This window comes from Podarcis melisellensis, assembly GCF_964234715.1.
Source record: "Podarcis melisellensis genome assembly, chromosome: 9".
Lineage (NCBI taxonomy): Eukaryota > Metazoa > Chordata > Lepidosauria > Squamata > Lacertidae > Podarcis > Podarcis melisellensis.
Genome location: NC_138541.1, coordinates 8,876,423 through 9,020,601, shown reverse-complemented (window position 1 = coordinate 9,020,601; position 144,179 = coordinate 8,876,423). Strand labels below are relative to the sequence as shown.

General features: G+C 44.4%; 1 protein-coding gene across 2 annotated transcripts; it reads left to right on the top strand.

The window, feature by feature from the left end:
* Positions 1–79,560: 79,560 nt before the first annotated feature.
* NPFFR2 (neuropeptide FF receptor 2) lies at positions 79,561–135,872 on the top strand. 2 transcript variants are annotated; one of them, XM_081925175.1, is made up of 4 exons: positions 79,561–80,071; positions 130,197–130,536; positions 131,693–131,792; positions 134,494–135,872. In XM_081925175.1, exons 2-4 carry the CDS (start codon positions 130,209–130,211, stop codon positions 135,338–135,340), a joined length of 1,275 nt encoding a protein of 424 aa, XP_081781301.1. In that variant the 5' UTR covers positions 79,561–80,071; positions 130,197–130,208; the 3' UTR covers positions 135,341–135,872. The 2 variants fall into 2 exon arrangements, with proteins under 2 accessions (XP_081781301.1, XP_081781300.1); XM_081925174.1 differs by having other exon boundaries at positions 79,563–80,067; positions 130,192–130,536.
* Positions 135,873–144,179: the final 8,307 nt, after the last annotated feature.

Genomic DNA, 144,179 nt, shown 5'->3' with positions numbered 1-144,179 from the left:
TTCCCTTCTTTTAATAATTTCAATGTGTGTGTGTGTGTGTGGAGGGGGGGTGACAAGAAATTTTCTGCACCGGGTACCACCTGACCTTGCTACGCCACTGTCTATATATACGTAGTGGACATTGCAGTAAGTAATGCCTGCAGAGCCCTGATGAGGTTCCAAAAAGTAAGCTGGGACAGCTGGCAATGAGATCAAGGAGTAGTCCGCCCCCCCCCCAGCTATCTTCCTACTGCAAAGAGATGAGGCCTGTCCATCTCCCGCTTGGACTACTGCAATGCACTCTACGTGGGGCTACCTTTGAAGGTGACTCGGAAACTACAGCTAATCCAGAATGCGGCAGCTAGACTGGGGGCGGCCGCCGAGACCACATAACACCGGTCTTGAAAGACCTACATTGGCTCCCAGTACGTTTCCGAGCACAATTCAAAGTGTTGGTGTTGACCTTTAAAGCCCTAAACGGCCTCGGCCCAGTATACCTGAAGGAGCGTCTCCACCCCCATCGTTCTGCCCGGACGCTGAGGTCCAGCGCCGAGGGCCTTCTGGCGGTTCCCTCATTGCGAGAAGCAAAGCTACAGGGAACCAGGCAGAGGGCCTTTTCGGTAGTGGCGCCCGCCCTGTGGAACGCCCTCCCATCAGATGTCAAAACGATAAACAACTACCTGACATTCAGAAGACATCTTAAGGCAGCCCTGTTCAGGGAAGTTTTTAATGTATGATATTTTAGTGTTTTCTGGTTTCTATGGAAGCCGCCCAGAGTGGCTGGAGAAACCCAGCCAGATGGGCGGGGTACAAATAATAAATTATTATTATTGTTGTTGTTGTTGTTGTTGTTGTTGTTTGCCAGATAGAAAACGGCCAAAGCTCCAGGGAACAGATGCTGGTTTAGAATGAGCTGGGACTTAGGTAGGACACATTCTGATCAAAATGAGATAATTATCCTTGCTTCCATGGTGACAGACTCTGTTCATTAATGGTACCGGTTTTATACTCGCAGACATGTCCCTGCACTGAAATAATGACAGGAACAGGAAAAGGACAAAATGACACCCAAGATGGGCTTTTATTCAGACACTGAATTCTGCCTATTGGGTTCTGAATGAAGTGTCCCTTCATACTAAGGGTGAGATGGAACAGAGACATCACTCATGTCAAGCTCAAACTGAAGCTCAGGCAGAAATGAAAAGCCTATTCAGTGTTTCCTGACTGATTTTCAAAAGACGGCTGTGACAGCTTCTGCTATTTCATATCTAGTTTTGGCATCCAGCCCAGTGCTAGACGCCATAATTCCTGTACAGTTGCAAGGCTCTATCCGTAGCAGCAGGGCACAACCTCAACAGAGGCCACACCCCCTCTCACTTAGGCTCCTCCCCTTCTCACGGCTCTCGGGTCCCTATCCCTCCTTCAGGGCTCACCACTTCCCTTACACCAGGGGTAGGCAACATAAGGCCCATGGGCCAGATGCAGCCCAAAAGCCTTCTCAATCCGGCCCGCGGACGGTCCGGGAATCAGCGTGTTTTTACATGAGTAGAATGTGTCCTTTTATTTAAAAGGCATCTCTGGGTTATTTGTGGGGCCTGCCAGGTGTTTTTACATGAGTAGAATGTGTGCTTTTATTTAAAAGGCATCTCTGGGTTATTTGTGGGGCATAGGAATTCATTGTTTTTCTTCTTCAAAATATAGTCCAGCCCACCACATGGTCTGAGGGACGGTGGATCGGTCCATGGCTGAAAAAGGTTGCTGATGTTAGGATTATGATGTTCCGTTCCACCTTAAAACAGATGTGTAGATTCTTGTATGTCACATGTCTGTTTACTTCCAGCACAGCCTGCTGGGAACTGGGAAAGTAATAAGAAGGCTTATGCAGTTCTATGTTTCCACACACTTTGTCTTGTGTCTGGAAGACATTACAAGTTAAATTTTTTATATCTGACTACATTGGCCCCAAACATCAAATTCATGGCTTATTCCCGCACTGCCACCTTGGTTTTTAATGAATAGCTTTTAGTCTGTTTATGTGTTTTGTTTATAAATTATAAATGTATAAATATATAAAAAATACATCATAACATATTTTGTATACTAATCTTCAGAAGATCATCCTTCAATAATTGAATCTCAAATGACCAAGCATATTCACTCAGCATCAAAAGTGCAGTTTTATACATGTCTACACAGATATAAGCCCCACTGAGTTAAATGGGACCTACACCCAGGTGACTGTAGAGTGGCAGCCAAAATATTAATACAGCTAGTGGCTTATTAGTTATTTCCTCTGTGTCTGCTTCAGTATTGAAAGTTCTCAACTTCTTAAATCCTGCCTTCTATGTATCTAATAAACTATGCTAATACCTGAATAACTTATGTCACTTCACAACACATTATTTCCTCATATTTCAATCTTCAGCACAGCTTTTTCTTTTCCAGTGTTGCGCAATCAAGCACCTTATTTGATGAAAAATTCAATTTCTTGTCTTGTTCCACAATATTTCATATATCCAGGGATATCCAGGCAAGTTGCCACAGGATTGCAGAGGTAGTTATAACACGAGTTGCCACCTATCTGTTTTCTTTTTACATATTGTTTTCTTTTTACATATTGTTATGAGTTTGGAGGGGGACGCAGGTGGTGTTGTGGTCTAAACCACAGAGCCTAGGGCTTGCCGATCAGAAGGTCGGCAGTTCAAATCCCCACGATGGGGTGAGCTCCCATTGTTTGGTCCCAGCTCCTGCCAACCTAGTGCGTCAAAGTGCAAGTAGATAAATAGGTACCACCCCGGTGGGAAGGCAGTGTTTCCGTGCGCTGCTGTGGCTTAGTCGTGCTGGCCACATGACCCGGAAGCTGTCTGTGGACAATCGCTGGCTCCCTCGGCCAGTAAAGCGAGATGAGCACTTCAACCCCAGAGTCGTCTGCGTCTGGACTTAACAGTCAGGGGTCCCTTTACCTTTATGAGTTTGGAGGAGGGGCAACTTGCCATCATTGCTAGAGCCAGCAAAGAGCTGAAAATTGAGCAAACTCTTAAATCCATGAAGTAAGACAAATTTGCTTAATAAAAACTAAGCCAGGCACTGCTGCATTCAATTTAAGATCATGAGCCAAGGCAGTTTCCCATAAGTAGGGGGTGGAGGGGATAAATCAATCCATTAACATGACAAAGGTGTTGATGACCCACAAAGAGGAATCCTTTGGCATGGGCACACAAAGGTTGCCCAGGTGATGGTGTGAGTGGGATGTGTGATTGTGAGGCAACAAGAAAAGGGTGTCTTTAGTAAGGTGTGCTGGGAAGAAGAAGAAGGAGAACCTAGTCTGAGATCTATCTTTGGCAGGCTGGCTGAAGGGAGGCTGGCAGAGATGCCTTGAGCTCCAATGCTGCCCTACTGCTATGGGGAACATCTTCTTCTCTGGCGATCCCTTGTAGCTGAGTAAGATTGTCTTCCTTAAAGGAGAGCTCGTAAGTGACTATGGAGGCCAATTCTGGATCCACACGTTCTTCCACAGTGGGGACATAGGTTTCCGGACGGGAGTTGATCACAGTGTGGATTTGCCAAGCGTGCCTTCCTCTTAGCACGTTACTCTGTTGCGTCCTGAGTTCGAGTGTCTTCAAAGCCCACACATACAGCTCCCAAGTTAAAATAGTACAACGCATCATCAGAGATCTACAACCTCTCCTGGACAATGACAGTTCTCTTTCTCAAGCTCTGAGAGGAAGACCTTTCATTGCCTACAGACAGCCACCCAATCTTAAACAACTCCTAACCCACAATAATACTACAACCAGACCTAACATGGACACTGGCACCAGAGCCTGCAATAAACCCAGATGCCAACTTTGCTGCCACATACACCCGGACAACACCATTACTGGCCCCAACAACATCACACATACCATCTCGGGACTGTTTAATTGCTCATCGTCTAACATTGTGTATGCCATCAAATGCCAACAGTGTCCTTCAGCTCTCTATATTGGACAAACAGGCCAGACCTTACGCCAAAGAATAAACGGACATAAATCGGACATCAGGAATCACAAGACAGAGAAACCAGTAGGAGAACACTTCAATCTCCCAGGACATTCTATACAAGATCTCAAAGTAGCTGTTTTACTACAAAGGAATTTCAGAAATAGACTGGAAAGAGAAGCTGCTGAATTGCAACTTATCACCAAACTTAAAACCATTGAGAGACCTGGTCTGAACAAAGACATTGGATTCTTATCTCATTATACATGACAAAGCCACTTTTCACCTTCTCACCCCTTGCTTTTTCCTGTAAGACCTATTGCAGTCGTTAAGAGTCGTCAACAGGCTCATCACAGCTATCTGCCAATCACCCATTCCCACCACCCTTCTGAGTAATACCCCTCCCCACCTTCTCACTATATAGAAGGGTCTGGAAACTTCTGTTTCAGTGTATCTGAAGAAGTGTGCATGCACACGAAAGCTCATACCAAGAACTAACTTAGTTGGTCTTTAAGGTGCTACTGGAAGGAATTTTTTTTTTTTGACTATGGCAGACCAACACGGCTACCTATCTGTAATTCAAAGCCCACGACACCTTTGGTAAAGGTTCTCCAGTTGCTGCGCTCGCAGGCAAGTGTTTCCCAATTGTAGGTGTTTCTACTACATTTTTAAAGATTTGTCTTGAGAGAGTCTTTAAACCTCTTTTGTTGACCACCAGCATTACCCTTTCCATTTTTAAGTTCAGAATAGTTGCTTTGGAAGACGATAACTAAGCATCCGCACAACATGACCAGTCCAGCGAAGTTGTTGTTGAAGAATCATTGCTTCCACGCTGGTGATCTTTGCTTCTTCCAGCACACTGGTATTAGTTTGCCTGTCTTCCCAAGTGATGTGTGAAAATTTCTGGGGACACCATTGATGGAATCTTTCAAGGAGTTGGAGATGGCATTTATAAGTGGTCCATGTTTCACAAGCATACAGTAAGGTTGGTAGTACAATAGCTTTGTAAACAAGTATTTTGGTTTCCCTGCGAATGTTCTGGTCCTCAAACACTCTGCACTTCAATCAGGAGAAAGCTGAACTTGCAGAGCTCAGATGATGTTGGATTTTGGCATCAATGTCGGCCCTTGTGGAAAGTTACAGAGAACAAGCCCCTCTTGAAATGACCATGTTGTAAGATCTGGACTCCTTCCATCCAAATTCAGGTGTAAATATGTGAACAAACCATATTTCTTAAAGCTACAACAATCTCCACTACATGTTTATTCTCAAAGGAACACAGACCCTAGGTGAGCACCTGGGTCTTTATAACATTGTTTTTATTTGGATATGTACAATCTTGCTTTCTGATGCATAGAGGCACTTGGAAGGAAAGGATTTGCAAAGTTCAATCTGAAACCCAGTTAGGGATGGAAGAATCCATCAGTTTTGGTTCTCGTTAAGTTTTTGGTTCTCTTCAATTCAGTTCTTCTCTTTTCTGCATCAATTATGGCAATTGAAGAAAAATCCTCAGGAAAATTCATCAGCAAATTGCTCCTAAGAATCACATGCTTGTATGCAGTTTTTATTAATATAATGTATTTTTGTCTTTTATTTTCACTAATATCTGGATTTTATGTGCATTTCTGCCTAATATAATGCATTTTGGTACATAGTGTTGGTTGGAGAAATGCACTGCTCAGTTTGGAGAACTTTTAGATATAGTGGCCTTTTGGTTCACAGAGTGCAAATTAGGTCGTTTCTCTTTAGAATGCAAACGAAACGTCCTTTCATGGGATTTTGAGGCTGTAATGATAGAGCTTTCTTATTTGTCTTCATAGGAGAACTCTTGTGCTTGTATAATTGAAGAGAGAAAGAGAATATACTGCTTTTCATTTATAAGATGTCAAAGTTGTTCACAGCATACCAAATAAACTCAAATGAATAGTGATGCATTGAAGTGCCTAAGTGGATCACCAGAACATTATTACAGTAGCTACAGCAGCCAGAACCAGTCAGGGGAATGCCAAGGTAAATTTATTTCTGAAGTGCTGCAATCTTCCAGAGAACGGATTCTTTTAATTTGAAAAGCAAAGAGAAATAGCTGGTATATACATTCTGACTACTCTGAACATCCCCCCCCCCAAAAAAAAATAAATCCAGGGAGAAATTTGTCAGGAAGAGGATTTCATAAGCACCCCAAATTCTTTGTGTGGGAAAAGATAGGTAGAAGGGAATCAGAAAACTGCAGAGAACACAGGATCCATGGTTTCCTAAGCTTATTTGAATGACAGTTTGAAAAATTTCATGTTTGATGCCTCGAAAGAGAAAAGAGCAAGGTCTGGCATCAAGCCTGAGTGAAAATGGAAAACATTGAATTGGTACCATCCAAACATACTCAAATATTGAAAAAAGGATAACATCTTTGCAGAAAGAAAATCTGCTCATTTGAACATCAGCTTGTCATCATGCTTGCTATTGATGAATCTGATTTGAGTTGTCCATATCCCCTTGCAGTCCCTTTCCTTGTATAAAGAATGGTGTTCATTCATTGTCAAGATGGAGTTTTGCAACCACACTAGTCATCTCATCTCCAGCAGTGGTCAGCCAAATTCCCCCGGGGATCGCAAGCAAGGCCTGGACATCGCAATTTGCAAGGCCAACCTTGCCATTAGGCATAGTGCGGCAGCTGCCTCGGGTGGCAGTTGATGGGTGGTGTGGAGGGGCGGCAGCAGCAGCAGTGGTAGTTTCCTGGTTGTTAGTCTCTGCTGGAGGACAGATTTGTGTGTGTTCTGCAGCACTGGCCTCTCTGCATCCCTGCATCCCTTGAGCTATTCTGCTAGCCTCATGGGCAGGAGAGGCCAGTGCTGAAGTGAGGTTCAGCTGCCTCTCTGGCCAGCTTTCACCTGTGGAATGGAGAGAGGAGCAATCATATCCATCCCAGGTAGCAAAATATATTGGACCAGCTCTGCCTGTACCTGTCAGGGACTGGGCAGAGGAGGAGGAGGAATGGTGGAGACCGCCTCCCCATCCTGACCCTTCCAGGGAGGAGGAAGAGGAAGACAGTATAGATTTGCAACAAATTTGCTTGCCAATTGGAATGCAACTCCCAGCCCAATCACAAACTTCCCTGGATTTTGCAGTACAGTTTCAACGTGCAAAACATATACATATTGTTTGGTTAGAGAGCTGCTTTGAAAAATTGGATGGACAAATTTCAAAAGATACCTGTGTTTCAGGTTGGATAAGGATGGTGGTGTTGTTGTTGTAATTTATTTTCTTGTGTTTTTATCTTATATTTTATTCTATGAACTGCCCTGAGATCTTAGGATGAAGGGCAGTACAATGGTACCTCGGGTTACAGATGCTTCAGGTTACGGACGCTTCAGGTTACAGACTCTGCTAACCCAGAAATAGTACCTCGGGTTAAGAACTTTGCTTCAGGATGAGAACAGAAATCATGCGGTGGCGGCAGTGGGAGGCCCCATTAGCTAAAGTGGTACCTCAGGTTAAGAACAGTTTCAGGTTCAGAATGGACCTCCAGAATGAATTAAGTTCTTAACCCGAGGTACCACTGTATATAAAATAAATAAATAAATAAATAAATAAATAAATAAATAAATAAATAAATAGCTAAACAAACAAACAAACAAGCAAATATTGGTTTGAGAAAAGTGTGAATTACCGGTAGGTAGTTTCTTATTAAAATGCAAGCAAATTAGAATTTCTTTTCCATCCCTTACTAGTTTTACAGACCAATACTGATATTGCAAAAAAGTGCACGCATTGCCTCTTCAGGATTTGTGGGTCCACATAAAAAAATGGAAATACTGAGTTTTAAAATTCTTTTTAACTACCCATAAAGTATTATACGAAGCGACATTTTGCTGTATAGGCAGAGACAAAACCATCACCTCCCCAATCCAGGCTATGCTTAGTCCGTTATTTCATAAACCTTAGATGGCAGAGAAATGCTTTCCCACTGAATTATGGATAGTACATAATTCCATTCGATGTGAACACATCTTACATTGCTCAAGAACAAGAACTGTACACCCTTGAGAAGTTGCAAGTGCTGATCTAATCTGACAATCTCCTATGGCCTATGTATCTGATGGGATTGATTCATCCAACCAACCACACTCTATATGCCAAATCACAGAATTACCCAAGTGGAAGGTGGTGTGTCCAGAGTGGTTGGTCCTACAGAAGCAGTGTCAGTAGATAGGTCTTCTGGTTTCCCAGAAGTCTTTAAAGAACTCTAGTGTCCCATCTGTGTTGCTCATTTCAAACAGCATCATACCACTTTAAACATTCACTCTTCTGTTTTTTGTTTCTTGTCATTTTTCTGGTCTCTGCTGCAGAAGGAGAAAAGCCTTCAAGTAATGACAACTAGCGGAAAGTAAAGGAGTAGGTAGAACCATTACAGCAGTGGTTTGAGGAGACAGGGGAACAGAAGACTTGGGAGGTGTTGGGAGAAGAGAAGGGGGAGTCAGAGCCAGACACATTATCAATGGAGAGCATTTCTGACCCCCCTTCTCCCGGAACTCAACGTGCATTGAAATTGGAAGAGTGAGGGACTCAGAGACAATTAGCCCCCGGTGGCCACCGTGAGGGGAGGTGCTGTTGCTAGGAAGGGTGGCGGGAGGAGCTCTGTGGCGTTTGCCTCCTAGGTGGGTCATAAGGAAAGGGTTAAATGAGTGAGAATGTGATTGGCCAGTGGGAATGCAAGGGGGGGAGTAAAAGTTAGAGTGGGAGGTTTTGAAAGTCAGTTGAGGTTTGGGAGTTGGAGAAGGAAGAGGGAGGATAAGGTGTGGGGTGGTAGAGTTGTATTGTGAGAGAGTGAGAGGATTTGTTAGGTGGAGTCAGATAGATAGTTGGGAAGAATCAGTTTGAAGTTGTTAGGAACTAAGATTAAGAATCTGCCAAGAAAAATCAACTGTAACCATAAGCTTCTTCCTGCGTTTAAAAATAAACTTGATTATTTGTTAATGTTAACAACTGACTGGACTCTGTGTGTCCCCGTGAGAAACAGGGTGGTGGCAGCAGAGAAAGCAATCGCAGTGGTGGCACAAGGTCAATAGACCGTCAAACGTCCAGGGGCCCTGTGTGATCGCCACAAGCTCAGATGGAGCAACACCATTATTGTAGAGACAGCATTGTTTTGTCTCTGAATACTGAATTAATTACGTGGTAAGATATCTTTTAAGGGACGTGGGTGGCGCTGTGGGTTAAACCACAGAGCCTAGGACTTGCCGATCAGAAGGTCGGCGACAGGGTGAGCTTCCGTTGCTTGGTCCCTGCACCTGCTAAGCTAGCAGTTCGAAAGCACATCAAAGTGCAAGTAGATAAATAGGTACCGCTCCGGTGGGAAGGTAAAAAGTGTTTCCGTGTGCTGCTCTGGTTCACCAGAAGCGGCTTAGTCATGCTGGCCACATGACCCGGAAGCTGTACGCCAGCTCCCTAGGCCAATAAAGTGAGATGAGCACTGCAACCCCAAAGTCGGTCACCTTTATTTTAAGAACTCTTTTGGTTATCTGCCTTTTGACTGCCACTAGGGGAGCTTTGACACTAGTGCCTGCAAACTCCTTCTCCTTTCATAGGCATCCTACCAAAAACAGACCATCATGGTTCAAACATAATTGCTCTGCGCAGCTCACCGAGGTCAGCAGCTACCTCCTACGTCTATGACCTGGAGCCACCCTTTGGACCACAACAATTCCTTACATTGAAGTGACTTCTCCTGTCTCTCTCTGTGCTATTTTTATTTTTAAAATGTTGAGTAAGGTTAGTGATCCCGCTAAAGCTCTTTTCCAAAATTAGTTTTTATTGAAGGTGGTGGTTTTTTTTTTTTTTGTATTACAAAACAAACAAATGAACAAGGAAAAGTACATATGGTGTTTCCATTTTCAATTCATAGAGACTTTTTCACAGTTTGTTTCTATTCCGTATTGGACACTATTGCTATAGACACTCCGTGGTTGGGGGGAAAGAGAGGAGAGAGAGAGAGGATGTCAGAGGCCAGATGGAGGAGGAATGGTGGGGACCCTGTCAGGAGTTCAGCATACACTCGAGTAGGACCCTGGCAGAGACACATGCCTGACTGGCATGTTCTCTCTCTCCTGGTCAATTGTTCGGGAGCTTCAAAAGCTTTCTTCTGAAATTGTGGACTGATAAGATGTTAAGGGGTAAGAAACAGAGAATTACAGCTGTAAATGTTAATCTTAAGAAAATCTAAAAAAGAATTAATTAGAAAAATTGATTTAAGGGTTGCTAAAAAATGGTAAAACAAGGATGCGGTGAAAGGGAGGTATGGGGAAGTCAAATTTTATTTGTATGTATTTGTTTTTTGAGATATATGTGTTTTCTTTTGTTTTGTTTGTTGTATGTTGTATGTTCTGAAAATCATTAAAAATTATTTAAAAAAAAATCAAAAGCTTTCTTCTGCCCGAACATCACAGTGACCGATGCCAATCGACACCAGCACACTTCGGGATCCACAGAGTTTGTGCATTATGCGTAACAGACCTCAGCAACTCAACATTTTGGCTAATCTACTTTATTTACATATAAAAACACACAGAGCACTGCAACATGGCTCCCTTTCTCTCTAGCATCAGACAGCAAAGAGAAGAAGAACAAAGGACAATAGTCCCACTTCATGGAACACAGCAACACAAACATCCTGTCTCCGTCACTTCCCACTCTGTGGAGTCAAAACATACCATCATGGGATAGACAAAAACCCCATGACTGCAATCATAGATCAGGAATTCTAACAAACCCGACCCCTGCTTCTCCTGAACCTTCTCAAGAACAGGAGGACAGTATAAGTTTAGAACAGTGGTTTGCAGAAGGTCAAAGTTCAGAGGCTGCAGAGGAGAGAAGCTGGGAAATATTGGGAGAGGAACAGCAGGTAGAAGAAGCACCAGGGGAGAGACAGCTGACAGACTCAGAGCCTTTGGACAGTATTCCTGATCCCGCCCCCATCTGAGGACCATGCAACTATTAAAACTCGGAGGCAAAAAGCTCAGATTAGCTGACGCAGAGGTAACATAGAATAGGAGAGACATAGGGGGTGGGACTTGGAGCAACGTCATTATCTGAGAGGTAGCATCATCCGTCTCTCTCTGTGAATATTAAATAAAACACCATGGTAAGAACATCTTGTTTCCCCATTTTTGGCTGCCAGCCTTGAGGGAGCGGGGTTGGATTCCCAGAAGCCTGACAGGGAGGGAGAGAGATAGGGGGTATTAATGATGCACTAAAGCTCTTCTACCTAGCAGCTAGCTTGTGGGGGGAGGCTCACCCCCTTTCCTGGAGTACACAATCACTTATTTATAGCTCTTGCAGCCTTGCTCATTATTTTGGGGTGCTAAGGCCACTGTCTTACAAAGAAACCCATGCGGCTAGTCCAGTAAACTCCTCTTGTCAGATTCTAACCACGCTGGGTACAGGATCCCAAGAAGAGGAAGGGACTCAGGACATCATGCGGACTGAGCCTCCCCAAAACCTACAACAGCATGTAGAAAAGTTGTGATCAGCCATTTTTCTGAGATGGTTCCTTGGACTTCATGAACTGCATAAGTAGCAACAGTTCAGCTCATAAAGCTGCTCCTGGCATAGAAAGCCTAGAAAAGCTTTCCCAGGAGATCTATTACCTGCTTCTCATAGAAAAGGTCAACCAAGGCAGCTATTACTGGCACAAGAGGAGGGCCAGTAATAGAGTGTCAACAAGATTTGTAATGGCCCATTAAAGAGATGCTGGTTGCAGTGCTATGGATTCTCAAGAATCAAATGATCATTTGATAATTTATAGGGGGGCATTTATAGGAAGCAAATGGGGCTTCAGGCCCCCCAATATTTGGGGGCAGGGGATGGCGCCCCTCTGCAGCCCAGGACCTCAGGAGCCAGGCAGAGGCTGAGACAAGCAAAAGCGAAGATCACGTCATGTGGTCTGGCCCCCTCAATGTGGGAAGCAAGTCAGCACTCCTGAATGATCGTGTCTGGTAGTAGAGATAAGGATGGACATTGTATTATTCCCACGTTAAAGCTCAAAGATGCAGGACATGCCTTTGGCCATTATTATCCATCCATCGGGTTCTTCCAGCAGTGATTTTCCTCACTAACAATGCAATCCTGTGCACATCTACCCAGAAGCAAGCCCCAATGAGGTATTGAGGTATAGGATTGAAGGCTAAGATTCTGAGTCCACCTGGTCTTCAAAGTTATCTCTATGGAAACAAACATTCTATTTTTTCCACTGTACCAAACCAGAATAACTCTCTTGCTAGATGGAATAGAAGACTAGCCCACTCTAGTATTTTGTTTCTCAGAGTAACCCATTGGCTTCTTCCTGCTCGTCCCCAGTGCAAATGAAAATTACTAAAGGAAGAGCAACAAAACAAACCTGTACATGTGCATTTGTGAAACACAAATGTGCAACACCCCAGTCTTGGCTCAGCACTGCCCTTGAGACTGACCCAGAAACTCCAGCGGGTGCAGAATGCCGCAGCGAGACTCCTTACGGGGTCCTCGCTGCGAGATCACATTCACCCGGTGCTATACCAGCTGCACTGGCTCCCGGTAGAGTGCAGGATCAGGTTTAAGGTGCTGGTTTTAACCTTTAAAGCCCTATACGGCCTTGGACCCTCGTACCTACGGGACCGCCTCTCCTGGTATGTCCCACAGAGGAACTTACGGTCTTCAAACAAAAACATCTTGGAGGTCCCAGGCCACAGAGAGGTTAGTCTGGCCTCAACCAGAGTCAGGGCTTTTTCGGCTGTGGCTCCGACCTGGTGGAATGCTCTGTCACAAGAGACTAGGGCCCTGTGGGACTTGACATCTTTCCGCAGGGCCTGCAAGCAGAGCTGTTCCGCCAAGCCTTTGGCCAGGGCACAGCCTGACTCCCTCCTTTGGCAATCTTCACAGAACTCTAGCCCAATGGTTGCCATCAATTTGATTTGAAGTAATTTTTTAATGAAATGATTTTAGAATGTTATATTATTTTATTGTTGTTAGCTGCCCTGAGCCCGGCTTCGGCTGGGGAGGGCAGGATATAAATAAAATTTATTATTATTATTATTATTATTATTATTATTATTATTATTATTATTATTTTCTGTCTTTATTTCTCTTTCCTATTTATACCTTGCTTTTAATCACCACCAAAGCTGGGCTATCTTGCCTGTCTGTTTTTGTTCCTGTGCTTTGACATCAAGACCCACTTGATTTCCCCATACATGGTGATATTTCAGAGAAAAGTCCGTGGAGCAGAATGATGAGATACAGCCATTTAACACTTCTTCGCAGCTGAGATGAGATGTAACATATGTGGGAAGAACATTACTGTTCTCTAGCGCTAACGACTTTGATCTATTAGCTGCTTATGAAGAACAAAGCCATAATATATTATAGGAAATGTTCCATAAGAATCAGAGATTTGTGGAATTGTGTTTTTTCCCTATGTAAGTTTTGTAATGAAAAACAAGAAGGAAAAATCAAGCCGCAGATTAAGGCAGGTTGATAGCATACTCTTCAACATTCTTCATGAAGATAGGGGCTTTCTCCCTCCCAAATTGGCCCTCCTCAATCCCTCATTTTTGTGTCCCGCTGAAGAGCATTTCCTACCAGAAGAAGGGCAAATTCCACCATCAGGAAACAGCACACCCACCTTCTACCGTTCTGAGAAAACCTCTTAATTCTGATTTTATTTTATGTTATTCTTTAGTGCATTTACAAAAATAAAAGCATGCACCAATAAATAAATTTTAGAAAGGGGCAAGATTAGAGAGGGACACACAAAGCATATTTTTAATATTAAAAAAAGACTCATTGAGCTTTCCTCTGCTCCCCCTTTGGTCTGAAAAAAAGCTGTCTGTGGAAAAAAACTCCGGTTCTCTCTGCCTGAAAGCAAGATGAGCGCCATAACCCCATAGTCACCTGTCCAGGGGTCCTTTACCTTTTACCTTTACCTAAAGGAGCATCTCTACCCCCATCATTCTGCCCGGACACTGAGGTCCAGCACCAAGGGCCTTCTAGCGGTTCCCTCGCTGCGAGAAGTGAAGTTACAGGGAACCAGCAGAGGGGCTTCTCGGTAGTGGCACCTGCCCTGTGGAACGCCCTCCTACCAGATGTCAAAGAGAAAAACAACTACAGTATCTGACTTTTAGAAGACATCTGAAGGCAGCCCTGTTTAGGGTAGTTTTTAATATATGATGAATTATTGTATTTTAATCTTTTGTTGGAAGCTGCCCAGAGTGGCTGGGGAAACCCAACCATATGGGCAGGGTATAAATTATTATTATTCTATGTTTGAGCACTCAGCAAGACAAGATGAGTTCACCCCTCTCCCAGAGGCAAGGGCTGGACATTTGGGACATATCTGAGACAGCAGGATCCGGCTGCCAGGCCGTGCCCTGTGATGCTGTTTATCCTTACCAATTTCACAGCTGTTTGCCCTTAACTTCTTCCTACGTCAAGGGTGTATGTGGAACTTTAGAAAAGCATTCAGGAGACATCTGGCTTTTACGATATGGCTGTGAGCCCACTGGCTATGGAAGTAATTTTGAAGCCAGCTCTTAACAGTGCATTAAGTAATGGGAGAAGTGTGACCAGCTTTTTAAAGCATTGTGTTGTCCCTGTGATTTCCTAGCAACCATGCAGCAAGTTCAAGGAAAATTCAGTGAATGGAGCTGTGTTAAGGCTCTCCACTTTATTCAGATAGACGGATTTGGGATATTAGAGGTCCACAGTTATAGCATCCTGGAATCATAGTGTTGGGAGATTACTAGGTGGTCAGCTAGTCAAGGCCTGGATCAGTGCAGGGCAAAATTCCACTAGAGATGGGGAACCTCTGACCCTCTCAGTGTATAAATCCTGTCTATTACTTACAGTATTTGTAGGAAACTGATTATGACCCAACAGATAATTATTGTTTTGTTATATATGATGTAATAAATTTTATTTTTCTGTACAGAGCAATGATAAAACCCTATATATATAAATAACTACCAGTCTAATAATCCACTGACCATACAGTCAAATACCTCCAACAAAGGAAAATGAAAAAAGTTTCATTTATTTCAGTTACAAAAACAAATGGAAATCACAAATAATGGGTTCTGAATGAAAACCCATTAATTTATCATCCAGTTGTTTTTTGTTTGTTTCAATGGGAGATGCAGCCAATCTCCTGAGCCTTGGGACTTTGGTATACACAAAACGTTTGGGTTCCCTTCTACTCCTTCACAGCATCGGACTTGCCAAATTTCAGAGAGATAGGTCAACAGACACAAACTAAAATATGAAAACAAATGGGAGGAGCCCAAATGAATCAACCACTTCTGAATGACTGAGCTCCCCCTCCTTCCCAAAATGATTTTAATGAATAACAAAACATCGATTAACAGGCTGAACAATAAAGCCAAAAGCTTATCTTAATTACCAGTGATTACAAAAGTTTACAAATGGATAAAGTTGCTCTGGTTGGTTAAAAAGTTGCTTTTTTTTACTACTTTTAACTCTTTGTTCTCTCTGTACTATAAAAGCACAACTTTATTTAGCATGGGAATGGAATGCACTGTCTACTTAAAGAAACAGACACAAGGTTTTCAAAGGAGAGGCTGCTAAGAGGAAGACTAACAGAATCCAATATGGCAAAGAGACTTTTGCATACCCCACTGGCTGTTGGTATCATGTGGAAGATTATTGGAAGAGCAATTGGAAGAACTGAGATGTGCAGAATGGTGAATGAAAATGGATGTGAGAAAGGCAAGACTAAAGAATTCACAGGATCTCTGGAGAAAAAATATTGATCAAGATCTGCCTGAATTTGACAGTGGAATGGTTAAGTGGGAGAGGATCTCCACACAGGTGTCTGGAAGACTGAAACAGACAAATGGTGATGTTGTGATGTTGAAGTATGGATACAAACATTCAGAAAAATCCTGATATGGCAGAAATAAAGCTGACAGAGAGAGGATCTTATGTACAAGCTGAAGTAAACTCAGAGGAAGAAGCCACCAAGCACCTGGCAATTTGTTTGGAAAAAGAATAGAAGAAGTGGAAATGGGAGAACTTCTCTTTCTAAATTAAGCTAGGAAATCATGGCCAACAGGAAATGGCAATGGAAGATATGGAATTGGGTACGAATTAATGAATATACAATAAGTAAATAACTGTGGATTATTATCCTAATAGGTGAGGTAAAGGTAAATAAAGGAGGTTGGAACTTCTTGGTGATATGTACTGGACCAGGATTCAGTATTTAGGGGCTGTGCTAAATACCTGCACAAGTCACATGACCTGCCCCCAAACATGCATCTTTTGCAGTCACAATGTTGCGTGACAGCACCTACCCACACCCAAATGGGATATCCTAATTAAATTGGAACAGCTGAGGGGGTTGTCAGCATCGCCCTTGAGCCAGTGTACCAACTGGACTCATGCACTACAGCCCCGACTGGGCTAGGCGAGCTGGGTAGCACTGCCAGAGTCCTCCTTTGACACAGGAACAGGTGACAGTGCTGCGGACTCACAGCTTGGAGCTGAGAGCACCGGATTTACTTTCTCTGTAATGCAGTCGTTGCGCAGCAGCGTTTTGCAGGGTCTTGCAGAGTATAAACCACTCGGAGAGCAGCTCTGTAAAATATCTTCCTTTTATTCTACAACTACAACTATTATACAAACTATATACAGAGCTAAAGATTCAGCATAAATCAATGCTATACTCTGAGTGCCTGCAGAGTCTCTGAATATCTCTAAATAATATCTCTTGCACTCTCTCTCCGGCTCACTGACTGACTCTCTCTCACACATTGAGATTCACTCACATGACCAATTAAGTAGAGAGCAATACATTGCTCCTCCTCTCTGTAGAGTCAGCAAAGACCTCAGGAGATGGTCAGGAGATTCTTGGGTATGGGAGGGGTGAAATCTCCTCATCCTCCCCCATTTCATCCGACCATTCAAGAATCTTTAACATAACTGCAATTTGCAGGTATCTCTCTCCCCCCTTATCTAAGACACTTTATCATATCATTAAACAGTTACTTCAACCACTCTGTGTCTATTAGGAAAGAGTTAAAGCATAAATCTCAACCTGTAGTTCACACAAAATACACATTGTGAACACACAAATGAATAAGCAGCTTCTGAAAAAAAAAATCTTCATACACATTTCTTCCTCAAAAATACAAATTGACATTGGTAATTAGGCAGATTTGAACAAACCATTTTCAGTACTTAAACACACGCTTTCCTTCAAATATCAGGTAAGGAAATAAATGCAGCGTTTTGTGCCACTACTCTCAGCACACTTCATGCTAGGTTTAAAAACCCCACCAGAGTTGCATGTGACCGCAGCCTTTGCAAACTCTTCAGAAAACCTTTTCGGTGGTACCCCCTTGGTTGTTCTCTCAGATCTGCGCAAAACTCTTTGATCCTCTTGTTCTGGTGCTTCCTCCTCTTCAGGAGAATAGGGAGCTAAAGTATATGAAGCTGCTAAGTCTGCATCAGCGTCAGACTCACCTGAGGCTTTTGGGCTCTGATAATCTGTGCCATCATCTGGATCTACACTGGCATCAGGATTATCAATCACATCAGAACTTGCCTCCCTTTTAACTTTCTTTGCCCCCTTTGCACCATCATCACAAATGGGATGGCACTGAAAAACGCCAACTCTGTCCCATTGTGGATTGTCGTCAATACTCCTGGTCAGCCTTATGGTTTTCGTGTCTGTGATCAGGACACGATAAGACCCTTTCTCATATCCTAGGAAAATACCATGTTCTCCACGCTTACTCAGTTTGTCACCCTGCGAGGTGTGCACCCAAACCTCCGAACCAAAAATTTTAAAGTGCTTCACACATGGCTTTCTTCCGTGAAGCATCTCATATGGGGTGCAATTTATACTAGACTGGTACCTCCTGTTATACACGTGACAGAAAAACGAAAGAGCTTCGGCCCAAAACGGATTGGGCAGCCCCGAATCATGTAACAGTGTTCTGATTCCTTGCTGCAGGGTCTGGTTCAATCTCTCACACAAACCATTCTGCCAGGGCGATTTGGGCGTGGCGGTCCTATGCTCAATGCCCTGTTCAGAAAGAAAAGCCTCAAACTCTTCTGAACAAAACTCTCCACCCCTGTCAGTGAAAAAACAATGTACATTCTCATTATGTACATTCCTGAGCCATTTACAAAACTGACGAAACTTAGTAAAGGCTTCAGACTTTTTCTGCAGCATATAGACCCATGCATATTTAGAGTAGGAGTCTATCAAAACCATGAAAAACCTTGAATTGCCTCTAGAGAGCGCTAGAGGCCCCACTAAGTCTGCATGAATGACTTCGTATGGTTTCTTGGCCTCTCTCCCAGACTCTGTACCTTTGGGAGCTTGCCTTGCCTTACTTTCAGCACAAGAAACACATTTCATGTGGTAGGGACACTCTTTCAGCTTCATACCCTGAACCATGTCAGGCATTTTTGCCACAGCCTGGAAATTCAAATGACCATAAATGCGGTGGTAATAATGAATACATTGGTCATGCAACTTCTCATTCTTATCAACAGACAAATTGCAACACTCTTTCTTAGTTGCTTCTGCAGTACCTGTACCTGAAACAAAAGGCAATTGATACAGACCATTAACACATTTTGCATATAGAATGAGCTTGCCATCTCGACGAATTTCACAGCGAGATTTAGCAAACACCACCTTAAAACCCTGATGATCAAGCTGGGAAACACTCAATAAATTGTCCTGAATTTCAGGCGCATACAGGACATTCCTAATTGTTGTATTCAGGCTCTTTAAGAACACAGTTCCTTTAGCCTCACTTGTGAGAACTGTCCCATCTGCTTGATGAATTACTTTCTCTTGCTTCTCAAGCTGAACAAAGAGATCCTTATCTTTGGCTACGTGGTTGGTACAGCCAGAGTCGATCACGAAGAAACTCCGCCCACGTTGACTGCAGCAGCGAGAGAGCAAAACCTTTGAAGTAGCAGGTGCTTGGGGATTTCGTCCTCCTCCCCCTCTGCCTCTGAAGTTTCCCTTCTTCTTTGAAGATTTCTTGCAGCACTGGAAACTCAAATGGCCTTGTGCTCCACATGAAAAGCACCGCTTTAACTTTAGTGCTTTAACAGCAGCAGTTTCACTTTCACCTTCCCCTGCTGAAAACTCAGGCACACTTTCAGGCACATTTTTAGCAGCACAATCCCGGCTTTCTTTAACAGCCTGTCTGCGATCCCACTCATTCAAGAGCACGCTAGACACATAATCCTCTGTTAGCCGGTCAGAAGGCAGTGTAGAAATCTGGGCAGCTACTCCATCATAAGACTCATCTAGGCTATTTATCATCAGCATTGCAAACACAGCCTCTGAAATAGCCAGGTCTCGCTCAACAAGGTCCTGTCTGAGACGCTTTAACTGAGATAGATGGCTAGGCAAATCACCACCTTTCTCCAACTGCAACCTGCACAGCTTCTTGAAGAAAATCACGCTGGAACCAGCATTTTGTCTCAGATGCATGTCTCTCAACTTATGCCAAACAGCTTGTGCAGTCTCTTGACCCTCTAAGTTCACCAGCAAGTGGTCTGAAACACTCAAAACAATTGTCCCTCGGGCTTTCATATCTGCAGCATGCCACTCAGCCCAATCATCATCATCTTTATCTGGAGGGTCATCTTCTATGGTGTGAAATAGCTTTTCCCTCTGTAAAAGCGCTTTCATCTTAACTTGCCAAACTGCATAGTTTTCAGGCGTGAGGAGGGGAAAGGATAGAGCCATCTGGCCAGAATGTGCACAGGCCATGTCTGCTATTACTTAGAGCAAGACACTTCCCTCGTGCAAACACAGATAAAGCCTTGGACTTCTTCAGCCACTCTCTCTCCCACTCAGAGCGCAATTAACAGGCAAACAGGGATGCTATCTTCTTTCCTTTTGCAGTCAGCAACATACCTCAAGCAGCAGCAACAGCAACAGCGGCAGCTTGAGAACTCTGCTCCAACACAGCTCTGCTTCTAGGCACCACAAATCAGTCCAGCATGCAGCCTCCGTTCCGCCGTCCAGCGATCAGCAACAGACACCTCTGGCGACTGGGATGACTGGAACAACGACTGGTCAGACGACTGGGCCCATAACCGATGTCAGCATCGCCCTTGAGCCAGTGTACCAACTGGACTCATGCACTACAGCCCCGACTGGGCTAGGCGAGCTGGGTAGCACTGCCAGAGTCCTCCTTTGACACAGGAACAGGTGACAGTGCTGCGGACTCACAGCTTGGAGCTGAGAGCACCGGATTTACTTTCTCTGTAATGCAGTCGTTGCGCAGCAGCGTTTTGCAGAGTCTTGCAGAGTATAAACCACTCGGAGAGCAGCTCTGTAAAATATCTTCCTTTTATTCTACAACTACAACTATTATACAAACTATATACAGAGCTAAAGATTCAGCATAAATCAATGCTATACTCTGAGTGCCTGCAGAGTCTCTGAATATCTCTAAATAATATCTCTTGCACTCTCTCTCCGGCTCACTGACTGACTCTCTCTCACACATTGAGATTCACTCACATGACCAATTAAGTAGAGAGCAATACATTGCTCCTCCTCTCTGTAGAGTCAGCAAAGACCTCAGGAGATGGTCAGGAGATTCTTGGGTATGGGAGGGGTGAAATCTCCTCATCGGTATGGTATCTAAATTTGCATATACATATAAAGAAACATGACCTTTGTATGCAAATTTATGACCATAAAGGTGCATGCCCCAAATCTTTTTTAGTACCAAGTAACGTTTCTTCTGAAATCTCTAACTTAATATTGTCTGTAACCTTCCCGGGGTTCACACTTCAAGAAGGAGGAAAGAAACTGGAGAAATCTGTCTTTTCCTGGGTGGTTCTTCTGACATTGCTGGGGTTAAGTGCCATTTTCTACAATGGCGCCGTGGATGGAAATGCGAGTGGCAAAAAGGTCAAGAGATTTCTAAGCCAATTCTGGGGAAATGAAAAATGAAGCACTAAACCATTGCCCCCATTAATAAACAAGAGCGCTGTTAAGATTGTTAGCCCTTGAGATCTTAGGCGGAGTTCTTTGATTTAGAGTGCTGCACTTAATAGGGGGAAATGCCTCCCCCGACATTCTGTCATTAGAAAATACTCTTGTAGAGCAAATTTATCTAGACAGCTTTTAAAAAAGGAGATTCACAGAGAACAGTGTAGCACAGAGAGCGCAAGTGGGAGTGTCATGGTCTAGCACAGCTGCCCTTCTTAGAAACAGACTCCAGGCACTTTAGGCAAACTCAGACAAGAGTGGCTTTATTTAAGTATGGCAGACAGTGAGCCCTGCTTACTTTTTGGCCTCTGGGCCTATGTTGGCTTCCTTCTGCCTTTCACCTTTAAAGGAAGTTCCCTCTTCAAGCAATTCACCTTGAGAGTAGTTCAGTTTGTAGAGCATGAGACTCCCAATCTCTCTTCTTCTTTTTCCAATTTTTTTTATTGGTTTTCACATAAAAAAGAAACAAGAGAAAAGAAAAACATTACAATACACAAAACAAAGAAAAACACTTTAAAAAGATTTTTTACTTCCAAATCCTAATTTCATTACATTGATAACTGATTTCCTCGAATCCCCTCTAACTGAATTTCATTATATCACCTGTTTAACAGTTCTCCAAATTCGTATTTCTAATAATATTAACTTCTTTCATTTACTAACTTCTTCTCCTTTATTAATATTTAATATTTATTAACAACATATTCTTTAATATTTATTAACAACATATTCTTATTCTACCCCTAAGCCTAATGATTACTTCCAAGAAATTTCTCTTTATCTTATATTACAATATTTAGCCAAATATTCTTTAAAATTCTTCCAGTCCTCTTGTGTCTCCTCTTCTTTCTGGTCACGGATTCTTCCAGTCAGGTCGGCCAGCTCCCAAAAGTCCATCATCTTCATCTGTCATTCTTCTATTGTTGGTATCTCTTGCGATTTCCAATTTTTGGCTAACAAAAGTCTTGCTGCTGTAGTGGCATACAAAACAGTCTAACTTCTTTTTTGGGCAATTCCAATCCTATTATTCCAAGTAGAAAGGCTTCTGGTTGTTTTTTTAATAAATGTATTTTTCAACATTTTTTTCAACTCATTATATATCTTTCCCCAAAAGTCTTTCACCTTAGGACACATCCACCACATATGATAGAAAGTACCTTCTTTTTCTTTGCATTTCCAACATAAGTTATCATTTGTATGATACATCTTTGCTAATTTCACCAGGGTTAAGTACCATCTGTACAGTACATGCAGTAAACTTAATTTCACCAGGGTTAAGTACCATTAATACAGTACATGCAGTAAACTTAACCCCTTTCTTCCACAGCCTTTCCCAATCTTCCAACATTATATTGTGTCCAACATCTCTTGCCCAATCAATCATCACAGATTTAACTTGTTTGTCCTTTGTATTCCATTCTAACAACAAATTACTGTATACATTTTAGAGAGATTTTTAACATTAGTGTCTAACAATTCCATTTCCAATTTGGATTTTTCTGTTGCAAAACCATTTTTCTTATCAAGTGAGACTCCCAATCTCAGGGTCGTGAGACTGAGGCCCAACTTGGGCAAAATATTCATTGATTGCAGGGAACTGGACTAGATGACTCTCATGGTCCCTTCCAACTCTACAATTGTATGATTCTTTTATTCTACCTATACACACAGTTGGAAATTCTGGGTTTGGGAGCCAAATGCGGCTCCCTTGGAACTGTCTCCAGCTCACACAAGTCTCATTGGCCTTGCTTCCCATTTTTGCCTTCCTAGAATATGCTCCTGAACTCTGATAAAGCATCTTGGTTGTCTGAATGGAGGATAAAGGTGGGTGTCTGTGCATGCAAAAAACCCAGCCTACTGTACAAATGTCTTCTTTGGCAATCACTCGTAGCTGAGTAAAAATTGTCTTCCATAAACACGATTTTAACAGTGAGTCTGTAAGTGACTGTGGAGGCCTATTCTGGATCCACATGTCCTTCCACAGTGGGGACACAGGTTTAACATGGTGCGGCTTTGCCTTAGCACATTTCTTGCTCTCATCCTGAGTTCAGGTGTCTTCAAAGTCCATGATGCCTTTGGTAAAGGCTGTTCTCCATTTGGAGCGCTCGCAGGTTATGGACCTATGGTTGGTCGCCCAGGCTGCCCAGGGGGCCTGGTAGGAATTTTTTGCAACTGGCATTAGGCCTTTTGGTTTTTTCGCCAACCTCGTAGCAATCGTCACAACTTTCTTGGTATTGGGCAGTTAGGCATGCCTGTGTGGCGGGGGACCATGGCACGACCCTCGGTGACATCAGGGGAGAACTTATAGTTGCATTAGCATCAACAGGCTCCCCCTACTGGTGGTTAACCCCCTCTTCAGACTCACCCCTCTTCGAGTGGGTGGAGTCAAATCTTCCATGGTCCAATGCCTAAGCCAATACCTTCTCACTTGCTGTAATCAATAAAGTTGTAGCCTTTTCTTGCCCATTAACCTTATATTCTGTGTCAACGTGTCTTTATTCCACCAAGCGGGGGTCGGGTCCTTGAACCACAAGTACGTGTTTATATTATGTTTTTTATGATTTGCCTTGAGAGAGTCTTTAAACCTATTTTGTTGACCACCAGCATTGCGCTTTCCATTTTTAAGTTTGGAATAGAGTAGTTGCTTTGGAAGATGATCATCAGGCATCTGCACAACATGACCAGTCCAATGAAGATGATGTTGAAGAATCATTCTTTGACACTGGTGATCTTTGCTTCTTCCAGTACACTGACATTAGTTTGCCTGTCTTCCCAACTGATGTGTAAAATTTTTTGGAGGCACCGTTGATGGAAGCTTTTGAGGAGTTAGAGATGGCTTTTATAAGTGGCCCATGTTTCACAAGCATAGAGTAAGGTTGGTAATTTGCACTCGCATACCCTCCAACACAGGGGCCCATGGACTGCAAGAAGATAAAACCTCTCCATTCTTCAGGAATCAGCCCTGAGTGCTCACTGGAAGGACAGATCGTGAAGCTGAGGCTCCAATACTTTGACCATCTCATGAGAAGAGAAGACTCCCTGGAAAAGACCCTGATGTTGGGAAAGATGGAGGGCACAAGGAGAAGGGGAAGACAGAGGACGAGATGGTTGGACAGTGTTCTTGAAGCTACTAACATGAGTTTGATCAAACTGGGGGAGGCAGTGGAGTGCCTGGTGTGCTCTGGTCCATGGGGTCACGAAGAATCGGACACGACTAAACAACAACAACCCTCCAACTTTCCTCAGATGAAAATAGGGACATTTCTCACTCACCCCCCCCATTGACCTTCCTCAACCCCCCATTTTTGTCCTCCACCCAAAGTATTTTCTATCAGAAGAAAGGCAAGTGCCACCAGCATTGCACCAATGGGGCACAGCACACATGGCATCTACCATCCTGAGAAAAACCCTTAATCCTGATTTTATTTTATTTTATGCTTAGGTGGACTTACAAAAAGGAAAAACACACACACCAATAAATAAATTTTAGAAAGGGGGCAACATGAGACATGGACACACAAAGTTTTTTTTTTTTTTATGAAGACGCCTTGATCTCCACTTTACTTCCCCTACCACCTATTTGCAGAAACTCAACTTCCCAAGATTCAAGTTCCTCATTTGCCCAAACTTTCTCAGACATCAAAGAAAATTAAGGCTATATTATCCAAAACATCCAGCTACATGAAAGCCTCGGAAAGATAATTGATGTGCCAAAATGCATACACTGCTACTTTTGCAACAGTTTTGATTAAACGTAGCCTACTATCATCAAAGCAAAATAATTTTAGCAGCAGCTAATAAAAGTGCACCAGACATTAGCTATTTTTAAATAGAAGTTACTTAGGCATATGATCAAAACCTAAATTATACGAGAATGTGTTTGGTTCACATCTGATCCTACCAAGTATCAGTGTTAAAACAGCATTCTCAGTGAGCATAACTGATTTAACTAACCTATAAAGTTAGATCGATTAAGGCAGGCCTATTCAAGGTTTTCTTTTTATAACGAGAGACATCAGGGTATTGGTGCAAGGTAGGGAATGGAGAGTAATATCACAAAAAATAGAAATTTGCCTTATATTCCCATTTTCCTAAGTTTAATTATGTTGCACTGGAGTGGGGAAAAACATCTATAGGGCCTCATCCAATATCTCTCAAAGCAGCAAAATTGGATGCAAAAATATGTGAAATATGGGAATATTTGCTACAATGCTAGCAGAATAAACTATCACACTCCTTAGCTATATTTATTTAGTTATTATTTATAAAAAATAGTTCTATCCTAGTGCATTATAAAATATATCACAACAGTTTACAACAATCTAAAAGCATAAATACAAACGTAGATGTGCCACGGACAAATTTAATAGTATTTGGAATTCATTTTTATAAATACCTTATTAGGTTAAAGTCTGGTTTACTACTGTAACTTTCTTTTTTTCTTTTTAAAATATACACAATTTCTTTCTCTTTTGTTCTGTTTTGTTTTCTACATGGGTACTATTTCTCCCCACCTCTTTTTTGTATCTTATCTTACTCTGTGGACTTGTAATTGTGTGCTTTTTTATTTCTTCAATAAAGAATATAAAACAAAAAAGAACATTGAAAGGAAGAAAGCATAAATCCAAAACAAAGAACCATAAAGCTAAAAGCAAAAATAAAATAATCATAAAGCTAAAAGCAAAAATAAAATAAAAACAAGAAATTGTGTTTCTTACTGACAGCTAATGGTTGAATTTCAGCTGAATGGAGATCTTTTCTTAAGAACTCTTTTTGTTCTGAAAGTTGAATCTGTGCGGTCAGAAGTAAGCACTCCTGAGTTCAGTAGTGGTGAAAAACTAAACCAAAACACAACTATCTCTGAGCCAGTTATCTATTTATCTTTGGTAAAACTCTTCATTCTCTGTATCACTTCAGACATGGGATTGCATGCTGCAATGTTCCACCATTTAAGCAAAAAATCCTGCATCCCCAGCTAGCCTGTCTGGGGAAACTCTTCTTTTTTATGTGCAGGGATATAGTCAACACAGGAACCATTTAGACGTACAGTCTCTGCTCATTTACAATGTGAACAGGAATTATTATTATTAAAATTGATATACTGTACTGCCTGCTTCTTGGGAGAAAAGCAATGACAAACCTAGACAGCATCTTAAAAAGCAGAGACATCATCTTGCCAACAAAGGTCCGTATAGTTAAAGCTATGGTTTTCCCAGTAGTGATGTATGGAAGTGAGAGCTGGGCCATAAAGAAGGCTAATTGCCAAAGAATTGATGCTTTTGAATTCTGGTGCTGGAGGAGACTCTTGAGAGTCCCATGGACTGCAAGAAGATCAAACGTATCCATTCTTAAGGAAATCAGCCCTGAGTGCTCACTGGAAGGACAGATCCTGAAGCTGAGGCTCCAATACTTTGGCCACCTCATAAGAAGAGAAGACTCCCTGGAAAAGACCCTAATGTTGGGAAAGATGGAGGGCACAAGGAGAAGGGGACGACAGAGGACGAGATGGTTGGATAGTGTTCTCGAAGCTACCAGCATGAGTTTGATTAAACTGCGGGAGGCAGCGGAAGACAGGAGTGCCTGGCGTGCTCTGGTCCATGGGGTCACAAAGAGTTGGACACGACTAAACGACTAAACAACAACAAAGGAATTGTAAGGTGGAAAAGTGCTACTATGCTCAGTTCTTACTTACGGGCATCTGGTTGGCTACCGTAAAAACAGGAGACTGGGCAAGATATGCCCTTTACTTGACCCAGCAGGAGGTTATTATGATCTCATGGATATATGGCTCAAACAATGTTGGTTTATCTCAGTTTCTCTCTCTCTCTCTCTCTCTCTCTCTCTCTCTCTCTCTCTCTCTCTCTCTCTTTAAAAAATCTTCAGTTTGGCTCCTTTCTGCATCAGTTTGCAAATTTGTTAACAAAAGTCATCAAAACATTGTCAGTATTCCCTTTTTAAAAATGATCTTTATTGTTATTATACATCAATTTACATAGAACGTAACAAAAACAATACAATACATTACATACATTACATAAAATACATACCTACATATCCAACGCATACACCACAGATATTTGACTTCCACCTCTTCTCTTTATACTTTGTTTCCAAACTTAACTCTATACGCATATCATATTAGTTATTCTACTTTTCCTTTATGTTTATCTAATCAAATTTACCATTCCTACCATTCATTCTTCAAGATTTGCTCTGTATCTGCCAGGAGTCTTGCCTTGTCCGTATAATTTTTAAGATATTCTTTGAAGATTGACTGTTCTTTATTAGCTTTTTGAATAGTATTTCCTCTTATTCTCCCTGTTGGTTTTGCAAGATGTAAATATTCAATCTTTTTGCTAACCAGTCAGATTTTGTGGGGTTATTGTTAGTTTTCCAAATTTTGGCTATCAAAATTCTCGCCGCTGTGGTCGTGTACATAAATAAAGGTCTATACCAGTAAGTTTTCTTGATTTCCATAGAAATGATACTGAGCAGAAATGCTTCCTTGTTTCTTTGTAAAAGGGAATTTAAACATTTCTTTCAATTCATTATAGATGACATTGTCCGTATTCGCATGTACATTTATCTTAAACACGCACAGTTTTCAAAGTACCTTCTCCTAGTAGGATGCATTTTGGTACAATTAAATCACAAATACACACATTTCTGTGCACAGTATCGCCTAACGTATTCATTGTTGTACACATTTCCTGAGTTGCAGAATTGCCACGCAGAATTTGGAGAAGTGTGATTTTCGAAGGATAAAGCTGAATTTCGAGTTATGAAATTGTTTCAGGAAGTGCAAATTGGGTAGGTTTGCGTTAGATTATGATTAAGACAATGAACCCCCCCCCACCGGTGCCCTACCCAAAATGCATGATTAAAGTCACAATCCTAAAAGTTTGCTTCACCTAGCTTGAGGCTTTGCTGTTTTGGAAACTTTACTGAAGGCTTGTCAGGGTAATAAACTGCTGCATCTGCTTATGCAAAACCTGCTGCTGACTTCAGCAAACATTGTCAATTTCACGTAAAGTGATTAAAAATGGTGGGGTACGCTTGGCGGAACACATTGTTTAAGTTATTGTTCCCATTAGAAGTGCTGAGTTAAGGAACCAGTAGGCACTTGTTTATGCAAACGTTTACACACACACACACAAATATAGGCTGGCAGCCAAAGGTGCAGTCAGTTACTTGAAATCATTGAACACAAACTTCATTTGCAAAATTCTGTTTGGAAAGTTATGCTGCCTCTCGCGCATTCCCTAGCCTCAAAGTGAAGTTACCCCAAAAATGATGAGGATTATTGTCATACCTCGGGTTACAGACGCTTCAGGTTGCGGTTTTTCAGGTTGCAGACCACCGAAACCCAGAAGTACCGGAACGGGTTACTTCTGGGTTTCGGTGGTCGCCCATGTGCAGAAGCGCTAAATCATGCTTTGCGCATGCGCAGACCTGTCAAATCACAACCCACGTGTGTGCAGATGCACCGCTGTGGGTTGCGAATGTGCATCCCGCACAGATCACGTTCGCAACCCAAGCGTCCGCTGTATTATTTATTTGTTTGTTTGTTTGTTTGTTTGTTTATTGTACCCCGCCCATCTGACTGGGTTCCCCAACCAATCTGGGTGGCTTCTGTCCTCTTTCCACATCAATCTGTGACTTCAAGAAACAGCCTTCAAGAAAGAACCCTCCATATTCAAACGCATATTTTGTCGCAACGTATACATTTCCAAATATATTTTACCCTAAAAAAAACACTTGTTTGGGCATATTTCAAGCCAAGACCACTGTTGCTAATTTAAGAGACGTGTGAAATCTTTGCATCTTGGTGTGGATCAGAAAATGTGAATACATTTTCAAAAGAAATATTATACTGGATGCTTATTGTTTTACTAATCTTACGCCAGCAGGTTGGCGAGGTCTGCCCAACGAGCAGCACAGAAAAACCATAAAGAAATAAGCATCCCAAAGTTCTTTGGGGACTCCCAAATGATGGTCCCATCTGCTGAACAGCAGCAGTGCCATGCTTCACAGCAAATCCATTGGGGCTTGAAATGGGGGCTGGAGATAAGCCTCCAGGATGCTTCAATCAGTCAACGTTTTCTATGAGGAACAACAGCAAAGCAATCGCTGTAGCAACAAGCTGGTTTGTGCCCATGCACTCACTTCCCAAAGCTGGAATAGCCCCCAGGTGGCTATTCTTTGTGTCTTTTCTTTCCACATGCTTTGGATTTGCTTTTACCCATCTTTCAAAGGAAAGCCTGGACGTTACTGTGTCGCAGACGCCTCCCATTCTTCCAGTTGCTTATCTTCCAAATTCCAGCTCTGCTCTTATGTCTTGCAGCCTCTGGAGAAGTGGGGGGCTGCTTGACTCATTTCTACTGATGAGAAGGGAGGGGGAGCAGAACAATGAGAGGAGCAGGCGTAGGTAGAAAAAGATGCCTATTTTAGGGATGCAGGAGAACATCAGAAGAACTTGCTGGACCAGGCCAATGGGCTATCTGGTCCAGCATCCTTTTCTCGCAGTGGCCAGCCAGATGCCCATGGGGAGCTCGCAAACAGGATTCACAAGACCACTCTCCCCTCCCTTAGTAAAGGTAAAGGGACCCCTGACTATTAGGTCCAGTTGTAGACGACTCTGGGGTTGCGGTGCTCATCTCGCTTTATTGGCCGAGGGAGCCGGCGTACAGCTTCCAGGTCATGTGGCCAGCATGACTAAGCCGCTTCTGGAGAACCAGAGCAGCGCACGGAAATGACATTTATCTTCCCGCTGCAGTGGTACCTATTTATCTACTTGCACTTTGACGTGCTTTCGAACTGCTAGGTTGGCAGGAGCAGGGACCGAGCAACGGGAGCTCACCCCTTCACAGGGATTCGAAGCACCGACCTTCTGATCGGCAAGTCCTAGGCTCTGTGGTTTAACCCACAGCGCCACCCGCGTCCCTCTTCCCTCCCTTAGCTTCCAGTAACTAGTATTCAGAAGCATGAAGCAACTGTGGATGCAGAGAACAGCCATCGTAGTTAGAAGCCATGTATAGCCCTATTGGCCAGCAATTTATCCTGTCCTGTTTCAAAGCCATCCAAGTTGGTAGCCATCACTACCTCCTGCCACTTCTGCTGCTGGCACCGATGCCAGTCTCTGCAACACCTTGCATGATTTCAGCCAATACTGGTGCTGCTTCTGCATTGGCAGCAGAGGTAATGAGAGAGGCATTGCGCTGCAGGGCTGCTGCCTCGGGGGCTTCTCGGTTTGCCTATTGGCAGAGCTGGCTCTGAAACTGACTTGAAGGAGGCTGGCACAACTTGGGGGCCTAATGAGCAGAAGCCCTAGTGCCTGATGAAAGGAGCCTTCCTGAGTGCCACAAGGGAGCAAACACCGAGACAGACCTCATTCAGTAGAGTCCTTTGCCCCAATTCCCAGGGAAGCAGGACAGTCCTGGTAGCACTGGCGGAGGAAGAGGAGTGTGGGGGAGCACACCGCCCCCAGCAGCACAATCCCGGTTGGGTGGCATTGTGGCTGCCCCCCCCCACCAGCACTAGGCACCATGCCCCTGCAAGTGGCATGCCCCTCCCCCAGGACGCGCGCCATGCCCCAGGATGCGTGCTAGCCCCGCCCCCACCTGCTCACCGTCCCCCATGAAGCTCCGCCACTGCCTGGTAGGGAAGAGAAAGTGTTTTCCTTCCTTCCTTCCTTCCTTCCTTCCTTCCTTCCTTCCTTCCTTCCTTCCTTCCTTCCTTCCTTCCTTCCTTCCTTCCTTTATGCTAGCACCAGGGGACACAGAGATAAAGCTGTCAGACAAGGAATTACTGGACTGTATTTATTGGCTACCCAAACACTCTTGAGTGGAACCACTGTCTGACTCTTGCTCTGTGTGTGTGTGTGGGGGGGGAAGCTGTCTAAAACCCTAAACCAAGGAGAGGTACTGCTAGTATGGCTGGGGTAGCTATTAGAGGGTGCCATAGTAAAGGTAAAGGTAAAGGGACCCCTGACAGTTAAGTCTAGTCACGAACGACACTGGGGTTGCGGCGCTCATCTCGCTTTACAGGCCCAGGGAGCCAGCGATTGTCCACTCCGCAGACAGTTTTTCTCGGTCATGTGGCCAGTATAACTAAGCCACTTCTGGTGCAATGGAACACCGACACCACAGCAGTGCACGGAAACACAGTTTACCTTCCCGCTGGAGCAGTACCTATTAATCTACTTGCACCGAGCAACTGGAGCTCACCCCGTCGCAGGGAATTCGAACCACCAACCTTTTGATTGACAAGCCCAAGGCTCAGTGGTTTAGACCACAGCACCACCTGCGTCCCTAGTGCCATAGTACTTCATCCCTAATAAAAGCTGTGAACTTAACTACATGACTGTGGTCATTTGTGTGAAGAAATAAGAGGGGAATGGAGTTAGCTGAGGGAATGGACATGGGGGTCTTTAATATACCCCTGCCCATGGGAGGCCAGCAAGGATGGATGGGTGGATATAACCAGGGCTTTTTTTCTTAAAAAATGTTTAGGGGTACTCTCATTTTCCTATTCATATTGAAATACTGCCCCTCAATGAGGCCAAACCTAGATTCACAAAATGTTTAGGGGTATGTATACTCCCGCATCCCCCCAGAAAAAAAGCACTGGTTATAGATATTACAAACTGATGTGGAAATGTGGGGAACTAAAAAAAGAGAGAAAGTGATACTTACAGATTTGTCCATCTGTATTCTTATTTTTGTTGTACAGTGGTACCTCAGGTTAAGAACTTCATTCATTCTGGACGTCCGTTCTTAACCTGAAACTGTTCTTAACTTGAGGTTCAGCTAATGAGGCCTCCCACTGCCACCGCATGATTTTTGTTCTCATCCTGAAGTAAAGTTCTTAACCTGAGGTACTACTTTCGGGTTAGTGGAGTCTGTAACCTGAAGCGTCTGTAACCTGAAGCTTCTGTAACCTGAAGCGTCTGTAACCTGAGGTACCACTGTATTTTTATTTTTATCATTGCCTACCCTTCTAGGTCTTTGGTGTGAAAGGCCACTACAAAGCCCCCAAACTGAGCCTGGAAACAGCCTCTGACTCAGACTGATAACATTCCACAAGTTAAATTTAATGGCATCTCAACCTGCAGTGAGAGCTGTCGAAATGAGAATTGCTTGTGTGCTTATTTGACCCCTACTGCAGACCAGACACACTATAAATCCAGTGATGTGATTGTTATAAGAGGTACAAGGTAAATATGCTGTTCAGCATCCATGCCACTGCTAGAGTATTGAATGCACTCTATCAGGCGAGGCAAAGCAAAAGAGAAGAGAATTCTACAACCGGTTCATTCCTTGGCTGTTGCTCCTAACAATGTGACTTGGAGTGGTCTGGGTTAAATTGGAAAGATCTGATGGGTACGCAGGATCCTGTTGCCACAGACAGGTCTTAGAAGAAATGCCTTATGGATCAGCCAGCCACCACCTTGGCCATGGAGCAATGATTCTCAGAATCCTGCTAGCCAAGGCACACCTTTTTCTCATATTAAAATGGGAAGACCACTCACCCTTTTAGTGGTGCAGAGCGTTGCAGGATAGCAGAGGCTCCCCTGGGGCCCTGATGGAGGAGCAATGGCTTTGGTGCCCTTCCTGGTGGCCTATCAAGAGCCGGATCCTTGCCTGCACCCTCCTTTGGCAAATGGGGTGCAGGCTGGGACCTGGGCTGTTCCAGTGGGTTGGGCCAATGGAGAGGGAAGGCTCCCCTCAGGTCTGCCCCATGGCCATTTAAACAGCCTGTGCCTGGGCACTACCTGTTTGCTCTTGGTTGATGGTTGGGCATTGGGGCAATCCATTGTCTTGGATGGAGGGGAGGTTGTAGTCTCCTCCTGCCCCTCCAAACACTTGGGTATCCCGTTAAAGGGATCTGATGGGAGTGGCCATGTCCATGTGCCCAGGCGGGGCCAGGGCTGAAGGCACTTCCCTAAACAGCAGTCCCTGCGGGGGTAACCCTATTTCATGTAGTCAGGACTGCCCCCCCCCGAACGGTCAATACCTACATATCACTTCCAGTGGGTGGTATTTTGATTGTCCCATGCCCAAGCCAAACGTCTTTCATCTGTATTCAATAAAGGTGTGGTTTGTTTTGATCCAAACCTGTCGTATTGGTGTATTATTTATCTGGGTTGAGGAGGAAGAAGAAGAAGAAGAAGAAGAAGAAGAAGAAGAAGAAGAAGAAGAAGAGTTGGATTTGCTATCCCGCCTTTCACTCCCCTTGAGGAGTCTCAAAGCGGCTAACATTCTCCTTTTCCTTCCTCCGCCACAGCAAACACTCTGTGAGGTGAGTGGGGCTGAGAGACTTCAAAGAAGTGTGACTGGCCCAAGGTCACCCAGCAGCTGCATGTGGAGGAGCGGAGACACGAACCCGGTTCCCCAGATTACGAGACTACTGCTCTTAACCACTACACCACACTGGCTCTCAGGACTGACCTGCTGGGAGCCTGAAGGGCCCTGCCCTGCCTCTTTACGCCTGACTTGGGGTGGGGCATGGAGGGCTCCGTAAAGCCACTTCCAACCTAAGGACGAGGTGGTGTTACGGGCTTTCCGCCCCCAACACTCGCGCGGAGGCTGACTCCCAGCCCCGCGCGACCAGGGGAATCCTCTGCCGCGTCATTCCCTGGCCAGCCTATCAGCTGGCTCAGGGGGTGTGGCTTGCCCCATTTAAGGGCAAGCACGGCAGAGGAGCGTCCTCTTTTGCTGCTGATCAGCTGGGGAATTTCCCACCCACCCTTCAAGGTTCTCTATTGACCTTGCTATGGACTTCGGTTGGTCGCCGTTAAGGGGCCTGGTAGGAATTTTTCCACTTGGCAAATTGGCACCAGCCATTTGGTTTTTTTGCCTACCTCGTAGCAAATCGTCCCAACTTCCATGGTTTGGTGGTTAGGCATTGGTAGGTTAGGCATTGTTATGTAGATGAATGGAGGGGGGAGGAGCACCATCACCTCCCCCGGATAGTGAAGGGTAGTCCGGTAAAGGACTCCGGGGAGCGTGGCCCCATCAGAAGCCTATGGAGGCCAGGGCCCAAGGCACGCCCCCGAGCGGTGACCCCGGGGGAGTGCCTAGTTGATGTGCATCAGCAGGGTTCCCCCTGCTTGTGTTACCCCTTCCAGGCCTCTCAGGCAGACAGACTGAAGCCGGATAGTTGATTAGGACCAATGCCTAAGCCAATACCACTCATCACTTGTAACCAATAAAGTTGTGGCCAATTTTAGCCCATTAAAATTGTCCGGTGCCTTTATTTCTACTGGTGGGAGGGGGGAACTGGCCACGCAAAGGGCTGCTGCTGCTCGACAGAGATGGATCCTTTTTAAAATTGCTTTTATTTTAATTGTATTTTATTTTTTACCTATGTCATTTTAAATTGTTACTGATATTAACGTTGTATTTTTAGTTTTAGATTTTTTATGATTTATGTGGAAATTGTTTTCCATTTGGTTGTGTACCTTTAATGTTGTATATTAATCTTGTTTTTAAGTTGTATTTTAATCCATTGTTTTTATACCTGGTGTTAGCCGCCCTGAACTCGGTCTTGGCTGGGGAGGGTGGGGTATAAATAAATTATTATTATTATTATTATTATTATTATTATTATTATTATTATTAATGTGCTTTCTTTATTGTTTATGACTTTTTTTAAGTTGGTAATTATGTAAATCTTGTCATGCTGTGCATTTCACTATGGAAAGGTGGCATACATATAAAATTATGTTGATGAAAAATGATGATGGTGATTGGAGGGCACAACACCTGGACCTGCAAGCAGAATTCACTGTTGCAACTGAGAAGGGTTTCATCTTAAGAACCAGAATGAAAATCCAGGGAATGAAAGAACCAGGGATCAACAAGATATCCATGAGGCTGGGTAGCTCAGTGGGCTCTTCTGAATTCCCTACTGTGCTGGGGTTCTCTGCAAGGTCCCCTCATGCCTCTTCCTGGGATGAGGTCCCCCACCGTCCTATGATACTGAATGAACCATTGACGCCACTGTTGCCAGAACTAATATTACTATTAGACACTCTGCTCTGAAATTCTAATAAGACCTAACAATCCTGAATCATTTATCCTGGTCTTTGGAAAGTAATTGCTCCTCAGCTTAAAAGAAAACACTTTGATTGTTCACAGAGCATGTGATTTATAGAGAAATTTGCACTGTAAAGCCAGAATGGTAGGCAAATTCATCTTAGACTCATCCATCTCTTTTAAAGATTGTGGGCTCCTTAAGATTTTTCTCCCAACAGCTGTGAATCTTGGTGTTGTTGTGCTTTTGTCTTTCAGCATAAAGGGGCTAGTAGAAAGTATCGCTGAAGTTCACACACAAGGCCAGTGGCAACGGCGGCTTGGAAAGAGCAGAGATACTTGGCAGGTACCAGGCTGTTGAGTTTCACTCCGATTGTTTATGAAAGTCTCTGGCAGAGGATTATGGTCTTGGATACTACAGAAGAGCTGTAAGTATAAAGTGCCAAAGAATGCTTCAGACCAGAGACTCCAAAAGCCAGCCTCCAATGGTGTGTATATGAAAAGTAAAGGGTAAAGGACCCCTGGATGGTTAAGTCCAGTCAAAGGCCACTCTGGGGTTGCAGTGCTCCTCTCACTTCCAGGCTGAGGGAGCTGGCATTTGTCCACAGACAGCTTTCCGAGTCATGTGGCCAGCATGACCAAACCGCTTCTGGCGCAACAGAACACCGGGACAGAAACCAGAGCTCACGGAAATGCCGTTTACCTTCTTGTCACAGTGGTACTTAATTATCTACTTGCACTGGCGTGCTTTCAAACTGCTAGGTTGGCAGGAGCTGGGACAGAGCAATGGGAACTCACCCCATCGTGGGGATTTGAGGCTCAGTGGTTTAGACCACCCGCATGAGGTGTGCAGGGCCCTGAAATTCACAAATTACACTATCCACTTAAAAACACACGCCATATTTTTTGTTTCTTCAAATTTAGGCACTGGTGTTTATAAAGTAAAATTCCTACATGTATATTTCGAGGGTGCTGTAGTTGAAAGACCTCTGGCCTGAGCATGGGGGGGGCAGTCCTACATGGGCTCCAAAACCCTTTCCAGCTCTAAAACAGCATGATTTTGTGAATGAATGAGAGTCAAATTGGACACTACAGAGAAATGCAGCAGCTGATATCCCAATCTACCTCGCCTAGTCATGCCTAGTAAATCATAGTGGGAAGTGGAGTTTCCCCACCCTGAAAGTGGCGGAAAATAAAATAGACCACTCCTCTCTGGTCTCTCTCTCTCTCTCTCTCTCTCTCTCTCTCTCTCTCTCTCGGTAACTGGGTTTCACAAATCTATACTCTGGTTTGAAGCTTCAGTCTCTGATAGGAGCTACCATGAAGGGAGACAATAACAACAGCACATAAAAACACACAATATTGACACAGTCAAAGCATTCCCTCACCTTCCTAATTAGCTAATTTCTGCTTGAAAATCGATACAGGGGAGTATGCAGCTCATTCCTAATTAGCAGTATGCCTTTTTTACATACCATCAACCCTGCAAATCCCAAGTCCATAAGAGCGTATGAAGCCAGCAGATTTAATTAATGTACCCAAAAGACTGGAAACTAAAGCTCTCTCATTAGTGAAGTCAGCAAGTGAATTAAGAAATCTGTGGTATAATATTTGTGATGGGAATTGCAGGAGTGTTCCTAACAGAACACCCACATATGACATCCTGTTGCAATAAATACTCTCTGTGCCTTACACATACTTCTTAACGGTATTCAAAGTTTTGGCTGCAGAAAAATGTATTTGCTCCAAATATTAATCTTGGAAATTACCAGGAGTGATGAAACCAGGAAAATTATTAAGAAGGTAAATTTGCAAGGACCAGGGGCTTGTTAATTTTTAACAGGGCACAGTGCTAGAAATAACTCCCTCCTAGCGATACTTCTCTCGATGTCACTGAAAATATGGGATTTAATGAGCAGCTTTGAGAACTATTTGCTGCAGGTGTACATGTGGAAAATTAGAGTACAAATGCTTCCTTCCATGAACCTTAAGGTTCTTTCTGAATGTTGAAAGTAATAGGAATTTTACCCTCTCAGCAGTAATTTCCATAAGTCAGCAACTGAGTGGCATAGTGTGGGTTGCCAGTACCCGGGGTCGTGTGTGTGTGAGAGAGACACAGAGGGAGGAAAATGGACAGAGTACACATGCACATTCAACTGCCTAATGGTGTCCACGTCACCCAGAAGATGGCAGCCACAGAGCTAAGAAAAGAAGAGGGGTTCCATTGTCTGGAGGTGACTTTCTGGTTCGCATGGAGAAGCCGTTTTCAGCAACAGAAGCATACAGCTGTATTAAGGCAGCACTGGGTGTTGAAATTTTGCACCTCTAACAATTTTGTGCCCAGTGCAACTGTCCCTGTGCGCCCCTGCCCCCGCCACTTCAGCAGCCTGCTGCTCAAAGCCAGTTTAGATTTGGGCTATGTAAGCAGGCTCAAGCAGTTGTGGACTGAGAACTCCCAAAAGTGCAAGCTGGATTTCGAAGGGGCAGAGGAACCGGAGACCAAATTGCAAACATACGCTGGATTATGGAGAAAGCTAGAGAGTTCCAGAAAGACATCTACTTCTGCTTCATTGACTATGCGAAAGCCTTTGACTATGTCGACCACAGCAAACTCTGGCAAATTCTTAAAGAAATGAGAGTGCCTGATCACCTCATCTGTCTCCTGAGCAATCTCTATGCGAGACAAGAAGCAACAGTTAGAACTGGATATGGAACAACTGAATTGGTTCAAAATTGGGAAAGGAGTACAACAAGGATGTATATTGTCTCCCTGCTTATTTAACTTATACGCAGAATTCATCATGCGAAAGGCTGGGCTGGATGAATCCCAAGCCGGAATTAAGATTGCCGGAAGAAATATCAACATCCTCAGATATGCAGATGACACAACCTTGATGGCAGAAAGTGAGGAGGAATTAAAGAACCTTTTAATGAGGGTGAAAGAGGAGAGTGCAAAATATGGTCTGAAGCTCATGGCCACTGATGCCATCACCTCCTAGCCAATAGAAGGGGAAGAAATGGAGGCAGTGAGAGATTTTACTTTCTTGGGCTCCATGATCACTGCAGATGCTGAAGGCAGTCACGAAATTAAAAGACGCCTGCTTCTTGGGAGAAAAGCAATGACAAACCTAGACAGCATCTTAAAAAGCAGAGACATCACGTTGCCAACAAAGGTCCATATAGTTAAAGCTATGGTTTTCCCAGTAGTGATGTATGGAAATGAGAGCTGGACCATAAAGAAGGCTGATCGCCGAAGAATTGATGCTTTATAATTCTGGTGCTGGAGGAGAGTCCCATGGAAAAGACCCTGATTTGGGGAAAGATTGAGGATACAAGGAGAAGGGGACGGCAGAGGACGAGATGGTTGGACAGTGTTCTCGAAGCTACCAGCATGTGCTTGACCAAACTGTGTGAGGCAGTGGAAGACAGAAGTGCCTGGCGTGCTCTGGTCCATTGGGACACAACTGAACGACTAAACAACAACAACAACAATGCATATAACATCATAAGAAGAACAATGGAGCTTGCTGTATCAGATCAATGACACATATAATCTAGTATCCTGTTCCCATGGTGGCCAACCAGATGTACTATACAATTTAACACATGTGGCTTCCCTAAAGAATTCTTGGAATTGTGGTTTACCCCCCACAGAACTACGATTTCCAACAAATTTGGTCAACCATAGTTGCCACTGTCATGTACACTGAAGGCAACGTACGGCGACATCTTTCTGAGTGTGTCTGTCTGCTGCCGATGCAAGCAGGACATTTATTTCGGAAAGTAAAATGAAGGTAAGAGGCTGTGGGGTTTTTTGCGGGGGCAAGTTGTGACGGCAATCTTGTATCTGAGAGAGAGCCCTTCCCAATGCCCTTTTATCCCTAGGAATTATACAGGGGGAACAGGACTGATTTCCACTGCTGGTAGAAGATAAGAAACAAAGGAAGGCTGCCCAGTGAGCTTCATGACTTGAGCGGGGATTTGAAACCTAGTCTCCCAGCTCACAGCCCAACACTCTAAGCACTAGACCACACTGCCATTGGCCTTGGAAAAAATATGTATCCTGGCACTGGCGGAGGAAGAGGAGTGCGGGGGGAGCGCACCGCCCCCAGCAGTTCAATCCCAGTGGGTCCCATCATGGCTGCCTCCCGCCCACACTGGTGCCATGCCCCACAGGTGGCGGGTCATGCCCCCAGGACGCGTGCTAGCTCCCGCCTGCTCCCTGCCCCCAGTGCCGGAGCATGACGCGCTGCCATTGTATCCTGGACCTATATTTTCCCCACACCACATCCTCAATAATAATAATAATAATAATAATAATAATAATAATAATAATAATTTATTATTTATACCCCGCCCATCTGGCTGGGCTTCCCCAGCCACTCTGAGCCGCTTCCAGAAAAATATTAAAATACTGTAATATATCAAACATTAAAAGCTTCCCTAAACAGGGCTGCCTTCAGATGTCTTCTAAAAGTCTGGTAGTTGTTGTTCTCTTTGACATCTGATGGGAGGGTGTTCCACAGGGAGGGCGCCACTACTGAGAAGGCCCTCTGCCTGGTTCCCTGTAACTTGGCTTCTCACAGTTAGGGAACCACCAGAAGGCCCTCGGTGCTGGAGCTCAGTGTCTGGGTAGAACGATGGGGGTGGAGACGGTCCTTCAGATATAGTTGCCTGCTTAATGTGTAAACCTTCTTGAGATGGTTGTTTAGAAGGCAATTGATAAACCCGTGGTGATGTTGATATTGATGATAATAATCTGCTCCTGTTTCTAATTGGCGTGCCTGTGTGTACGCATGGAAGCTATGGAGGGAGAAGGGAACTTTCCTGAACATCTCTTATCCTTCCTGCTTGATTTCTCTGGCTCTGCCTCTTCCTTGAGCTAGGGGGAGGGATTCTGCCTTGCCCAGGTGGACCATAAATCCTACTGAGTTCAGTGGGGCATTGAATGCATGTAAGATTTAGTTCTGAGTAGACTTGCACAAGATTGCATTGTTAATGGAGGCATGCTGCTCTAACACAATGGCTGGTGCATTTGAAATCATGACCTATTCAGGTGTATCATGCTATAGGTGGCTTTTAAACAAGGGAATTTAGAGAAGTATCATCATCCCCGGTGGTGCAGGGGTGCTTTCCCACCAGATAACAAGGGATTTGAAAAAAGCTGATAACACTTCAGAGCCCATTTATACAGGAATAAAAATTCTTCCCACATCCAGATAGGGACAAAGTATTCACAGGAGAAAAGACAACTATTTAGAACTAGTCTGTTTCCAACTGCAACACAGTTTTGATTGATTTTCTTTCTTTTCTTTCTATAAAAGTTACATTTCTTCTCTTCTTCAAAAACGGATCATCAAAGTTTAAACACTCCTCCGAAATGATATTCATAAATATTATAGAAGCAATATTGGCAGGAAGATGTTTGTGCGTATTATTTGATCAAAGCTAACTTGGTGTAGCCAAGGAATGGGGAGTGGGGGAGTGGCTGTAAAGTCTGTTTTTAAAAGCTGAGGAAAAACATCTAAGCCATAAGCAGAGGAAATGGCCCTGCGTACCTTCATCATTCCACCAGCTCTGCTGAAAGCCCAGCTCCGTCAACTGTCAAATGGCAGAAGCCATCAGGCTGCCTCAGTGGGAGAGATGGGAAGCAGGGCTCAGGTCAACAGCTCTGCTGAAAGACCACATCAATTAGGTGCCTCCTGCCCCTGGGCTGTTTCTATGTCAGCTGGTTTTTGGTAAGAAATGCTATTTGCACCACACATTTAATTCAGGATCAAACCACTTAAAACAGTCATGGCTTCCCCCAAGGAATTCTGGGAACTGTAATTAAGGGTTGTTAAAAAGGTAAAATGGAGGGCACAAGGAGAAGGGAACGACAGAGGATGAGATGGTTGGATAGTGTCTTCGAAGCTACAAACATGAGTCTGACCAAACTGCGGGAGGCAGTGGAAGACAGAAGTGCCTGGCGTGCTCTGGTCCATGGGGTCACGAAGAGTCGGACACGACTAAACGACTAAACAACAACAAAAAGGTAAAGGGAACCCTGACCATTAGGTCCAGTCGTGACCGACTTTGGGGTTGCGGTGCTCATCTCCAGATAGGGAGATAGGGTCTCAGCCTGCATATCAGATGGAGCTGATAAACAGTATCCCTCAAACACTTACATTGTTGTACAGTCATACCTCGTGTTACAGATGCTTCAGGTGCACCATGCCGAACCTGGAAGTCCCGAACAGGTTACTACCAGGTTTCAGCACTCGTGCATGCACAGAACCACTAAATTGCATGCGCAGACACAGCACTGTGGGTTGCAAACGCTGTGGGTTGCGAACGTGCCTTGCGCACAGATCACGTTTGCAACCCAAGAGTCCACTGTATGTAGCAAAATAAAAAACTTTTATCAACAACAACTTCCCAGCTTGGAGATACCTTCACTTTTGTGATAATAATTCCCACACTATAAAGGCAGATATTTCTATAAATAGGTATAATATACCATTTGAAAAATTGTCATGAAAACCATATGTGAGTACAAATTCTAGGGATTGGCCTTCCACTTTCAGTTGTATTTTTAAAGACAATAAAATTCCACCAGCCTCCTGCAAAAGTGTCCATATGTTTTATTCCTCTAACTAGTTTGTCAGCTTTTCGGTGAGGTTGTATGCCATGTTCGTCTGCACCAAGAGTTTGAAGTAGGCTTTAAGGTCTTTCTGGAAGTTGATGAGGACCACACATGCTTCCCATTTCTACTGCCTCCAGCTGTGCAGACACAGCTGGGGCTGCAGGCCAGCCGTGCTCTTGAAGCAGCAGGCAAGCTGTGGCCAGACCATCATTCAAGAGGGGCTCTGAGAACACCTGCAGCATTTCTGACCAACCATGGTGCCTTCAGCTTGAGAACCCAACTAGATGAATCATCCAGGGACCAAATCAAGCTTCCTGTTGTACCAATAAGTACTCTCAGTTAGGTTCCATCTCTTAATTATACAGCCTCGGGGGAGAAATGTAGCTGAATAATGCTTAACAGTGCATTGTTCCTGTTTTGTTCCCCCTATTGTGATATTTTTTTACTGCCTCTCCTTCCTTATCCCTAAGATGTACCTTAAGCTTTCTCCTAAATCATTTTCCTTTCTGTATTCTGCTCACTTTTCTTATCTGTACTTTTCATCTCTCATCTGCAGCTATGTTTGCTACCAATGGTCCTTTGGTCAACTGCTCTCTAAATTGACTTGTCGTGGCAAATCCTCAATGGACCCAATTTCTGAAGTGAAATCTGAGTCCCAGTGAATTAATGTGCAGCTGCAGCCACCGTGTCATTAAGAGGTGTGTTGAGTTGAGCTCCTGGCTTTCATTTTGCCAAATCTGAGCATTCACCCAACCGCAGCTGAAGGAAACTTTGGAAGAGTTCAGAAACAGTCTACTTCTCCCCCAAAAAGGGGGTGGGTGGGGAGGGAATAAAACAGCAATGCTTAAGAATTGTTCCCTGTTGGCAGTTTCCAAATCCATGTCAAAGAGTGAAGCCGTGAACTTTGAAAAATTCTGCAGCTAAATGAAAGGAGACTGAATAATGGAGAAACCTGATCTTGTTCCAGGAATATATTTTCTATTGTGCTGGCATGACAATATGTCACTGAAATGGTAGGGGAAAGTTTTGTACGGGAGAAAATGAAACTATAAATACAAACTTCCTGGACATTATGTAAGAGCACCAGATTATTCCTCTAGCTGGGGTATCTCTCATTGTCTGTTCAGATTTCTAGCCCCTAATTGTGTGGGGCTTTAGGATCAGAGTTTTTCTTCTCTTAGATGAGCTACTTTCCAGGCTGATGGGCCCCATTTGCCCCTCCAAATAATACACTGCCCAATTCTATAAAATAAAATTTAAAAGACATCATGTTGCCAGAGAATCCCATTTCAGGGCCTCTTGAAACTACGGGAATGAACTCACCTACTCTTCCCATATCTCTGCCTTTGGGGAGCTGGTCAGGAAACCTGCTTGCAACTCTCGGGGTCATGTTTCCTTACCCAGCTTTGCAGCTCTTATCCTAAACCTCCACTGCTTCATGAGATATCTTCAGGAGAAGAAAAGGCTAAGGAGTAAACTCTACACTGGAGTGGAGAACCTAAGGCAGTTGGATGGTGCTGTTCATGCCTCCTTCTGGCAATTTCTGCAGCACAACTGGAGCCTAATTCTGTTTTCCTTTGGACCACATCAACAAGGTCAAGAGGCCTTGTTGTTTGGGCAGCCCAGGACCTCCATGCAGTGCCCAGGCTTGCACCCTGGAAAGGTCACACTGGTGCTGCTAATTCAGTGGTTTTTCTTCACCCCCAGAGGCACACTCCGCTGTCTCTCAAGACAGACTGATGCCAACAAGTGTTGTGGTGTGTGTGTGTGTGTGTGTGTGTGTGTGTGTGTGTGGTAGATAACAGTGCTCTTTATTTTAGCTCAGCAATGGCGTCTGCCAGCTAAAAGTATCAACCATGGCAGATCTCTGCTTATATCCAAAGTCACAGCAAGCTGGGGGTCCATGGTCTAGCTCTTTGCCACAAGAAGAGGGCAGTCCCAGGCAGTGGATCTTGGGACAAGAATTGCTCTGTAAGAGGACAGTGATAAAATACCGCATGTATGTATCTAAGGCAGGGCCAGTATACAAACCTGAAGATGCCGTTATAAGTTCTAGCAGACACTTGCCTATGTTTTCACAAAATATCATGTTTCTAGTCCATGAGGAAACTACTTGAAATATTTTGATATTTCCAAGATTAAACCTTATCATTACCAACTGTATTATATTCAGATGTTACACACACACACACACACACACACACACACACACACAGAGAGAGAGAGAGAGAGAGAGAGAGAGAGATAGAGAGAGAGAGCCACCTTGTGTTGCCATGTCCCTAAAAGGCAGCCTAAAAAAAATTTCCAAATAAATTAACCCTTCATATTATTTGAGTTTATACTTTGTCCCCTCGCAGTATTCAGCAGACTGGATCCTGCCCATTTCTGACCTTGGAGCTCTTGCACATAATCCACATGAGATTTTGCATCCTGCATTGGCTGCCTATTCACCACCATGTCAGTTTTAAGTTCTTTGTGCTTAAACAATTCTAAAGCCCTAAAGCCAGTGTGGTGTGGTGTGCAGTGGTTAAGAGTGGTAGACTCATAATCTGGTGAACCAGGTTTGTGTCTCTGCTCCTCCACATGCAGCTGCTGGGTGACCTTGGACTAGTCATACTTCTTTGAAGTCTCTCAGCCTCACTCACCTCACAGAGTGTTTGTTGTGGGGAAGGAAGGGAAAGGAGAATGTTAGCCACTTTGAGACTCCTTCAGGTAGTGATAAAGTGGGATATCAAATCCAAACTCTTTTTCTTCTTCTTCTAAACAACTATGGACCATGTTATTGGAATGACCAGCTTGCTCTGCATTGCTCAGTTAAGGCATTAAGATAAATAAACAGAGCCTGGTAATAATAATAATAATAATAATAATAATAATAATAATAATAATAATGTCCGACCCATCTAATTGGCCTGCCGCAGCCACTCTGGGTGGCTTCCAACATATATAAAAACATAATAAAACATTAAACATTAAACGACTTCCCTATACAGGGCTGCCTTCAGATTTCTTCTAAAGGCTATATAGTCATCTCCTTGACATCTGATGGGATGGTGTTCAACAGAGTGGGTACCACTACCAATAATGTCCTCTGCCTGATTCCCTGTAGCTTCACTTCTCACAGTGAGGGAAACATCAGAAGGCCCTTCAGTGTCTGGGCTGAACGCTGGGGGTGGAGGCACTCCTTCAGGTATATAGGACCGTCTGTTTAGGGCTTTAAAGGTCAGCACCAACCCGTTGAATTGTGCCCGGAAACATACTGGGAGCCAATGTAGGTCTTTCGGGACTGGTGTTATATGGTCCTGGTGGCTGCTCATAGTCACCAGAGTGTCTTGCCACAGCCTGATGATTATCAGCTTGCAGTGATATGGAGGTGAGCTTTTCAACTGGTGGTACTTGTACAATGGAATGCACTTCTTGCTGAAAGATGAGAAGCGAAAAATTTTCCAGGGTGGATTTAAGGCAGCATGACCAGTTCCACCACACTGGGGGCCGAGCCTAGTGGATGCCACAGGTCATTGCAACTATGATGTAATGAATTAAGCAGAATGGAAGGTGAGTTTGCTGAAATATTCCTTGCTGAAATAGGAAAAGCAAAAACCAAGCTTTATTTTCCATGTATGAATACAAAAACCACAAGGCAGCCTGTGAATATATAATAAATGCTATTCCACACATAAAAGCTACAATGTATGGAAGTGTGGATCATCTTTACCCCCTATAAGCTGATATTTCTTGTTTGAAAGAATAATATTTGCAATGTGTGTGTGTGTTCTGGGGATGTTGGCCAGTGCTGTCTAGACGAAGATTAAGAGAGTTACAGTTTTCATTTTGAAAACTCAGGAAGGGGATTTTTAATTTAAGCAAATCTTCAGCATGATTATAACCTCTGGATTTGTGCTCAGAATTTTTGATCTGCTGCTGAAGAAGACACTGCAGTCAAAATACATCTGGCTATTGGCTGTGAAATGTTCTGTTTCATGTGCACTGTGAATGTCAGTGTTAACTGACTGATATATTTACATGTATCCAGTTTGCCAACATGTGTTTTATATGGATACATATTGATTGGCTATTGCGGCTCTGGCATTTATATTATAAAGATATTATCTTAAGTAGAATCTATGCATGGGTTAGAAATGCAAGAGGATTCGTCTGTATTGGAATTTCACTTTTATATCTATATCTATATCTACATCATCTATACTGTACATCTATTTCTATATCTATATCTATATCTATATCTATATCTATATCTATATCTATCTATATCATCTATCTATCTATGTATCTATCATCTATCTATCTATCATCTATCTATCTATCATCTATCTATCTATCTATCTATCTATCTATCATCTATCTATCTATCATCTATCTATCTAATCTATCTATATCTATCTATCATCTATCTATCTATCTATCTATCTATCTATCTATCTATCTATCTATCTATCTATCATCTATCTATCTATCTATCTATCTATCATCTATCATCTATCTATATCTATCATCTATCTATCTATCATCTATCTATCTATCTATCTATCTATCTATCTATCTATCTATCATCGATCTATCATCTATCATCTATCTATATCTAGCTATCATCTATCTATATCTATCTATCTATCTATCTATCTATCTATCATCTATCTATCTATCTATCTCTCTATCTATCATCTATCTATCTATCTATCTATCTATCTATTTATCTATCTATCATCTCTATCTATCATCTCTATCTATCATCTATCATCTATCTATGTATATCTATCTATCTATCTATCTATCTATCTATCTATCTATCATCTATCTATCTATCTATCTATCTATCTATCTATCTATCTATCTATCTATCATCCATGGGATGCGGGTGGTGCTGTGGGTTAAACCACAGAGCCTAGGGCTTGCTGATCAGGAGGTCGGCAGTTTGAATCCCCATGACTGGGTGAGCTCCCGTTGCTCGGTCCCTGCTCCTGGCAACCTAGCAGTTCGAAAGCACATCAAAGTGCAAGTAGATAAATAGATACCACTCCAGCGGGAAGGTAAACGGCGTTTCCATGCGCTGCTCTGGTTCGCCAGAAGTGGCTTAGTCATGTTGGCCACATGACCCGGAAGCTGTACGCCGGCTCCCTCGACCAATAAAGTGAGATGAGTGCCGCAACCCCAGAGTTGGTCACAACTGGACCTTATGGTCAGGGGTCCCTTTACTTTTTCTCTATCATCTATCTATCTATCTATCTATCTATCTATCTATCTATCTGGCATTCTCTTGATCGCTTGACTGAGCTTCCTCTCTTAATTGTTGTGTGGCATGAATAGGATGGGGCGAGATGCTAATTTAAATATATGCAGGGCTTTTTTTCTAAAAAAAAATGTTTAGGGGTACAGTGCTACCTGGGGTTAAGTACTTAATTCATTACAGAGGTCCGTACTTAACCCAAAACTGTTCTTAACCTGAAGCATCACTTTAGCTAATGGGGCCTCCTGCTGCTGCCGCACCACCAGAGCACGATTTCTGTTCTTATCCTGAAGCAAAGTTCTTAACCTGAAGCACTATTTCTGTGTTAGCGGAGTCTGTAACCAGAAGCGTATGTAACCTGAACCCGAGGTACCACTGTACTCTCATTTTGACTCAAGAAAATCACCATTTTATAGTTCAAATTGGGGGAAATAAATACATTAAATGGACAAAAGTACAAAGAACGTACATTACCTCATATTACACAGCTGACAGCTCACGGTATCTTCCACATTGGCATGAGGTTGTGTGCGCTAACATCTTCCCGATTCCTCTGCTTGCTGTTGGTGTCCGTCGCCAGATGTTGTTAGTAATTTCCCTACTCATATTCAAATACTGCTCCTCAATGAGGCCAAACTTTCATCAGTAAAACGGCACACATTCCACACTGCTTCATACATTAAACGCCCGTTTTCGTCTGAGACTCAGGAAACACCGGGAATGGAAATGAGGCCGCCATCGGAGGTAGCAACAGAACTGACGATTCACCACACTAGAGAAGAAACTAAATTTTTTACATTTTTTGTTTCTTCTCCCATTAGATTCACAAAATGTTTAGGGGTATGCATACCCCTGTGTACCCACAGAAAAAAGCACTAATTACACATGTTTATATTTAAATGGCTTAATGGAATTGTTTTATTCTACTGTTACAGATGCCACATAATGTTCATTCTGCATTTGTAAGGAATCGATCTTTTAATGTGGCATCACCCACACTTTGCGACTCCCTCCCTATCACTATCAGACAGGTACCTTTCCTGTATCCTTTTTGGCATTTGCTAAGGAAATCAGTCCTGAGTGCTCACTGGAAGAACAGATCCTGAAGCTAAGGCTCCAATACTTTGGACACCTCATGAGAAGACTCCATGGAAAAGAACCTGATGTTGTGAAAGATGGAGGGCACAAAGAGAAGCGGACAACAGAGGACGAGATGGTTGGACAGTGTTCTCGAAGCTACCAGCATGAGTTTGACCAAACTGCAGGAGGCAGTGGAAGACAGGAGTGCCTGGCGTGCTCTGGTCCATGGGGTCATGAAGAGTCGGACACGACTAAACAACAACAACAAAATCATTTTTGTTTAGACAAGCCTACCCCGATATATAGACCGTTGAACTGTGTTTAAATCTCATTTTATTTCATAGTTGATTTTAATTACTTTTTTGTATGTTTTAAATAGCTGTTTTCCTTATAATTTTATTGTTTTATTCTTTTTGTAAACTGCTGTTGAGATTATATATACACACACACAAAATCAAGTGGTATATAATTTGTATGAAATAAATAATTTTTAATCACCAATGTTTATCTTTTAATGTTTCTGCACCTGGTTTTGTAAACCACTTAGAAGCTTGATTTGGCAATAAGCGGTATACAAATTAAAGTAATAAAAATATTGCCCTGAGACTGAATCTTAACTGTTGAATCTGCTGATGCAAAAAAAATAAAAACGCACCAGTCCTGCTAGCTGTGAATGATAAAGGAAGGAAGCAGAGAGTCTTATGTACTGTATTCCATCCATGTATGAGAGTCCTTTGGTGACACCGTCCTTATTAGCAGTCAGATTGCAGCCAAGCTACTTACAACACAGAGAAAATTGAATCCTGGATTTGAGTTAATGGATGACATTTTTTATTTATTTATATATATTTTTTACCATGCCTCCCGGCTGGGTAGGTAATAGTAGGAGAGATAAGCACATGCCTGCTCTACTTCAAATGCGTTTTTCACTTTTTATGAAACCACGGCACCCTCCACAAGGGACGTTGATTCAGCCAAATTAGTATTTGGAATAAAAGCATTTTTAATTATGCCGCGGGAAGAAGCAAAACTAGATTATGGTGGCCCTTGTTTTTAAATGGAGGGGGAATCTGGCACTGATTGGTTTTGCAAAGTTATATGGTGTGCTATATGTTTTTGAATTATGGTGTTGGAGGAGACTCTTGAGAGTCCCATGGACTGCAAGAAGATTAAACCTCTCCATTCTGAAGGAAATCAGCCCTCACTGGAAGGACAGATCCTGAAGCTGAGGCTCCAATACTTTGGCCACCTCATGAGAAGAGAAGACTCCCTGGAAAACACCCTGATGTTGGGAAAGATGGAGGGCACAAGGAGAAGGGGACGACAGAGGACAAGATGGTTGGACAGTGTTCTGGAAGCTACCAGCATGAGTTTGACCAAACTGCGGGAGGCAGTGGAAGACAGGAGTGCCTGGCGTGCTCTGGTCCATGGGGTCACGAATAGTCGGACACAACTAAACGACTAAACAACAGTAATATGTTTCAGAAAGTTGACTGACTGTCTGTGTGCTGTGTGTGTTTCAACGCCTCTCAAGATATTGTAACCAATGTTGTGTGATCGTTCCTGAGTTCAAGGAGCCAGGGTTTTTTTTGCCTATGTTTGGAGACAGTTGGTACCATTTTGACTCAAGATGGTAAACGAAACCTTTCGAACCTGCGCTGACTTTAACCACTGATTTTAAAATGGCACGGCTTTTAGAATTTCTGAAGAATGGAGACTGCCAATATATCATTTCTGCTATTTTAGAGCTTTAATGAGCTTTCTAGAGTTGCTGCAAGCTGCAGTCATAATTGTACTAATCTCTAACAAGGAAAATGCAGGAGTTTTATTTGTTTTTGCAAATATTCTAGCCTATTCTTCCTTTTGGCCAGTCAAATGCCACACCCTACACAACAGCCACACAGCAGCCTGTGTCAGCCTGTGCTTTTCTTCAATGTAAATATTTTAAGGGTTGTTTACAAATGGGATTCTTAGGTTATTTACATATCACTTGATTAAATGTTATTTTTTTTGTTTGTCTTTGTTTATAGACTCCAAGTAATTAAGCCAGGATATTGACTTGCAAGCTCAAATTACAATGTGATTAAAAGCTGAAACTAATAAAAGCTAACAAACCTGAATGGATTTATGGTTTTATCTTACGCTTGGTACAGACATGAAGCTTTATTGCCAGATAGTTTAATATTGATTTATGAATACGAAAATTCCACTCATAATCCACCTCCCCAGTCAGGGTAGGGAGGAATCATTTGGAAACCAAAGTTATAGGAACAGATGTTTGCATCGTAAACTTTATGAATAAAGCTCACTTCTGCTTAGCAGCTTGCTGAAAGTCTCTGAGCTGATGTGGTCCACAAATGCATAAACATAAAGCCATCGTTGTAATTGTTCTCATTATAATTATCACCCATGGTTATATCTGTTATGGTGGCAGATTTATTGGAATCTGGTGCAGAAAATGCTGGGCTAAATTTATTATACATACATTTGAAGACCCTCTCTCTTGCAACCACAAAGCTCTTAGATCCAATTTGAATTCTGAAAGCATTTGGCTGCTTGCTTTATTTCCTGGATGTTACCAGCAGCTTAATCTGGCCACATGGAACAGGGTTCAGCAAACTTACTGTGCCTCGAGCCGGTGTCTCCAGTGCCGAATGCACGGCGGGCCGGAGGGCGGGGGAGCGCATGCCCATACGCATATGCACACACAATTTCCGGCGCACTTCTGTGTCGGAGGAGCACCGGAAATAGCTTGTGTGCATGTGCACGGGCCTCCTCCAACCCAGATGTACACTGGAAATAATGCTTGCACATGCACATATAACGCTTGCGCATGTGCATAAGCTATTTCCGGTGCTCCTCTGACCCAGAAGTGGGTAGCTGTGCAGCGCCGCGCCGGTAAAAGCAGGGGGCAGCAGCGGGCGGCAGGGGTCGCTGCAGGCTGGATAAATGAGTCCCCCAGACCTTATCCGGCCTGCAGGCCTTAGTTTGGGGACCCCTGACATAGAATCATGTACTTGTAGAGTAGAAAGGGACCCAAAGGTCATCTAGTCGAACTCCCTGCAACGCAGGAATCTCAGCTAAGGCATCCATGACAAGTGGCCATCCAATCTCTGCTTCAAAACCTCAAAGGAAGGAAAGTTCACAACCTCCCGAGGGAGACCGTTCCACTGTTGAACAGCTCTTACTGTCAGAAAGTTTTTCCATATGTTTAGTCGGAATCTCCTTTCTTGTAACATGAAGCCATTGGTTTAAGTCCTACCCTATAGAGAAGGTCAGCAAACCTTTTCAGCAGGAAGCCGGTCCACTGTCCCTCAGACCTTGTGGGGGGGGCGGACTATATTTTTTTTTTTGGGGGGTGAGCAAATTCCTATGCCCCACAAATAACCCAGAGATGCATTTTAAAGAAAAGCACACATTCTACTCATGTAAAAACACGTTGATTCCTGGGCTGTCCACGGGCCAGATTTAGAAGGCGATTGGGCTGGATCCGGCCCCCGGGCCTTAGTTTGCCTACCCATGCTCCAGAGCAAACAAAAACAAGCTTGTTCCCTCTTTCATGTGACAGCCCTTGAAATATTTGAAGATGGCTATCATATCTCCTCTAAGTCTCCTCTTTTCCAGGATAAACATACCCAGCTCCTTCAACCATTCCTCATAAGGCTTGATTTCCAGACCTTTGATCATCTTGGTTGCCCTCTACATGTTCCAGCTTGTAAACATGTCCTACCCCACAAAGAGATGTGAAGTATCAGAGTACAATTGCAGTGAACATAAATCCAGACATTTACCGGTACTTGAAGTTTCTCCTTCTGAGAAGGTGTCACAAAGCAGTTGAAGGACAGACAAAGTGAAGCATTCAGCAGGTCTAAAGCAAGAAATCCAGCTCTTCTTGTACTCAATGTTGCATTGTCCTTCTGTCCCAATTTCTCCCACTTGAGAACTCATAAGCACCCATTGTTTCCTGTTCAGGGTCATAAAGCCACAGGTAGCTGTTTCTTTCAGCCAACATATACAGTATAATTTGTTGTCCAATTATATGCCCTTGGCAGAGCTGGCAATTTTTCCTCTCCTTGAATCCACAAAAGAGTCTCTTCTTACCATTTGCATTCTCTGTTATTGTACTATACTCGGAGTCAAGAGTGAATTTCATGCTCTTTGTTCAGCCCGTAGTAGCAATGAGTGAAACTTCCTCCAAAACATCTAGCTATATTATACATAAATTACACAATGGGCCCTGTGTGATTGGCTAATTCCGGGCTGCTGCGGTAGGCCAATCAGGTTACAGATTCACTTCCTCCAGAAGCCTGATTGGCCTCTTGTCCTCCTAGAAAGAAAGTTAGGGATTAAAATGCGCAGGTACCTTCTAAGTCATTTCGGTGAAAGGAGAGCAAGTGTGGTCTAGATGCATTGTATATTTTTCCAGGAATGTTCCCTGTTGCTATTAGACAGCAACAGCATCTCTCTCTCTCTCTCTCTCTCTCTGTGTGTGTGTGTGTGTGTGTGTGTGTGAGAGAGAGAGAGAGAGAGAGAGAGAAGCAATACTGTGCAATCTCCACAATCAAGTCCAGCTTTCTTGCCATGGTAACCATAAATTTGTCAGGGTTGGTTGTCTCTCTCTCTTTGTTTTATGTCAAGCAACCCATGGCAGCCATTTTACTGTATGTTCACTGGTGCTCCCCCCAAAAAAACCCCGCATCATTGCTGTTTACGTGGACAACAGTTGCACATGCTGCTACTGTATAACAGTGAAACATCTGGAGGGCCACAGATTGGCCACCTCTGGAGGAAGGTCTTGCAGCAATTCTTCTTGCACACACTTCGGCTCAACTTGAGCAAGGGCAATTTCCAGCAGCATTATCCAGCAACGCATTTAAACTTGCAAACTGTGAGCTGTTTTTATTAGCAGAGTGCTGTTGCCTTTCAGATTTTTGTAGCCACTCATCAACAGACATTCCCTTGATAGCTTCTACCAAACCTTTAAAAAACACAAGATGTAATGATAGGTAAAACCCAACAATACATCGTAAAAGACAGCAAAAAAACCTCCTTTGCATAGAGGCAGCATAAAATGATTTCTTGGTCCTGGTGCTGAAAGCTCCATAAAACAGTTGCTACACAAGCCTTTTTGGGGCAGCTCTTTGTCAAGGAGCTGTTGAGCAAGGCCAGGTCATCCACAGGGCAGGAAAGCACAGGAGGCAAGGAATCCAATTAGCTTTTTATTTACGGAAAATTACAACACAGGCTGGACCTACACTGATGTGAAAAAAACACTATAAAAACGCTATTGTAAAAATATGTAGCTCTCAAGGCAATTTATCATTGGTGACAGATCATTGCTCTACCATGCCCTGTGGTGTCACATTTTTATACCACATTGTTAACATTATAACTCACCTGTGTAGATTAGTTCACGGTAAAGTGCTCCCTCGAACCTCTTACTCTGGATCCCTCCCAAGCAGACAAAGGCTGCACCAAGGTGATAGGCTCCTCCTCTGGGCCTGTCTGGACTGTTGCTCAGCAACATGCAGGACTCTGCTCAAGTAGGGTGTCAGAGGGGGAGTAGAGCCAGCAGGTCCTAGACTGTCTGCACTCACACTATGACTCTTGGCCTCTAACCCTGTCCTGGAAGGGCCTACTTCTCTTGTCCCTGCTTGTTCACTCAACCTCCCTGCTTCTAGCACCTCCCAGATTGTCCCTTCCCAAGACTGCTACCACCACATTCTGACATCTACATTGTCATCTTCTGTGTCTTCCCTGGGGGTGTTCTTGGGCAGCTGTCTCCCACCACTCTTCCTCAACCAACCATTCCCTGAGACTGTTTCATAGCTTCGGGGCCACTACTAAAAAGGCCTGTTTCTCACCTAAGTCTACAAAAAAGAATGTTGCTGATTGGCCATCAGCCACAGCAACTTCAATGCATTAAGCCAGCATGGACAATGGCCAGGCATGATGTGAGTTGTAGTCCAGGAACAACCAGAGAGCTGCACCTTCGCCATTCCTGCACCTGGAGGATCAATGGACTGAGCAACTTTCCCCTTGTCTCACTTCGTATTTGCCTTTTTTTTTGCAAGCACGGCCTGAAAACTAAACCCCATGGAGCAGCCCCTATATTATGAATTTAATCAATCAACGCCGTCCTTCCAAAAACATGCAATTAAAACTTACAAGACTAATTAAAGCAAGAAAGTTAAGCTGGGATTTAGGAGTTCATTATTGCTCCAGGGTAACTGACATATTGGTTTTGCTCTCCTGAACACAGTCTGTAATGAGACTGATTTTCCCCACTCCCTTATTAAAATAAATAAATAAAAAAGGAATCTCACTGCACCTTTTTTAAAAAGTAGGATGCATTTTAAAAATGATTTTCTCATACATTTAATTACTAAAACTTTACTACAGTTCCTGCAACTCCTGTCAGTGGGACTGGTTCCTTCCTTATTTTGTCTTGGCTATGGATTCAACAGTGGCATTTTAACCAATAGGCTGAAACTGACACAAGGACAAATAGAGGAGGATGCCTTTACCACAGTACAGATACCCTTTATCCAGGGCTGGATTTACGGTAGGTGTGATGAGGCCCTAAGCTACTGAAGGTAATGGGGCCCTTTATATGTCCAGCTGTCCTTTGTCAACAACAAATTGTCACTGCTTTTTTGTGTTGAATATGCTATATGGTAATTTATGGACCCAATAGGTATCTAAAGCCATTTGCCCATACTGCCATGCAACCAGTCCATGCAGAATGTAGGCACCCTATATATAGAAATGAGCAAACCCGTGATATTTTAGGGAGCAGGTGAGGCCCATGACTTACACCATAGGAGCCTACACAACACAAAACACTGTTGCTGTGTGTAGTTTAATTTTATTTGTTTTTTATCTTATATTTTGGAAACATACATCCAGGTTTTTTTCCTTTAATTTTTTTTGGGCCCCCCAAGAAAGTGGGGCCCTAAGCTATAGATTCTTTAGCTTATACGTAAATCCGGCACTGCCTTTATCACATATACAGCTGAAGAAGACAACAGCAAAAAACCGACAGCATACAACTCAATCTGGCTAACCTGACCCAACAACCCCCCGCCCCTCACACAAACAAGCAAGCAAACAAATCTCACAGCAGCCAACTAAATATAACCAACTATGCCCTGAGCCCCTCACCCAACCTTGGCACACCTTTTGTTTTTGTCAGGGGCTATGAAAATGGGATGGCTGGGTGAGTGTAAGGTGGTCACTTGTGCATTGCCAGAAGAAGTGGGCAAGGGAGGACCCAGCTCGGTAATAATAATAATAATAATAATAATAATAATAATAATAATAATAATAATAATTTATTATTTATACCCCGCCCATATGGCTGGGCTTCCCCAGCCACTCTGGGCTGCTTCCAACAAAATATTAAAATACGGTAATGCATCAAACATTAAAAGCTTCCCTAAACAGGTCTGCCTTCAGATGCCTTCTAGAAGTCTGGTAGTTGTTGTTCCCTTTGACATCTGGTGGGAGGGCGTTCCACAGGGCGGGCGCCACTACCGAGAAGGCCCTCTGCCTGGTTCCCTGTAACTTGGCTTCTCACAGTGAGGGAATCCCCAGAAGGCCCTCGGAACTGGACCTCAGTGTTCAGGTAGAATGATGGTGGTGGAGATTCTCCTTGGATATGCTCGGATATGCTCAATTATAGCTATAGATGGTAGCAATATAGACCTACAGCATTGCCCAGTCTTGCGCTAACTTAGGGTGACCATGGACAGAGCACCAACAAAGAAGATACTGTGGTTCTGGTCCTACTAGGATGGGTTTCCAGAGGGTGAAGTTTAAGGAGTGCTCTTTGACTCATGGAGCCTTCCATGTGGGGTTCCTCAGGGATTGATTTTATCCCCTGTGCTGTTTAACATCTACATGAAACCACTGGCTGGGGTTATCCAGAGATTTGGAGTACGTTGTCAGCAATATGCTGATGACATACAGCTCTGCGATCTCTTCTACACCTGCAGGTGTGGCACTAGATGTCTTGGCTCAGTAATGGACTGGATGAGAGCCAACAATTGAAGCTCAATCCAGATAAAATCGATGCACTGCTAGTGGGTAGTTTCCTAGACCAGATGGATGGGAGGTTGCCTGCTCTTGATGGAGTTACACTCCATCTGAAGGAGTGGGCTCATAGCTTGGGGGTACTCCTGGATCCTTTGCTGTCACTCAAGGCTCAGGTGGCCTCAGTGGCGTGGAGTGCCTTCTATCAGCTTCAGCTGGTGGTCCAGCTGCACCCCTGTCTGAACAGGGATGGCCTAACTACTGTTGTCTATGCTTTGGTAACCTCTGGGATAGATTACTGAAATGTGCTATATGTAGGGTTGCCTCTGAAGGTGGTTTGGAAATTTCAGCTGGTGCAGAATTCGGCAGCCAGGTTGCTTACTGGGGTAAGATGGTTTGAACATATTACAATGATCTTGACCTAACTGCGCTGGCTGCAAATTAGTTTTGTGCTGTTTTGACCTATAAAGTCTTAAATTGTGCAGGACTGCAATACCTCAAGGACAGCTTCTCTCCATATGAACCTACCTAGATCCTGAGGTTATCATCTGAGGCCCTTCTTTGTGTGCCTTGTCCCTGAGAAGTTCAGAGAGTGGCAATGTGAGAACAAGTCTTCCCTGGTGTGGCTCCCCCTTTGTGGAATGCTCTCCCAAGGGAGGCTCACCTGGTGCCTTCATTATGCACCTTTATGTGCCAGGCAAAGATGCTCCTCCTTAATCAGGACTTAAATGTGTTGTGAAAAGGGTGGGGGAGGGGCTATTAGTTTGTTCTTGTTCTTATTATGCATTCTGTATGTTTTTCCTTGCATTTTTGTGTTGTGAACCACCTTGAAATCTCCATATGTTTGTTGTTGTTTAGTCGTTTAGTTGTGTCCAACTCTTCATGACCCCATGGACCAGAGCATGCCAGGCACTCCTGTCTTCCACTGCCTCCCGCAGTTTGGTCGAACTCATGCTGGTAGCTTCGGGAGCACTGTCCAGCCATCTCGTCCTCTGTCATCCCCTTCTCCTTGTGCTCTCAATCTTTCCCAACATCAGGGTCTTCTCCAGGGAGTCTTCTCTTCTCATGAGGTGGCCAAAGTATTGGAGCCTCAGCTTCACAATCTGTCCTTCCAGTGCGCACTCAGGGCTGATTTCCTTCAGAATGGAGAGGTTTGATCTTCTTGCAGTCCATGGGACTCTCAAGAGTCTCCTCCAGCACCATAATTCAAAAGCACCAATTCTTCAGCGATCAGCCTCCTTTATGGTCCAGCTCTCACTTCCATACATCACTACTGGGGAAACCATAGCTTTAACTATACGGACCTTTGTCGGGAAGGTGATGTCTCTACTTTTTTAAGATGCTGTCTAGGTTTGTCATTGCTTTTTCCCCAAGAAGCAGGAGTCTTTTAATTTTGTGACTGCTGTCACCATCTGCAGTGATTGTGAAACCCAAGATCTCCATATAGGGGGTGGTATACAAACTAAAAAACAAATAACCACATATTTGGACCAAGTATAAACATGCCTATTATTGAGTTCAGTTGTTTGTTCTCAATTCTTATGCATGGAATCTGAAAACAATCATTATAGTGCCTTATTATTTACATAGCCGTTCTCAGAGTGGGCATGACTGACAAAATAATGTTATGAATTACATTTCTGCAGAACAACCTGCTCTTAATCCTTCTTTAAAGAAATAACTTTGCTAATGCTGCTTGTTCCTCACTGGAGCAAACTTGTGATTCTGAGATCAAAGGCAGCGCTGCTTGATGCTTAGCTAGATACACACTGGTGCCTTCACAAGAAACATGGAAAAACTGCACATTTTCGGTTGATAGCGGAGGGGGCTCCCCAAATATGAATAGCACATAAGAAGATTAGCTAGGATGGGTGATATTAAAAAGAGCAGTGAACCAGATTAATTGGGTACATAATAACTTTAATGAGAATTTAAGTACATATCGGAGAGGAAAAATGACTCGTAGTGTTGAAAGGAGTCCTGTAGATTGTCTATTCCAGCAGTTTCCATAAGCAGGCAAGAAGAGACTTGCTGGATTTGACCAATGGCCCTTCTAATCCAACATCCTGGACCAATGGCCCTTCTGGTCCAGCCCACTAGATGCTTCAAAGGAAGTTCAAAAGGAGAGCAAGAGAGCTCTCTCCACTTGTGATTCCCAACAGCTGGCATTCAGTGACATACGGCCTCTGGAGGTAGAACACAGCCATTGTGTCTAGCAACCATCTTCAAGCTGGAGCCCTGGCCTTTGTTGAACACTTATGAGGCATCCGTCAACAAACACTCTTACAATGGATGGCAAGCTTCCTTAAGATGATGTTAGAGGTGTCCAGACCTCACTTCCTCGTGCATTCATTGAGGAGAGGGATAGTATCCAGGAAGCAGCCCATTTCCCCAATGTCAACACACCCTACAATGTCTGAAAGGCTTGGATCCCAATGCATATAAATCTCTGAACTATGGGTTGGGAACATCAGGGCCTGGGGAAACTCCAGGTTTTCCTTCTCCCGAGGCCACACGTCTCACCAACTCTACTTTATATCCTCATTGAATGCTTTTGCTTGGCTGGGATGTGTCCTTGAACTTTACTAGTGCCTCTTGGTTGCCCATGAGTTGGTGTCTAAACTAGATAAATTACATTTCTCATGTTGTCCACTTTCCACCCAACAGTCCTAAGGTGGTTTACAGAAATAATTACAATTTAAAAAGCAAATGTGTTTTACATTAAATATAATAAAAGAAAGCCACAAAACCCATAAATAACAATGTTATTCTGTAGCACAGAAGAGTTCTGCATAGCAATGCAGAATGATGGAAGACATCAGTCAACTCGAGAAGCTGGCAGTGATGGTGGAAGATGCATCTCGGAAGGATTTTATCACTGGAAAGCTCCCCAAAGACCTCACGTTTTAACACCCACACTCTTTCAGTTTATATTTTTTGCATCCAGCCCACAAAAGGCTGCCATTTTGCTTTGTCCCATTGTGTACATAGTACATTTGTACTGGAGTGCAGGGGTTATTACTGAGTTCAAAATCAGCTTTCATCCCTGCTTGCTCTGTAACAACAACAACAACAACAACAACAAAAAAGCTCTCTGCATTTTTCTATCTTCTTAAGGAAGGGCCATAGCTCAGTGGCAGAAGGTCTCAAGTTCAATCCTTGGCACCTGCAGCTTGGGAGAGAACTCCAATGGAAACCTCAAAGAGCAGCTGCCAGAGGCATCACAAGGTGGGTGCGGTGGGTGCGGTCCACCCCGTCTGCCACCTCCGAGGTGGGTGACAAAATGCTGTGTGACACTTAACATCTGTGAGAGACGGTGTGGCTTTTGTACGCGCAGGGTTCCCGGTGCCGAAACGGTCCACCCGCCGGCTGTCCCTCTGTAGGGTGGCCAAGAACTTTGGCTCTCCTCTCTGCTGAAGAACTTTGGCTCCCCCCAAGAAAGCTCAACAACTCCTGCTCTGACAAAAGAGCTCTGCAACTTTGGCTCCCCTCAAAAAAAATCTAACAATTTTTGCAGGGGGGGGGAATTCAATGGGGGGGGCTGACAATAAATTTTCTGCGCCGGGTAGCACCTGACCTTGCTACGCCACTGCCGGCTGCCAGTCAGCGGAGACAGTGCTCAGTTGGATGGACCAATGGACGGGCATAACAAAATGCAACCTCCTATGTTCCTGTGATCATGGTCTTGGGAAACATCTGAGAGTGCAATGTGCACCATAGAATTGCCAGCTTATGGGTGATTCACATACCTGAACACGATTCAGCAATGAATCAAACACCTTATGTGTCATCAGAAAGTGAGCCTTATGTGTCTAGAGAGCTTCAATTTACCTATTTAGTGCACCCCTCAAATGCAATTTCTTTTCTCATTAATTGGTGGGAAATGGTAAAAGAGAAATGTGGGGAAAACATTTATGCACTATTGTTATGGCTTAGGCTCCCTTGCTGCAGAAAAATCGGTTGTCGAGAAAAGCCCATTTTCCAGAGGCATTTGCATATTTCCCTCAGATAAGTCAACATATTCTGGGAAACAGCTTTTAAGCTAAGTGGCATAAAACATAGCAAAAAGGGAGTAGCCCTTGAGTCTTTTCATGGGCTGCCTGGAGAATTATGCTTGTGATCAGAGCAATTACAATTACAAAGCAGCTCTGCTGGCGGTGACTAATCCAATTTAACATCAGAAGAGCCCTGCTGGAACAGAGCAAAGCCCCATCTGCAGTCTTGAGTCTTCTTCTCCATGGGGGCCAATCTGATGCCTCTGGGAAGTCCACAAGCAGGACACAAAGGCAACAGTCCCATGGAATCCCACCAGGCAAACTACCTTGGTTCTACAGGTTTCTCCTAACACCTCTCAGCTAACACCTTAACAACAACTACAGCTCCCAGAATTCTTTGGGCAAAGCCAGGGCTGTTTAAAATGATTTGCTAGTGCTTCAGATGTGTGGTGTGAATGTTGCCATAGCCAAGATGGCAGCCCTACCTAAGATTCCCCCCCCCCAAACATGACATCGATAATTTGTGACGTGATGTTGTTGTTGTTTAGTCGTTTAGTCATGTCCGACTCTTCGTGACCCCATGGACCAGAGCACGCTAGGCATTCCTGTCTTCCACTGCCTCCCACAGTTTGGTCAGACTCATGTTTGTGGCTTCGACAACACTGTCCAACCATCTCGTCCTCTGTCGTCCCCTTCTCCTTGTGCCTTCCATCTTTCCCAACATCAGGGTCTTTTCCAGGGAGTCTTCTCTTCTCATGAGGTGGCCAAAGTATTGGAGCCTCAGCTTCAGGATCTGTCCTTCTAGTGAGCACTCAGGGCTGATATCCTTAAGAATGGATACGTTTGATCTTCTTGCAGTCCATGGGACTCTCAAGAGTTTCCTCCAGCACCATAATTCAAAAGCATCAATTCTTCAGCGATCAGCCTTCTTTACGGGCCAGCTCTCACTTCCATACATCACTACTGGGAAAACAATGGCTTTAACTAGACGTTGTGATGTTACCTTTTATTTAAGGCTGAAGTGGCCAGCATGGTGCTCTCCCGGTGATAACTCCCATCCTACTCTTTCAATGAGGACCCCGTAGGGGTTACCCCTATTTGATGTAAGTCATAGGACACCCCCTCCAAGACGTTTTTTACCCTTAGATGCACTTCCAGCTGACGGGCTGGAGTACAATAGCAAAGGCTTTACCCACCGCCTACGCCAAACCATTCACTTCTGTAACCAATAAAAGTTCTTCCCTTATTTGAACCCCCAAACCAATATGCTGTTGTCCAGTGTGGTTTATTTATTTCTTCCAGGAATTGTGGGGTCATGAGGCCTTGGCCCTCAGTTACATGAAGTGGGGAATCCTGATCACAGAAGCAGGTACAGCGGTACCTTGGTTCTCAAACACCTTGGTTCCCAAAAGCCGAAAACCTGGAAGTAAGTGTTCCGGTTTTTGAATGTTTTTCAGAAGCTGAACGTCCAATGCAGCTGGCGGCTATTGTTTCTGAGGTGCCTGCACCAATCAGAAGCTGTGCCTTGGTTTTTGAACATTTCGGAAGTCAGACAGACTTCTGGAATGGATTAAGTTTGGCGCTTTTGTTTTTGCTATATATTTTGTGGGTTGTTTTTTTTGAGGCTTTTTCAGTTAATTTGTTGTTGTGACTGTGTGGAACCCAGTTCAGCTACTGGTTGGTTGGTTGGTTGGTTGGTTGATTGATAGTGCGACTGTGAAAATTGATAAAAGCCGCCCCCCTCCAAACAATGACAATCATAAGTGCAGGTAAAAAAAGTTTTTTAAAAAATTTTTTATCATCTACAATACTGTCTTATTTATTTTATAGTACAGCACATTAATTATTCCTTTCATTTTATGGATCAATGGTCTCTTTAGATAGTAAAATTCATGTTAAAGCTGTTTTAAGGGTTGTTTTTAAAAGTCTGGAACAGATTAATCCATTTTGCATTACTTTCTATGGGAAAGCACGCCTTGGTTTTGGAACGCTTTGGTTTTGGAACAGATTAAGTTTGAGAACCAAGGTACCATTGTACTGTCAAGACCCTTATGCTTGGACTGTATCATGTACTAGGGATAAGGCAGATTTCTGTGTTCTTCCTAAGGCCATCTACTCAGTAGTATCATTTTTTTACTGATATATATATGAGATATATATATATATATATCTACCGGAAAAAAACACACACCAACCGCTACTTACATGCACAATCACACCACCACCCTGCACAAATAAACTCCGTAGCCAAGACTCTCATCTCCAGAACCAAACGCCTGGCTGACAAAGACCACTTGACAACTGAGTTACAGAATCTCTCAAATGTGTTAATTGCCAATGGATACCAGCAAAACAGGGTTACGAAGCTAATCCAAAAAGAAACACCCCCCAAAAACCAAGACACAGAAGAAAACAATGGCATGGCCCTCCTTCCTTATATCAAGGGCACTACAGATAAAATTAGCAAAATCCTCCATAAACACAATATCAAAACAGCCTTTTGCACCAACCAAAAAATAGCCAATATCCTCAGAAACCCCAAGGATAAAATCCAGTTGGAAAACCAAGGGGTCTATGAAATACCCTGCAAAGTCTGCCCAGCCACGTACATTGGACAAACAAACAGACGAATAAATGCACGTATCGCAGAACACAAGAATGCCGTCAAAAAAGAAGAAAAAACTTCCTCTCTTTTCCAACACATGAAAGAAACAGGACACGAAATTAATTTTGCAGATTCCAAATTGCTCTTTAACATGGAACATCACCACAAGAGAATAATCATGGAAGCCATCGAGATAGAGAAACACCCTCACAACATGAACAAGCGTGACGACACATCCCGCTTGCCAGACATCTGGAAATTAGCCCTCCCCACAAAAACTGACACCAGATCCAGAGGCACACAGAACGCCATCACCAATCAACCACACCAGACCCAAACCCAGACCCTCTCCACAGATAAATTACAGACACCATCCAGTAGCCAAACCATGGTGGCACCTCCGGATGCTGCACCCTCCTGCAATCCATATATATATATATATATATATATATATATATATATATATATCAGGGAAGGAGGGAACCAAAAACAGGAGGGGGTAGATGAAGAAAACAACAACCCTCAGTTCACATTAAAATACAATAACGATCAATAATTCCATCTTCATTTAAACATATAAATCAATATAAGCCATCCAAATGTCCAGACGAGCATCCACATTAAATTGACCTTTATAAGAAATTTGTTCAAATGCAAGAAGGGCAGCGAGGTCCTCAGAGCGTTTTGTGGGCATTTAACCTCCCAGGCACGAAATACAAGCTTGCAAAATCCACTCTTATTGCTCGGCCGTTAATCCCCAAACTACAGAGATGCAGTTTAAAAGTACCCAAAGCTATGCAAATGCCAAGGGTTTCGTTAGCACAAAATGAATATGGACAAGCATATTCATAGCAAAATGAATATGTCACAGGATGTTGTTGTTGTTTAGTCATCTAGTCGTGTCTGCCTCTTCATGACCCCATGGACCAGAGCACGCCAGGCACTCCTGTCTTCCACTGCCTCCCACAGTTTGGTCAAACTCATGCTGGGAGCTTCGAGAACACTATCCAAACATCTCGTCCTCTGTCGTCCCCTTCTCCTTGTGCCCTCCATCTTTCCCAACATCAGGGTCTTTTCCAGGGAGTCTTCTCTTCTCATGAGGTGGCCAAATTATTAGAGCCTCAGCTTCAGGATCGGTCCTTCCAGTGAGCACTCAGGGCTGATTTCCTTAAGAATGGATAGGTTTGATCTTCTTGCACTCCATGGGACTCTCAAGAGTCTCCTCCAGCACCATGATTCAAAAGCATCAATTCTTCGGTGATCAGCCTTTTTTATAGTCCAGCTCTTACTTCCATACATCACTAGAGAGCCAGTGTGGTGTAGTGGTTAAGAGCGGTAGTCTCGTAATCTGGTGAACTGGGTTCGCGTCCCCGCTCCTCCACAGGCAGCTGCTGGGTGACCTTGGGCCAGTCACACTTCTTAGAAGTCTCTCAGCCCCACTCACCTCACAGAGTGTTTGTTGTGGGGGAGGAAAGGAGAATGTTAGCCTCTTTGAAACTCCTGAAAGGCGGGATATCAAATCCAAACTCCTCTTCTTCTTCTACTGGGAAAATCATAGCTTTTACTATACGGACCTTTGTTGGCAAGGTGATGTCTCTACTTTTTAAGCTGCTGTCTAGGTTTGTCCTTGCTTTTCTCCCAAGAAGCAGGCATCTTTTAATTTCATGGCTGCTGTCAACATCTGCAGTGATCATGGAGCCCAAGGCATGGTAGACCAGAGGGTGGCTAAGAAAGATAGAACTTTCTTTATGTACGCCACTACAGCAGCAAGGATCTTGATGGCAAAGCACTGGAAGACACAAAATCTACCCACATTGGAAGAATGGCAGACGCAGCTGATGGATTATATGGAATTGGCTGAAATGACTGGCAGAATTCGAGACTCGGGAGAAGAAGAAACGGAGGAAGTTTGGGAAAAATTTAAGGACTATTTGAAAAAGCATTATAAGTTGTATGAATGTTAAAAAATGCTTCTCTCTAGGAAATTATAGCTTCAGTATCGGTAAATCTTTGAATTGGTAAATAAGGCACAACAAGACAGAAGTGGTGTAATGAAATAATTTTATTGTGTTGAAACTAAAAATTAATGGATTTGGATTGAAATGTTTAGAGACCAGATATCACGATAAAATGGAAGATATATTATTATGTTTAAAATAAGTCAACAAATTGCTGAGGTTTTGGTTTTACAGAGAATGCAGTGTCCGGAAGATGGGGGGAGTCCATTAGATTTATGGAAACATGTATTTGGAATTTGAATTTTGTATATTATAAACCTAATAAAAATTATATTAAAAAAATAAAAATAAAAAAAAAGAAACTCCTGAAAGGCGGGATATCAAATCCAAACTCCTCTTCTTCTTCTACTGGGAAAATCATAGCTTTTACTATACGGACCTTTGTTGGCAAGGTGATGTCTCTACTTTTTAAGCTGCTGTCTAGGTTTGTCCTTGCTTTTCTCCCAAGAAGCAGGCATCTTTTAATTTCATGGCTGCTGTCAACATCTGCAGTGATCATGGAGCCCAAGAAAGTAAAATCTCTCACTGCCTCCATTTCTTCCCCTTCTATTTGCCAGAAGTTACAGGATATCCTGTGCAACAAATATGGCATCATATTTGTTTAAGGAACCAGAGTCTTCTTTGCTCTTTGCTTAAATCAGACAAATCAGCAACACATCCCCGCCAATTGATGCTGTGGTCCAAACATTTGTGGACCTCTCTTGTTCACTCCATGTGAGGGGGTGCTGCTTTGGGGGAGGGCTGGCTCTGCTTATACCCCCCCCAACCTGTGCATGACAAATTATTCTACTCACCTTCAGGGCTACAAGAGATACAATAGATCAACTGATGGCAAAGTGCACCCTAATGCCAGCAATTTATTTTTCTGTTTGTAGAAAGATGCAGCCTAGGTATGTACCTGATAATTAATTTGTGATGAAAATGAAAGCCTGGTTATTAAAGATGAGACATACAAATGCCAGCGGCTTGGAATAGGGCTGTGCTGAAATTTTCTTCCCTGTCCACCCTTTTAATTAATGATAAAAGAAACTGCTTTTAAGAATTATCAAAGGTCTGTGTTGCACTTACCTTATTTTCAAGATAGCTAAGGGATTTTGTGAGTGGTTTTTTTCCTGTCATTCTGCAGATCAACTCCCTGGTGGATTGAAATCTGCATGTCTACACTGCCGGAAAACCACACAATGTCCTCCATTGGGATATCCTGCAATTGCAAGACATGGGGGAGACGGTGTACCATGTTCCTGGTAGTTGCTTGTTGTTGTTTTTAAAGTCTTTTTGCTTTAGAAAAAGTCAGTGCAGGAAGACCTTAAGAAAAAGAAAAGATTTCCCATTTTTAGAAAAACAAATCATAGAATCATAGAATCATAGAATCATAGAGTTGGAAGAGACCACAAGGGCCATTGAGTCCAACCCCCTGCCAAGCAGGAAACACCATCAGAGCACTCCTGACATATGGTTGTCAAGCCTCTGCTTAAAGACCTCCAAAGAAGGAGACTCCACCACACTCCTTGGCATCAAATTCCACTGTCGAACAGCTCTTACTGTCAGGAAGTTCTTCCTAATGGTTAGGTGGAATCTTCTTTCTTGTAGTTTGGATCCATTGCTCCGTGTCCGCTTCTCTGGAGCAGCAGAAAACAACCTTTCTCCCTCCTCTATGTGACATCCTTTTATATAAATCAGCAAGTACACACAGGAAGCTTGCCAGGCTTCCTGCGTTTCAATTCAGCAAGATGGAGGGTGTGGCAGATCCATAATATCAAAATGCACTACAAATCCTTCTGATGCTTCCAGTTACATTTGCCAGTGGTGAATGTAGCATTTTGCCCCACCTCACCCCCAATAATAATTTTTATTTGGTTTTACAAGTGTAAAGTTGTTGTTGTTTAGTTGTTTAGTCATGTCCGACTCTTCGTGACCCCCTGGACAGGGGCACGCCAGGCACTCCTGTCTTCCACTGCCTCCCACAGTTTGGTCAAACTCATGCTGGTAGCTTTGAGAACACTGTCCAACCATCTTGTCCTCTGTCGTCCCCTTCTCCTTGTGCCCTCCACCTTTCCCAACATCAGGGTCTTTTCCAGGGAGTCTTCTCTTCTCATGAGGTGGCCAATTATAACAATACAAAATGCATATCCCTATTTAGAGATTTCTCCAAATCTCTAGACTTCCCACCTTCCCCTCCACAGGTCCTATTAAAAATCTTTTCAACTGCATATTATTTCATCATCCAATTTTTATGTCTCTCCATTTTTCCATGGCATCTTCTACATTACAAGTGTTATTGTAATCCTCCTAATGTTTTTATTTGCTTACAGTGGTCTCTCAAGTAAATTATAATTTCCCCCATTCTTTATTGAAGTTTTGGTCCTTTTGGTTCCTGAGCTTTCTGGTCAGTTTTGCCATTTCGGCATAGTCCAACAGCTTAGTTTGCCATTCTTCTCTAATAGGGACTTTGTCTTCTTTCCATCTCTGGGCTAGTAACATCCGTGCTGCTGTTGATGCATACATGAAAAGTCTTTTCTGCTCCTTTGGGATCTTGGTACGTACAATTCCTGGTTAAAAAAGCTTCTGCTTTTTTAACAAAAATTACTTTAAACATTTTCCCCCCAATTAATTTCCCAGAATGCCTTTGGTACCTTACACGCCCACCACATATGGCAGAAGAGGCCGCCTTTTTCTTTACACTTCCAGCAGATATGTGTACTTATCTTATATGCAAATATAGCATCTCAAAATGGCTCCTCAAAATGTACTTGCGACCAGAGGCACTGACTTGGGCTCCAGGTTGTGGGTGCACAGCATGTGATATCATGACACCCAGGTAGGAGAAATGGTCAACATTTTCCAACGTTACACCACTGAGTTGGATTTGGGGCGCTGCAGAGGGGCTATTTTGTACTTGTTGGTGGAGCACTTTGGTTTTTTGGATGTTGAGCAATAGGCCAAGCTTTTTGTGAGCTTCTGCAGAGATATTTAGGATAGTAGTATAAACACCAACAATTGGGAAACAGTTGCCTGTGAACGCTCCAATTGGAGAACAGCCTTTACCAAAGGTGTCATGACCTTTGAAGACACTCGGATTCAGGATGAAAGGAGGAAACATGCTAAGAGGAAGGCATGTCTGGCAAACCCTCACCATCATCAACTTCCGTCCAGAAACCTATATCCCCACTGTGGAAGGACGTGTGGCCTCCACAGTCACTCATGGACTCATTGTTAAAACCGTGTTTATGGAAGACAATCTTACTCGGCTACGAGTGATTGCCAAAGAAAGGAAGAAGAAAGAAAGATCATGATGCCTGCTGCCTTCCCTCCACTGCTTTCTGGCACTGTGGCAATGACTGTGGCAATGACACCTGCCAATAATGATATTTCATGTTTGTCCTGTTAACTTGACTGTGATGGCCTGGGACTCAGGCTCAGACTTGGAACCAGAGGAGTCTCAGTCTGCACTGGATCCTTTGCCTCAGGCATCATCTGAACCAAGTCTGGGGCTTGATCCTGAAGAGTCCCAGTCTGCATAGTTTCCCCTGCAACAAACAACAGCTGGGCCGAGTCAGGGGCCTGAGCCTGCCCTGGCTCCAGATGCAGGGATTGCCTTGTTGCCTTCAGCTGGGCCATCACTTACAGCTGCTCCACTACTGGTTGGGTCAGGGGAGCCTGAGGCGGCCCCTGGGTCTAATAACCCACCGATGTCTCCCGAGCTGCAGAGACGAAGGTCTGAGTGAAGGAGAGACCTGAGTACTCACAGGAGGAGTTCTCGCCTTTGGGCGAAACAGGGAGGTGAGTCGCCGGAGGATCAGAACCGGCCACTACCCCGACAAAGATAAAAGGCTGTTGGACCCCACCCCAGGTTACAGGAGCAACATTGTTGTATGCTAGATCCTGCCTGAGATCCTGCACCTGTCCTTGCCTGGTTTCCTGCCTCGTGTCCCGCCTTGGCACTGTCGGACTGTCTCCTAGCAGAACCTCTGGATTCTGGGCCGGTCCTGGACCGTGTTTCACAGGTTATTCCCAGGCCCAGCATATTGACTTTATTTGATGGCACCTGCCAACTGGTGTAGTTTTGTTACGACCTGCAGCCATAACTAAACTCTACCATACTCCACACACCCATCCCACATCTCAAATATAAAAATCAGGGCACACTCTTAACATACCCACTCCCATAACCAGGCTGACTGTCCAAGCCTCCCCCTACCCACCCCATTACCTCCCCTTCTTATGCTGCATTCATTAAATTCACCAAGTAATCCTCTGTCCTCCTCTTGTTTAAGAACCAGGCAGGCGCTTGGGATTGAAGAGAAGTTCGGAAAACATAATTGCTGTCCTGCAGTCTTTTATCGACTGGGTTCAAAGTGAGCTTCTCTGGCGTGCGAAAAGGCTGCGCATTTCTTGGTGCCTGTGTTTTTATGCATGTGCATTGAAGCGTTTTTGTGTAGGTTAAAGATAAAGAGAAACCCACACACACAGCCCACCGGCATCACTTAGTGCTATAGATTTTGTTCAGGGAGATGGCCACTGAAGCATGACAGCTCACAAAACTCGCAACAGCAATGTTTTAAGAAGGTCTCTCGAAAACGTGTCTGCAGTAAGCTGGGAAAAATAAAAAATACCTATCTGTAGATCTATCAACCTATTTCTTTATTTACATTTGCCCAGACAAAGATGTCCAGAAATTCTGTAATGTCAATTTTGGCAAGGCTTCAGTCTCGCATTTCATTCGTTCATCATTTTATTTATATATGTGAAAAAATATCATATTGCTCAATATAAATAAGCAGAATCTCAAGCAATATATGGAATTAATATGCTGCCGTTGGGGTTTGGGTGGGGAAGTCTTCCAAAGGTGGCTTAATTGAAACAATATGAAACTATTGAAAAAAAATTCATAACCATACCATTATAATTTTAAAACAAGACGCCCAGCAACAGTTTTAAATAGCAGTAGGACATGTTTAGTAAAGCACAGAAGAAGCAACAGCAATGTTTAAAGGTGTGTGATCGGCAGTGGCTGTGGCAAGTGATCTGCAGTGGCGGCAGGCGGGTGAGCGATTGGTAGAAGAGACCTCCCCCCCCCCCAAAGCTAAACAACTTAATTTCTTAATTTGGGGTTTAAAAAAATTAGGGGTCGTCTTGTACATGGGGGCCTTATACACGGAAAAATACGGTAATCTTTAAAGAGAGGCCCACACAAAGTATCTTGAAGGAGTGCTGTCTGGATGTTATGAGAGCACGGTCACAAGCACATCATATATTTGAGCACCTGTAAAGCAGAAAGCTATAGCTACCTTTCTCATCAGTGGTTTGTTGGTTACTATATAAATCTGTCTCACTTGTATTTTATGTAATGTGGTTGTAATTCATTTCCCATGTGCTTTTATGTACTATTGGTACTATCACATTGCTTTTTCATTAAACAGTCCTGCTCTTTCTTATACTGTTCAACTGTTCCACTGAATTTTGGAATTTTGGTGGGCTCTCCTTTGTGCTTGTGGAAAATTTGGAAGTGGAACACTCCTACAGCATTATTATTATTATTAATAATAATAATAATAATAATAATAATAATAATAATAATTTTATTATTTATACCCTGCCCATCTGGCTGGGTTTCCCCAGCCACTCCCATGTTGAATGGTTTCTTTAAATATAAAGGTTCATCATTGTTCCACTTGATGTGTATGTCTTTAAGGGGCCAGAGCAAAATAACGAGACCCAGCTTTGCAGCTGTGAAACATAGCAGGTGCTGCTGAGTTGCATTGATTAAGTTGTGTCAGCAATTGGGTGTAGTATATAAGGAGCAGCACCTAGCTTTCCCATTACCCTGGGGGATGGGTTAGTGGTTGGTTTGTTGATGTATTTAGTGTAAATGGAGTTTTTGTTTTTCTTATTAAAACCTTGTTTAAGTTATTTTTGAGTCCCTTTTTAATGCACGGTCTCCCCAGCAAGCTTTCTGCAGCGCTACCATACTGCAAATCGCCAACATCCCCTAGCATTGATTTCACAAGAGGGAATTTGGAATCCAGAAGGAGAGGGAAATTATTTGTAAAGGGAGAATTTTGGAAGCATCTTTATGAGCTACTACTTGTAATTCACTGTTGGCTTTTGCTTTCTTCTGTGCCCAGAGTAATGGTTGACATTCAAAGACAAGTAATTATCAGCAAAGCACACACAGCCATGTCAACTGTACAGTCAGTAACTGTCGCAAGCTGCAGGATTCAGCTGTTCCATTCAACTAATCTCACCGCAGAGTTTGCCCCCTCATTTTCCAGCTGCTTCCCTAAGCCCTGAATGCAACAGAGGCCCTATCATTATACCAAATCATTATTTGAACGGAGGAATGGAATGTGAACCATTTCTTTGAGGGTTTGCATTTTTTAAAAAATTTAGCTGTTCCATTGACAACCTCAACTTCTTTCATGCTGGAGTTAAAAACTGCCCAACACATGCCCTGTTGCAAAGGTTGGCAAATTACTCGCATTTCAAGCAGATCTTTTGACTACAAAGCGCATTCAACTTACTGTACAGTGAAACAGCAAATGATTATATAAAGCCACTGATAGGATACAGTGGTACCTCGGGATAAGTGCTTAATTTGTTCCGAAGGTCCGTTCTTAACCTGAAACTGTTCTTAACCTGAAGCACCACTTTAGCTAATGGGGCCTCCTGCTGCTGCCACGCCACTGGAGCACGATTTCTGTTTTCACCCTGAAGCAAAATTCTTAACCCGAGGTAATATTTCTGGGTTAGCGGAGTCTGTAACCCGAAGCGTATGTAACCTGAACCATATGTAACCCGAGGTACCACTGTATATATACAGTGGTACCTCGGGTTAAGAACTTAATTCGTTCTGGAGGTCTGTTCTTAACCTGAAAATGTTCTTAACCTGAAGCACCACTTTAGCTAATGGGGCTTCCCACTGCCGCCGCGCCGCCGGAGCACGATTTCAGAAGGACACCCTCCGCATCTTGAGAAAAGCCAGAGCACAATTTCTGTTCTCATCCTGAAGCAAAGTTCTTAACCCTAGGTAATATTTCTGGGCTAGCAGAGTCTGTAACCTGAAGAGTATGTAACCTGAAGCGAATGTAACCCGAAGCGTATGTAACCCGAGGTACCACTGTACATCCATACAACCCTGAGTGTAGTGCAGAGATGCACATGGCTTTGATATTTTCCAAAGACCAAATCTGATCTTTTGGAAAAGGGATAGCTCCCTCTGGGGGCAACATTTTGGTGGCAGCCCTGTAAGGCAGTTTTTAACCCCTGTGCTATGAAATACTCACCCCCCATCTCCTGCTGCCCTCAAAGGCTGTGTATTCTGAATATTTAGGATAGCGTTGTGCCAAGTTCTGCCCTTCAGTCTGTGGAAAGTTTTCTTCACCTGTGGAAGGGGCTTCCATTTTTGTGCATCATTCCCAGGGGGCTTCAGAATTCCTGCAAGGTTGGTGGGTTATTGAGCTGCCCTTATCGTTGCAAGGTGAGGCAAGGTGGTGTGTGTGTGAGGCCAGTGTGGTGTAGTGGTTAAGAGCGGTAGTCTCGTAATCTGGAGAACCGGGTTTGAGTCTCCACTCCTCCACATGCAGCTGCTGGGTGACCTTGGGCCAGTCACACTTCTCTGAAGTCTCTCAGCCCCACTCACCTCACAGAGTGTTTGTTGTGGGGGAGGAAGGGAAAGGAGAATGTGAGCCGCTTTGAGACTCCTTAAAGGGAGTGAAAGGCGGGATATCAAATCCAAACTACTACTACTACTACTACTATTCTTCTTCTTCTTCTTCTTCTTCTTCTTCTTCTTCTTCTTCTTCTTCTTCTTCTTCTTCTTCTTCTTTCCTGCAAACCTTTCTCTGCAATCTGGAAAGGCCACAAGGAGGCACTGCCTCATGATGCCTTCCCTGGGACTTTGAGCTGAAGTGTGAGCACCCAGGAAGGCTGCAGAGTGCAGACTGCTGGTGAGTTAATGTGAAAAAATGAATGGGGGGGAAAGACACTCACAAACACCCCATGGCCACCCCAAAGGGAAACTAAGAACAACAAAACTCCGGCACTCCACCTATAAGAATTTCACTGAAAATTAATTTCCCTATTGATCATTTTCAAATGCAATTTCTTTTCTCATTAACTGATGGGGAATTGTAAAATAAATACGGGAGAAAAGCAATTATTTAGGGTACCGTGTTTATGACTGTTGTTTTGGTCCATGGAGTTTTCTTGGCAGGGATACTGGAGTGACTTGTCGGTTCCTGCTCCAGGTGGATCACATTTAGTCAAAACTCTCCACTATGACCTGTCCGTCTTGGGTGGCCCTGCACAACATAGCTATTAGCTTCTTTGAGTTATTCAAGCCCCTTTGCCACGACAAGGCAGTGGTCCATGAAGGAGTTTATTACTGCTTTTAACTCTCTCTCTCTCTGCTTTGACAATCTCTTTTAAAAGATCTTTGTGTCCTGACGCTGTGCTGTTTTAAGACTTTTTCTTATTTCATATTTAGTGTAGCCGTTTTATTATTTCAATCTGATTTGCCCCATAAGGTGCCTTGCTAGTTTTCAAAGTCTATGCCTCAGATGATTGGCAACTTTTCAAATGCCCTCTGACTGCTCTTTTAAATTTCATTAAGCACAAAGGCCATGGATTCTGAGACTTGGTGTGTGCCTACAGCAGTGTCTGTCTGTCTGTCTGTCTGTCTGTGTGTGTCTGGTAAATTTTGGTTTATGGCAAAGATTGCTGTATGATTATTTTCAGTTCACATGCAGTCCCTCAATCCCTGGCTGCTCCTGTGGTGGTGAGGAAATCATTGTCAGTGTGCTAGAAGACAAAGTACAGGTCAGGTCACAATTTTGTAAATGGGAATTGATTGCGTTGGGCTGGATAAGTGCTGATTAAATACAGTGGTGCCCCGCAAGACGAATGCCTCGCAAGACGAAAAACCCGCTAGACGAAAGGGTTTTCCGTTTTGGAGGCGCTTCGCAAGACGAATTTCCCTATGGGCTTGCTTCGCAAGAAGAAAGCCCATAGGGAAATCTCCGGGGACCTCTTTTAAATGCTAGCGGTGGGGAGCAAAGCCTTCCCCCCCCGGCCTTCAGAAGAGGTCCAGGAAGGCCGGCGGGGGCCGAAAGGCTTTGCTCCCCACCGCCAGCATTTTAAAAGCAGTCCGGGATAGCAGGGAAGCGCTTCCCGCTATCCCGGATGGCTTTTGAAGGCAGGCGGGGGGGGAGCAAAGACTTTTGCCCCCCGCCTGCCTTCAGAAGAGGTCCTGGACCTCTTCTGAAGGCGGGCGGGGGGCAAAAGTCTTTGCTCCCCCCGCCTGCCTTCCGGGAGAGCAGAGAAACGCTCTTCCGAAGGCGGGCGGGGGGCAAAAGTCTTTGTCCCCCCTGCCTGCCTTCCCGGGGGCTTTTAAATTGCCCCGGGACTGTCCCGGGGCGATTTTAAAGCCCCCGGATGGCTTTTGAAGGCAGGCGGGGGGGACGGCTTTTGAAGGCAGGCAGCGCTGCGTTTCTCCGCTCTCCCGGGAAGGCAGGCGGGGGGAAGCAAAGACTTTCGCCCCCCGTCGGCCTTCAGAAGAGGTCGGGGGACAGACTGTCCCCGGACCTGGTCCGAAGGCGGTTTCCATAGGAACGCATTACTGTAATTGATTTTTAATGCATTCCTATGGGAAACCATGCTTCGCAAGACGAAAAACTCGCAAGACGAAAAGACTTGCGGAATGAATTAATTTCGTCTTGCGAGGCACCACTGTACAAAGTACAGGGCAGAGGAGACAGAGAACTTTAAACTCCCCAAATGGCAGCACTAGAAATTCATTGAAGGCTATAGAATGGGAGGATGTGAATGAGACAAGCATTTATAATTAAGTTACGGAGCATTAAGGGATACTCCTGGTTCCCTTTAGTAAAGGTAAAGGGACTCCTGACCGTTAGGTCCAGTCACGGACAACTCTGGGGTTGCGGCGCTCATCTCGCTTTACTGGCCAAGGGAGCCGGCATACAGCTTCCGGGTCATGTGGCCAGCATGACTAAGCCGCTTCTGGCGAACCAGAGCAGTGCACGGAAACGCCGTTTACCTTCCCGCCAGAGTGGTACCTATTTATCTACTTGCACTTTGATGTGCTTTCGAACTTCTAGGTTGGCAGAAGCAGGGACCGAGCAATGGGAGCTCACCTCGTCACGGGGATTCAAACCGCCAACCTTCTGATCGGCAAGTCCTAGGCTCTGTGGTTTAGACCACAGCACCACCTTTAAATGAGCCTTTTTAGTTTGGAGGAAAGGCAAGTAAGAGACAGCATGGTGGAAGTGGGCAAAAATCTGCACGGCATAGAGGAAGTGGATAGGGAAAAGTTTGTCTCCCTCTCCCATAACTCCAGAACTCATCGACATCCAATGAGGCTGAATGATGGAAGAATCAGGACAGGCAAAAAAGGGACTTCTCCACACAGTGCACAGTTAAACTATGGCACTCACCCCCAAAGTGAAGGCCACCAACCTGGGTGGCTTTAAACGAGCTTGCCACGATGGCTAGGCTCTGCTTCCACAATTCGGAGGCTTCCGAATACCAGTTGCTGGAAACCAGAGGAAGGGAGAGGGCTTTTAAAAAATTATTATTATTTTTAAAAAAGATTTTATTAAAGTTTTCTTGGTTTACAAATGTATGCGCAATGTCTCTTTTTTCACGTTACATTTTCCATAGGTCTGTTTCATTTGTTGAGACATTCGGTTTACATTAGGAAGAAAAAAGGGGAGAAGAGGTGGAGGGGGCCATGGTGGGTGGGGTGGGGTGGGGAGGCAATATTTCTATTTTGCTTAATGTATGTGTGGGTTTTTGTGTTGTCGTTTGTGCAGGTTCTCTTTGCTATTCACTTGTGTTCCTTTGGTGGTGAGAGAAATTGTGGTTTGACTAGGGTGCAGTTGCTCGTTTGTGACTGGCTGTGTTGAACTTTATTTTCGTGTGTGAGTGGGGTGGGTGGGTGTTTTTGAATCAGGTTAGCCATATTGATTCACATGCTGTTGGCAGATTTTTGTTGTTGTCTTGTTGGGCTGTGTATGTGATGAAGGGGAGCCAAACCAGGGTGAAGGTATCGTCTTCTATTTGTCCCTGTGTCAGTTTCAATTTATTAGTTAATTTTTCTACTAGGGCTGTTTCCCATACTATTTGGTACCATTGGTCCATGCTTACTCTTGACAGGTCTCTGGCTATGATGTTTCTTGTTGCTGAGAGCAGGTGGGTTATGAGTTCTTTGTGATATGAGTGGGCATTATTGTCTTGGAATATGTTTAGTAGGGCCAGTTCTGGGGTGATTTTGAATACTTAGTTATTTTACACATTTCTTGTATGGCTGTTGTCCAGAATAGTTGTACTTTGGGGCATTGCCACCACATGTGTATATATGTGCCTGTGGAGGTGCACCCTCTCCAGCATTTTGGTTTGGTTGCTGGGCATATTAGCACTCGTTTCCTTGGTGTTAGGTACCACCTGTAGGTGAGTTTCAGAGTGAGTTCTCTCTGTCTCATTGATATGGATTTAAAGAGGGATTTAGACCACATTCTGGTCCACTGAGTGGGGTTAATCTCATAGCCTATGGCTTTTGTTCTCGGGTCCTGCTTGAGGGTTCCCCACGGGAATCTGGTTGATCACTGTGAGAATAGGATGCTGGAATAGATGGCCCATTGGCCTGACCTTATTTTCTGATGAAAGCCATTTGCTCCTCTTTTTCTGGCGCAAACTTGCTTACAGCAATAGCTGAGATGTCCCAGAGTTGAATTCAGCAAAGCTATTTCCCTTCTGGCTGTGCAATATTTATTTATGCATAGCATTTATTAATCGCTTCCGGCAACGTATCCCAAAGCGATGTGCAGCACAACGACTTCTATAAACTAGTTAGGTATAATATAAAAGCAGTTAAAAACAACTGCATATGAAACAATCTAAAATAATGACAGCAAAAATATATAAAGAAAAGCAGTTTAAAACAGTGACACATACAGAAAAGCAATTCAGATCAGGGAAGGAAAGCAAGCAGGATAAAGGTTTTAGAAGGTTTGCTAAGCTGAGGAATATATTATTGCCCCAGATCCATATTGCCCCCCCCACCCCAGCAACAATCCTCTAAATCTACTCTCCTCTTCTCTACCACCCACTTAACCAGTGGAAACACAACCAGCCGCCACCTTGGAAAGCAGCCTTCTTGGGGGAAAGTACATTTCTTAGGCCACTGCAGCACCAGACAGGTAAGTGGTTGGGCTTGAGTATCATTGAGATAGAGCAGGAGTCAGCAAACTTTTCAGCAGGAGGCCAGTCCACTGTCCCTCAGGCCTTGTGGGGAGCCGGATTATATTTTTTTTTTTGGGGGGGGAATGAATGAATTCCTATGCCCCACCAATAGCCCAGAGATGCATTTTAAATAAAAGCACACATTCTACTCATGTAAAAACTCCAGGCAGGTCCCATAAATAACCCAGAGATCGTTTTAAATAAAAGCACACATTCTACTCGTGTAAAAACACACTGATTCCCGGACCATCTGCGGGCTGGATTTAGAAGGCGACTGGGCTGCATCCGGCCCCTGGGCCTTAGTTTGCCTACCCATGCTCCAGAGCAAGCAAAAACAAGCTGGTTCCCTCTTTCATGTGACAGCCCTTTAGATATTTGAAGATGGCTATCATATCTCCTCTAAGTCTCCTCTTTTCCAGGATAAACATACACAGCTCCTTCAACCATTCCTCATAAGGCTTGGTTTCCAGACCTTTGATAGAGAGGCAACCTAAGGCCCATGGGCTGGATGCGGCCCAATCGCCTTCTAAATCTGGTCCGCAGACAGTCTGGGAATCAGTGTGTTTTGACATGAGTAGAAGGTGTCCTTTTATTTAAAATGCATCTCTGGGTTATTTGTGGGGCATAGGAATTCATTCATTTTTTTCCTCTTCAAAATATAGTCTGGCCCACCACATGGTCTGAGGGATGGTGGACTGGCCCACGGCTGAAAAAGGTTCCTGACCCCTGAGATAGAGTGATGCTTGGGGGTAGGCAGCAAGACTGAAAGGTTCTCCGGGCAGAGCGAGTGGTGGGGAAAAGAAATACCGTATTTTTCACCCCATAGGACGCACTTTTTCCCCTCCAAAAATGAAGGGGAAATGTATGTGCGTCCTATGGGGTGAATGCAGGCTTTCGGTGAAGCCTGGAGAGCGAGAGGGGTGGGTGCACACCGACCCCTCTCGCTCTCCAGGCTTCGCGGACCTCTCCGCAAGCAGCGGGAGCGCTCCCACTGCTTGCAGAGCCTGCATGCTGAATCCTGCGCACGCTGAGCTCAGCGCGTCCAGGATTCGCGGACCTCTCAGCAAGCAGCGGGAGCCAGCGCTGGGCTCCCACGGCATGCAGAGAGCTGCCTGTTTGGGGGCTGGGGTCGGGGGAAGCTCGGGTGGGCCTCCCCCGCCCCAGCCCCGCGCCTGGGGGGGAAATAATTTTCCCCTTTATTTCTCCCCCAAAAAACTAGGTGCGCCTTATGGGACAGTGCGTCCTATAGGGCGAAAAATATGGTAATATATGGCTTGCTGGAGGCCTTCTAGTGTAACCTTCCAATGAGAACCAGTCTGGTGTAGGGCTAGGAGACTCTGGTTTTAGTCACTGCCTCTTAGCCTAACTTACTTCACAGGGTTGTTGTGGGGTTCAGATTAGGAGGGCAAGACACATGTATTCCATCTTGCACGCCTTGGAGTAAAAGGTGGGATCTAAATGCAACAAAGAAACAAACAACATCCAGATCACTGCAGAATAGCCAAAGCTACAGCATCTCCCAACAAATTACCGTCCAGCCTTTGCAGACCTTCAGTGAGGGGGTTGGATTTCTTCTCTGGCTCACATTAAAAATAACGCAGAGAAGAATCTGAGAGTCATAAGGTTCAAGTTTTAAACTATGGCTCAGAGGGGCAGGTTGCTCTTGCCAGAGGTCTGAACTGATTGCTTCCAGAGAAGGCTTTAGAAACCTTGTCAATGACTGCATTGGATATATCCAAGGTTACAGGTTGCCCAGCCCTGATATATAGTGATGGTGTTGGTGATAAATATAGGAATTCAACAAGTGAAGGTTCTAATTACTGGAGTGCCGTATGAAAAATCCACATCTGGTAAAGCAACCTCTCTGTGTCTGCAGAGACACAAGATTAGTCTCGGATCCAGAAAATACACAGTCTTCTGTGTTTCTTAAGGCTGCAGCCATAAACACACATTGAAAAGAGTCTCCCTTTCCATGGGATTTACTCCTGAGGAGAATGGTTAGGATGGGACTGTAATAGTGTGATGTTATGCACGGTTACTCTGAAGCGAATCCTCCTAAGTTCCATAGGGTGCATCCCGTATTCACAGCATATAGAATTGCAACAACCAGCAACCCACCTATCCTATTGAATTTTGTAGGGCCTACTTCTGAGTAAACACAGGCAGGGTTGCAAGCACCAACCCAATCTTGTGTGATGTTAACCCGTTATGCTTAGCTATGCATAGGACCAGGTTTTAACAAAGCTATGCATATCTACTCATAAGAAATCCCTACCAAAAATGATAATCGATGGGACTTACTCCTAGGTAACTGGGTACAGGATTGCAGCCTAAGTCTACAGAGCCGAGGCAACTGAGGGAACACCGGCAGGCCGGCTGCTTACCCTTCCTTTGATCCAACTGAATTAAATCCAGTGAGATTTACATCCGAGTAAGCATATACAGGATTGGAAGGCAATCTTACTCGGCTAGAGTGATCGCCAAAGAAGAAAACAGGATTGGGTTGCGCTCGGCACCGCGAATCCTGCGCGATCCACACACCTGATCACACAGGTGTCAAACGTTTTCTCTCTTTCCTCATAACCAAGGCAGCTGGCTACTCTTCTCAAGTAGGTTCGACGGTCTCTCGCTTTTGGATCAAGAACGCGCGCGTCTCCATCCCCCTCCGACCCGATGCAAGCCAGGCGCGTATTTGGAGAGGCGACAGCGGACCCGGGCGCTCAGATCAAACTACCTCCGCCTCTCCTTCGCCTTGCCCCGACAATCAGGATAATAGGAGGGCGGGGCAGGGCTTCTCCTCTCCTCCTCCTGGCGTGCCTCTTCAGTTGGGGGAGGCTCCGGACTCCACCCAGACCCGCCCCTCTCACAAGATGCTAAAAAATGCCACCGAGAGTGGGCAGAGCGCAGAGCGCACAGCCGTCGCGTGGCTGACTCCGTCGTGCCGCTGCCGCCTGGTCGCTTGCAGCAGCAGTAGCCGCGGGCAAGACAGAGAGAGAGGCGCCTTCGACTAAACCGCCAGGGGCAAGGAGGCCACGAGAGGCTCGGAGGTCCGGACATGGGACACGTGGAACATGAACCGCCGGAGGACGGCCGATCTGGGCGGAACTGCGCGTCCGCCAGGGGGAACTTGGAGGACCTCTGCCTACGCAGCGTCCCGCTTCCGTGGGGAGCTTTGCCTTAACCCGGTGAGTGGATCTAAAGAAGGGTGGGGAAGTTGAGCGGTTCTCCTTTTCCTGGGTGGTCCAGGGAGAGCAAACCGTTTGGAGTTGTCGTCGGATTTGGATTGGGAATTGGGATTATGGGTTGGCTGGAGAGAGATATCAGGAACCAACTCAGACCTTAATTTCTCACGCCGCTCTTGAGTTCTAAAAACGGAGAGGTTCCGGGGCTGAAGGTTCCCTGTATCGCTTATCTAAACGTTTCCTCTTGTCCAGGCTCCCGCACAGTGGCGTAGCGTGGGGCGTGCAGGGGGGGCCGGCCGCACCGGGCGCAACATCTGGGGGTTAGGGTTAGGGGGCGCAAATTACTTGCCCCGGGTGCTGACAACCCACGCTACGCCACTGCTCCCGCATCATAGAATTGCAGAGTTGAACGGGACTACGGGGGTCGTGTCATCCAACTCCCTGCAATGCAGGAATCTTTTGCCCAGCTTGGGGCTCGTGCCGTACCGACTGAGCTATCCCAGACGCCTGTTGTGAATGGCTGTGGCTAGCGGGAAGGGAACTCTGTGCATGCACCAAAGCATTCCTGTACTGTTGTTTCTATTTATTTATTTCCAGAGACTCTGGGCTGAGAGGTCAGGCATTGAGGATGGGGTTGTTCTATTTCAAGCATCCACACTTCCCCAAACACCCTACACTCTTAAACGCTTACAAAGTAAAAATTAAAAAAATCTCAATGGGGATAGTCAAAACATGATAAAGCAACAATGGAATTAGATAAAATAACAGCCTAACATACTAGATAAACCCTGGCTTGCTTTGAAAGCCTTACCTTCTGTTCACTTGGGAGTAGGCCACACCCAGTACTCTAGGAGTTATAAACTTTCAAATCAAGATGGATGAGATTATCATTCCCCTATGTTTTGAGGGCATACATGGAATCCCCTTTTGAAGTACAGGGAGGGTACAATGGCAGTACAACGGTCAATAAAACTGCGTGCTCAAAAGAACGCAGAGGAAATAGACCTGACTCTGTGGAGAGAGGTCTTACAGGAGGCAAGAAGGTGTCGGATGCTGATTGAGGTGTTGAACACTTCCAATACAGCCTCGAGCAGTGGTTCCCAATTAGCTAAGTACTGCAGACGCCATGTTCTGCAAAAGCGAAGCCATGGACCTCTCTGTTGAAAATTCTGGTAGTTATTGTTATGTGAATGGTGCTGCAGACCCCTAGGGGTCTTTGGACCACCAGTTGGGAACTGCTGGGCTAGAGAATGAAGGAGACCCTTTGCAAGGCTAGGATCCATGAGTTGGTGAAACCTCAAAGTTCATCGGGTTTAACCTGTTGTGTTCAATGGGACAAAACTGCTTTTGACAAAAAAGGGTTCCCGCTTAAGTAGCATGAGGACCAGGAGGTGGAGAAGCTATTTCCATACTCGGCACGGATGAGCACTTTTCTCCAACCACCGCATTTTACTTGGATGAAAGTCCCACAGGTGTTTGATGGGACCTATGTGCATCTTTGGGGAAATGTGGTCCTTCAGAGGATGCTGAACTACAGCTCCCATCATTCCTGCCCATTGGCCATGCCAGGTAGGGCTGATGGGAGTTGCAGTTCAGCAACACCTGAAGGGCCAAAGCCTTCCCACTTCTGTGTTGTAGGCGCAGGAGCCCTTCTTGGGGAAGGAGGCATTTTCATTGATCGTAGGCTGTTGATATTCCTGATGCATCTGAAAATCCTCTTAACCCTGTCCCCAAATATCCCTAGCCATTGCCAGTTACCATTGCATATGATTATGTCACCATCATTTTATAAGGTTCTTTAAAAAGCAATGTAAGAATGAAGGTGGGTCTCTGCCCCAAGGAGCCTACAAACTGAATTTCAGGTGTGGAGAAAACAAAGAGGCTGAGGAGGAAGGGAAAGGCAGGGGTGAGAAGAAGTGAGCCTGAAAAACAGAATGAATCAGAATCGATGTACACAGGCAACTCACACCATAAGGGTGTGAAATAGCTTTTCCTTTCAAAGATGCTTCTCTCTCAGTAATGGGACCTGTTTTTCTGGGGACATTTGCTGTTCGAAAGATCTCGCTTGATTTTGTTTTGTACTGAAAACATGTCCACTGAAGGTGGTTGCAAATTCGAGAAAAATCTCTTTTAGGTGGAGCAAAAAACCCTCTGCTGGCTGAACCTCGGTTAGCTGTGTGGTTTGTGAGCTTCTGAGCGACTGTTTTGGGTAAAGAGATGTGGTGTTCGCAAGTTTGTGCCGCATTATTCTAGGGAGAAAACTGCCGTAGACATGCCTAAGATTGAAGAAGGGGTGCAACTCAGTGGTAGAGAAGCTTCATTCCCGCATTTAATTCTGGCATCTTCAGGCAGGATTGAGAATGTTTCCTTCCTGAAACCTTAGTGAGATGCTGCCTGTCAGTGCTGACAATACTGCGCTAGAGAGACCAATGGTCTGATTGGGTAAAGGGCAACCGACAGAGCTGTAGCTCATTGGTATAGCTTCTGTAGAAGGTCCCACGTTCAATTCCTGGTGTCTCCAGGCAGGACTGGGACAGAACCCTGTCTGAAATCCTGGAGTTCAATTGCCAGCCAGTGTAGACAATATTGAGATAGATGGACTGATGGTCTCACTTGGCATAGAATCATAGAACAGTGGAGATGGCAAAGATACTGAGGGCCATCTCATTCAACCCCTGCAATGAAGGAATCTCAACTAGATCACCCATGATAGATGGCCACCCAACCTCTGCTTAAAAACCTCCAGGAAGAAGAGTCAACCACTCTCATGGGAGTCCGTTCCACTGTTGCACAGCTCTTACTCTCAGAAAGTTCTTCCTGATGTTTTGTTGGAACCTCCTTTCTTGTGACTTGAAGCCATTGGTCCGAGTCCTACCCTCTAGAGCAGGAGAAAACAATTTTGCTCTATTTTCCTTGAGACAGCCCTTTAAATATCTGAAGATGGCTGTCATATCTTTTCTCAGTCTCTTCTTATCCGGGCTAAACACATCAGTTCCTTCAACTGTTGCTTATAAGGCTTGTTTTCCAGACCCTTGGTCATCTTGATCGCCCTCCTCTGCACACATCCCACTTTGTCAATATCCTTCTTAAATTGTGGCTCCCAAAGCTGGGCACATTACTCAAGGTAAAACAGAGCGGGACTGTTATTTTCCTTGGAACACTATACTTCTGTTGATGCAGCCTAGAATAGCATTAGCTTTTTTTGCTGCTGCATCACACTGTTGACTCGTGTTACGCTAAGATCCCGAGATCCTTATCACATGTACCACTGGCAAGCCAGGTGTTCCCTCCATCTTATATTTATGGAGCTAGTTTTTCCAACCTAAGTGCAAAACCTTACATTTGCCCCTATTGAAATTATTTTTTTGTTAGGTTGGACCCAGTTCTTCAATTTGTTAAGGTCCTTTTGAATCTCAATTCAATGTTCCTATGTTCCATTCCCTGTTGCTTTCTCCTCTGTCCAGAAAATTTGTTTTGCATTCCAGCACTCAATGCATTAAGCTAGATCTCTCCACCTGTGGTCTGAAAGATCAGTTGCTCATTTTAGACAGTGCTACTCATGGGCCACTGATTTGACTTGGTGTTGAGGAACTTCTTATGTAAAATGTCAGGCAATCAGATTCCGAAGCCTGTCTCTTAGAAAACGAGTTTGTGCACATTTCCATTAGGACAATGTTTTCAATGCAAATAAGACATTTCCTTCATTTATAATCAGAGTTGCTCTGTGCTTGAGAGATTTAGCTGGGTTTTCATTTGTCTGAGCAGTCTAGCCTGAAAAGTGCATATGTTTTTGGAGAGAGTGTTTTAGAATGGCAGTTAGTAAGCCGTGAGCTAGAGAGAGAACAAGAACAACATTTGAGAGCAATGGGTTGGTTTGTATATATGTGTAAATAAACTAGATATTGCAAAGACACCACGGTCTCTACCGTGCCTCATTTTTCTAAAAGGAAACACACACCCTGCATAAGAGCCTGGAACCTCATGCTGAATGTAATAGTATTGTATTCTATTCTGTATGGCTCCTTTGTGGAAAAGCTCCCTACCTATAAGTAGAAAATCTACGCAGCAGGAAGCAGGTTGATTTGGCCATTTCCATCTTTCAGCTTGGAGTTTGCCTTCTTTTGGACACTTTGTGTGAGAACTTTTAAGCCTCATTCTTTGAGCCTGCAGTTCCAGACAACGTGCCCCTTTCTTTCCTTTCTGCATTTGTTTTGTTGTTGCTGCTGCTGTTGTTGTTCTTGTTTTGCACCTCTGTGTTTTGTTACTTATACATAAGGAAAGAAATGTTTTTCTTTTTCTTTTATTGGAAGGAAGCACAAATGTCTTTCTGCTTGGGTGACACTTCTGACTTTCTTTTCCACACCTGACACCTGAAGGGCTGGTAATATATTTTATCGCTGTCAAGGGAACCATCTAGGGCACCCAATTTTCAAAGAGCGGGCTGGACCCCCTCAAAATTCTGCAGCATCTGCCCACGACGCATCAGCACATCGCACAACATGTGTGAGTGACATCAGCACGTTGTGCAGCAGGTGCACGCATCATGCGGCACTGACCCCCCTCCATTGCAGGGGCAAGCCAGTGTGCTTGTTCGCCATCATCTTGGCATGCCTGGATGGGCACTTTTGGCGCTTTGGCCTCAAATGCCAGCAGTGTGTGCCCAGGACATAGAGCTGGGGAGAGGTTTTTCTCCCTTTCTCATCATGTTAGAACTTGGGGCATTCAATGATGTTGAATGCTGGACAGTGGCGTAGCGTTGGTTGTAAGCTCCCGGGGCAAGGCAAGTAATTTGCCCCCCCCAACCTGTGGATTTGCGCCCCCTAACCCCCAGATGTTGCGCCCGGTGCGGCCGGCCCCCCTGCACCCCCCACGCTACGCCACTGATGCTGGAGGCTTCCGTATGGACAAAAGAAAGTCGTCCTTCACACAGCACATAGTTAAATCCATGGAATTTGCTCCTACCAGAAGTGGGATGGGTTCAAAAGAGAATTAGGCAAACCCATGGAGCATAAGGCTATTACAGTCATACCTCAGGTTACAGACGCTTCAGGTCGCATTTTTTTGGGTTGCGGACCACCGAAACCCGGAAGTACCGGAATGGGTTAGTTCTGGGTTTCGGCGGTCGCGCATGTGCAGAAGCACTAAATTGCACTTTGCGCATGCACAGAAGTGCTAAATCATGCTTTGCGCGTGCACAGAAGCGCCGAGTTGCGCAGACACGGGTTACGAATGCTGCGAGTTGTGAATGTGCCTCCCGCACGGATCACGTTCGCAACCCGAGCATCCATTGTAATGCATTTTATGCACAGAATCAGTGCTATTTTCTGGGGGGACGCAGGGCGATGCATTCCCTTAAACATTTTGTGAATCTAAGTTGGGCTTCATTGAGGGCCAGTATTGAGGGGGAAATGAGAGTACAGTGGTACCTTGGTTTACAACCATAATCTGGAGGTCCGGTTGTAAACCAAAACAGGTTGTAATCCAAGGTACTCTTTTGCCAATGGGGCCTCCCCCCCCAAATGGGTTGTAATCCAAAAAAAGGGACACACACTTCCGGGTTGGACGTGGCTGTAATCCAAAACGGTTGCAAACCAAGGTACCACTGTACCCCTTTTTTAAAAGAAAAAAGCACTGCATAGAATTATAGAATTGTAGCATTGGAAGGGGCCTTGAGGATCCTTTAGTGCAACCCCCTGGAGTGCAGGAATATGCAGCTGTCCCATATGGGGGTCAATCCTGCAAACTTGGCATTATCAGCACCATGCTCTAGCCAGCTAAGCTAAGATCTGTTGGAGACAGTATGTCCCTGAATACCAATTTCAGGGGGTAGCAGTGGGTCAAGAGCTGCTGCAGGGGGGCTTGTAGGGAAGGTCTTCCATGTGGAATTTCCCAGAGACGTTTGGGAATTAACCACCCATTTCGGGAAATCTGCAAAATGTCTGGGATATTGAGATTTTTTGCTCAACGACATTGAGTTTCATTTCCTCAACAAGGTTTGTGTCTTGAATCTTACTTCTAGAAATATGGCAACAGTACAGCGTAGGGTCACATCCGTACCTTCCAACTCTCCTCAGATGAAAATAGGGACATTTTCAGCTGAGGAATGTTGGAGGGTATGCTGCCCCTTCGGCATCTGTGTTTCTGCTGCCACCCTGCAGGAGATCTCCCTCCCTCCCACAAATGACCCTCCTCAACACCCTATTTCCCCCTGTCCAGCAAAACATTTCCTACCAGAAGAAGGGCATGTGCCACCACCTCAACACACCTCACCACACCACACCACACACACCCTCCGCATCCTGAGAAAAGCCAGAGCACAATTTCTGTTCTCATCCTGAAGCAAAGTTCTTAACCCGAGGTACTATTTCTGGGTTAGCAGAGTCAGTAACCTGAAGCGTATGTAACCTGAGTAACCCGGGTAACCCGAGGTCCCACTGTAATGCCCAAGCGAGGAGGCTGGCAGCAGCAGTCATGGAGAAGCAATGGGAAGTTCCTTTGCAGCAGCCACTACAGACACTCGGAACAAGCGCCAGCTCATCCTTCTTCAGGGCTGCACTGGCAAGAGAACTAGAGACATTCTGGGATCAAAGCAGAAGCCTTTTGTAATTCCAGGGCTGTCCCTGGAAAACCAGGACACTTGGAGGCTATTCACATTCAGGCTCTGGGTCTGAGTTTCTCTACGCCTGCATTAGAAGATGTCTTTCTCCCCAGGAACTGAAAAACTGTCTTCTCCTGCTTGAACCCCCAGAGAAACCCTGGTGTTGAGGAGAGACTTGTTTCATGACTCTGAGGTAAGGAAGATAATGAAGTGAGTCTGGGCTTTCTTGGTAGCAGTGCCCAGTGTTAGAAACTCAGATGTTCTCAAACAAAACCCGTCCCGGAAGCCCATTCGGCTTCCGAAACATTTGAAGACCAAGGCGCGGCTTCCCTTTGGTTGCAAGAGCTTCTTGCACTCAGAAGAAGCTGCATCGCACGTTCGGGTTCTGATAAACGTTAAAAAAACATTTACTTCCAGGTTTTCAGAGTTCGAGAACCGAAATGTACAACAACAGAGGTGTTCGGGAACCGAGGTTCCACTGTATAAGCTATTCTCCAAATGGCACCTTAAACCTAGGTTACGGTTGCCACAGTGGAATATTTAGGCACCTCCCCCCCATGAGAATTATTATTATTACTTCTATTCATTTTTTAAAGAAAAAACCCCTCAGTAATAAGAATAAGAATAAATTTTATTTATACCCTGCCCTCCCAGGCCAGAGGCAGCTAAGACCAATAAAATCACAGTAAAAACATAATAGGGGAAAAAGCGAGGGAGGGGGGGAGGAAAAGAAAAAACCCCAATATAAAATACAGGTTAAAATGCAATTTAAAATGCAGTCTCATTTTAAAGTAGCTGATAAATCAAGCGGTTTTACAGCACATTAAAACATCAAATAAAACAATCCAGAATAAAACAAATTCAGTCTTCAAGGCAAATACTTCAGATTCTTTTGTAAGTGACCTTTTGTTTTCCCCGTATTTATATAGCTACTTAATTTATAGAGCTGCCCCGTAGCAGAAGGACTTGAGGAAGTCAGGGTGGTGTAGTGGTTAGAGTGTTGGACCAGGACCTGGGAGATCAGGGTTCAAGTCCCCACTCAGTCATGATGCTCACTGGGTGACTTTGGGCCAATCACAGCCTCTTAAACTAATCCCCACAGGGATTAACTGCAGAAGTGGGGAACCACACACTCCTTGAAGAAAAAGGAGTAACGTGCAATAAATAAGCTCTTTTCCTTACCTGTTTTAGAAAGCTGGAGGGGCCAGTCAAATGGAGTTGTCAGTCACCAACCTTTCATTCAGAGATCTCAACATGGCTGCAATTGGAGTCACAAAACATGCTTGGTGGTTACCTAATTTTATACACTGGCAGTGCCTAGACTGAGGAACTTACTGCCCCCCTAGGAGATCCATCAGTTTGCACATGCAGGAGATATCTCAGGATGGCTTTCTCTCTCTCTTTTATGGTCATGTTTCTGGTGTCTTGACCTACGGCTGCTGGGCTTGTCTGTAGCTAGAGTTGCTGCTGGATCTGCCTTGATCTATCAAGTGGTTTTTCTTCAAGATATCTATTGCTTTAATATTGTTCTCGGGTTTGAAATACGGCTTGTAAGCTGTTCTGGGTGCCCTACTTGGGGCAGAAGAAGCCCGATATAAATTATCATGATGTGTTTTGGAGGGCTCTCTCTATAGCCGGTGCCATCAGAGTGACAGGAGCCTATAAAATAATCAGCAGCTTGTGGAAATGTTGTAGCCTTGGGCTAAGTGGTTCATCTCTATCCCACTCTTCAATAAGCGCAGCCTGTTGATGGTACTCACCATGGCAGCGCCACATAAGAGTGCATTAGTCTTCTCGCCACATGCTTACAAAGATATGATTGCTAGCTGCTACTATGTCCCATTTGAAGATCTAGTGCAAAGCCTATCTTGCCAGATGGAGGGCACATTTTGGGTTGTGTTTACGTGTCCCCAAATTTCTCTACCTTACCGAGGGCCATGCTTCAGATGCCATTAAATGTGACATTAGTAGAAACTAGGTCAATCTTTCTTTCTTTCTTTTTAAAGCATGTTAATAACAGGCATGGAGGGGGTGAATTTTAATTGCAGCATGCGAAGAAGAGAGGTTTTCCCCTTCCCTCACCAGCTGTGATACCAGCTAAATTCATTTCCTGCGCTGTTGCTAACCTTTGAGTGAGTGGATGACTCTCCTATTTACGGCAAAGGAGGGAAGCTCCTGGCTTTTCAGTCTCTGGCTTTTGGGGGCTCTCTGTTCTCTTCCTTGCTTAGGTGTTTGTGCTAAAAGCTGCTGCTATGCTGCCCCGCAGTCCCCATCTTCTCCATTATGTGAAGCCAACAGAGGGTGCTTAAATGCTCTTTCATCCTCCCCTACATGTTGGCTGACTTTGCTGACTCCTTCCCATTCTAGATGCAGTTGTTGGATTTTTGGGTAAGGAAAGTTCTGGCTCAGAAAGGGCAGGGCTGCTCCTATCATGAAGCAGCTGCCTCAGGTGGCAAATTCCGAGAGGCGGAGAGGTTACAGAGATGTGTACCACAGTCTGCTTACACACCCTTAATCCCTAAACAGACCTCTGTGTTGCAATATAGACAAGCTGAACAATACAACATAGAATCATAGAATCATAGAGTTGGAAGAGACCACAAGGGCCATTGAGTCCAACCCCCTGCCAAGCAGGAAACACCACCAGAGCACTCCTGACATATGGTTGTCAAGCCTCTGCTTAAAGACCTCCAAAGAAGGAGACTCCACCATACTCCTTGGCAGCAAATTCCACTGTCAAACAGCTCTTACTGTCAGGAAGTTCTTCCTAATGTTTAGGTGGAATCTTCTTTCTTGTAGTTTGGATCCATTGCTCCATGTCCGCTTCTCTGGAGCAGCAGAAAACAACCTTTCTCCCTCCTCTATGTGACATCCTTTTATATATTTGAACATGGCTATCATATCACCCCTTAACCTCTTCTCCAGGCTAAACATGCCCAGCTCCCTTAGGTGTTCCTCATAAGGCATCGTTTCCAGGCCTTTGACCATTTTGGTTGCCCTCCTCTGGACACGTTCCAGTTTGTCAGTGTCCTTCCTGAACTGTGGTGCCCAGAACTGGACACAGTACTCCAGGTGAGGTCTGACCAGAGCAGAATACAGTGGCACTATTACTTCCCTTGATCTAGATGCTATACTCCTATTGATGCAGCCCAGAACTGCATTGGCTTTTTTAGCTGCCGCGTCACACTGTTGGCTCATGTCACGTTTGTGGTCAACCAAGACTCCTAGATCCTTTTCACATGTACTGCTCTCAAGCCAGGTGTCACCCATCTTGTATTTGTGCTTCTCATTTTTTTTGCCCAAGTGCAATATTTTACATTTCTCCCTCTTAAAATTCATCTTGTTTGTTTTGGCCCAGTTCTGTCAAGGTCGTTTTGAAGTGTGATCCTGTCCTCTGGAGTGTTAGCCACCCCTCCCAGTTTGGTGTCATCTGCAAATTTGATCAGGATGCCCTTGATTCCATCATCCAAGTCGTTGATGAAGATGTTGAATAAGACCGGGCCCAAGACAGAACCCTGTGGCACCTCACTAGTCACTCTTCTCCAGGATGAAGAGGAACCATTGATGAGCACCCTTTGGGTTCGGTCAGTCAGCCAGTTACAAATCCACTGAGTGGTAGCATAGTCAAGACCGCATTTTACCAGCTTCTTTACAAGAATATCATGGGGCACCTTGTCAAATGCCTTGCTGAAATCAAGGTAACACAACACGATGGCCAATAACAATGGCACTTAATGCTATTTATAGACAAATGATCAGAAATTGCAACCAAAGTGTCTAAATCTCCTTCACCAGTCGTGGTAGAATAATTCAAAAGTTCGATATATACATAATCTGTCACCAAATATCACTGGAACAGAGTTCCCGGAAAACCAGTCTATTTTGTTCAATGCTTCATCAGCCAATCTTGATCAATTTTTTATCAGCCAGACTTGTAAGAATTAATATGAGAAGGCTACAGTTCAATTTCTTAACAAGTGGAAACTACAATATACATATGATGAAACCTGCATCTGTATAAAATAAAATGCATAATACGATAGGTACAACTAAAATACATACCCGATCTTACATGTAAGCAAATATAAACACTAGAAAATATGCTCTGGATCAGTCCTCATATGAGACTGTAGTCACTGATGCTAGTAACAAATTGTACCGTATTTTTCGCCCCATGGGACGCACTTTTTCCTCTCCAAAAATGAAGGGGAAATGTGTGTGCGTCTTATGGGGTGAATGCAGGCTTTCGCTGAAGCCTGGAGAGTGAGAGGCGTCGGTGCGCACCGACCCCTCTCGCTCTCCAGTCTTTAGGAAGCTATCCGCAAGCCTTGCACGCCCGGCGGGAGGTCCCGCTGGGCGTGCAAGGCTTGGGGTGGCAGCCTGCAGCACGAAGCACGGGTCGCGCTGCGGAGCACGCCCGTGCTTCGGGCAGATGTCTGCAAGCCTCGCACGCCCGGCGAAAGTTCCCGCCGGGCGCACAAGGCTTGCAGGCAGCAGCCTGTTCTGGGGGCTGGGGTTTTTCTTTACCCCCCCAAATCTAGGTGCGTCCTATGGGGCGGTGCATCCTATGGGGCACTTCAGGTTACAGACGCTTCAGGTTACAGTCTCCGCTAACCCAGAAATAGTACGTCAGGTTAAAAACTTTGCTTCAGGATGAGAACAGAAATCGTGTGGCAGCGGGAGGCCCCATTACCTAAAGTGGTACCTCAGGTTAAGAACAGTTTCAGCTTAAGAACGGACCACCAGAACGAATTAAGTTCTTAACCCGAGATACCACTGTGTGTGTGTGTGTGTGTGTGTGTGTAATTTCTGGCTGCCACACCAATGCCATAATTAAATTTTAATTTAGCTGTCAGAGTATTCTGATAACAATTTGTGATAATGCCATTTTTAAAAGGGTTGTTATCTGAAAACAGCAAAGTGGAAAGCAAATCAACAGATTGGAATATAGTGCTTGGCCTAGTTTCATATCATTAAATCAACATGACATAAATAGAGATGTGCTTTTCTTTGACAAAATTAGATTACCTTGTCTCTCTTAATTTTAATTAAACCTTAACATGGGTTTAATTAATTCCAACTTGTTCCATCGTAGCGCTGATATCTTTCTTAGCCGTAAATTTCCACTTAGAAGCAAAAGTCATGAATGTTGGCCAACTAATATTTTCCGCATTATTAGTTTTTATGAGTCCTTTGCAAATGACTTTATGAAATATAGAAAGGATGTAATGGTACGCCGTATCCTATAATTTTCTTGTACAGTTGTAATGCTAACCTATAATACTGACTCTTCTGACAATACCATGACAGCATACATGAAGCTCATTCTTAGTTTCCCCTAGTTTGGGCACACGCTTTTCTGTGAGGCTGATGTTTTTTGGAAATATCTGCATAAAAACCTTGAAAAAAAATACCTTCCACCAGAGTGGCACCAATAGAGAATGCTGGTCCCCATTTAAAAGTGCCCATTATAAAGTTATTTCCGTTCCCAGGTATTTTCACGTGAAAATTATGTCCATTTCAATGAAACATAATATACACAAAAAGTATCAGGTGTAATGACAATTATTATACAACGAACCAACAACACCAAAAGCTGGCTTATGAATATAAAGGACAATTTTACTGGAATAGATATATAAACTCATAAACCTTCTAAACAATAAGCAAACTAAAGTGCAATGTGCATAACCAATCCTGGAGAGACTAATAAACATAGAATGAACTAATGTCTCTCTCTTTACTATACCGGTTGTGTATGCAGTAAGTGTAGCACCCTGCTTGTGGTTAACGCTTAGCTGGAATGAAATATTCAACGCAGCAACAGAGAAATTAAAATAATAATTTATTTGTCAGACAAATAAATGAGAGGCTCAGTGGTATATGGTTACCAAGCTCTGGCCTGCCTCCTGCCATTATGGCCAGCACTTATATTCCCTTAATCCAGCCCCCTTTGCTCCTCCTGGGGCTGCCTCTGTTCAATCAGCCTGGTTGGATTTCCTATTGGCTGATTGCTATAACTAATCACAAAAAGATACACCCATATCCTCCTATCCTTATAAGGGAGACAAAGAGCTATATATTTGACATATAAGTAATAATATATCTTACATGGAATCTTAATTACCAGCTCACCTCTTGCCCTATTGCCTTCTAAAACAAATGTTTAATCTTACATTTTTATGTTCAACAGATGTCAAGGATCTTGAGTTCACATCAACATTGAAAGATTTCCTTCATTTAAGGTTTCTAAACAAATGCCTGACAACTATATATCAGAAGTGTTCGATGGCGTCTCCTGTCTGGCAAGGGGGGCTAGGCTCATTTGCCCCTCTGGTCTCCTATTGCAATATGACTCTATGAATCTAGCATTTCTTAAATCCTTTGCATAATTACATTTAAGCCAATATATTTAAGCTATTATATTTCATACATTATCATAGGTAGCCTTTTAAAAGAATAAAGCTTCTCAAAGTAAAAAGGAAGGAACTCAGTAAAAAACAGCTTTTAAAAAGAAACCTCTTCTGTGTACACCCCTCCTTTCACCCCCCTTTCCAGCCTAAAAATAAAGTAAAAAGAAGCTTCTTCTCCAGCCAAGTCAGTTGTCTTTTTCACTGCTCTTGGCCTTTCAACCTTAGGAAGAAGATATGGCTCATTTTACTGGGAGGCACATTGGTATTATTTTACTATTTACCCATTCTTAATTGTGTTTTTTCAGCCTTGGGGCAGCATATGTAATTTCCCCTTTTTTTATGACTTTGAGAATTGTTTTTCTACTATAAATCAATGGGGCCCTCTTGTCTTAGGAGAAAACCTCTTGCCAAGGTTTTTTCTGCCTGGCATGAAACCTTTGAAAATCTAAGCCCATTTAATTTAGGAACCTGATCAAGATATAAGCCAATATAAGTCTTGATTAAAAATGCAGTCTATATTCAGATGCCACATTCCCCCCTTTCAAGCTCAAGGACCTTGCTTACCAAGCGTCCTTGATAGCTTGATCTTCATCATATTCCTGAGGTAAAGCTCTGTATAGGGCCATGATATGAGGTAGAGTTTCATTCGAAATCATCTTGCTAATTGTACTTCTAAAACATGAGATGATACATGGCACCATACATAAAACCATTATTACTACCGTCAAGAAAAACAAGCAAGACAATAATATCCCTTTGAGTCCCGCAACATTAGGTAACCAATTGGTGAGCCATCCCATATCCCATCCTTCCCATGTTTATACTTGGACATGTGCTATATTCTCCATCTTTGTAGCCAACACACGGATTGCCTCACCATTATCAGAAATGTTAAAGCAACAGGCATTCCCTGTCAAGTTCAAGACTCCACATAGGCCTCCCTGCCTGGCAAGTACATAATCCATTCCCATTTTCAGCTGCATAATGGCGGCTCTACTTTCATCCAACTGTTGTGCAATAAGTCTCAAACTCTGGGCCGTTGCATTGGTTACAAGTTCCACTACTGCTTGCAATCGAATTATTCTGTTTAGATTATAAATAGGATCCCGTGCCCCTTGTATGAGCTCACCAGGATTCCAGGAGGCAGGATCATAATAGGCTATAATGCGCTCTGGTGGCCAATCATCAGTACCGCTCCAACTTTGGGTACTTCCTCCTGCTATACGAGAAATATCAGCATTCCTTCGTGTTCGCTTAGCTGAACTAGTGGGCATAATCCACATTGGTGGTAATACCCATCCCAGGAAACAAGTCCCACTCCATTTGGAAGGGAGTTTCTTGTATGCCCATTCTCCACATATCCACCACAACCATCGGGTCTGAGGTTTTTGGTACGTGGAGTACAGAAGGCGAAAATATCAAAAGAGGTAGAGAGTTCACAGTGCAGTATGTTAGATTGCCTTTTTCTGTCACAGTTATGTTCCACACCACTTTCCATGCATAAATAAAAGGAGGTGCACAGGGCAAGGTATTCCGAGTTCGATACGTAGTACCGTTTGCCCAGGTTTGACTATTCTTAATATAATCCCAAGTATAGTGGCAATGAGAAGAGCCTATCATGGTAGGGTCAGCTGCATCTGATGATTTATGCACACAGATTTCCCCTTGCACAGGTATAACTCGTATTGGTTTAGTTGAGTTCCAACCGGGGAAATTCTGTACTTCTGTTTGGTGTGGCATTTCGCTTACCATACCAATGGCACTTAATGGTATTGGTAATAAGGGCATACCTCCCTCTGAATCATCTGGCCCAAGAGAGCAAACAAGGCAATTAGTCCTATTTGCAACATTGGCTATCATCTCAGCTAAGCCTACCCACATATTGTGGTCATGGCGGAATCCATATTTAGCAAATTTGGTCAGATTCATGGACCCTTCCCCTTCCCAAGGGATCAGGATTAATAATAAAATCATGTTGATGTCTAGCATATGCATTCCTTCCACAAAAGATTACCTTATTGTGATAGCAAATAATTATTAGTCCCAATATAATTCCCCCAGTGACAGAAATGGGGAACCACCAAGACCAAAACATATATCCCAAGGATCCCCAATGTGTAATATCACTTATAATTGTTCCACAAGGGGGCAGTCAATCAATTGTATAAGAGAATCTTCCCGTTCACAATTGCTGGTTTAGACGCTCCTCAAGCTTCAGGCGTGCGCAGGTCAGCCAGCTTCCAGGTTGTGGCTGCAGCAGGCCGGTCGTCAAATGTTGCCCGTGACCTAACCCGCTCCCGGTAGGGCTAGATACAGGGGTTTTTGGAGAGAGTCAGTTTTAAAGGATTAGAGGGGTCACCTTTGCATGTCCAACTGCCTTCAGACTTCTTTAAACGAGAGTGATGAATCCAGGGGGTCACCTCAGCTACCTTCACCGCTGTTAGAATAGAGAGCAGGACGGTGTAAGGTCCACGCCACTTAGGTGCAAGTGGATCACGTTTCCACTCTTTCACCCATATGCTATGCCAGCCTGGAGCTGATGAATCGGCTTGGCAATGCTGCACGGCGTGTGCTTGAGGGCCCACCTGTTAAGATAAAAAAAACAAACAAACACGGGAGAGAGACAAAAACACGGGAGAGATTGCACTTGTCCCTGTGTCACATGGTCTCCTATTTGTTTGAGGTCAGTTGGAATATCCTGAACAAAGGAGGGCGGCCTCCCATACAGGAGCTCAAAAGGTGACAACTTAAGTCTTTTTGTGGGTGCGCACCGAACACGAAACAGTGTTATGGGTCAGCAAGCACATGGGGATATTAAAGCAGCCTGTGCTTTTCCTTTGCAGGCTTGGCACAGCCCGGCCTGGTCCCTGGGGTGCAGGGCCGTAAGAGATGGAGGCAGGCTGGGCCCTCTCCCTCCTGGGTGAAGCACCTGCCGGAAGCCTCGTGGCAATCATCCCCCCCCCCGGGGGCACACGCAACAGACACTGGGGCCAACGGAGCGTGGTGGGTTAGGGTGGCAAATGCCTCTCTGAGCTCCGCAGAAAAGCTGAACTTGCACCAGAGCCGCCTCTGACCCACATAATGGGCTATTGCCAGCTTGTATTTTAGGGAGCTGGTTTCTTGTTTTCAGCCTTGCAGCAGCAGTACCCGACTGCACACACTTAATGTGATCTCACAACAATCCTAGGAGGTAGGCCATGGTTATTCCCATTGTAGAAGAGAGGAGAAACGGAGTGATATAATGCCAGCAGTAGTATAAATATGTCCCCATACATGCACCATACAAATAAAGAGTGGACACATAGTCCTACAGATACAACCGGCCCTTTGAGGGTGACCAAACTGTTGATGCGGCCCCCGATGAATTTGAGTTTGACACCCCTGCTTTAGACATATTAGTGGGCTTCTGGCATGCCCTGCAGATGCCTTGCACAAGTGTCTGGCGGTAGGTAGTAAGCCTGGCCAGGTGAATTGCATTGTTTGGATCCCAATTAGGATCTTCCAAGGGAAAGTTGTCCTGGAGATGATGGTCAATATTATAAATATTTCCCACTCTGGCCTGCTCACGCAAATATATCTGTGCCTTTTCAATTATGTCTCTCCTTTCCTCAGTGGTGAAAAGAGTATTCAGGAGCTGGCGACAATCTGTCCAAATAGGACTATTACTATTGAGGTCACCAAGTCCATCATAGCCTGAGGTTTTTCTGCGAAAGATGGGGTGTTTTCCAATTCATCAGATCTGTAGTTGTGAATGGAATACATTGCAGGGTCGAAGTTCGAGGTGGCCGTGGTCCAGGTTGCCCATTAACCAGCACAGGCTCCTCAAGTGCATCAAATACTCTTCTAAGAGGGGCTACTACGTGACCTTTTTCTTCACTTTGCTCTAGGGGCCTCAAATCATAGGGGATGGTATTTGTCCCAAGGCGTTCTTTTAGCAGCTTTATACGCCTGGCTGTATTGCTTGCTGACCGATTAAGGTCTCCCTGTAACTTCTGTAATAATTCTCTAGGACTTGGATGTACAGGGGTTTGGGGTAGGCAATCAGTTGTTCCACTAAAAGAGACTGTAGATGGAGTTCTACTGGGACTCACAGGTGGAATAACCACTTCTGCTTGGGCTTCATTATAGGACTCCAATGCCTCCTGAAGATATTTATCATAATCTATCAAGGAATCAAGCTCTGTGACTCCACCCCCATTATTCATTCCAGTTTCTTGCCTTGGGGTTACAACTGGTGGAGTGTTTGGATTAGGCTCCCTTCGTTGTGGAGCATAGGGTGGAGGTGGAAGCACCTCTTCCTCTGGTCCCTCAAAATGGGTTTGAGTTTATTTGGCAAGATTCCTTTCCTAGCTTCGGCTTTTACAGCCAATAATTTGCATCGTTGGACTTTGCATTCCCTTATCCATGGAGGATTTTTTTTTTTTTTTTTTTTAATGTGCTCAGCCAGGAATCTATATATGAAAATTGTTCTGGGCACCCTCCAGTTTCTTTGGTGATGTTAGACCAAAGTTTGCTTACTAAATTTATATCAAAGGTTCCCTGGGATGGCCATCCAGTACTTTGTTTTGGCTACCCTAATTCACATAACGTTCTCAAGCGCTCTGGCGTCATTTTGACTCCATATGCCCCTGAGAAGGCTTTCTTAAAATTATTTAACATACATTCAAGAGGTGTATTTCCCCCTTTGAACCCCCAACTCCCATTGTATGGCCCTGTGAAGTATCCACTCAGTCACTCACACACACGCCTTACTGGGAAACGAAGTAGTACTCACTCCACACTTAGGTCAGCTACACATTGTACTTTCTCACACATGCAATGCGCTAGATACTTCAACCACACTCTACCTCCCAATCTTCCCTTTGCCCTACACCAGATCACCATCTGATGTACCCAGCCACCTAGCGTACTCAGTTCCCCTTTACTGAGACGCAGAAGTTTGATCAGGACTTCTCTTCCTCCCAATTAATTGGAGGGCCAAAACCCCTTAGTGCACTTACCCTTAGCTGGTTGCCTGTTTATTTCTCTGGTCCCCCCCGGTCCATCGCCGTCAGTGGGCAGGGTATCAGACAGACGAGACTTCTGCGTTCCCCCTGGAAAAATTTACCAGTGCGCGCTGGGAAGCAGTTTAGAGATCCTCTCTCTTGTACCCTGTCCAATAGGGCGAAGGGGCTGCGTTCCAGCAGACCACTTATCCGAGTCGCAGGCACCATAAAATGTAGCACCCTGCTTGTGGTTAACGCTTAGCTGGAATGAAATATTCAACGCAGCAACAGAGAAATTAAAATAATAATTTATTTGTCAGACAAATAAATGAGAGGCTCAGTGGTATATGGTTACCAAGCTCTGGCCTGCCTCCTGCCATTATGGCCAGCACTTATATTCCCTTAATCCAGCCCCCTTTGCTCCTCCTGGGGCTGCCTCTGTTCAATCAGCCTGGTTGGATTTCCTATTGGCTGATTGCTATAACTAATCACAAAAAGATACACCCATATCCTCCTATCCTTATAAGGGAGACAAAGAGCTATATATTTGACATATAAGTAATAATATATCTTACATGGAATCTTAATTACCAGCTCACCTCTTGCCCTATTGCCTTCTAAAACAAATGTTTAATCTTACATTTTTATGTTCAACAGATGTCAAGGATCTTGAGTTCACATCAACATTGAAAGATTTCCTTCATTTAAGGTTTCTAAACAAATGCCTGACAACTATATATCAGAAGTGTTCGATGGCGTCTCCTGTCTGGCAAGGGGGGCTAGGCTCATTTGCCCCTCTGGTCTCCTATTGCAATATGACTCTATGAATCTAGCATTTCTTAAATCCTTTGCATAATTACATTTAAGCCAATATATTTAAGCTATTATATTTCATACATTATCATAGGTAGCCTTTTAAAAGAATAAAGCTTCTCAAAGTAAAAAGGAAGGAACTCAGTAAAAAACAGCTTTTAAAAAGAAACCTCTTCTGTGTACACCCCTCCTTTCACCCCCCTTTCCAGCCTAAAAATAAAGTAAAAAGAAGCTTCTTCTCCAGCCAAGTCAGTTGTCTTTTTCACTGCTCTTGGCCTTTCAACCTTAGGAAGAAGATATGGCTCATTTTACTGGGAGGCACATTGGTATTATTTTACTATTTACCCATTCTTAATTGTGTTTTTTCAGCCTTGGGGCAGCATATGTAATTTCCCCTTTTTTTATGACTTTGAGAATTGTTTTTCTACTATAAATCAATGGGGCCCTCTTGTCTTAGGAGAAAACCTCTTGCCAAGGTTTTTTCTGCCTGGCATGAAACCTTTGAAAATCTAAGCCCATTTAATTTAGGAACCTGATCAAGATATAAGCCAATATAAGTCTTGATTAAAAATGCAGTCTATATTCAGATGCCACATAAGTATAGTCATACCTCGAGTTACAGATGCTTCGGATCACAACCCGCACATGCGCAGACGCACGGGTCACAGGTTGCAAACGCTGCAGGTTGCGAACGTGCCTCCCGCATGGATCATGTTCACAACCTGAGCGTCCACTGTATTACATTACATGGCTGGAGCAAACATATCGTTCTTCAAATAGTCGTTCACTGCAAGCACAAAGCCAGGTATGTAGGAGCGGTTGCGAGAAAGAGTTCTTCAAATAGTCATTTGCTGGAAGCGCTAAGTGATATATGTATGCGCAGTTGCGGGAAAACAACTCCTCACCGCTCCCACGGTGAAAATGGTACAAATAGTCAAATGGAGCCCATTAGAGACCTGTTCTCCTGATATTATCCAGGCTGCGCAGCAAGCTTCATCAGTCAGTAGTGCTAAATAATACAAAATGGCAACACCTTCCGTCTGGTTTTTATCATTTATGTACCATTTATTAGATTTAAACCTCACACCTTCCTCCAAAGGAACCAAGTACAGCACTGCACCAAAGGATTGCAGGCTAGGGCCATAGTCATACCATACATAACAGTCATGGGTTCCCCCAAAGAATTCTGGGAGCTGTAGTTTGTTAAGGGTGCTGAGAGTTGTTATTCCCACTGCAGAGCTATAGTTCTCAGAGTGGTTTAATCAATGCTTTTTTCTGGGGGTACTAAAGGGTATGCAGTACGGGCATTTTTTTTTAATAGAAGAAAAACACTGGTTAAAATTGCTACTTAATGTAGCAATTTCATGGTGAGTCATGGCACCTCTTTTTCTAGAAGAAAAGCACTGGGTTTAATTATCAATCCCTCTTCATTGGGAGCTTTGGGAATTGTAGCTCTGTAAAGGGAACAGGGGTCTCTTAATAACTCTCAGCACATTTAACAGATTACAGTTCTCAGAATTTTGGGGGGAAGGAATCCATGACTATTTAAAGTAGTATCATAGTGCTTTGAATATATGGTGTGAATGTGGTCTAGGATGCTAATATTGCTATTAATCCAAGTGCCCTTTTCTCTAGGCTTTCGTTAACTGATGGCTGAATATTTGTCCTCCATGGGAACCACTTAGTCCTGTGCCAAAACCCCACCCTCCAATTTCTCAAAAGTTTTCTTCGCCTACAAAAGATTCCTCCATTTTCTTCTGCCTCATTCTCATGGCACTTGAGAATTTTGTTGGGTGTGGGGCTTTGAGCTTACTATGCCATTGCAAGGGTTAAATTATTCTAAAAATGCATATACTTTTTTTTCTTTACAGTAAACCTCTCCTCCCTTAATTAGCAGCCTCCCTAGCTGCCTGCACCTCTGCAAAAGCCCAGCGGCAACTCCTGGATTTCGATTGCAACATAGGCACCTAGGAAGGCTGCGGAGCATGGGGCACTTTGCAAGATTGTTTGTAGAATCAAGGAAAGGACACTTGCAAACACATCTCAGCTACCTCAAAAGTAATGTTAGTGAGACAGAAGGCTGTGTAGCCTACTCATGAGAATATCACCAACATTTTTCCCTCTTCACAATTTTTAATGCAATATTTCACAGCAATGGAAGGGGAAGGGTTAAAAAAGTGGGAGAAATGTTCAGCACACTGCCATCACTAAGAGCTAGAAGATGTTTTGTTTTGGGTCGGTGGCTGTAGTCTACTAGCCAGTGGGCAGAGGATAGGAGCTGAGACAGTTGCTCGCTTTCCATTTTGTGAGGCCAAAGAGAAATCGTTTGGGTTGTAGCCAGTGAATGAGATGTCTATCTGTGAGGCTGCAAGCATACGCTGTTTGCCTTTTGGAAATTGCGCTAGGTTTAAAAAACACAGCATCAATCTGTCTAGCTGCTTGTCTGTGGACAACCTGTGCGCTTACAAATAAACACATATAGCAGAAATACTAAAAGTTGGATATTTCTTTTGGCTTCAGGAACTTGTTTACAGAAAATAATACAAAAGCTGGCTAGTTTTGATCCAAATCTTCTTCAGGCTTGATTTTCCACTGTGAAAGGAATTATGTCGGTGGGCAACTGCTGCAAAAAACTGAATTTCTTTTCTGTTCTGCTTTCGGCGGTCTAGAACTGTTTACAACTGCTCTTTCCCCCACTGCATCCCACTCTGCTGTGTCCCTCCACACAGCCTCCTGTTGCATTTCCTTTGAGCTCCCCAGTTCAAGAGTTCTGGAAGTCTGTGGCCTCACAACACAGTGTCAGTTGGAGATGGCTGCTATGAGATGCTGCCATCACCAATGGCCAAATGAATCCCACCACAGATGCACCAGGCTGGACCAAGCTCCCTCTGGCCCTCCCCTGGCCCTGATTGGAAAGCTGGAAGAGTGATGGTGCCCCGTCCCATCCATCTCACTGGCCACTACAGTTGTACCTCGGAAGTCGAACAGAATCCGTTCCAGAAGTCTGTTCAACTTCCAAAACATTGAGAAACCAAGCTCCTGCAGCCAATCGGAAGCCCCGGAAGTCGCATCAACCATTTAGCTTCCAAAGAATGTTCACAAACTGCAATGCGCACTTCCCGGTTTGTGGTGTTCAGAAGGCAAAATGTTTGACTCGCAAGGCATTCGACTTCTGAGGTACGACTGTACTGAGAAATATCTGTGTGCCCTGAGGGAAAACAGAAGCCCCAGCCAGAGACCACAGAGACATCAGTTGCCCAAGAGAAGTATTGGGGCATCCTTTCTCCAGCAGCGGAGCGTGTTTTCATGGCGCCCAGGGATGCGCACACATGCTGGGGGTCAGGGCACATGGCATGGAGGGCCGGTCAACAATAGAAAGTGTCCTTTCATACTGCATCACGGTGTGGTACGCTAGTTTGACATCAACTGATAGGAAGTGACTACAGAGGGTGGTGGATACAGCACAAGCTATTATGGGCTGTCCCATGAATTCCCTGGATGAAATAGCAGAAGAACGTTGCCTCAGGAGAGTGAGGAAAATTCTCAGGGATGATTCACACCCCGGCCGGCACTTCCTTGATCTCCTCCCACAGGCAGAAGATATAGAAACGTGATTAGTCGCACCAACAGGGTAAAGAACAGCTTCTATCTGTGGGCTGTTAGCCTGCTGAATGAAAAGATAACAACAGGGCAACTGACTTTCGGGTTTGGTGGGTGTGCGTCAGTAAACGAGGGGAATTAAGACTAAGACAGCAGAATGGGGGGGCGGCTCATGTAATCTCACTGTATACAAGTTGTGGAAGTGACAAGAAGGTATTTCAATTCAATTAAACGAAGCTGGAATGATCCCAGCCTCGCAAAGCAGCACAGGGCCCTGCATCTTGGGGAGGGCTGTGTGAGAAGTATACCATGCGTCCTTCAATCCCAGCCTCACCCTCATGGGGCTGGGATCAAAGGGCACATGACTGTTGCTTCCTTCTCATGCCGTCCTCCTTGAGCCAGCCCTGTGCCACTTGGTGAGGCTGAGATCTGATCAGGGAAGGTAGTGTGAGCACCGTGCCACCCCAGAAAAATGCACCTGGGACAATCGCCCCGGCAGTCCCCCTACACTACATCCCTGCCTCTTTCCCACCTCCGGCTAGGGCTTCTTGAGACCCCTGCATCCTGAGGAAAGGTGGGAGCCACTGAAGAGACCATGGATTGGCCTGGCAGGACCATTTGTTTGTGTTAGCATTTTGAAATTGTAATTGGCCTTGGATGCCGTGGCAGCCAATAAATGCAATGCAATAGTCAAGAGGCTTCGGATCATGTTGCATTTGGACCTGTGTTGTCAAAAACTGCTTGTCTGGTGCTGTTATGTTCCCACTTTGTGGTCCCTGTGTCCTCTGCCAAGAGTTGCCTTGTCTGCAGATATGCCATCTGCATTCCCCTTGTATTCCATGTGTGGTTTTTGGCCCTTGTGAGCCATGCAATTTATAGGTTCTCTGGTCTGGATTTGATGAAGGGATATCAGCCAAATGTGCCCAACTTAAATGTCCGAGTGGTTGAGCAGAACAGATGGAGGGAAATTGCCAGGTGACAGATCTGGTAATGAGTTAGACTCAGGCAAGGCAGTGCCAGGACCATGTAACACTGGTCCTAAATAACCTACATTGGCTCTCAGTATGTTTCTGAGCATAATTCAAAGTGTTGGTGCTGACCTTTAAAGCCCTAAACAGCTTTGGCTCTGTAGACCTAAAGGAGCATCGTCACCCCTATCTTCCAGCCCGGACACTGAGGTCCAGCTCTGAGCGCCTTCTGGCAGTTCCCTCTCTGTGAGAAGTGAGGCTACAGGGACCAGGCAGAGGGCCTTCTTGGTAGTCCAGCCCACCCTGTAGAACACTCTCCCATCAGATGTCAAGGAGATGAGAACATTTAGAAGACATCTGAAGTGAACCCTGTATAGGGAAGTTTTTAATGTTTGATGTCTTACTGTTTTAATGTGTTTGGAAGCCACGCAGAGTGTCTGGGGCAATCCAGTTAGATGGGTGGCATATAAATTATTATTCTTATGATTAGCCTCTATGAAAAATGACAAGCCATTCATGGAACAGAAACGTGGGCTGGCTTAGCTCATTGGATCCTCTGCCACTCACTCGACGAATCACAAAATGGAAATCCTTTGTACCTGTACAACCACAAAGGTCAAATGTGCTTTGTGTTCTCACTAAATGAAAAACGCAAGGTGGGAAACAGATTCAAAGCCTCTGGCACATTTTTTCCCCACTGACTTTCAGCGACCAAGAAGACATGAGGGCCCAGCCAGGGAGGCAAAGGGTTTGGTCCCTTGCAGTTTAAGTGCTCATTTGTTCTCAGGCCCTTAGAAAGCCATTATGCATTCAGTGGGCAGGAAATCCTAGACCTTTTTTAACCTGGCCTGCAGCCTCCAGAGCTCAGCAGATATTCAAAGATCAAAGGGCAACCAGAAGATAAAGCCATCTGGAATCAAGATAGGTGGAGCAGCAGATGGGAATGAATGATAATAAAAATTGTATTTTAAAAAAAACAACCCTTTCAGAGCTGCTATTCTTTTGTGCAATGGCTTGCCACCAAGAACATAACAGCTCTGCTTGCAGTGGTGTGTGATGAAACTTTTTGTGGGAAAACAGGGCCAGAGGCAGCAGCTTGTGAGGCTGATGTTGTGCGTGTGAACATCTCATCTCCCTCCCTAAGCCAATAAGATTCCTGGGCTTTGGGAAGGAGGTGTCAGGGCTCTGATAGGATGCTGGGGCCCTCCTCCCTCCTTCCCGAAGCTGGGTGCATTTTGGGAAGGTGGTGGGAGAGCTCTTGGACCCATCAGACCATTGCAATTCCCTCCCTCAGCCCAGGAAGCTTCTGCCTGGAGGGAGGGGAGATGCTCCCATATGCAATGTAAGCACCTGGCTATCGGCCACTTGTGACCTAGTGAAGATGCCCAGGCCCCAGGATGACGCTTAATATCTCCACCATCTGGAGGTGCAAGCCTGGGGATCCTTGGATCGTGACGGTTTTCACACACTAGCAACACATCCTGTAGAATTTCAGCCATGATATTGTATCTGCACCATCAGAATGAATTTCAGAAACCAAAAAGTCATATTGAAAAATACGACTTTTGAGCTGTTTGGCCCCCAAATGGCAACTAGACATTCCATTTCGGCATCTGGGACCCTGCCTCAAGAAGCAATTTGGCACCTAGCTTATATATCTGAGTTTTTAACATTGGTGACCTGTATCAGTGAGGTAGCAGGTTCACAATACAAAACATAGGCTTGTATCCAGAATAGTGCTAAGTGTGTGTGCATGCAAGAATTTACCCTTGTGCAATGGAGCTTTCTGCCCCTCTCATCCTCTCACACATTCTGTGTCCAGGGCAGCTGTCTATGAGCTCCATCTGGTACGCAGGCTGAGATCCTACTTGCCCGCGGACTGTCTTGCCAGAGTGGTGCATGTTCTAGTTATCGCCTGCTTGGAGTACTGCAATGTGCTCTAGATGGGGCTACCTTTGAAGGTGACCCAGAAACTGCAGCTAATCCAGAATACAGCACCTAGACTGGTGACTGGGGGTGGGTGGGTGGGGTGGTCGTGAAAGACCTACATTGGCTCCCAGTACGTTTCCAAGCACAATTCAAACTGTTGGTGCTGACCTTTAAAGCCCTAAACGGCCTCAGCCCAGCATACCTGAAGGAGCGTCTCCACCCCCAACATTCAGCCCCGACACTGAGGTCCAGCTCTGAGGGCTTTCTGGTGGTTCCCTCCCTGAGAGAAGTGAGGTGATAGGGAACCAGGCAGAGGGCCTTCTCGGTGGTGGCACCTGCCCTGTGGACCGCCCTCCCATCAGACGTCAAAGAAATAAACAACTGTCTGACTTTTAGAAGACATCTGAAAGCAGCCCTGTTTAGGGAAGTTTTTAATGTTTGATGTTTTATTGCTTTAATAATAATAATAATAATAATAATAATAATAATAATAATAATATGTTGGGAGAAGCCCAGAGTGGCTGGGAAAACCTAGCCAAATGGGAGGGGTATATTTTATTTTATTTTATTTACCCCTAAATCTGTTCTGCAGGGTTCTCCCAACTCTGAAACAGACTTGGGGAAGGTATGAATTATGTATGGGAGGGGAAAGGGGAGGAAGTTCCATTGCAACAAATCTAAATCCTTGCTCTAATTAATGGGACATCCTTGTGTTAATGGATCCTGCCCATAGCATACTTCAGTCACCTCTTACTTATTTTCTCTATCTAATTAGCCAGCCATCCATTCCCAAACTGAATATTTCTTGGTTATCCATTCACTGAAAGGAACTGTACTGTGCATATATATATATATATATATATATATATATATATATATATATATATATGCAGGTTTTGGTGTCCTCGGGTGTCTTCCCGTGTAAAAGTTGGGGTGTCTAGGCGACGTTTCGACGAGGTCTCACTCGTCATCTTCAGGCTGGTGCTTTCGGCTTCTTGTTACTGGAACAGAGCAGGATCTCAGTGTTTGAGTTCCTATAAATACTGTTGAGGGGGTGTGGTGTATAGCCTCCAATGTTCTGGGCAGAGAGGAAGTTCCCAGGCTAGTGTGCCTTTTCTTCTTTTGTTCCTTAATTACTTGAGGGATATCTTGAGTGATTTCTTGAGTGATATCCTGAGTACCACTTAGGTGGGTCATTAGGTGTGGATTAGTTGCTAAAGTCTTTGTGTCTTGACCTCTTGAACTTTGTGAAGAGTTTTTCTGAGAAGATGGCTGTACTGCACTTAGTTGTGCTCTGGCTTGGCTTCGTGTATAGGGGCGAGCTGTGGTTTTGTGGCCTGTGTCAGCCAGATCTGTGTAGGGATTGCAGGGGGGTGCAGCATTCCAAATTGCTCTTTAACATGGAACATCACCACAAGAGAATAATCATGGAAGCCATCGAGATAGAGAAACACCCTCACAACATGAACAAGCGTGACGACACATCCCGCTTGCCAGACATCTGGAAATTAGCCCTCCCCACAAAAACTGACACCAGATCCAGAGGCACACAGAACGCCATCACCAATCAACCACACCAGACCCAAACCCAGACCCTCTCCACAGATAAATTACAGACACCATCCAGTAGCCAAACCATGGTGGCACCTCCGGATGCTGCACCCCCCTGCAATCCCTACACAGATCTGGCTGACACAGGCCACAAAACCACAGCTCGCCCCTATACACGAAGCCAAGCCAGAGCACAACTAAGTGCAGTACAGCCATCTTCTCAGAAAAACTCTTCACAAAGTTCAAGAGGTCAAGACACAAAGACTTTAGCAACTAATCCACACCTAATGACCCACCTAAGTGGTACTCAGGATATCACTCAAGAAATCACTCAAGATATCCCTCAAGTAATTAAGGAACAAAAGAAGAAAAGGCACACTAGCCTGGGAACTTCCTCTCTGCCCAGAACATTGGAGGCTATACACCACACCCCCTCAACAGTATTTATAGGAACTCAAACACTGAGATCCTGCTCTGTTCCAGTAACAAGAAGCCGAAAGCACCAGCCTGAAGATGACGAGTGAGACCTCGTCGAAACGTCGCCTAGACACCCCAACTTTTACACGGGAAGACACCAGAGGACACCAAAACCTGCATTCCTGTACCCGTGAAAATCTACGAAAGCATATATATATATATATATATATATATATATATATATATATATATATATATATGCTTTCGTAGATTTTCACGGGTACAGGAATGCAGGTTTTGGTGTCCTCGGGTGTCTTCCCGTGTAAAAGTTGGGGTGTCTAGGCGACGTTTCGACGAGGTCTCACTCGTCATCTTCAGGCTGGTGCTTTCGGCTTCTTGTTACTGGAACAGAGCAGGATCTCAGTGTTTGAGTTCCTATAAATACTGTTGAGGGGGTGTGGTGTATAGCCTCCAATGTTCTGGGCAGAGAGGAAGTTCCCAGGCTAGTGTGCATATATATAAACATATATATAAACATATATATAAACATATATATATGTTTAGAACAGGGGCGCCGACTTATAAAATATTGGGGGGGCGGGGGCCCATACCGACTTATAAAAAATATTGGGGGGGGCCAAGACCTCCAAACCGCTGCTGCTGGGGGAACGAAAGGGGCGAGCCCCGGGCTGCCCCGACCTTAAGTGAACCTGTGAGGGCCCGTCCTTTGCGGCAGCCGATTGGCTGCCGCCGTGGGCGGTGAATATTAATGAGCTAGGGGGAATCCCCGCTTCTCGAGGGGCTGACGCCAGCCCCGCGAGATTGTTGATGGGTCGAGAGCCCGCAACCCCACCCCCTCTCTAGATCGGGAGTGGCTTTGTTTTAACTCATTACTGAATGTATTTTAAAAGGTAACTATCGTCAAACAAGGAAAATAAAAAATACCAACATAATTTTGTGATTTTACAAAGCATAATATAACTAATAATTTTCTTAAATTATTGGGGGGGCAGAGCCCCCCCAAACGAATTTTTGAGGGGGCTCGGGCTCCCTCAGGCCCCATGGAGTCGGCGCCTATTACCTGTGTACCTGTGGGCTTCTCTGTCGGGCTACTGACACTACTTGGATGCCTTAAAAAAAAAATCAAAGCGAATTATCTGTTGGCTGCTTCAGCCCTGTTAATTAGCTAAACTTGTATGGAGACTAACTACAAATAACATTGACAAATGTTTTCAATGATAAGCAAAGAAGGAACAGTGGCCTTGAATTTTGCCGTAAAATGAGTTGAATCACTATTGAAACGTGGGAAGATACACTGCACAAAAGTAGCCTTTTTTAATTGGAAGAATCAGCACAAGACACATCACTGTTTGTCTTCTTGAAGCCCTTAGAGCTCTGCCACCCCAACCCCGAAGCAAGCTTCAGTTCTCTCTGTTGGGGATGTGTGTCTGTGTTATAATTAGTAGATGTCATATAAAGCTACTTGGGGGAGAATGGCAGTGGAAAAAGGGAGAGGAGAAAGCTCCGCTGCCTAAGGTAGGTTTCTATAGGATGTGCTTAAAAATGAATGTTTAATTTTAAAGTTGCCTGCCTTGTTATATCCTCTGCAGCAGAAAACAGTATTTTATTGCGTAAGGTAGAAATCTTACACATCACTTGGGAAGACAGGCGAACTAATATCAGTGTACTGGATAAAGCAAAGATCACCAGGGTTGAAGCAATAGTTCTTCAACATCAACTTCATTGGACTGGTCATGTTGTGTGGTTGCCTGATTATAGTCTTCCAAAGCAACTACTCTATTCTGAACTTAAAAATGGAAAGTGTAATGCTGGTGGTCAGCAAAAGAGGTTTAAAGACTGTTTCACGGCAAATCTAAAAAAATGTAGTATAAACACCGACAACTGGGAAACACTGGCCTGCAAGTGCTCCAGTTGGAGAACAGCTTTTACCAAAGGTGGCATGGGCTTTGAAGACACTTGAACTCAGGACGCAAGGGATAAACATGATAAGAGGAAGGCACGGTTGACAAATCCACACTGTGATCAACTCCCGTCCAGAAACCAATGTCCCCACTGTGGAAGGACGTGTGGGTCCAGAATTGGCCTCCACAGTCACTTATGGACTCATTGTTAAAACCGTGTTTATGGAAGACAATCTGACTCAGCTACGAGTGCATGTATTCCGAGGTACCACTGTAGTTTTAAAAGAAGGCTAGACAAATTTGTGAGGAGTGTGGCTATGCTCCACAATGGGAAATAATAAATGCTTCTGAACACCAGTTGCTACCACAGGAGGGGAGAGGGTTCTTGTGCCTCTATCCTGTTTGTGGGTTCCCCCTGCTTGGACCCCTACCCTAAAAAGCGAGCAACATATCCCTGAAGTGTGCTCAACTCCTGTAGAGAAGCCAGTGAACATTTTAGCTCAGTTCTTGTAAAAATAGGCTTTGGACGGTGTGGCTAATGACTGGTTGCAGGCTTGGTACTGTATGTAATTCACAGCAGCTCAATAAGCTTATCCTAAACTGGGGGGAAAACAAGCAGTTTGCCACTAATATATACAAGCTACAAATTTCACTGTTCTCAGCATGGAATCTGCTGATGGGTGGCTGTTGCCATGAAACACAAATTGGTGGCTCTGCTTGGATCTCACAGCATCCTACATGCCGCCCTGTCTCTTTCTCTGAACATTTCTCTGCCTCTTTTCTATCAACCCCTAAAAACATAAGACAAGCTTCTGTTATAAAAGAACAAAAACCCAGGTGAAATCTACCAGCAGCTTTTGTTAGGTTGAGTCGTCTAGGGGAAAATACAGGGCACAGGTTGATGGCAGCCCTTTTCTTCAGGTGTTCAAAATAATAATAATAAATTTTAATTTGTACCCCACCCACTCCGGCCAGAGCCGGGCCTCAGGGTGGCTAACATCATAAAACTAACATAGTATACAAAGAACATAAGAACATAAAAACAGGCAATCAGTTAATTAAAATACATCTTAAAATTAGTTCAGAGCAAATTAAAATCTGGACAGACGGCAGTCCACAGGTACAATTGAGAGTGGTTCATATTCTCCAGGGCCAACTGTTACCACTGGTCTCATAAAGGACCTGTGAGTGGGCTAGGAAGCCTCTTTAATGCTTGTTCTTATACAGAAAGAAAAGAATTAGACTGAACCCCAACCATAGGCCTGGCAGAACTGCTCCATCTTGCAGGCTCTGGAAAAATGTCAAATCCTGCAGGGCCCTGCTCTCTTGTGAGAGAGCATTCCACCAGAGCCAGGGCCATGGCCAAAAAGGCCCTGGCTCTGGTCAAGGCTAGTCTAATCTCCCTGGGGCCTGGGATCTTCAGGGTGTTATTATCTGCAGACCTTAAGATTCTCCATGGGGCATAGCAGGAGAGGCGGTCCCGTAGGTATGAGGGTCCTAGTCCGTTTAGGGCTTTAAAGGTTAAAACCAGCACCTTAAACCTGATCCTGTACTCCACCGGGAGCCAGTGCAGCTGGTATAGCACCGGGTGAATGTGATCCCGCAGCAAGGACCCCATGAGGAGTCTTGCTGCGGCATTCTGCACCCGCTGGAGTTTCTGGGTCAGTTTCAAGGGCAGCCCCATGTAGAGTGAGTTACAATAATCAAGCCTGGAGGTGACCGCCACATGGATCACAGTGGTGAGGTCAGGGCGAGAGAGATAAGGGACCAACTGCTTAGCTCGGCGGAGGTGAAAAAATGCTGCCTTTGTTGTACCGTGGTATACCGTGGTACCTCGGGTTAAGTACTTAATTCGTTCCGGAGGTCCGTACTTAACCTGAAACTGTTCTTAACCTGAAGCACCACTTTAGCTAATGGGGCCTCCTGCTGCTGCCTTGCCGCCGGAGCCCAATTTCTGTTCTCATCCTGAAGCAAAGTTCTTAACCTGAAGCACTATTTCTGGGTTAGCGGAGTGTGTAACCTGGAGCGTATGTAACCTGAGGTACCACTGTAGCTGTAACCTGCGACTCCATAGAAAGGGAGGAGTCGAAGATTACACCCAAACTCTTGATGAAAGGTGCTGGCACTAATTGTGCCCCTGCAAGGGATGCAAGATGTCTCCTGAACCCCATATCATCCAACCCAGCCAAAGGACCTCTTGTCTTTGAAGGAGACAAAATGGGGGTAGGGGTCTGGGGTCATGAGGAGTTGAGCAATTGTTACTGTTTTTGTGGCAGGGTCCTAGTAGGGTCTTCAGCATCCTAGATATGCCCAATCAGCATGAAAGGGGAGATTTTAAGCCCCCTCACCATTTGACCCAATCAGAGTGAAAGGAGATTAGTCAACCACTGAGGATAGACTCCTGGGGTCATTCTGGAAAAGGTGTCCAGGAAGAATGCCGAGGGAGAGCTGTTCTGTACGCTCAAAAGCTAACCATTTGGGAACACTGTAAAAACAAACTGATTCTGTTTCAAGAGAATGGTGCTCAGGTACTGTTATATTTTATGGGACCTTGAGGAAAGCACAACTTACAGTAAGTCACTCCAAAATACTGCCTGTGTAAATGCACAGAAAACAGTGGATATGGATAAAAAAGGAACACAGGGAGCTCTGCATTGATTGCTGCAAGGTATACCTAATTATTATTACTACTATATAATTATAAGATTATTGTATTAGAAGGTTGTGAGAGTGTGGCTGTGACTTATCATGAAGGAATTCTGCATATCTGAATTTGCTGCTACAATGGTACCTCGGGTTAAGAACTTAATTTGTTCTGGAGGTCTGTTCTTAACCTGAAACTGTTCTTAACCTGAGGTACCACTTTAGCTAATGGGGCCTCCCGCTGCCGCTGCACGATATCTGTTCTGATCCTGAAGCAAAGTTCTTAACCCAAGGTACTATTTCTGGGTTAGCGGAGTCTGTAACCTGAAGCGTATGTAACCTGAGGTACCACTGTACTCTACTGGTTCCAAGTCAGAGTGTGAAGAGGGCAGTGAGGCACACGGGAAATGGAACTGAGGAAACAGAACAAAAAAGGAGAAATACAGTGATTTTGTCTTTCTTACTTCAGGCCATGTACATATCAAAGAAACATTCAACTAAATAGAGGAAAGTCAGGGAAAATTTTTCACAGAACTACAGAGCCAATGCACTCAGTACCCCACCCACTAAGCAGCAGCACCTCCCCACACCTACTTGGTTAGTTGGCTTATTGATAACTAGATTAACTCTTAAATTACAAACTGAATGATCTCTGCTGTAGCAGTTCCTGTACAAGTGATTTCCTCCTTGTTGCTGCTTTGGCTCCTGGGAGAAGGAGACTGTAGCCTTCAAAATTCTGGGAATGACACCAAATAACGACTTTCCAGAGGACTAGACAATGTTGGTTAATTAAGAAAACTGGAGACCCGTGGAAGGAGCAACAATTTTGATGTATTTGAGTATCTAGTGAATTTATGCCTGCCTCTTGAGCTTGGAAGACAGATGGTTTGACTCACCTTGGATTCATCACACATATACCTCTAATTTTTGTGCTGCAGAGGAAAACCAGCCAGCTTGAAAAGAAATTGGCAGTCCAAAAAAAATGTCTGGTAGCTGAGGCTGTCATTTGTTTACAAACTGTTAGGAGTTCTACATGGACAGTTTTACATGGATGTTTTTAGTAAAATGATAAATGTGTAGCAATGTAGCACTAGAGATGCAGGTTGAATACTTTCAAGCTGTTTTCATCTTAATGACATTTTGTTTCTTTATTAAATTTATATCCCACCCTTCCTCTTAAAAAAAAAACTTTATTAAAGGAGCCCAAGGTGGCAAACCCACAAGCAATAAACAACAAAAGCACCTCAAAACAGTTCTAAAATAGATGCATATTAGGAAAATATCTCTACTTAAAAAGTGGGTTGCAAGAGGAGGGTCTTCAGTTGGCACCAAGAAGAGAACAGAGACAGTGCCTGTCTAATATTCATGGGGAGAGAATTTGAAAGGGTAGGTTGGTGCCACAGTGTTAAAGGTCCAATGCAGTGCAGAAGTGGCCTCCTGATAAGATGCCATGTTTAGGAGGCCCTCAGCTGCAGAACACATCGGCTGACTGGATATATAAGGGGCAAGATGATATTTCAAGTATAAAGCAATAGAATCATAGAACTCTAGAGTTGTTAGGGATGCTGAGGATCATCTAGACCAGGGATGCCCAACTGGTCAATCAGGATTGACAGGTAGATCCCTGGATGCTCCCTGTCAATTGCGGTCAATTTCGTGATCCCTCCCGATCGGTGGATGAAAAAAAACATTGGGCTGAAAGTCTCCGCCCCCCGCTTCCCTCGCTCGGTCCCTCCCTCGCATCTAATGGACGTTGTTTTTCCATTTCTTTGACCCCCCCTAAAAAAGCTCCCCCCTCGAATGTCCATGGGTAGATCATTGCCCGTTATTTTATACTGGAAGTAGACCAACTTCCTGCAATGCAGAGAGGAGGTGGGTTCTCCTTCCTTGGAGGTTTCAAAGCAGAGGTTGGATGGCCATCTGTCATGGATGCTTCAGCTAAGATTTCTGCATTGCAGGGGGTTGGACTAGATGACCCTCGGGTCCCTTTCAACTCTACAATTCTATGATTCTATGCAGCTATTCCAGATGGAGATCAAACCCGCAATCTTGGTGTTATCAGCACCAACTGAGCTAACCACTGGCAAAATTGTATTCAACTAATAATACATTATAAACAAAATTTTACTAGTATATTGTGATTTTTTTAGATTGCATTCCCATGGCCATAGGGAGGGCATCCCAAGCACCACAGGATTTATCAAATCTTTCTGGCATTGAAGATGGAGATTTGATGTCCCATTTCCCCACTTCAGGCTGCTGCAGAAACCTCTGACACCCTGGCCTCACTGCAATGAATAGATCTGATATCAATAAAAGCAAAAAGGAAGGGTGTGCTGGGCCATATCTCCATTGAGATATCCAAGATCTCCATTGGGTATTGCTTCCATTCATTTGGTTGGATCTAGAGTTAAGTAAAAAGGTAAAGGACCCCTGACAGTTAAGTCCAGTCACAAACGACTCTGGGGTTGCGGCGCTCATCTTGCTTTACAGGCCGAGGGAGCCGGCGTACAGCTTCCGGGTCATGTGGCCAGCATGACTAAGCTGCTTCTGGTGAACCAGAGCAGTGCACAGAAATACCATTTCCCTTCCCGCCAGAGTGGTACCTATTTATCTACTTGCACTTTGATGTGCTTTCAAACTGCTAGGTTGGCAGGAGCTGGGACAGAGCAATGGGAGCTCACCCCGTTGCAGGGATTCAAACCTCTGACCTTCCGATCGGCAAGCCCTAGGCTCAGTGGTTTAGACCACAGCGCCACCTGTACCCACCTAGAGTTAAGTATCTTGGCCTTATTTCCCATTGAAATCAACAGAGCATTTTGGGCATGACTTAAGTCCCATTGGTTTCAATGGGAAATGGGTTCAACAAAGATGATTGCAGGCAGGGTTTTTTTGTTGTTTTTTGTATTCTTGGTGCCATTTTTGTATACTTGGTGCCATGGGTGCTTTTGCCAGATACAGTTGAGTGGGACCAAGTTTGTCCATAGCTAACCAACTAAATAGAGGCAGGGAGGAAGTTTCCAGAATTATGAATTGGCAAGGGCTGTGACTTAGTGGTGGAGTCTCTGGTTTCAAAAGGAGTGGGCAGCAGCTGATATGAAAGCCCACATCTTGAGACCCCTGTCAGTGCAGAACATATTGGGCTGGATTGAGAAACGCTATAACCTTGTCTAAGGTAGCTTTCATCTGATCCAGCAAGCATTCCACTTACAAGTATGTTGTTGTTTTTCTGCTGTGCTGAGGACCCCTGAACTTCTTCCTTGCCTGAAGAACGATGGGGAGGCATGTTGACTTCAAAGCACTTAACAATGGCTTGGTCTCCTCCAGCTGCTGGAGTGATTCTTGGAAACACTTGAAAAGCCACGGGGTTTCTTGCTGCTCTCTGAGCATCTGAGGCTTAATGCAATAGTTTTTGTCAGGGAACTGCCATCGGAGCCAGAGGCAGAGGGAAGGCTCCAGAGGGATGCCGGAGAGGGTCCCAGTAGGGAGAGAGGCAGCCCATCTGCTGGGGAAGGAAATCAGCGTAACACCGGTGGAGAAGGGGGGCAGATGGGGGAATCGGAGAGGAGGCTCCAGGACTCTTCGCCGGAGAGCAGTGGGGAGAGCACGGGTACTCCGCTGCCCACACCCTCCCTGCGCAGAGGACTTCCACGCAGGGAGAGTAGGAGGAGACTTGGCGTCAAAGAACTTCTTTGCTTGAAGAAGTTCAAGAAACGCCCACTGACGGATTCTGCCAGCAACTGAAACAGCCACGGGTGTGAGGCTGTCCAGACAGAAAGGGTTCAACCAGGTAACCTAGCCAGGAGTGGCAGCAACTTACGCCCAGCAACCCCTAGAACCATTACAGTTCTCATCTCTCTCCTCTGGGAAGAGAGCCGGTCAGCTCCCTAATAATAATAATAATAATTTTTTATATATACCCCACCCTTCCCGGTTCAGAAAACCGGGCTCAGGGCAGTTAATAACAAATTTAAAACACTTAATTGATGCAACAAAAAACAGCATAAAATAAAGTATAAAACATGAATAACAATAAATTCAGAATTCAAAAATCAATTTAGGGGGGAAATCCATCCAATAAACATTAGATGATCACCAGGGCCAGCTGGCTAAATTAGTCCTATTTGGGCCAGCGAGGAGACCAGGGGAGAATTAGCTGTGGGATCCCAGAGCGGGTAATCTTCATAAAAAGGGGAGGGGGGGAAGGAAGGGGAATAAAAGATCAGGCTAAGTTCAAATTGAAAGCCAGGTGGAATAGCTCTGTCTTACAGGCCCTGCGGAAGGAAGTGAAATCCTGCAGGGCCCTGGTCTCATGGGACAGAGCATTCCACCCTGCAACTGTGCTGCATCTTGAGGTCGGCATAGCATCAGAATGCCTCCCCCCTTCCCAATGAATGGGTGGTGGATCAGGAGAACAAATTGTGGGTTTCAATCAAGCCCTTGATAATTGGCTTCAAGAAAGGTTTGCTGATTTTTGAGCACAGTGATGAACTGTAGAGAAATCAAGTGGTGTTGCTGCTTGTGAATAGCACATGTTTCAGCTGTTTATTTATGAATGCATGTGATAAGCATCGCTTGCAGTGGTAGATGCTAGGCAAACTCTCCTCATTGGTATTTCGCATTATTCTGGAATTAGCCACTCATTGCTGAATGAATTCTGAATTTTATATAATGTGGAGAAGGTTGTCAGGTGTCAGTGCACTGGCGGAGATGGACCTTTGAGGCATGAAGACCACCAACCAAAATGTAACAAAACATGAAAAATTTAACTTCATGGGATAGAAAACACCCTGCTGCTTCCTTCATTGCAAATTTTGCCATCCCCAGAAAGAGACTGAGAAGTGCTGAGCAAAGTTCAAGTTAAGTGCAGCAGCGATCCTTTAACACTTCAGTCTCTTTTATTCATACCATTTTTATGACTCTCTGCCTCTGATTCTGTTTCCTTAGTGTGCTATTTATAGCTCGCATTTCCTACTTCACAGAAATGATATGGATGTCCAATTTGTTTCTCTTACTCTTGACAACTTCCTTTTCACAGTGTTCTGAGAACCAATTAAGAGCCCTGCAATCTCCAATAGTCCTAACAATTCTGGGAAACTGGTTAAGAAAAAAAGGAGATACTGTGTTGTAGCAATCTGATACTGGGACACCCTCCCTGCTTTCGCTTTTCTGTAAATTCATTTCCCTCTGCAGTTGTACTAAGGCAATTGGTAAGGTCATTGGAAGAAACGATAGACTACAGGACCTTTGCCATGAGAAAACAACTCAGTTCACACTTCTCATAGAAATATCTGTGACACGCATTTATACTATACATTTAAAATATCCTGGGAATTGTAGAACTTGTTAACAGTGTTCATATTCTTTTATTATATAATTTATTAATGGTGCCTAGAATTGTTAGGAGGTCCTTATTCCCCTCACAGAGCTGTACATCCCAGAATGGTTTAACCATCAGAGAATAAGAGAATTGTAGAGATTGGCTCCAGCAAGTTTTTATATCTGTCCCAAACTATATAGAGAGATTTTCGAATTATATGATTTAACCCCCCCCCAATGTACTTTCATGTTATTGTAGCCTAGGTATGCATGCCACCCATATCTGTTGTCCCATCCGTCTGTCCAGTATATCCGTAATTTTCAGAGTCATCCATTCTTTTAGCCAACACAGACATGAGGCCTCATAATAAAGCTTTAGATCGGGGGCCACTAGGGGGCGCATCGGAAGATGGCTGACAATAACATCTCTCCAACCCACACAAGGTAATTTGGAGGCTATGATGGGAGTAATTAGCCTCCCTACCCCCCCCCCAGGATGGGGGGGGGACTGCCTTGCCTGCTGTGCCCTATACCACCCCCGAATTTGTGGGGATGGGGGCACTAGGCACAAAGCCCTCCTGTGGGATTCCGGTGCTCCTGGACGCCGTCCCTGATCCGCGCCACTAGCTACAAGAACTTCAAAAGAAACAATTTGGATGAAGGAATGCACATATCTCAAGGAAGAAGGGGGAGTAAAGACTGCTAACAGAAGAGATCTCTGATAAAATAAGACGAGTTGGAGGAACAAGAGAAATCATGAGAAGATACGCCAAGACTCAGTATGGCAAATGACTGATGGGGGAGGGGAAAAAAAACTTTCCTTTCTTTCCTTATGTGATTAAAGAAGAATCCCCTCCCCTCATGAGTCAGAAATGTCGTTTTAAGGACTTAAGCTGTGGATTTAAGGCTGTGTGGAGATAAACTTTCAAACCAAAGCATGTTTTAAGAAGAGCGTGGAATGTATAAGAGCTTTGGAATGACGCAGTTAAAAATGCCGTCGCTGGAAGAATGGCAGATGCAGTTGATGGACGCAGACGCAGTTGATGGATTACATGGAACTGGCCGAAATGACTGGCAGAATCCGGGATTTGGGTGAAGAGACAACGGAGGAAGATTGGAAAAAATTTAAGGACTATTTGCAAAAATATTATAAATTGTATGAATGTTAAAAACCTGCATGTCTTGGAATTCAGCTCCCGCAATTAGATTGAGAAAATAGAAAGTAGATATTGGTTAAAAGATATTTAAAAATTAAAAGTAAAGTATATTGAAAGATACAATCAAGATATGAAACAAGGCAATAATTTGCTGATAGGTTTTATTGTAAAGAACGCAGGGGGAGGGAGATGTGGGGAAATCCAGTTAATAACTTAAAAATGTATTTTGAAAGTTGGAGTGTTATTTGTTCTTCTGTCTTAAACTGAAAATGCAATAAAAATGTTAAAAAAAAAAAATGCCGTCGCCATATTGGGAAGTTCTGTCAGAGGACTTAAGTCTGAGAGGAGAAATAGAGAAATAGAGCTGTTTTTATATTGTGGGTGAAACTCCTCAGTGGGACTTAAGAGCGATAGTTTTGCGAGATTAATGATGGAAAGAGCGATGTTATCTATGAACGCGATGATATATGGAAACCATCTCGATTTGAGGATTGGAAGAACGGAAAAATTCACACAGGATTATTATTGGTGTTTATCGGCTTAAGGAGAATATCAGAAGAGATCATAAAGAAAAAAGAGAAAATATATGAACAAGATGTGAGGTGGAAACAGCAAGATAAGACTGGATAGAATTATGAACTCTGTTTGGATTGATTTGGACTGATTTGGACATTAACACAGTAGCAAGAAGATGATCAGAATCCCCCTTCGGATCTTGAAATATGGGTCCCCCCAACAAAATTTAAAATTCGGCTTTGTATTTCAGAATTTAGGTGATGTGATTTAATTTGATTTGATTGGCCGGTTAATAAAAATTATTTAAAATAATAATAATAATAAAGCTTTAGATCCGGCAAGGTTGCCAGATTGAGTCTTGGAGATATTTGAAGATGGCTATCATATCTCCTCTTAGTCTCTTTCCCAGGCCAAACATACTCAGCTCCTTCAACCGTTCCTCATAAGGCTTGGTTTCCAGACCCTTGATCATCTTGGTCACCCCCCTCTGCACACATTCCAACTTGTCAATATCCTTAAATCGTGGCGCCCAGAACTGGACACAGTATTCCAGGTGTGGTCTGACCAGGGCAGAATAGAGCAGAGCTGTGACTTCCCTTGGTGGCACCGTTAGCAGTTTCTCCCACTCACATCTGCCTCACTCTGAGGGACGGCTCAGGGGATCCTTCCTTAGAGCAAGGCATTCTGGGTGACGTGGCTGGGACAGTGCCTGCACTGCTGCTGCTGTAGTAGCTAGAGAGCTTGTTGAAAAGATAGCAAAATTTTTAAAGTTACTTTGCTAAGTTTCAACAGCCTTTCTAGCCTCTGCTCTTATTGCAGCCTCGTGCAGTATTCCTCATGAAAGAGAAGGGAGACTAGGAGAAGGGCTGGCTGAGAGCTGGACAGTTGGACAGCCAGTGTTGGTGGCAGGAAGGAAGCACTCCCTGGGACTGTCCGCAAGCCTCACCTTGCCTCATTATAGCACCTGTATTGACCAATCTTATGATCTTTGAGCCAAGCTGCTTGACAACATGACGTACCAGCAAAGGAAACAAATTGCACAAAGGCAGCCTTTGTGCATGTTAATACATGTAGACTGCTGCATACAAATGTGAAAGTCTTTGGTTTGGAAGAATAATAGGGGGTGAATCACATATTTTGTCTTCCTAGTTATTCTTTATTAATTTAAAAACACCCCCTTCCACTCACATATGCAATTTCCTCATGGAAAAAAGCAGCAGAAACAATCTGAGGGAAGATTTAACCTCTCCTCTCATACGCTGTGTTTCTTTTAGAGTGGCAGATGAAATATTTCTTAAAGCAGTGCTTTAAAACTGTATTATTATAGCCAGTTATCATGGCTGGAAGGCTCCTAGATTCAAAGGCACTAATAGTCATGATAGCATGGTTACTTCATCTGCCTTAGTATGCAAGCACTCCAGCAATCTACAAAGTGCTTCAGCCCAGGTTGCAAAGGGGCATGACTTTAGGGGCAGCTGTTACCCCTGGCTTTGTGGATGGCTTCAGGATTATGCTGAAAGTTTCCCAAAGGCATCTGGGTGGCCACTGTGAGAACAGGATGTCGGACTAGATGGGCCTGATCCAGCAAGCTCCTCTTCTGCTTAACATGCAGCATCTTCAAGTGTTTAGTCCAAATCAGGCACTTGCCAAGCACATGGTTCTTTGATGTGGTGGTAGTTGTTTTGCACAATACAGCATCTTTTCTCTTTTGCTTGCTTCTGACCTCATGCTCCAGCAGCTTCCGCACAGAGTCTAATGAGATGCAAAAGAGCTTGGCATGTAAACCAGCTGTGCCCTGCTTGCAGACCCTCACTGTGGTCTGATAGGTAACGCTCACAGAGTAATGCTCTGTGGGCTTGGTCACTGGTCGGCACTTGCACTCTACTGTCCCCTCTTCTGGAGACAAAAATAAGAAATCTTTAAACATCAGAAGAACTAGTCCATCATTGCATTTTCACAATGGCCAACCATTGTGGTCTCCTCTGTTGCACGGCCTTCCTCTGGGCCTGCTCTCTTGGAGTGCTAGATGCTGTGGAGAAGGCTTGGGTCGGGCCTGGGTTCGGCCACGTGTCCTTGCCCTCCCAGTGCTCTCCTACGTCTCCTCCACAGTGGCAGCGGCGCAGTAAAGTCGGGGCACCCCTCTTTTTTCTCCTTCCTCTTTCTCTCTCTTCCTTCTCCCTCTCCTCTCCTCCTTCTCCCTGCATTGGCTCTGGGGTTTTTCCTGCCCCTGGAGTGCTGCTGGGCAGTCGGCTGGATGGCCAGGCACTCTCGCTCCCGGCTCGATTTGGGTCGCAGGGCGGGGGGTGGGTGTCAGTGGTTTCCCCAGTTGACGCACCAGGCGTCCCCTGTGGCGGTGGTGGCAATTTCAGCAGCTCAGAGCCAGCCTGGTAGTGCAGTTGGCTCTGTCTGGCTTCAGGAGCTGCTCGCTGCCGTGGCGCACGCCATTTTGCCTCGCTGGAAGCCCCCGTATGATGTGTCTTGTGCCGTTGAACCAACCACACAACATTCATTCCCTACTAATAAATCTACAACACTTAAAATATAAATCCGGGGACATACCGGGGATGGATTTTGTCCGGGGACAGATTTGTAAATCCGGGGACTGTCCCTGGAAAATGGGGACATCTGGTAACCACAACTTAGTTCTTTTCCCTATCTTATCCTCACAACAACCCTATGAAGTGGGTAAAGAGCAATCCACACTCTGTGTACATTGGGCTGGGAGTGCATTGGATCAGGCAGAAGCGTTCCTCTGCCTAGCTGAGGGCGAAGGTGGCCTTTTGCCAGCTACTGTGCAGGTGGGCAGGATGCCATCAGCAGAATCTGTGCTGTTGCTATCCACCAGAAGGCTCCTAAATGGGGCTTTCTATAGTTGGGAGGAGCTGAGCTGGTCCAGGGTTAATTGGTCCCTAGGCTGGTTTCACTGCTGTCATGCAACAGCATCAAGCCAAATTGCTGCACCAGCTCCAGACTGGAGTAGTGATATTCTGCCTCCCACCTTCCTACTTGTCCATGAGTGACAGGACCATGAATGCACTGGTAGCCCTGGCACTACAAACAAATTGCTTGGGGCTTTGTAAATGAATGCAAAAATCTTAAATCTGGCTCAATAGCAGATGAGCAGTCAGTGCAGATGTTTCAACCATGTTGGCATAGGTTATTGGCTATCTGCCCCATCTGTCACAATCTGCACCGGCTGGAACTTCTAATCACCTGAGGCCTTTAGTGTGTGCCAACTGTGGGTTTATGAATAGTTACGAGTGACCTGGATATTAACCTTTTCTATCATGAGGAAACACTGTTCTTCCCAGTAACTATCTGACGCACCTTTGATAAGTAAAAACACAGCAGGAAGAACTGTCAGAAGTGTGTCTACTTGTGGGTCAGAGGACTCAAGTGGCTCTCCTTGCTACAAGAAGGCTTCAAAAGTTTTGGTTGCTGCAATCGCCATGGTGATTCTGCAAACCTGTTTTGGCGAGTGTGATGAGCGATGAGCCTCCCTCTATACGTTGGAGTTGCAGTGGGTTATTGTTCTGTTAGTTGCACTATGGTCCTCACCCCCTTCTATAATTCTGAGCTTGGGAGTTGTTTGGGTGCTCGGGGGGGGGGGGGACAGCAAGCAGTCATCAGAACCTGGAAGCTGTCAAAACCTCACCAGCCTTTCCCATAAGGGTGGCCAGCTGGGTTCTTGAGCTTCGTAATGTCTTCAATATCTAGTTCACAGCATTGTCTTCACAGAGTGCTGTATTTACATCCCCTTTGACCAAAATGTTTTCATGTGTGTCATGGGAACAGTTTTCAAAGTCAGCATGGAGCTGCTGAATACCAAATTAGAGCTGGTCCCAAGGGATTTCCTCGCAAGAGTAGGATTTAAATGACATTTTCTGATATTTCCTGTTCTCTGGAAAGGCTAGTGGCAGCTGAGGAATTCTCACACTATGGTTCTTAATGTTATAAAATGCAAAGCCCATCTAAGATAGCTTCTTTGTATACCGCAGGGGGCGGTATATAAATCTAAAAAATCTAAAAAATAATAATAGCAATCTGGACACAAGACACCTACAATGCCTTGCCTTGTGGTTGCTCAAACCTTGTGAATCACAATTGCTGCCTTAGCCTAGAAATCCCAGCCAAAAATGGGAGATCACTGACTGTAGGAGTACAGACCCTTATTTTCATCCATTGAAACAAATGTGGAGGCTATGCAGTTCCACAAGGAAAAAGACATGAGAGCTTAATGGTTCATGTTACATTCCCAGTCATTAAGTACAAGAGAGAGGTACTGTTTAGTCGCAACCCACTATACTTTCGTGATTGTAAACACCGTTTGATATGCAGGAACACTTCTTCAGGATATAAATGGCCTGCAAAACAGGAAACCTGATTTACATTCACTTAGCGAAACAGGTCTTTATTTAATGTGATTCAAATTACCTTAATTCAGATGAGCCAACCCCTGAGCCCTTGCACGTAGTTGGTGTGGAACCGTGTTGATTTGCATCCACACAAAGCAGTGTTGCAACTTTCCTTTTCCCTCTTCTCCTCTGCCTTTGGCAGCGAATGATGAAATTCAACAGACGTCCTCATCAAAAATGCACATTACAATATGCATTTTTATCCACATCAACAAGGTTATAGATATTTATGGCATGGTTCCATTTTCCATCTCCTTCGCAACATGTGCTTTTGCGCTCTGCAACCCTGCCAGTTATGAGTCTTGTTTTCAGCCAATATCTATCTATCATCTATCATCTATCTATCTATCTATCTATCTATCTATCTATCATCTATCTATCTATCATCTATCTATCTATCTATCTATCTATCTATCTATCTATCTATCTATCTATCATCTATCTATCTATCTATCTATCTATCTGTCTGTCTGTCTGTCTATCTATCTAATCTATCTATATCTATCATCTATCATCTATCTATCTATCCATCATCTATCTATCTATCATCTATCTATCTATCTATCTATCTATCTATCTATCTATCTATCTATCATCTATCTATCTATCTATCTATCTATCTATCTATCTATCTATATCTATCTATCTATCTATCATCTATCATCTATCTATCATCTATCATCTATCTATCTATATCTATCATCTATCTATCATCTATCATCTATTTATCTATCTATCATCTATCCTATTAACTCCAGCAAGCATGGGCAATGGTTAGGGATGGTGATAGTTGCTGTCCAGTAACATTTAGGAATTTAGCAATATTCATTTCTGTGCAGGTTGTGCATTTACATGGGGGTTACGTTCCAAGGCACCATACATTTAAGCGAAATCATGTATAACTGAAAAAACCCCATTGATAACATCTGCAAACACCCCATTCTGCCCTTGCTCCACCCTTTTTTGTGATGTTTTGGGGTCATTTCTGGGTTCAGAGCAATGCATGTGCGCACAAACTCACATGTATCAGATGCGCCTAAAACGGTCGCTGCCTGTACTGATCTAGCAGCACCTTGAAGAACCTGCGTTCCTGATGTTCTCCTGAACTATTAATTTATTTTAATAATGCTACATAGTTTTATGGTCCAGGTGCTCTCTCTGCTTTACTGTTTTTTAAATCTTGCCACATAGGGAGGAAATGACATTCTCAGGAAAAAAAACAGCAATTTGGCTCTGAAAAGAATTGTGCCGCTTCTTTCTTTCCTTTTCCTTTCTAACCTCTACTTAGGTTATAAAATGGTTCCACTATGTGCTTTTGACACCATATAATCAATCAGCACAGATGCACACCAAGACATCGTCTTCAGATTATCCCAGTACTTTGCTTTTTGTATTTCTCCCGCTTTTCTTTTCAATTCCCTTTTTGACCTCTGCTGACGAAAGCGAAAATGCATATTTATCTTTCTGATTCTCTCTTTCAGGGTAGCAAACACAAACAGCACAATAATTTCACTTTGGAACAAAGCATTTAGCAACTAGGGATGGACAAATCTATCGACTTCAAGTTCTCTCCATTTTTCATATTTCCACACTTAAGTTCCATTCATTGCATCAGTTTGTTTCTTTACTTGCTTGTTTTTTTAAAAATTGCCCATGAACATGTTTATTATTATAACCTTTCTTTATTAAATTTGTATACCACCCTTCATCCGAAGATCTCAGGGTGTTTCACAGCATCAAAATATGAGATAAAGACACAAAATACATAATAAACACAAGAAAACAATACCCTGCTCCCACAGCACATTTAAAAGGGCATCAGATGTCAATCAGCCAAAGGCCTATTTGAAGACGAACGTTTTCTCATGTCATCTAAAGGTGCATAATGAAGGCACCAGACGAGTCTCCCTGGGGAGAGCATTTGACAAATATGGAATATTCATTAAGATTTTTTATAGTAATACAATAAAAATGAAAAAAAGAAAAAGTAACAAAAATACAAAATAAAAATAATTAAAAACACACAGATTTTCCATTGCTTATTTTCCTTTAGCTTGTTTCCCGGACTTCTTCATACCTTCCTTTTTTATATTCCACTTCAGATTGTTGGTTCAGCAAATCCTTACCATTAAATTTTTACCTGTTTCTAACCCTTTTTCCGTATTCTCTTAAAGCATTACAGCTGGAAACCCCTTAATTTCTATCCAACGTCATTCTAACATTCATTAATTTTACAATATTTCTGTAGGTAGTCTTTAAATTTCTTCCAATCTTCTTCCACCGACTCTTCTCCCTGGTCCCGGATTCTGCTAGTCATTTCTGCCAATCCCATATAGTCCATCACCTTCGTCTGCCATTCTTCCAAAGTGGGTGCATTTGACAAATATGAAACCACTGCAGAAAAGGCACAGTCTCATGTTGCCACCCTCTGGACCTTTTGTGAAGGAGGAACATGAAGAAGGGCCTCTGAAGATGATTGCAGGATCTGGGTTTGTTCATATGAGGAGAAGCAGTTCTTGAGGTATTACAGTCCTGAGCCATTTAGGGATTTATAAGTTAAAACCAGCACTTTGAATTGGGCTCAGAAACTGGCAAGTCAGGCCAAGATCAGTGTAATATGCTCAAACCGTTTTGCCCCAGTGAGCAACCAAACCGTCTTCGGAGGCAGCCCTACAAATAACATGTTGTAATCTAACCTAGAGGTTACCAGAGCAGAGACGACAAAAGTCCCTGTTCAGATAGGAGCAAACTTAGGCCACTAGTCAAAGCTGATTGGGTGCCACTGAGGCCACTAGAAACTCAAGGATCCAGGAGCGCCCCCAAATACCGTACTTGTTCCTCCATGGGGAATATAACCCCATTAAGAGCAGGCAGTCTCTCAGCCATCTGATCTAGGGAACCACCCACTAACAGTGCCTTAGTCTTATCTGTATTGATCTGCAGTTTGTTGGCTCTCTTCTAGTCCATTGCTGAGGAAAAACATTGGTCCAGCACATCCACCGCCTCACCCGCAGATGTGAAGGAGAAGTAGTGTTGTGTGTCGTCAGCATATTGCTGACAACACACTCCAAAACTCTGGATGACTCTGCTCAGCAGTTTCATGTGGATATAAAATCAAACCCTGAGGGGGCCAAAGAGAACTTCCCAAGCATCCATCTCTGGAAACTGTTGGGATACTGCCAGGGAGACAAAGGCCATCACGCCTGCACGTCGTCTCCGGACGATCCATCAATCTCCTGTAGAAACGCAGTATCAGTCAATTAGCGACACAAGCCTCAGAAACAGCTGTCCACATTCCAGACTCGTGCACGCTCTTTCAGCAGAGTTCGCACAACAAAAGATGCACTCAGGAGAGCATATTTAAAACTTTTATTCAGCGTTGGTCAGAACAAAGAAAAAAACATGACTGCCTGCCTGCGTATCGAGGCACAGAGAGATACAACAGCTATATACGAAAACAGAAACTTCCTGTGAGCAAGAAATACGTAGGCTGTGACTCACAACAGCCTGTCCCCTTTTTAAGGTGGAACGGAAATATCCTAACAGAAACAACCACCTAATTTGGACCAGAACCACTTCAAAGCAGTGCCACCCTCCCCTAACTTGGGCAGCCACTCTAGAAGGATACCATAGTCCATATCAAAAGCTGCTGAGAGGTTGAGGAGAACTAACAAGGGCAGTTAATTCCTCTCCTGACAGAAGTGTTCCTACAAGGCGCCCAAAGCAGTTTCTGTGACAAAACTGGGCCTAAACCCCGATTGAAATGGATCTAGAAAATCAGTTTCCACCAACAGCACCTGGATCTGGTCAGAGAACCTTGCCCAAGATAGTCTGTTCAGGTGTTCCATTGCTAGAATGCTCATCCCTGTTCTCTGTATGTGAGCCCATTCACATGAGAATGGAAACACCCCCATGAGAGAAAAAATATACTTTTTGCCAGGGTGGGCGGGCGGGCGGGCAGGCAGGCAGGCAGGTGGTATTAAGGATTATTATGGAGAGAATTGGCAGATGGGCAAACTCACATAGTCACACAAATTATCTAGCCTCAACCTTTGCATAATTTGTACAGCAAGGTTTCAGCTGGCAGTTTTCCATTTTTAGACTGTTTCAAGATGCTGAATGGGTTCATTAATCACTGTAAGCATAGCAGTGAATCATTATACTAATCACACTAACGGCTCCCCACATACACACAAACATATCCATGATTTTTGAACTGAGAGCCAGTGTGATGTAGTGGTTAAGAGCGATAGACTTGTAATCTGGGGAACCGGGTTCACGTCTCCGCTTCTCCACATGCAGCTGCTGGGTGACCTTGGGCCAGTCACACTTCTTTGAAGTCTCTCAGCCCCACTCACCTCACAGAGTATTTGTTGTGGGGGAGGAAGGGAAAGGAGAATGTTAGCTGCTCTGAGACTCCTTCGGGTAGTGATAAAGCGGGATATCAAATCCAAACTCTTCTGACAAAATACAGCATATTGGGCAAAGTCATCATGGATGTCTGCCTGATATTACACTGTGCAGACAAGCCTTTGCATCTGTTTCATTCTTAACTAACTAGACACTTCAATGATGATTAGCTGATGGCCACTGCCTCAGATGGCTTTAAAAAAGGATTAGGCATTCAGTTGATTGCAGTGGAGTTTGTTTGTATGTGTGACAGGTGGGTGGAGGGAATTGTTGGGTCAGGTTAGCCATATTGATTCATATACTTTTGGGGGGATAGATCATTGTCTTGTTGTGCTGTATATATGATAAAGGAGAGCCATACCAGGGTGAAGGAGTCCTTCTTTGCTTGTCTACGTGCTAGTTTAAGTTTGTTGATTAACTTTTCTAGTAGGGCGGTTTTGTCAGTACACCTTTCAACCGATGTGCAGCGACTGGGCTCAATTACTGGTTCTGCCCCTACTGGGCTAGGTGACTGGAGCACTTTCGGAGACCTTCCAATCCTGGAAAACAGGTCCAGTGCACTGGACTCACAACTGTGCATTGTGAGCACCAGACTCATGCAGAGTATAAATAATGTGGCACAAACTACTGGCTTGCATGAGTAAGAACTTCTGGCTTGCATGAGTGTTACAGCTCCCACTCAGCCATCTAGTCACTACATAGATAAGACACTCTCCACACAGAGAGTCAGGCAGGAGTGGAAGAGCAGTTTCCACCCCCTCCTTTCTCAAAACATCAGATCAGGAGATTCTTGCAATGGGAGGGGTGAAAATATCAACAGGTTTTCCATACATTTTGGTACCAGTGGTCTATGTTTGCTCCTGATAGGTCTTGTCATGTGCATGTGTGTTGTTGTCCTGGAGCATATTTAATAGGGCTAGTTCTGCAATTGCTTCTATTACCTGTTTTGTTATTCTGGAGATTTCCTGCAACACTGATACCCAACAGGAATGAACTTTGGGGCATTCCCACCACATTTGGAGGTATGTACCTATGGAGGTGCTGCCTCTTCAGCATTTAGCTGAGGTTGCTGGATGTATCAGTGCCAGCTTCCATGGTGTTAGGTACCATCTATAGATAAGTAGATATTTATAGATATAGATATATAGAAAGGGACGCTGTGGGTTGAACCACAGAGCCTAGGACTTGCTGATCAGAAGGTTGGCAGTTTGAATCCCCGCAACGGGGTGAGCTCCCGTTGCTCAGTCCCTGCTCCTGCCAACCTAGCAGTTCGAAAGCACGTCAAAGTGCAAGTAGGTATCGCTCTGGCAGGAATGTAAATGGCATTTCCGTGCGCTGCTCTGGTTCGCCAGAAGCAGCTTAGTCATGCTGGCCACATGACCTGGAAGCTGTACGCCGGCTCCCTCAGCCAAAAAAGCAAGATGAGTGCCGCAACCCCAGAGTCGGTCATGACTGGACCCGATGGTCAGGGGTCCCTTTACCCTTTATCTTTATAGATAAGTTACAGAGTGAATTCTCTTCTTTTGGCTGAGATAGATTTAAATGGTAGTTTGAAACACATTTTTGACCATTGGACAGAATTTATTTTGTATCCTATGTCATGCTCCCATTGATCTTTAATCATGGTTAGTGTGTGTGGGGGGGGGGTTGTACTGTCTTGAAGTAGTATTTTGTATAATGTAGATACCACTCCTTTGCTCTGTTCCTCTGTTGTTAGGAGGAGTTTTTCAAAGTTAGTCAACGGCCTGATGTTGCTGGGTTGTCAAAGAAGGCTTGTACAGTGGTACCTCTGGATGCAAACGGGATCCGGAGCCCCGTTCGCATCCTGAGTAGAACGTAACACGCGACTGTGCGTCTGCAGGTCGCGTTTTGCTGCTTCCGCGCATACACGTGACATCATTTTGAGTGTCTGCACATGTGTGAGCGGCGAAACCCAGAAGTAACACGTTCCATTACTTCTGGGTCGCTGTGGAGCGTAACCTGAAAATGCTCAAGCTGAAGCATATTTAACCCAAGGTATGGCTGTACAGTAGTTGGTGGTGGATCAGCCAGTGTATTGGAGTGTCCCGTAGTTTGTCTTGCATTTCCCATGTTATACTATATGTACTTTTTCTTGTTTGTTTGTTTTGTAACACAAGTAAATCTTTAATAAAAACCATTTTTTTTAAAAAAAAAGAGGATTAGGCAAATTCAAAGAGGCTACCACTATCAATGGCTATTGGCCAAAATGGAGGCTATGCTGCACCTCCAAGAACCTCCATGGGTTTCCCATAGGCATCTTGTTGGCCGCTGTGAGAACAGAAATCTGGACTAGATGGGCTATTGGCGTGACCCAGCAGGGTTCATCTTATCTTCTAGTGTTCTGATATTTTATAGGGTATACCATCATATCATACTAGGTACAAGACACATTTTAGAGTTCCAAGATGCATTCCCTTTCCTCACTGACTCCATTTTTCATTTTCCCGCAGTCAAGCGCACTTTTAACATGGGCAAGAACCTGGACTCCAGTCCATCTGTCAGCGGACCTCCCGTGAGAAATTGCAGTGGACATATAAGCAGCTGCAACATGGAGACCAACATTTCCTATGTGGGTTTCTATCTCCATCAGCCTCTCGTGGCTGCAGTCTTCATCATCTCCTACCTTCTCATCTTCCTCCTGTGCATGATTGGCAATGGAGTGGTGTGTTTTATCGTGCTGAGAAGCAAACATATGCACACTGTCACCAACCTCTTCATCCTGAACCTTGCTGTCAGTGACCTGCTGGTGGGGATATTTTGCATGCCCACTACCTTAGTGGATAACATCATATCAGGTAAATCTTGTCTCTAGCATGTGTCCAATGAAGTCATGGGAGAGGATCCACCACTGATCATTGGCCATGCTGGCTAGGGCTGATGGGGGTTGGGACTCCAGCAATATCTGTAGGACCATAGATTCCCATCCATGGACAACATCATACTCAGATCCATCTCTGACCATTGGCCATTCTGGCCGGGAATGATGGGAGTTGGAGTCCAGCAACATCTGGAGGTCCATAACTTTCCCACCATGAACAACGTCATACTCATAGCAGACCACGACCAGCATTCCAAACCTAGGTCAGGGTGAGGATTGTGTTGCCCTCCAGGTTTTGCTGGATTCCCATTCCCATCATCACTGACCACTGGCCATGCCAGCTAGGGCTGTTGGGAATTGGAGTCCAACAACATCTGAAGGGCCACAGATTCCCCATCCCTGAACTAAGTCATACTTAAAACAGATTCTTGAAAACAGTCCCACAAACTAGTCATGACTTAATGCATAGTAGATCCATTGAAAGTAATGGATCTGACACAGGCTGCATTTGGACAGCACTTTATTTCATTTTCCTGGCATTTCCTTACCTGGTAATTTCCATTTTTTATGTGCTCTTTCACACAGCATAAAAGGCACCTCTGGAAAACTAGTGGAAATTTAGCATTCATTTTTGTATTATTTATTTCCATGAAAAAACCCATTTGCAGCCCCATTAGCCTGGAAAATCATGTGAGTTCTGCAGTGTAATTTCACACGATGAAAAAAAAAAAATTCCAGTAGTATTCCAGTATATAGTTATTTCCCACTATTTAAAATCTAATGCAGCATGATGGTATATTAATCAAAAAGCCATGCTTTTGTAATCCATCAGGTCTTGCAATGTAAAAAGAATGTTAGAATCCAGGATAGAAGCACTAGGACTTCAACTAGGAGAACTAATGCAATAATCCACAAGTCGGGTTCATTAATTTCTGTGGTTCATAATAAAGTTTTGTTGAATACCGCCCATTGATTTTAGTGGGAACTAAAAGACCCTCTCACACTCCACTTCATACTGTGTATGTTTAAACATACCTGACAAGCACCCAGTTTAGCCCCGATGTGTCCTTTCCTTTTGATATGCTATGAAAGCAGTTTCAATATCTGAAAACCATTTTCTTTTCAAACTCCAGGATGGCCCTTTGGGAATATTGCCTGCAAAATGAACGGAATGGTCCAGGGAATATCTGTCTCGGCTTCTGTCTTCACTTTAGTGGCAATTGCAGTCGACAGGTATGTCTCTGTAACAGCCTGGAAATGGATATAGAACACATAAAATGTCAGTCATACCAATTGTCCAAGGTTGCTGTCTTTGTAAGCCTCTTCAGTTATTGTGCAATTATGCGCTTGTGCAGTAGCGTCAGGAAGAAATCCGGTGGGACAAGACAGCACAATTATGCAGTGGTGAGCTTGTTGCTCTGTGAAGGAGCTTTTCAGAACATGTGGGGTTTGTGGCCTTCTTTTGACTGATGTGAGAGACTTCCTCCGCAAACCTATTGTGATTGAAGCTTTATGGGAAAAGAGGCAGAGAGAGAGAAGAGGTGGGGATTCCAGGCATATCAGGGTAAATGCACAGTTTAGCAGGACGCAGAGTTTATTACTAAGGAGCCTTAGCATCATGATGGAGTTCATGAGGTCTTAGGCTCCACCTGCGACATTTCTACATCGGAACATAGGAAGTTGCCTTATACTGAATCAGACCATTGTTCCATGCTGGTTGGCATTGGCTCCTCAAGGTTTCAGGCAGAGGACATTCCCAGGCCTAACTGGAGATGCTGGGGATTAAACTGGGACCTTCTGTATGCGAGCCTGATGTGCCATCACAGCTCTTCCTCTAATCACATACCAGCTTGGAAAGGCACGTATCCAAGAGCAAGGCTGAGAGGAGGGGTGAGAAAGAAATTTGATAAATAAATAAACCAGCCATGGTAGCTAGTCCAATCAGAGCAGAAAGTTTTGGGCTAAATGGTCTGAGTCTGTTTCTCATCTTTGATGTAGTTCTAAAACCAGGCCAGCCAATGCGATGTCCTTCAGAAGTTGTGAGACTTCAACTCGCACATTGTTGTTTAGTCATTTAGTCATGTCCGACTCTTCATGACCCCATGGACCAGAGCACGGCAGGCACTCCTGTCTTCCACTGCCTATGGCACTTTGGTCAAACTCATGTTAGTAGCTTCGAGAACACTGTCCAACCATCTCGTCCTCTGTCGTCCCCTTCTCCTTGTGCCCTCAATCTTTCCCAACGTCAGGGTCTTTTCCAGGGAGTCTTCTCTTCTCATGAGGTGGCCAAAGTATTGGAGCCTCAGCTTCAGGATCAGTCCTTCCAGTGAGCACTCTGGGCTGATTTCCTTAAGAATGGATAGGTTTGATCTTCTTGCAGTCCATGGGACTCTCAAGAGTCTTCTCCAGCACCATAATTCAAAAGCATCAATCAGCGATCAGCATTCTTTATGGTCCAGCTCTCACTTCCATACATCACTACAGGGAAAACCATAGCTTTAACTATACGGACCTTTGTTGGCAAGGTGATGTCTCTGCTTTTTAAGATGCTGTCCAGGTTTGTCATTGCTTTTCTCCCAAGAAGCAGGCGTATTTTAATTTTGTGACTGCTGTCACCATCTGCAACGATGCCAAGAAAGTAAAATCTCTCACTTCCTCCATTTCTTCGCCTTCTATTTGCCAGGAGGTGATGGGACCAGTGGCCATGATCTTAGTTTTTTTGATGCTGAGCTTCTGACCATATTTTGCACTCTCCTTTTTCACCCTCATTAAGACACAAAAAGGCAGCGATCCATTAAGGAGATGACTCCCACATAGTTTCTGGCAATTGGCCATGTTGGCTGAGATGGGTGGGTGCTATAGTCCAACAACCTCTGAAGAGTACCATATTGGCCACCCATGAAGAAAACCATAGTTTAGCACTGTGTTAAGAAGAAGTCTGGCTTTTTCACACCCCTCTCTTCCTCTAGTTTTTGTATTTGTTGAAAGCAGAGCCCACTCCAATTTCCCTCACATCAACCTGACTGAATAATTTTCAGTACTGGCCACAATAACAGTTATTATTAATATTTTCCAGGTTCTGTTAACTTCATACCATCTTCTTTTATTCTCCCCCCCCCAATAAAAATCTGCCATTTTAGTGATCATTGTTTATGATCATAGGCTAATGGCCCTGGAAATGCTAATAGGCAGAATACAAATGCCCCAAAATAAATAAGTGGGAATAACCCATATGATCAACCACCTGCTCAAGGGCGGATTCCTAGGACTGGATTCAACTAATTGGTCCTGCTAGTGGAAGCTCACTTCCTGCTTTCCCTTCTCTCCTTCCCCGGTACCCCATTCCCTTCAACTGGCGGTGGTCAGCAGAACTCACAGAACAGTGGATGGCGGAAGGAGGAGAGGAGCAATTGTGCACTGTCAGAACTTTTGTAACAGGGTGGCATTGAATTCCTTCCTTGATGTTTGGGATTCCACACAAACACATGCGGCCTGAACCTCATTTTCAACTGAAAGATGTTCCTTTGGAAAATAGCTAGAATGCTTCAGTGAATTCTTCTTTCTGCAGCCTACAAAGTACCCAGTGGATGAGATAATACTGTTCTTACTGGCTGGGTACAATACAGAGTCTTCAACATCATGGAACACTCTGGTAGGTGGAGAGGACCTGTACTGATCACTGTCCCGCTCCTCCTTTTGCTGCCAGAATAAGGGAAGGACTCTAATTCACTGCTAAAGCATCTGTTTTGCTGAGAATGTTCCATATTTGTCCGAAATCCCAGAGAGACACTGTTGGTGTAGACAGTACCGAACTAGGTGCATCAATATATGGCAACTTCCTATTTTCTACCGAGGAGACACGTTGAGAATATGAGACATGCAGAATGGAAACGTTGCCTGTTTATGAACTTAGAGGTGTTTTTATCTCTCGCAGGTTCCGCTCCATTGTTTACCCTTTCAAGCAGAAGCTCACCATTTGGACAGCGGTTGTCATCATAGTTGTCATCTGGGTCCTGGCCATTGCCATCATGTGCCCGTCTGCCGTGATGTTGAAGGTGGAAGAATCCCGGCATTTCCGAGTGTTGCTTGGTTACGGCAACAGAACCAGCCCCATATACTGGTGCCGGGAGGACTGGCCGAACCAGGACATGAGGAAGATCTATACAACCGTGCTCTTTGCCAACATCTACCTGGCCCCTCTGTCCCTCATTGTCATCATGTATGCCCGGATTGGGATCACACTCTTCAACACCTCGTTGCCTGCCTCTGGGAAGCAGGGCCAGGAGCGCCACTCTGTCTGCAGGAAGAAGCTGAAGGTCATCAAGATGCTCATCATCGTGGCGTTGCTTTTCATCCTCTCCTGGCTGCCCTTGTGGACCTTGGCGATGCTCTCTGACTACGCTGACCTGAATGAGGAACAGCTGCAGGTCATCAACATCTACATCTACCCATTCGCTCACTGGCTGGCCTTCTTCAACAGTAGCATCAACCCCATCATCTATGGCTTTTTCAACGAGAACTTCCGGCGAGGCTTCCAGGCAGTTTTCCGGCTTCAGCTCTGCTCTGGGGATGGGATGCCCAGGGAAACCTACTCCCAGAGGGGACAGAGCAATGCCATTTTGCCAGCAGCTGATCCACAGGAGCCGGAGCATAGCCTTACATCAGCGATGATGGGGAGATCAACTCAGAAAGGGAACTGGATGGACAAGACACAGGTTTTGATGATGGAGAACCTCGAACAGGTTTCCAACAACAATGGTGTTAAGCAGGACCTGCTATAAACTACCTCAGCCATTTGGTTTTGCCAAAAGAGCCATGATATTCAAGCCCTATCTGGCAAAAACATCTGCAGCTGTTTTAGGACTTTCTTGCTTGTACAGTGTATATGCATTTTTGTAATTACATCTGATGGTTAGGGGTCAGGGGGCTAAGTGGTTTCCTATGCCAGTACAAACCAGGAATGTTTATATCATAAGCTAGAAATGATATTTGGACCATCTCATTGGAGTAGTCTCAAAGTCCTGACTCTAAGGGAGCTCTGGATCTTAGCAGGATGCAGCCTGTTGCAAAACCTATCAGTGTAAGCTTGACCAGCTTTTATCTAAGACATACTGTCAGTTAGAAGGCCAACACGCTTCAGACTGGGAAATATTTCCTGTTGAAAAGACAATCCTGGGTCGCTCAAAACAATCAAAACTCCTGGATATGCCCTAACACTCCATGGCCTTAACATAAACATTTACCTCTTTTATTAATTATTTTAGAAGATATATTTTAGGTCACTTACATGGAAGGTATCATCACCCTGAGAATTCCCTTAGCTCAGGGATGTCCCTTAGTCCATGGCTCTCTGAATGTTGTGAAGACTACAAATCCCAGCATTCCTGACCATTGTGCTGGCTGGGACTGATGGGAGTTGAACAACATCTGGAGGGAGACAGGCTCCCCAGTCTTGCCTTAGCTGGGACTGGGATCTTGCTCCTGACAAAGATGGAAGCGAGGACACTTATTACTGAATAACATTAAAGCTCTCTCTCTCTCTCTCACACACACACACGTGCTTGCACATGGATGCTTGTATTCATATTTGAGTTGCTATCCTGAATGTTCAGATTGGGTAGCACCAGTGGCATAGTGTGGGTTGCCAGTGCCCAGGGCCATGCGGAAGGCTGGGTGGGTGGGAGGGAAACATGCGGAGTACATATGCACATTCAACTGCCCAGTGGCTTCCGCCTCACCCAGGAGATCGCAGCTGTAGAGATAAGAAAAGAGGAGTCGTTACGTTGTCTGGAGTAGACACTTCTTGGTTTGCATGAAGAAGCTGTTTTCAATGGAGCTCAGCGATGGAAGCACACAACTGTACTGAGGCAGTACCGGGTGTTGAAATTTTGCACCCAGGACAAGTGCACTTGTGGGGCCTCCCCCCCCCCACGCTGTGCCACTGGTTAGCACCTGTTAATGGGAACAACTGGGTCATTGAAATTAAGCAATCTGTCATTTGCTTAACTGTGGCTACCAGCTTACCTCTGTGTAGCTATCACAGTAACTTATTGCAGTACATCAAATATGCCTGTTTCAGAACAAAGGGGGGGGGGAATTAAAACCCACCTTGGCATTTGAGAAGATCCAACACAGTTCTAGGTATTTACGTTCCCTCTCTTCCATATGAGTGATCTACCGTAAACCTCCAGAAAGGAAGATTGATAGATCTCTGTTCTAAGCTCATTATGGTCTGATTGAGAAGGTACCAACAGTGCAATCCTGCATGTGTCTACTTACAAATAACCCCCACTAAGTTCTCTGGTCGCGGGATGCTGGTGGCGCTGTGGGTTAAACCACAAAGCCTAGGACTTGCCCATCAGAAGGTCAGCGGTTCGAATCCCCGCGACGGGGTGAGCTCCCGTTGCTTGGTACCAGCTCCTGCCAACCTAGCAGTTCGAAAGCACGTCAAAGTGCAAGTAGATAAATAGGTATCGCTCTGGCGGGAAGGTAAACAGCATTTCCATGTGCTGCTCTGGTTTGCCAGAAGCAGCTTAGTCATGCTGGCCACATGACTCGGAAGCTCTATACCGGCTCCCTCGGCCAATAAAGCGAGATGAGCGCCGCAACCCCAGAGTCAGCCATGACTGGACCTAATGATCAGGGGTCCCTTTACCTTTAAGTTCTCTGGTAAGTGGCCGTATAGTAGGGATATGGAATGTGGTGCCCTCCTGATGCTGCTGGACTCCAACTCCTATCAGTCCCAGCCAGCATGGGTAATGGTCAGGGATGCTGGGAGTTTGGATCCAACAACTTTGAGGGCCAAAGCTTCAGTATCTCTGGGTATAGGTGTGCAGCCTCAGACCATGTTAAGAACATCATGTGCAGGAAAAAGGCAGGTCCCTTGGGTGTGTGGTGTCTCAATTGCTTAAGGCAGCCTTCCCTACCCTGGTGTCAGGTGTTTTATTCTTCACCTCCCTGAATCAGCATAGCTTATGGTCAGGAAGGATGGAAAGGCACCAGACTGGGGAAAGCTGGCTTAAATCTTTGAGACAAGTACCAGTACGTTTTACTACTTCTCTAAATTGGGTACCACAAGCTTTTATGCTTTGCAATTGCAGTTCTCACCTCCGTGGTGCCCCATATCTTGAGCATCCTTTATAGGTATTTGAGGCAGCAGCTCAATAAATACTGAAAGTATCCTGTGCCTCTGATGTTTACCTTGCTTGCATGCAATTAATATCTACCTATCCCCTTTTGTAAAGGTGATGTATTCCAAACTACAGGTGGTGCACGTCCTTCCTATTCCTTTCTGATATTTGGGAAATGTTTTCCCTAAGCCATGGCTGGAAAAACAGAACAGTTTTAAATGTTAAGGGTTTATAAAATCACCAAATTTGAAAATAATAATGAATATGCTGCTTTCAGTTGAGTATATTTGAAGGATTTTAATTTGCATACATATATATTTTCCACAGGTGCATTATGGTTTCTCAGAGTCCCCTGGCAATGCATCTGTGGAAGCCTCAAACTAGCTAAAGCCAGTTGTGACTACAGCTACTTTCTTTGCGAACTTACCTGGGAGTATGCCCCACTTAACAGAACGGGTGATATACAATTTCTGGACCATTGGGAACCCTGTGCTGGCATCTGTCTGTCTTGGGAGACAAAAGAGGAGTGTGCTTTTGGGGGTGAGGTCAAGCTGTTGGAAGTTTGCAATGCCTGCCATGGCTGTAGAGACTGATGCTGGAGAGACATGTTTTGTTGCAGCCGGGGCAGATTGAAGGTGTCCAGTTGTGCTGCTGCAAATGCAGATGCACCAAGGCATTTCTTTTCTGTTCGCTCCTCCCAGCGGTCATTCCTCCTCTGGTCACTGCTATGGATACACAACTCATGTGCCTGTCTCCAGGTGCTGCGATCATCTGCAAGGGTTTCCCACATATGGGAGCATTGATGTTGCCAGCCTGCATGTAACACAGAGTTGGTCTGCCAACTGGCCTGGTGCCGGACACTGACTTGATCATTGAGAACCCTACAAAACAAATTTCCTGGAGCTGCTGGGGGCTCTCAGAAGCAGGAGAAACTAGCCAACAAAAAATCCCCTTTTCCACGAAGAAAGTCCTCCCACTGGAGTGAAAAGCCCTTGCTTTGCTGCAAGGACATCAATAGGTTATTGCCTAGTGTGAAATATTTCTAAGTTAACATGCAAAACAAGGACCACCAATATGGTGCCCTCTGGAAGTTCCCATCATCCCTGGCCTTTGACCACCCTGGTTGAGTGTTAGAGTCTGACATCACCTAGAGGGCACCATGTTGCCAATCTCTGGTGTATGTCAGAAAAGCAACTTTATTCAACAATTAGCAAAGGGGAGAGAAGAAATCAGGGAAATTCTTGTTTGGCTTTTTATAGCTTTCCTTCATTCTACAAATTATCTCCCTGGTAAGTTGGCATTTTGCAGGCAGCCGCCTTAGATGCCCATATTTCCCTCAAGCCCCAACACTTGATGCCAGGTCTGTGATATTTTGTTCGGAGCTGCCTTCAGCATGCAGCTGTCCAGGGTCTTCCCCCTGTCCTGTTTACACAGATCCTTCAACATGAAAGTCTGTGGATTTAAGCTTCTACATCCAATCATATACTCTGAAACGGGGGTGCAGAACCTTTGATGTTCCACATGCCAGAGAGCTTCTTATGCGAGGCAGCTCTTCTCTCACACATGTACACTCAGTCACTGGGCAAATGAACACTTCTTGGCCCAAACTACCTTGTCACCATGGGGCACTTGTAGAATGTGGGCATGCTCTAACCTTGATCCTGTTGAAGTTATCCGTTACTAAGTCCCATGGATCTCAACGGAACAACTTAGTTATGACATCAGGGAACAACAGTGGGAGAGGGCTGGTGTCTTCATGCCCTGTTTGTGGCCTTCCTGACCAATAATGAAGCATGGACCTGTGGTCTGATCAAACAGGGTTCTTATGTTCATATCCCTGCCAAATAATTTTCAGTGCTGTGGCAAAACAGCAGTCCTCACAGTGCTTTGTGGGAATCAGAACTTTTTCCAAACTGGTTTCAATGTGATTTAAAAAGGGGAGGGGGCAGAGACATTCTCTCTAATTGGCCTTCTTTTCAGTCTTACATTACAATTCTTCACCATTAACCGCCAACTGCTCTTGAAAATTATGCTTTGAATATTGGCTCCAGACCACACTGTCTATCTCTGGAGGTCTTTAACTGAACAAGCTTCCATTGCCAGTAGCCCTAGAGATAGACTTGCCTAATAAAAGCTGGCGTCGTTTTTGGCCAGTCACCAGCCAAATAGGCAATTTGCGATTTGGGTGGCTCCCTCTTGGGTAACATTGCATTCTCTTTCCTTCAGGCTTGGCTTTCTTTGAACCAGCATATGGTAAAAATTTTCAAGACTTCCCTTTTCTTTGTATTGATTCTCCCCTCTTGAGCATCCCTTTGTTACTTTTGTGCTGTGCTGTCTTGCTTCCCAGTAAATCCGTCCCTCCGTTTAAAGACTTTATTTTTTAAAAAAATAAAAAAAGAATTGAGGATCTGAGAAATAAAAAGAAAAGAAAATAACTTTTGTGCCACTTTTGTTTGAATGTACAAAGACGTTGCCTTCCACCCACATAAGCACAAGCATTAGCTTTCATAACATGATTGACAGTGTCAGGTCATAGTTTCCATTTAAAATGTGGTACACAGTGCTGGCAATGCCATTTCTAAAGGGGTATTCATACAGCTTTAAAGCTTACAGAAAAGCAGTGCCACAATAATCGATGGATCAGAGCATCTTCCTGACATGGACAGTTTAAAGTAAGTGAAAAGATAGACCTTTATTGAAATACAAATGTGCATTGGGACAGCCTCAAAAATAAGGAGGCTGCAAAGAACCATATAGGATCGAATGAAAATGGAATCATCCAAATGACACAGTTTTGTAAAATTATTGTTTTCTCCAGCATTCCCTATTTTTTCTCCCTTTTGAAATTAAGTTTCCATATTCATTTTACCATGGTACCTTCTTTTAGGCAGAATAATATTTGTTACTCATACAGGAGGAAATACAATGATACCTCAATTTTCAAATGTCATCTCTTCCGGAAGACCGCTTGACTTCTGAAACGTTCAGAAACCAAGGCACAAAGGGCAGTCTGCAAATTTAATTGAGAAAATTGAGAAACACTCAGCAGAAGCAGTTTGACTTCCGAGGTGCGTTCAGAAATGGAAGCATTTACTTCTGGGTTTTCGGCGTTTGAGAACCAAAACGTCCAACTTCCAAGACATTTGAAAACTGAGGTACCACTGTAATTGTGTGCCAAGGCCCCGTGACCTGTAGTTCCCTAGTAGATAATAAACACATGTGCACAAGTATTTTGGTTTATGGGTTCAAATAGGCCACAACTTTATTGGTTACAGATGTGAGCAGTTTGGCTTAGGCATTGGGTGAAGCCAGGCTATATCCTGACTCCTGCCCATCTACAAGGAGTCCAACTAAGGTGAAACCACCAATAGGGGGAGCCCTATGACTTACATCAAATAGGGGCACCCTGAGGTGTCCCGGTTGGGGTCGTAGCATGGCCCTAGCCCATGTCTGGGCATCAGACAGAATCCACACCCCCAGATCCCTTTAACAGGATACCTTTAATGAGGAGTGACAGGCAGAGGCTACAACCTCCCCTCCATCCAAACAAAGGCTTACCCAAAAAGGAAGTCCCTATCCTTCATGGCAAGTAGCATTCAAATATGGGGACAGTAGTCAGACTCACTCTTTGTATATTAACCTGTTAACACTGTCCAGCTTGTAGCAATTGTATCAGAGCTGCACAACATGGAATTGCCATCCTGAAAAGGATATAAAGGGTCATATACAGGGCCATCTTACCCAGAGGTGCTAGGGGTGCGGGGCACCCGGATGTCAGGCTTTCAGGGGTGCCAGGCCGAGAGCCCAGGGCCCGAGAGTTGAGTCCGGGGAAGAGCCCGCCCGTGAGCTCTGCTGCGGGTGGCTCTTCACCCCAACTCCCCACCCTCCTGCCCGGCATCTGACGGCAGAGTCGTCATCAAAGTCTTAAGGTGCCGGGTTGCTGTGGGACCAAAGCGAGTGGGTGCTCCAAGTCGAGCTGCCCATGGAAGAAGGCTTGCCACTTGGGTGCCCGGCGGCTGCCAGCCTTAACTTTCCTCCTTGCCTTTCTCTGCCTCCCAAATTTTAGACACCTTGCTGAATACAGAGGGCAACACGTGAGCAGGGAGGGCAACGCAGGCGACAAAGAAATCGGCTCGGCGGAGTTCCTGGCCATTTGATTTGATTTGTAACCTCCCTCCCTGTCTCCAACACCCGGCATACAACCGAGCTCTGGCTGCAACAGCTCCGTCCAGAGGGCAGGGGGAGGCGCTGAGTGGATTTTTGCACCCCGGCACCACACACGCTTACGACAGCCCTGGTCATATGCTTGATTTCTGGGTGGTATTTACAGTGATTTTATTAAAATTATAATTTAAAGATAATATTTGGGTTTAACCCAGGGATGCAACTTGCGCATCAGCCAGAGTTTACCTTTCTTTGACTGGTGTAATTTACAAAACCAAGAAATTATTGTGCGTTGCGTGGTAGCTATTGGTCCTTCCAACCGGCCTGAGAAAAAAGAGCTAATATGAAAAGAAGCCTTCCAGAACCAACACCGCATTTCAGGCAAACGAAAGATCCTCCTGGTACCACATGAGCCAACAGTGTGACATGTACTTGACATGAGCCAACAGTGTGATGCAGCAGCTAAAAAAGCCAATGCAATGCTGGGCTGCATCAATAGGAGTATAGCATCTAGATCAAGGGAAGTAATAGTGCCACTGTATTCTGCTCTGGTCAGACCTCACCTGGAGTACTGTGTCCAGTTCTGGGCACCACAGTTCAAGAAGGACACTGACAAACTGGAACGTGTCCAGAGGAGGGCAACCAAAATGGTCAAAGGCCTGGAAACGATGCCTTATGGGGAACGGCTAAGGGAGCTGGGCATGTTTAGCCTGGAGAAGAGGAGGTTAAGGGGTGATATGATAGCCATGTTCAAATATATAAAAGGATGTCACATAGAGGAGGGAGAAAGGTTGTTTTCTGCTGCTCCAGAGAAGCGGACATGGAGCAATGGATCCAAACTACAAGAGAAGATTCCACCTAAACATTAGGAAGAACTTCCTGACAGTAAGAGCTGTTTGACAGTGGAATTTGCTGCCAAGGAGTGTGGTGGAGTCTCCTTCTTTGGAGCTCTTTAAGCAGAGGCTTGACAACCATATGTCAGGAGTGCTCTGACGGTGTTTCCTGCTTGGCAGGGGGTTGGACTCGATGGCCCTTGTGGTCTCTTCCAACTCTATGATTCTATGATTCTATTCTATGATTCACACAGGCTACATGCACTTGAAGGCAAAACCCACCAAACAGGAGGATTTGATGGCAGAGCTTCTTCTGTAGGAAACGGACCCTTTGCCCAAAGATGATAAACTTGATGAGAGAGTAAGGAAACAGATCTTTGGGATATTGAATGAAGGTTTTGGTGCAGGTCTCCCTTTGCAAGAATGTATTAAGCTGATACTGCTTGGCCAGGCAAGGGAAACGGCTGAGATCCCAAGCTTCCCAGAAGAAGACTTAGAAGACAGTCGGATCTGGTTTACAAAATCATCTTACTATAATAGAACCCATTTCCTTAAATTGAAGGATCCAAAACAAATTGCCAGGTGAAGGACGAACTGAGACATAGACCGTTCATTTCCTCTTTGAACATAGTCAATAGGTACCTCAATAAGGGCTCATTATAGCCTTTTTAAGGATTATTTTGCGCTGGTGCCTATTTTCACTGAAGAATGGCAGGATAAAATAATTTGGCAGCTATCAATTTACTGTCCCCCCTGAATCACTTATAATAATTGCAGGTGCTACTGTTCTTATTTCCGGAACTTAGTCACTGCCAGATATCGGATGTTAATCCTAGCCAGCATAGAGTTAATGAACAGCAGACGTTTTCCTGTCAGCCTTCCAACAGCATTTGTTTCCTACAAATTAATGGCCAAAAACAATCCCAGACAGAGAATGAGGAAAACAAATATTCTGGATACTCTCCACCTTTTATATACTCTCGAGCTTTCAAGCTTAACAGGTTACAAATGATTTTTGAGAGAACATACATGCACTTAGCAAACACCTGGGGAGGGAAACATTTTCCAGCTTTTATAAGGTCACAATGATCTTAAACCTTATTTAAACCTTGGTCCTTTTCCAGTAGGAAGCTAAACTTTTTCTACTTGCTTACAGTCTTAACATGTTTACAAATTTCTCAAATCCTTTAAACCAATCTAACCAGTTTACCTTGCCGACAAAGGTCCGTATAGTTAAAGCCATGGTTTTCCCAGTAGTGATGTATGGAAGTGAGAGCTGGACCATAAAGAAGGCTGATCGCCGAAGAATTCATGCTTTTGAATTCTGGTGCTGGAGGAGACTCTTGAGAGTCCCATGGACTGCTAGAAGATCAAACGTATCCATTCTTAAGGAAATCAACCCTGAGTGCTCACTGGAAGGACAAATCGTGAAGCTGAGGCTCCAATACTTTGGCCACCTCATGAGAAGAGAAGACTCCCTGGAAAAGACCCTG

What these genes read in the sequence shown, in the direction of transcription:
- NPFFR2 (XM_081925175.1), top strand. Translation starts at nt 130,209, where the DNA reads ATGGGCAAGAACCTGGACTCCAGTCCATCTGTCAGCGGACCTCCCGTG. An exon ending in AGTGGATAACATCATATCAG is followed by an intron (nt 130,537 to 131,692) that starts GTAAATCTTGTC and finishes TTCAAACTCCAG; the next exon opens with GATGGCCCTTTGGGAATATT. An exon ending in GTGGCAATTGCAGTCGACAG is followed by an intron (nt 131,793 to 134,493) that starts GTATGTCTCTGT and finishes TATCTCTCGCAG; the next exon opens with GTTCCGCTCCATTGTTTACC.